We start from the raw sequence: 144,179 nt of genomic DNA, 5'->3' as shown, positions 1-144,179 counted from the left end.
CCATTGACTGACATTCTCTACTTTGCCTGATTTAGTTTAGAGTTTAGAATTTCTCTATACTATTATACTTATATCTGACCTGCCTCTAGCTCTGTTTTATCTTTTCAAGATTTTTGATAACCTCCCTGCCCTCTTAGCATCCACTCTCTTCCTCCACTCTTGCATTTGTCTATCTCTATTTGTATCTTAGGGTTCACCAATTAGGACAACCTTACACTTCCAGACAGACTGAAAATATATCCTTGCTGAGCTGACACATAATTTCCTTCTTACAGAAACATGCTTCGCTTTTCTAGACAAAATAATTAATTACATGAATAAGCAACTGTAATGTCAAGTAAGAAGTCACTGCCACATTTTCAGAGGTTTTTTTTTTTTCCGTAAATGGATAATTTTAGTATTCTGGGACTACCTAAAAAAGAATACTTCTTCAAATAAAATATTCTAACAAAAGTGATTAGAAGATTGTTCTAGTAATTATAGAACCAGACATATTAAGACCGTGTGCATGTTTCATTCAACTAATGAGAATTCAGCAGAAAGAGCTTATTATGGTACAATTTGCAATGGGGTTCTCTACTGCAAGGCACCTTCTAATAACTTGTATGTGATTATACTAAAATGTTAAATATTGGAGTAGAATAATAAAAAGCAGTTAAAATTTACTGAAGGATTATTGGGTCCCAAGAAAGCGTTCTATGTGCTTAACATTCATCAACTCAATCCTTGCAATAACCTTATAGCTATTATCATCACCATTTTACAGGTGAGGAAACACACACAGAGCAGTCAATCAACTTTCTCACAGTCACAGAAGTAATGAGTGGTAGAACCAAAATTCAAATCCCGGCAGGTGGGCTCCATAACCTATACTATTAACACTGACTATGCTATTCTTACTAATGTTTGTGAAGTGTGATTTTGAAAGTTCTCATTGATATGTGTCATGTTAATAGATACATAAGAGGAACGTTACTCCTTAGGAGACTACAGTAAAAGTCCATTCTATTTTGGTATTTTAATTCTGGCCAATGTTAAGAGTTTTCTAAGCACATGGCGTTACAGTGGTTAAAAATCAGGAATAAGGAGTCTACTGGGCTTTATAATTGCCTTAACTTCCTGAGTATACGAAATAATGTTTCAAGATGGTATTGTTTTATTCCCTTTCAGCATCATGAAAAATTGTCAGATGCTGTTGAAACCTAGCCCACTATCTTAACCTAAGTTCATAGGCAGAAAACTATTACTTAACTTTGTTGTCATATGCAAAGCAATGACCCTCATGAAAAAAACTCTGTGAGCTTCTTTTTTATATAAACCCATTTATTTCTCAAATTCAGATTTTTCTTTTTCGTATTCCAGATGGATAAATTAGCTTTACTGATGGATAGTAGCATTGCTTTTGGAATGTATCAGCAGAATGCTCTCATTCTGGCCTTCTTCAGGTTTGTATTAAAATTAAAGCTATTCATCACATTAATGCTCTACTGTCATTTACAGTTAAGAAATAAAATGTGTTTCATCTTATTGGAAGAGACAACAAGGTAAAATAAATACTAGTACTGAGATAAGGCATCAGCCAGTGTTACCAAATAGGGGTAATCCTAGTGATAGTGCAAATAATATACAGAAGAATCCCTGCTTAAAATTTTGCACTAAAATATGCTGTATTTCAGAATCAACATTACCCATTACCATCTCATTATATTATCATTGTGCAATATAGAAGTGAATTAGAAAGAACATTAAATTAGACATTTTCATAAATTCTCTATTTCGGTATCATTTAATGCCACCCCACCAATTTTTCCAATCACAATGGTGTTCTGAAAATTTCTGGAACATGCCAGCCTCTCTCTTGCTTTAATATATTTTTATTTATTTATTATTTATTTATTATTATTCTTATTTTTACTTTCAGTTCTGGGATACATGTGCAGAATGTGCAGGTTTGTTATATAGGTATACACGTGCCATGGTGGTTTGTTGCACCTATCAACCCATCACCTAGGTTTTAAGCCCCACATGCATTAGCTGTTTGTCCTGATGCACTCTTTCCCTTTTGCATCTCCCACAGGCCCGGTGTGTGTTTTTCCCCTCCTGGAGTCCACGTGTTCTCGTTGTTCAACTCCCACTTATGAGTGAGAATATGCAGTGTTTGGTTTTCTGTTCCTGCGTTAGTTTGCTGGTGATGATGGCTTCCAGCTTCATCCATGTCCCTGCAAAGGACATGATCTCATTCCTTTTTGTGGCTGCACAGTATTCCATGGTGTATATGTACCACATTTTCTTTATCCAGTATATCATTGGTGGGTATTTGGGTTGGTTCCATGTCTTTGCTGTTGTGAATAGTGCTGCAATAAACATACATGTGCATGTATCTTTATAACAGAAGAATTTATATCCCTTTGGATATATACCCAGTAATGGGATTACTGGGTCAAATGGTATTTCTGGTTCTAGATCCTTGAGGAATCGCCACACTGTCTTCTGCAGTGGTTGAACTAATTTCCCTTCCCACCAACAATGTAAAAGTGTTTCTATCTCTCCACAGCCTCACCAACATCTGTTGTTTCTTGACTTTTTAATAATCACCATTCTGATTGGTGTGAGATGGTATCTCATTGTGGTTTTGATTTGCATTTCTCTAATGATCAGTGATGTTGAGCTTTTTTTCTTATCTTTCTTGGCCGCATAAATCTTCTTTGAGAAGTGTTTGTTCATATCCTTTCCCCACTTTTTGATGGGGTTGTTGTAAATTTAAGTTCCTTGTAAATTCTGGATATTAGACCTTTGTCAGATGGGTAGATTGCAAAAACGTCCTCCCATTCTGTAGGTTCTGTTTGCTCTGATGATAGTTTCTTTTGCTGTACAGAAACTCTTTAGTTTAATTAGATCTCATTTGTCAATTATAGCTTTTGTTGCAATTGCTTTTGGAGATTTCATCAGAAAATCTTTGCCTATGCCTATGTCTTGAATGGTATTGCCCAGCTTTTCTTCTAGAGTTTTTATGGTTTTGGGTTTTACATTTAAGTCTTTAGTCCACCTTGAGTTAATTTTTGTATAAGGTGCAAGGAAGGGGTCCAGTTTCTGTTTTCTGCATATGGCTAGCCAGTTTTCCCAGCACCATTTATTAAATAGGGAATCCTTTACCCATTGCTCATTTTTATCAGGTTTGTCAAAGATCAGATGGTTGTAGATGGGTGGTCTTATTTCTGAGGTCTCTATTCTGTTCCATTGGTCTGTATGTCTGTGGAGTCAGTGGTGATATGCCCTTTATCAATTTTTTGTCTATTTGATTCTTCTCTCTTTTATTGTTTGTTTCAACAAACCAGCTTCTGCATTCAATGATTTTTTAAAGGGTTGTTCGTGTCTCTATCTTCGTCAGTTCCACTCTGATCTTAGTTATTTCTTGTCTTGTGCTAGCTTTTGGATTTGTTTGCTCTTTTGTTAAGTCTGGAATTTTCTTCCTTTTTCCTTTAACCAGGGTTGTTCTCATCTTCAACATCACCCCTCAGAGAGACCTTCTATGACCATCCTACAGAAAAGTAATTCCAATTTCATTTTCTTCTCTATAGCATAACCCTGTTTAATTTTTTCCTTTAAAATACTTATTGCAGGCTTTATTGTTTTTCCTGTACACTTTTTAGCTCTACTACTAGAATGTAATTTCCATAAGAAAGGAGACCTTTGAAATCTTGTTCACTGCACTGTTTCCAGTGCCTGCCATTCAGAAAATACTCTACTGAGTTTTCATTTACATTTACATTGATTTACATTCATTTACATAATAAATAAATACATTTCCACCAACATCCACTATCCAAATGACTAGGCACGTTGCTTAAACTCTCAGTACTGAAATGCTCAGTTCTAGCTGAATATCTGAGACAGCGCTCCTTTGTAATCATCAGAAAGAGGGAACTTACTGTCAAAGCACTGAAAAAACATGTAGATTTTACTGAAAAATTTGTAGAAGACAAAGAAGATGGTTTTGATATTTGACATTTTTTTCTTTATGATCTCTCCAATCACCCTGCCTAGCTGGGGAGCACGGTCTCCACCCTTTTCTTATGTAGCACTTGATCTCTTAGTCTCTCTACTCTCTTCCAAATGATTTCAGTCTTATGCCTGAATCTGTATGAAAACTAATAAAAGCCTTAAATATAACATGGCCCAACCACTGTACAAGGAAATTTGATGACTAGCTATTGTTAATCAACCATGCTTCTAGAAAACCCACCAAGTATCCCCCAAAAAGGTGTTCGAATAAATTTAGTTTTCTCCATTTGTTCCATCTCTAAGTGATTTTGTTTTCCGCTTTTTGATCTAGAAAATGCCAGACCTGACAGACGGGGCTGTGATGTGAATAAAACAAATTAATATATGTAAAACGTTAATTTAGTTATTTAAAATTTACTAGAATAATCTAACACCGTGCTAGGTATTAAGCGCAAAACAATGGTTCCTACCCATGAGAAACCTACAGTACACATTGGAAACTACAGAGCATGATGAAAAATTTAACTGTGTGTGTCAAATAGTAACACATTCGCATGATCACAATGATAGTGATTGTTAATGTTATTAGTAATTCCAAATTCTGAAAGCAGCAAACAAATAATAAACTCTTAATATATTTGATGCGTTATATCAGAAAGGTTATGACTAGGGAACATAATATTTTTGTTAAATAAAACTCACTCTTATTTTCCATTGGTCGGTTTGATTCAAATTTGGAGTGAACATTTTAAAGCAGGAATTGCATGAGTTCTTGTCTAATTGTTACTCATCTACTGTTACTCATACTTTTCAAGTACTGCAGATATAAGTCAAGCATAACCTGGCTTAGAATGGAAGTCGGGTCCACAGCATTTTTTATGCTGTGTGAGCAAGGCTGCTGCTCAAGTCCTCCCACTAGCTCTCATAGCAGTGCTCTAGCCATACATTCTCCAGTTCCCCAAGGAGCCATAAAGAACTGTGTCACCTGGTCCTGCTCATCTGAATACAGCCACAGCCCGATAGGAAATACAATACGACAATTGAACTGTAGTATGATTAATGTTATAAGAATTAGCATGAGGGGCTATTGCCCCATAGATAAAGGGACCCGCTGGTGAACTTGAGCATCAGGGAAGTCTTCTAGAAAGAGATGGTATATCCTCAGAGGCCTAAAGAATGAGTGGATGTGAATCAGACGGAAAGGAGGCTGGGGAAGGAGGTAACTGTCTATAAAGCCAGAGAGAACGTTATGTTAAACAGTCCAGGAATAAAAGAGCTATTGCAATTACTTTCACCATGAGGATGGAGTGGTAGTAAATGATAAAATATGGGAAGAATTGAATCAAATGAGGCTGGCAGGAGTCTTGGGTACCAAGCTAAGGAGTTATGGAGCCATGTCGGGGTTTCAAAGAGGTGAGTGACTAGTATTATTCAAGTTTTTATAATGACCAGGTTAGAGGGAAAGACTGGAAGCCGAGAGACAAACAGTTGGAGGCGTCTGCATAAATTCATGATGGTCTGGAAACAGCCTGAAGAAATGTTCAGTTGGTATAGCAGGGAGAAAGACAGATGTTGAGAATGACTTCCCAAGTAACAGCTTGAATCACTGCGTGGGTGGATTACTCCAAAGGCAACATGGACAGGGAATGGAGGCCCAGATACTAGTCTCAACTCTAGTACTTACAAGCTGTGTAACCTTGTCCTGTTACTCACTCTCTTCTGGCCTTAATTTATGCATCTGTCCAGTGGAAATGACCTATCCTATTCAACTTATTCAACTCACAGGGCAGTGCAAGGGCAAAATGTATATAAAACCTCCAGGTAGATAAATACAAGGAATTATTGATGAGGTCTCCAAACCATGGCATTTGTTGAATAGTCATATAATGCCTGATCACTCTTCACTGTCCCAACTATGTCAGTTGTTTCCCTTCATTCTAATGGAAGCCCTGACACTTTAAATCTTTGCTAGAGGTCGGGCACGGTGGCTCACGCCTGTAATCCCAGCACTTTGGGAGGCTGAGGTGGGCCGATCACGAGGTCAGGAGATCGAGACCATCCTGGCTAACACGGTGAAACCCCGTCTCTACTAAAAAATACAGAAATTAGCCTGGCATGGTGGCGGGCACCTGTATTCCCAGCTACTCAGGAGGCTGAGGCAGGAGTATCACTTGAACCCAGGAGGCAGAGGTTGCAATGAGCCGAGAACACGCCACTGCACTCCAGCATGAGCTGAGATCGCACCACTGCACTCCAGCCTGAGCGACAGAATGAGACTCTGTCTCAAAAAAAAAAAAAAATCTTTGCTAGAAAAAACAAAACAAAACAGAAACCTTAGACATCCATTCGATATTAGGTTCAGGATATTAATTTATTCAGTGGAATAGAAAGCTTACAGAAAAATAACTGCCAAAGGAATGCAATTCCTAAGTATTTATTGGGAAAATGTACAAACGCTTGGTATTTGATATTGGTAAAATATATTTAAATATAGACATCTCCTGAACACATATTTGACTTATTCAAATAATAAAGTATTTCAGGCCCCATGGTCAGCACTATAAAGAATAGAGAAATAAAAGGATCTGCCATTTACCCTCAAGGAGACAAAACTCAATGGAAAGAGAATACACAAACATATATCATTATTATAACATAAGGTGAAAATAAAATGTGCTCAATGAAAGAGATAAGCCAAGTGTTACTGGAATCCCAAGAAGAGCAATATCATGGGAGACTAAAAGACCTTAAGAAAGGAAACATCAGAAAGCCCTGGCTTAGACTCCCAGATTCACCCGTTGTTGACTGAGTGATCTTGGAAAAATCACTTAACTTCTCTCATCCTCAGTTTTCTTATCAGTAAAATGGGGATGATAATATCATCTGTATCTCTTAGAACTTTATGAGAATTAAATCACATGACATGACAAATTAGGGCTGAATAAGTTTGTGGTAAGCAGAAACTTCAGCAGATGGTTCTTCTAGGCAAAAATATTATCAAGAAAGTAAATATGTGTTCCCTTCCCCTTTTCGTGAGGGAGTAACGGATAATCATAATCCCTGTGTCATTAAAAAGAATCGTCTAGGCTGAATGAGAACTGACTGCAAAAGTCTTCCACAATCACTCCTAACTCATGAGGTGTATTCATTACAAAACTTTTGCCCTGGGCCTGCAACCAGCTTTGATGGCTAGCTGAGCTGACAGCATCTTGGAGATAATTTCATACACATGACGCTGGGGGTAACACAGTACAGTGCTAGCTCTTCAGTATATTCTCACAAACATTTTCAAAGGATCATAGGATTGCAACAGCCTAATCTGGGTAAAGAACTCTAAAAAGATTGCTTGGGCCAGCATCGCTTCAAATGTCATAACAAGCAATTGATAGGCAGTGAGTCATAACGACAAAAAAGTCAGAATGCTTCTTTTCTACAATATAATACTTGTTGTATTAAAATAAAAATCACTTATTTCCAGCTGTTAAAAATATGATATGATATTTCCCCTTTTCCAATAATGTATTAGTTGTGACGAAGTGTTATGAGGCTTTAGTAACTGCTGCTGGAAGTAGTACATGATTAAACCTCCTGCAACTTTTCATTTCTGTCACCATCTGAAAGCGTAATCAGTATTTTCAAGATAGTCAAAATGACAAGTTATTTAGAAATTCTTTTTTTAAAAAAAGTAACATACATGATTGTACAAATAAACCCAGGCAGCTAACTTTTAGTAATAAAATTAATGGAAGCTGCAAAATGGCAAGCAACATTTCTGTCTTCTAAGGAGCATCATCCAGATTAGCTATGAGATAAAAAAAAAATCACAATGCAAAATTTTTAAATGGCACATTTCTGCTATTATGGTAATATCAGGGAGTGATTAAATAGACTGAACCTGGTGCTGTATAGTCTTAGGATCCAGTCTGAGCTCTGTGACTTACTAGATTTATGACTTCGGGCAAACTAACCTCTACAAACCTCAGTTTTTCTTTCTTTAAAATGTGAATTTGAAATGGGCCAATATATGTAAAGCAGCTCGCATAATGCCTACAAATATGTAACTAAAGCACGCTAGTTGCTTTTGCCTTTAAAGGTCAGTATTATTATTTACATTACCATCAGCAGTATTATCAGTACTATTTATTGAGATCCTATTATGCTCCAGGAATTTGATAGTGGTTACCTCATTTCATGTCTCTATCTATCCTGAGAGTTGTGCATTCTTATCCTAGGGTAAATAAACCAAGGTTTACAAGCGATTGGATGTGTATTCTAACTGAGGTGGGACAGGAAAATTTGCATCGATCCCACTGCCAGACCTTCTCTTGAGGAAGGAGAGAGAAAGATCCCGTATTATTCAACTATGCTGTCAGCAGTCAGGCATTGGCAGAGCGTCAGGGTTAAACTCACGACTTGGTGTCCAGAGGAAGGATACTTATGAAGCCTGACAGACAATTCAAGCTTTTTCACTTATGGCAACAGAGGACATCAGGAGCTGTAGCAAATGTGTTTATTCTGCTGCTTTCTGAACAGTGTTCGTTTTGTCATGAAGAAGAAATGTGCATGAAATAACTGAACATTCCCTGGGTTTTATGTTCATCCTTCTTTCCCACCCTCTATTTCTGACTCCAAGTAACTGCCATCAAGGTCCCACAGGGGCCAATTATATCCAGCTCAGAGTGACAGAAACTCCACCTACCTCAGGCTTGCTCCAGGCACAGAGCACACCTGCAGATTCAAAACCCAGTAAGCACTCCCAGGATTGGGGGGTCAGAGGGGGTCCCGAGGTCTATAGCAATATGAGTTGTTGACTGATGAAGCAGAGGTAGATGGTAAGCAAATATGCAGCCAGCTACGCAATGTCCTTGTCTTCTAGAGCCATTCAATTTTTCACATTCCTACCAGAGTTATTACTCTCCAAACCCTGATCTGGCCATGTGAGTTTCTGCTTATGAATGTTGTGCGGCTCCCTACTGTTTGCAGGGTAAAGGAAATTCTGATCTAATGTGCCTTTCCATATGCATTTCCCATGATTCTTTCCACTCATCACATAATAGTATAGCCTCTATTATAGCAAATAATAAATCATGACTAAGACATGATTTCAGATTTCTTCTTCTTGCACATGATATTTCTTCTGCTTGCAGTGCCCTCCATCTCTTTGTGTCTAATGATTTCCTACACTTTCTTTTAGCTCATACTTACTACGCATCTCTTCTGAGGAGTCTTCCTCAGCCTATTTGTTACTCATCCTTTTATGAATTACAAAGTGGCACCTAGTATTGCATTTTAAAATTATTGCACTTTACTTGTTCTTCTCTTCAATTACCTTATAAGCTTCCTATTTATTTAAAATGTATATTTCGTACATTTGCTGATTTAAAAAGTAATATAAAATCATTGTTAAAATGTTGAAAAATACATAAAGAACACAGCAAGGAAGAGTTCCCTGCAACTCCATCCCTCAGAAATAGTCATTGTTAATGTTTGGATATGGGTATGCTCACACACGCACAAACACAAGCGGGATTAAATAACTCATATGCAAAGAGCCTGGCAGAAAGAGAATGTGTGGACATTTGAGGGACTAAATGAAGTTCAAAAAGCTGGGCAATGCAGGCAAGAAGAGCAGCATGGGATGATAGCATAGAGTAAGAGCTCTCAAAATCTATGCACTTCGACCTACAGCAAGAAATGCATTACATTTATAATTGAAACAAATATTTAATAAAAAACTCTTACTATGAGAAATGAACTGCAATATTATCTATTGTATTCTATTCTATTCTACTCTTTTTCCTTTAAAAGAAGATGCTGGTCACGACCAACTAAATTGACTTCCTGACCCTACTAATGAGGTTCAGGCATAGTTCGATAAAAGTCTGCTATAGAAATAGTCAAGGGACATATTGAAGAGAAGTTTGTATGTCATACTAATGAGTATGGACTTTATTCCGATGGTAAATGTAGGACACTAAATGGTTTTGACACAGTGACCTGACATGTATATGTCATGATCAGTCCTGGACTGTGGGAAGAACACCTGCTTTCTCAGAGGTAATTGTTTAGAAGGGGCTAAGAACTGATGCTAGGAGGAAAGTAGGTGACAGTAAAAGATTCTAGATTTGCTCCAGGTTGATGGTAGAGACAGAAGTAAAGGGATTCTAGAAATTTCAGAAGATCACATCTTATTACATGAGTGTATATATAATCACTCACAGAGGAGCAATAAAAAGTTCAAGCAAATCATAGCATTTATGGAGAGGGAGGAGTCAAGACTGATTTCCAGGTTTCTCGACTGAAAGGAGGGTGACATAATTTATGGAACCATGAAGGAAGAATGAGGTTTTTTTTTTTTCTTTTGAGACATAAATTGCCTATTCTTTTTTTTTTTTATTATACTTTAAGTTTCAGGGTACATGTGCACAATGTGCAGGTTTGTTACATATGTATACATGTGCCATGTTGGTGTGCTGCACCCATTAACTCGTCATTTAGCATTAGGTATATCTCCTAATGCTATCCCTCCCCCCTCCCCCAACCCCACGACAGGCCCCAGTGTGTGATGTTCCCTTTCCTGTGTCCATGTGTTCTCATTGTTCAATTCCCACCTATGAGTGAGAACATGCGGTGTTTGGTTTTTTGTCCTTGTGATAGTTTGCTGAGAATGATGGTTTCCAGTTTTATCCATGGCCCTACAAAGGACATGAACTCATCATCTTTTATGGCTGCGTAGTATTCCATGCTGTATATGTGCCACATTTTCTTAATCCAGTCTATCGTTGTTGGACATTTGGGTTGGTTCCAAGTCTTTGCTATTGTGAATAGTGCCGTAATAAACATACATGTGCATGTGGCTTTATAGCAGCATGATTTATAATCCTTCGGGTATATACCCAGTAATGGGATGGCTGGGTCAAATGGTATTTCTAGTTCTAGATCCCTGAGGAATCGCCACACTGACTTCCACAATGGTTGAACGAGTTTACAGTCCCACCAACAGTGTAAAAGTGTTCCTATTTCTCCACATCCTCTCCAGCACCTGTTGTTTCCTGACTTTTTAATGATCGCCATTCTAACTGGTGCGAGATGGTATCTCATTGTGGTTTTGATTTGCATTTCTCTGATGGCCAGTGATGATGAGCATTTTGTGATGGAGATTATGTTTAACTCAGTTGAAGTAAGGTGCTTGTGAAATATTTAAATGCTGACAGCCACTGCATGAATAGAAGCAGGCAGATATTGGGGTCAGGTACTAAAGGGAGATGACTCAATTAGATGATGTTATACATGGAAAATGGATTCAGCTTCTGTAACAGAAGTTCCAAATAACAGTGGCTTAAGCAAGAGATAAATCATTTCTCTTTCATGTTGAAGGACGGAGGTAAGCATTCAAAGGCTGAGGTAGGGGCCTTACAGTTATCTGGGATTTATAGAGCATTTAGCTTCCTCTTCCACCTACCCTTTGGTGTGGACCTCATTTTACATCTGAAATGGGTTCATTCAGCCATTTATTTTTTAATCAGCAGACGAACGGACAATGTTCTCTCCCTTTAAAGACATGCCTTGGGCAGCACACACATCACTACTCCTTATAGTTTATTGGCCAGATGGTGGAAATGCAAATTCGCATAGTCACTTTGGAAGACAGTTGACAATTTCTTACAAAACTAAACATACTGTCACCATCTAATAAAACATCTCAATAGGTGAAAGCCAGAACACCTACACCAAAGGCAACAACTACCACCACTATCGCAACCCTTACTATTCTTGAATAAATAATAAATTATTACGTTATACTACGTTTCACGCATATAATCTAAAATAATTTATATTAGCATGTTAATTTTCTATTGCTGTATAACAAATTATGACTAACTTAATGTTTTAAACAACACCAATTAACTATTTCACTATTCTCTAGATGACAAATCTAAGGGGGCTCTAATGGGTCCTCTGTTACAGATCTCATACTTAAGGTGTTGCCCTAGCCAGACTCTTATCAATAGATTTTGGGGATGAATCGTCTTCCAAGCTGATTCATGTTATTGAAAGAATCCAGTTATTTGTGGTTGTAGGACCAAGGTCCCCATTTCCTTGCTGGCTGTTGATCTGGACTTGTTTTCAGCATCTAGATGCTTCCTGCAGTTCCTTGCCATGTGCTCTCTCACACACCGAATCCCCTGACTTAAACTATTCAGTGTTTGAATAACTGGGATAAGATGTGTGTACAGCAGGGAGAAGGAAAAATTGGGGGCCAACTTGGAATTCTGCCAACCACATGATCTAAAGCAGTTTCTATCCAGCCCTGAAATGCAACTTGCCTCTTTGCTTTTCTGTAGTGCAGTTAGATATATATACACTTGAATCTTTTGCCCATAATATGTCCCATCATTTCTCAGGCTATCAGCACTCAACTTATATATCCTGAGGGGCACAGAGTGTAGGCCAAAGATAAGTCAAGACAATTATCTGTAGCTTTTAGTGTAGGCTTGCACAGTATGGGCTTCTAGAATGTTCAAATTTTCCACATGAATTTTTTTGTAAATGTCCCAGGTGTTGCTTAGTTTTAGATATATTGGAACACATACACCCTGAAATACATTGCCATCTTTTTTATGATCTTAGCTTAATGATGACATTTGACTAATCTTCCCCCTTTCCTCTTCAACTTAAAGTTGTCATCTAAAGTCTAATTAAGGTCAGGGGATGGGTAGGACTGACCCAAAAGCAAAGGAAGTCTAGGGCCAGGTCAGTGCTCAGAAACCAATTCTGATGAACTTAGAGTCATACAGTTCCTCATAGCTAGAAGGGAAGTTGGATGGTATCTATTCGCTAGAAGTGGATCTTAGAAGCAACCTTCCTTTCTCTACTGCTCAAAAGTTTAAAATATACCACTTCCTTCTGTATTTCTTCAAGCAGTTAAGACTTGATACAAATATTCTCATAATTAGGTCATATCCATTTTTAACATTTCAGTCGCTGAAAATTCATCACTACTTTGTTTTTCCAGATGTAAAACTTAACTCGTTGAACTGTGGTTTGCTTCTGCTCCAATTAAAACATAAAGAAATTACAGGGATACATTTTCACTAGATCAAGTATGTAAACTGATTTAAGAATGTTTTAATTGTAATAATAGTTTGTAAGGACAACATCATTTTAATTTAATGAACATGAAAAACATCTTCTCAAAGGATTCTGGAAGCATATGGTAAAAAGGCATTTTTAACAAAATGCAAAGGTTAGAAAAAATTCTTGTTAGGATGAATAGGCTACAAAGAAGTATTTCATGGGAACTATCATACATTTTGACACTTAGAGAAATGAAATTGATAATAAGGTCTACATTATGTCTATCATGCTATATTATCATGAATTATATCACTACAGCTGATATCTGTGTAACACTGGATTGGCAGTGACTGAGATGATTTGCAGATATGTTTGGGCACAGTAACAAAGATGAACTAATTAACAGTGTTCCTGAAACATACATGCTATCTCTACAAATTTCCTATATCTAAAAGTTTGTGGTGTCTTGCAAATGCATGAAGGCCAAGATGTATTATAGAGCAGTTGCCATGTAGTCTCTTATGTTAGAGAAGGTAACTGGCTTTTTTGAAGGGTATAAAGAAAAATGAACAAATTTTAATCATCTACTAGATATTAACACTTTTGCATTTATACCTTAAAGATGTCATTAGCATAATCCCTTAAAAAAATCTTTTCAAGCAGACTGCAAAAGTCAAAGAGAATTCCATACATGTCCATTTGAAGCTTAAAAAGTAGCAAATCCAACACATAAAACATTAAAAATGCACATAAGTAGGTTAATACATATATTAGGCAGCCGTCTTCATAAATTATGTTTTGTTGTTTCATTTTAACCACATTTGTCTTCAAAATACCACTGTATTTCACAGGTGTAAAAACTGAGGCAGAGACATTCTGCACAATGCCAAAAATTGTAGGCATAAAAGGCAATTATGCAGCTCAAATGTCTGCTTTCTGTTCTAATTCTATTTTTTCTATACTATTTAAACATCGTTCAAGGTGAGGATATTTATACAAATAGGAGACTTGGAGAAAATATTTGGTGGGTGGTTAGCAAAGGTAATTGAATTTAATTTTTGGATATGTTGAGAACCTGGGTTTGGATCAAATTTTTTATCTGATATTGCTTTCTTCTAAAGTACTAGACTTCAGGATTATTTTGACCCATATAAAAATATTAAATTTATTCAGAAAAAAAGGATGAGAAAAGCACACTGGAGCTAGAAAAATTCACAATAAAATGTATTAAGGATCTGGAAATTATTAGCTTTTTCAAAGATTAAATAAATGAGATTCTTAATCACAGAAGAGAAGAGGGGTTTCATAACAGTTCTCCCACACAGGCTGAATTGTAAGGAAGAAAAAAAGTATTTTATTCTGTTATATCAATAGTAAAATGAGAAGAAGTAAGACAGATTTAGGCTAATGAATTGATGAACTTTCTGAATGAAATAGATTTATCATGGGAGATTCCTTCACTAGAGATCCTTTATGTAAGTTGAAATGATTTCAAAATTTTTCTACTTATCTTCTAAGGAATTCCATTACAAAACTCCTCAAGGTAATAAATATGATTAAATCTAGTCATGCATAGACAGAATCCAGAAAAAAAAATAGATTCATATAACCTGGTCATATACTGTACAGGTATATGAACATTATAAAAATTATCAAGATGGTTTATGATGGAATTGCTCTAATGTTTGTAAATTTCACTTGGTTGAATTGATCAAGCCCTGATAAACAGATAGCCAAGGGATCAGTCAAAGTGGCAGATGATATTCAGTAGGTCAGAGGGTATAATAATGGAATCATTTATGTTCTGGTTACTACACTCAAGCTGTGGGAACCAGATATTGTGGCAGTAAGATATGCGTAATTGAATAAAAATAGAATGAACATTGAAGGGAAGTGTCTAAACTTTTTACCATTTTGTAATTAAAATCTCCAAACCAACAGAAATGTTATAAGACTAGTAGAGTAAACATTCATACGCCCATCACCTAGACAACTACTATCAGTTTGCTATATCTGCACTATAAGTGTTTGTGTGCATTATATGAATACATATATACTATGGATTTTGATCCATTTTAAAATAAATTGCATATTTATTTATGACACTTAGGCCCTGTATATTTCAGCACACATACCTAAAATTGAAGACATCTTCCTATATAACCAAACACCATGAAATCACCTGATAAAATTAATAATAATTCCCTAATATCATTTAATGCCTATGCTATATTCTGATCTATCCTTGGTTCTTTTTAATTGTGTTACTATTTTATAGGTCCTGTGTGATTGAAACAGTTATAGAAACAAAATTGCCAATACAAAAGTCCAGGAACAGAGGGATCCACAGCTTAATACTATCAGGCATTCATAGAAGAATTGATATTAATACTACTGAAACTATTCCAAAAGACAGAGGAAGTGAGAATCCTCCTTAAATCATTCTGTTAAGCCAATATCACCCTAATACCAAAACCAGGAAAGGACATCACAAAAAAAGAAAACTACAGACCAATATCCCTGATGAACATAGATGCAAAAATCTCAACCAAATACTAGCTAACTGAATCAAACAGCATATCAAAAAGATGATAAATCATGATCAAGTGGGTTTCATGCCAGGAATGCAGGGTTGGTTTAACTTATGCAAGTCAATAAATGTGATACACCACATAAGCAGAAGAAAAAGAAAAATCATATGATCATTTCAATAGACGCAGAAAAAACATCTGACAAAATCCAGCATCAACTTATGATTAAAACCCTCAGCAAAATCAACATAGAAGGGACATACCTTAAAGTAATAAAAGCTATCTATGGCAAACCCACAGCCAACATTATACTGAATGGGGAAATGTTGAAAGCATTTCCCCTGAAAACTGGAAAAAGACAAGGACGCCCACTTTCACCACTTCTGTTCAACTTAGTACTGGGAGTCCTAGGCAGAGCAATCGGACAAGAGAAAGAGATAAAGGGCATCCAAAGCAGTAAAGAATAAGTCAAACTGTTGTGGTTTACCAATGATATGATTGTATACCTAGAAAATCCTAAAGACTTCATCCAAAAAGTTCCTAGATGTGATAAATGAATTCAGTAAAGTTTCAGAATACAAAATCAATGTACACAAATCAGTAGCACTGCTATACACCAACAGCAATCAAGCTGAGAGTCAAATCAAGAACTCAACCCCTTTGAGGACAACTGCAAAAAAAAAAAAATACTTAGGAATATACCTAACCAAAGAGGTGAAATATCTTTACAAGGAAAACTACAAAACAATGCTGAAAGAAATCATAGATGACACAAACAAATGGAAACACATCCCAGGCTCATGGATGGATAGAATCAATATTGTGGAAATGAGCATACTGCCAAAATCAATCTATAAATTCTATACAAATCCCATCAAAATACCATCATCATTCTTCACAGAACTAGAAAAAGCAAACCTAAAATTCATACGGAACAAAAAAAGAGCCTGCATAGCCAAAGGAAGATTAAGCAAAAGGAACAAACATATCTGGAGGCATCGCATTACCCGACTTCAAACTACACTATAAGGCTATAGTTACCAAAACAACATGGTACTGGTATAAAAACAGGTATGTATACCAATAGAAAAGAATAGAGAACCATGAAATAAAACTAAATACTTACAGCCCACTGATCTTTGACAAAGTAAACAAAAACAAAGTCAGGAAAGAACATATTCAACAAATGGTGCTGGGATAATTAGCAAGCCACATGTAGAAGAATGAAAGTGGATCCTCATCTCTCACCTTATATAAAAATCAACTCAAGATCCATCAGAGACTTCTAAGACCTGAAAATATAAAAGTTCTAGAAGATAATATTTGGTTGTAACCAAACACCACCTGTTTCCCAAAAACTATTGTAGTAATAATAATAATTAATAAACATATAAATTTAAAAAGGAAAACCAGAAAATTAACATTGATAGGATATTCTACTGACCTTATTCAAACTTAATCAGCAATGAGGAAACTTAATGTAATCGCTACAGCAACATTATAAGTATCATTCTCATTTCACAGATAATGGAACTGAAAAAAATGAAGCCTAAATTTATATCACAAGTTCATAAAGGCAGTGAATCACCATGATTCTTATAAGATTTTTGTTTGTATCGTAAATTCATACACTTCTCCCTACATTGCTGTTTCTTCATTATTGCCTACTATCTAACGGTGTCATTTATATTAAAAAGAAAAAATTGCAATTACAATAACTAAAATAGTTTATTGTAGCTTATTATAATTTAGAAGTTCTAGATGGTTTTAAATATCATTTGTAAAATTTGCTAAGACTTTAGTATTTGAAGAGCTTATATATTATGAAAGTTTACACTTTTAAAAAATTAGTAAAACTTGGTCTGTTGTTTCTTCTTTTCTTTCTTTTGTGTTGATGCAAAATTCCTTTCCGTTTGTACAGATATAAATGGCAGCAATTAACTCTGCTTGAAATACTCTAAATATATGCATATATATATATATATATATTTAAATCAGACAGCGAACATGGCACTGTCTTTTTTAAAAGCAAAAGCTTTTAAAGTGAAGAAACTGGGACACAGAAGAGAAATAATTTGTAAGTGTCACGTAGTCAGCAAGGAGTAAATATTTTTTGACTTTGGTAAAATACATTAACTATTTCATGATGCTTGGCAAATAACAAATAGTAAATAAATGAGTGTAAATGAATAAAATCCCAGTTGCAAGCTAATTTCCTGAAAATAAAAGATATATTACAATAACCTCTTGGCATTCTTAAGAGTATATCCTGAGATATTTTTGAATCTCAAAACATAAATTCCAGTATGATATAATATCCCCCACAAAACGCAGTAGCAAACAGATGAAAAATATAACTGATTCCTTCAGACTAAAATATTTAGTATATACAAAACTGAAGTCAGTTTCTGCACTGAACTGAACATTTGATGAAAAATTTTCACAACTGCTTTTTTCTTTATTCTGTATAGAATATACTGTAGACACTATGTGACAAATGTGAGCCAAAAACAAGTTTGATATTTCATTCCTTAACTTAAAAATCATTCCTTCTTCTTAAGATTTCTAAGGCTTAAATGTTTGCCCCCTCCCAACTCATCTTGAAACTCAGTTTCCATTGTAACAGTATTAAGAGATGAGCACTTTAAAAAGTAATTGGGTCATGAGAACTCTGCTCTTCCCTCTTGAATGGATTAATCTATTCATGGATTAATGAGTTATCACAAGAGTGAGCAAGTTATCACAAGAATGAGTGTGATATAGAAAGGCACTTTGTCTCTCTCTTTCAAACCCTCTTACCATATGATGCTATGTGCCAATTTGGAACTCTCCAGAGAGTCCTCACTAGCGAGCAGGCCTTCACCAGATGTGGGCCATTGACCTCAGACTTCACAGCCTCCAGAACTGTAAGAAATAAATGTATTTTCTTTGTAAACTACCCAGTCTCAAATATTCAGTTACAGCAGCAAACAATTAAATAGGAAACAGATTAAGAAACATAATTATTCAAAGTCTTTTTGCCTTTCTTCTCTAGCACTGGCATTTTGACTTTCTCCCAGAAATTTCTGTCATCCCTCATCCCCACTGTAAATGTGAAGGAAGAAAAAAACATAACTACTTAAAATTACTGCTACCTAATAGGGAGGATAGATCCTGTTAAAGTAATGACTCTCAACTAAAGATATATTTTTTGTGTTCAGCTAAGAGTGTTGACACATTTTATACATATTCAGGTAGGCCAAGAACTCAGTTTGGTTTTTGGATTATCAGAAAGCTGAATTTCACAGCTGCTATGGCCTGAATGTGTGTGCTCCCCTAAAATCCGTATGTTGAAACTTAATCAACAGTGAGATTGAATTAGGAGGTAAGGTCTTTGGGAGGTAATTAGGTTAGGAGGGTGGACCCCTCATGAATGGGATCTGTGCCCTTATAAAGAGGCCTAGAGTGTTGCCTTGCCTCTTCTGCCATATGAGAAAACAGCAAAAAGACACTATCTATGAACCAGCAAGTGAACCCTCACCAGACACTGAATCTCCATTGCTGTTGGACTTCCCAGCCTCCAGAATTGTGAGGCATAAATTTCTGTTTTTCATAAGCTACAAAGTTTATGGTTATTTTTTAATAATAGCCTAATAGACTTCTCCAACTTTGTGAGAAAAAGAATTAAGGCGTGAGAGGAAAACCAATAAATTGATGAGAGCTCTGAAGTAATGTGATCTGTCAGGAATACCCCATGGCTGAATGTCCAAAAAGTCTTTTAATAATCACAACATCTAATTTGAAATAGCAAGTTGTTTCTTGTTTGTTGAAACAATGTAACCCTTTCTTTGTTATATGCCAACAGTCATTAAATGTTCTGCATACAACAGTCCTGTGTCAGTGGTTAATTTGGAAGAGTATATCCGAGAGCTAATGTTTGAGTCAATTTCGATGGAGATAAAGGTTGAAAAATTCAGAATAGAAGACAAGTATTAAGTAGAAGCAGGAATCAGAGTCGAAAGACAATGAAATTATAACCTGTTACTGGAATTTGCAGAAAAACTTGTGGGTTTCGGCTTTTCCACAGGAATGGCAGCCATCCACTTTACACAAGGAAAGGATGTGTTTTTTCTTTTCTTTACTCACTGAAAGTGATTAATCATATGGATAATGGCATGAGAGCAGCAACACTAGCAACACTAGTTAGGAATATATATGTTAGCTGGCCCACTAGTCTTGCTCACTAAGAGACTGGCTATTGTGTATAATTCCTACAGTACATACAAATCAGATGCCTTCCAAAAAAGATTTACAAAGCACTAATATATAGTTAAAATAAGGCCGGGCACGGTGGCTCATGCCTATAATCCCAGCACTTTGGGAGGCTGAGGCAGGTGGATCACCTGAGGTCAGCAGTTCGAGACCAGCCTGGCCAACATGGCAAAACCCCGTCTTTACTAAAAAATACAAAAAAAATTAGACAGACATGGTGGCACGTGCCTGTAGTTCCACCTACTTGGGAGGCTGAGGCAAGAGAATTGCTTGAACCCGGGCAGCAGAGGTTGGCAGTGAGCCGAGATCACACCACTGCACTCCAGCCTGGGCGACAGAGCGAGACTCTGTTTCTCTCTATATATAAAAATATTAATAATAATAATAATATTAAATATGGAGTTCACAGGTTGAAGGTATCTACCACATAATTATTATTTTGATGTGTCATAACCAAACATATCAGTTTCATAAAATATTAAATCAATAAGTATTTATTATATGCCAATGTATTTATAACTGTGATAAGTATGATGGGTTTATAAAACAAGCTTATGCAAATTTTCCTTTAAAAACTCACAATCTAGTTAACCTAAGAAACGCTACAGAAAGAAAAAATTACTTAGGTTAGGTAATCTGTTTTGTGGTCTCAGAGAACTTCACAGTACTTTGAGGCATTGCACTTGTATATGTATTTGTGTGGTATTTGAGTATTGCGTATTTAAACCACTAGATTGTGAAGAGCCTGTGTCACTCTTGTCCAAGATTATATATGGGGCTGTGTTTGTCTTGCTCTTGTTTGTATTGCCAGTGCCAGCACAATATTTGGCACATACTAAGAGGCAAAAAAAGTCTTGTTGAATAAATTAATGAACAAGAGTCTCTTATGAAAAATAGTGCTATATCTTGATATAATCAAGCGTTAAATTATCTGCGGGAGGCAGAAAAATAAGACAAAGCAATGCATTCATGTAATGTTTAGCTACTAAGTACTAAAGGAGTTTGAAAAGGAAATGATTAATAATGAGGGCCATGTAACGCTTTTTCTGGGTATTTTTTTTAAAGATGAGAAGCACCAAATATGTTTGAGGGTGAAAGGGAAGGGATCATGGAGTATAGGAAATTGATTTTACATAAGAAGTCCTATTTCTGTTTTTAGTTCCAAACATACAGTAGCTGGTAATCATTATTAAATATCGATTACCAAACTATGCTAAAAAGCAAAAATATGTGTCTCCTAAGTTTAAAAATGAATAATGTAAAATTATTCAGATAATATGGAAATTGAATAATCACCATAATAAAACATTCATCATATATTTGAAAAATATTAACTGCATCCTCCCTTAACAATCTCATCTTTAAAATCACACATCTTTTAGCGTGTCTCATCAGACCTATTTTCTGTTTTTTTTTTTTAATTAATGTTATTCTGTTCTAGACCTTCTCTCTAGGGTTCTTATCTCCTTTGCAAAGGTCAATGACCCTAATCAATCTAATATGCTCATACTCTTCAGAATAAGGCAGGGCGTTTCTTCTTAGTCATTGTGTTTGCCTTTTGCTATTCTCAATGTCACATTGACTGTTGATTCAGACTAGAAATGTTTTTGATGAGCATTCAGTTCCAACCTGAATTTTTTTTTTTACTTCAGTTGCAGGCCACTTTGTACATACCCTAACCAAATTTTATTCTATTTAGACTCATTTTAAAAACTTTATCATGATCATTTAAAATTGCATTTATGCCTTCTACGGTGTTAAAATCTCTGAATAACTTGCTGCTATCTTAAAACCTGCTGAGCATAACCTCAAGTTCTTTATAGTGAGGGTCAATAAGGATGCTAATTGCTATGTAGGGCCACTCCTCATGGTTACTATTACTATATTGCATATCCACCAGAATTAACTCCAAAACCCCAATAACCTATTCCTTGTTTTAAATCAAACTAGTTTTGTTATTATCATATATTTTTATTAATGAGAAAATCCCGTGAAACATTATTGAAAGCCCTACTGAAATCAATATAGAGCACATCTTTCCAGGTGATAACATGAACCTAATCAGTCTGCTATTACTTGGTGGGGTTGGGGGGGGGGGGCGTTAATCTTTTCCTTTGGGATATATCAGCTTCAAATTTGCCCTTACTAATGCTTTGCGATGCCATGGTCTCCTAAAAATAATAGCTTGTGGTTTTCCTGGGACATATGCCAATTATATAAGCAGCCTAGAGTGACAGTGCTTTCTGACACAAATTACTCAACTTCATATTTAAATTTTTTCATTCAGACACAGCATGCTACTGATGAGTAGTTCTCTTTTATATTTATTTGAATAATATTTGATCCTTTCTGACCAAATTAGTATCATTAAAAACAGCTGTTCCCATTCAATATAATGTACTGCATGGTACAAGTAAAATTCAAGTAAATGGCATGTTCCTATTCCATTTTTGATTAAATAATCAGCCTCAGCCTGATGCCTTTCTAGGGCAATGTTATTGTGCAAATTTAATTAGCTCATTTTGGCTATAATTGCCTCAAATTGTGTTCAGAATTACCAAGCTTATGGATTTCATGTTGCAGATGTAAAGAAGTGACTGAAGGTCTAATTTGCAAAAACTGTATTTTAAGATGCACAATGGGGCAGAAAACCATGTCTGTCTCACCTCAATGTAGAGGCCTGTCCTCTTTTTGTTTCAAAAGGATAATTCTTTAACCATTTTTCTACTTCTGAATACACTCATCTACTGTTACAATGAGTAAAATCCCCACAAAGTCTTATACGTGTTATTTTTTCCTATTATATCCTTACTTCAAAGGGAAAATATGTCACTTCACAACAAACCACTTGTCAAGAAACACTTCGAGGGCACTTTAAAGGAATAATCCATAAGAAAAAAAAAATACCAGAGGGGTTTTCTACCCAATTCTGAAGTGTAAAAACAGTAAGATAAAGTGCTAAATGTTTATCTGTAGATTAAGCCTGTGATAGTCTTCTGAGGAAATAAGGGTGAGAATTGGACTGCAATGTCAGAAGTGACTTTTGGAAGGCTTCACTGCATAACCTATTCTACATTCGTGAGATAATATATCTTCTTTGGTATGGAAAGTAGAAATGTGACCTGACACATCCCTGTAAATTGTAGTTTAAGTTACGTGTGTAACATTCTGGAGCATTTTTTGTATGAGAAGCGATTTCTGATTAGATGCTGCATTATCCAGTCCTGTAATCATAATAATTTATGTGGTATGAAAATAATGCATATTTTTCCTTTCCCTAGCAAAGAGACCGTCAATACATAAAAAAGAGATGTGAGGCCCTGGCTGGGTTTTTGGACTCTGAATCCCTCCTCTTCTCACAAATGAGGATGACTGTTATTGTCATGCTGGTCCTCACTGGTTGCAAGTTCAGGCCACTGTACCCTCAAAGCCCCTCAAATCTGCTCACCTACCTAAGTCCCCAAAGTAGGATGATTCCTTTTCTTCTGGCCCTTCAGGGTGAGTCTCAGCTGGGCTTCTGAGACCAAAAGCCCCAACAGATGCTCAGGATCAGACATAGGTCTGAAACCAGAGCTCATCCAAGGAGGCAACAGCTTCTAATCCCAGAAACCATCAGAAAGCCCAAGTGCTGAGAATTAAAATTGGCATCTTAGTCCTTTGAACAGCCTGAGTGGTGACTGCTTAAACTAACTGTTCTTCATTCTGGGTACACATTGCAAACTTCTGGGGAGATTTTAAAAACACCAATACCTGTAACCTATACCATTTAAACTAAATTGGAATCTTTGGAGAGTGCTCCCCAGGCAGCTCTAATTTTAAAAGATTTGAATTTTAAATGATTTTCAGGTGTTTTTAATAAGCAGTCAGAGGCAAAAACCACTGGCCTAGAAGGACAAACACTGCCTGGCCTTCTGCCTTTTTTTTTTTTTTTTTTCAGGATCCCAAGGATACTGCTGTGTTTCCAAATATTTATTAGGAGCTTACTGTGTTACAACAGTAGGTGCTGTTTTAGAAAAGGGGATGCAGCTATAAACAACACCAAACTGTCCTACCCTTGTGGAGCTTGAATTCTGATAGGGAACTTTTGTTTTCTTCTAGGTCTGATGGAAGACAACAGGACAAGAGTCAGTTATCTCAGAGCTCCCTGAACTATCCAGGAGAAAATGATGGTTCTGTTCAGGACTCGACACTCATCAGCTGCTTATTTCTGAATCCTGACATGAGCTAGAACCCCTAAGGATGAAATATATTCCCACCTACTCTTCTACCAGATCTCTACGGTTTGAGAACTGATATTCAGAGTCAAGTCCACCTGCTATAATGATTGAACTTATCCTAATGATGTTAATCTTCACTTCAGTAGAGGCTTGTGATCAAACGATCTCTGTGTGATATTGCAAAACTGTCATATAGGGATTGAAATAAGTTCATATCAACCATATAGGGATTGAAATAAGTTCATATCAACCATAAGACCAAGCCGAGGTCACATTCTTACTTTTAACACTCTGAACTTGTTACAGAGAAGCATATATCCTTCACCCATTAAACTGTGCTGGAAATTTAGTGAGGTTACCTTAAAAGATGTCTGCGCCTCAAATGGCTCATTGTGAAAATAGGAAGAATAGTAACTACCTTGAATAACTGTTGTATTAAATGAGATCTTTCCTAAACTACTTAGCCTAGCATTTGAGATTCTGCATAATTTCCTCAGAACTACACCACTCCACATAGGCTATAGTCTCATCGCCCTGCATTCTTCTGGTTTTTGCCCTTTCAGTAATATGCAATAAACATTTACCCTGTCAATAAAACATGTCATTTTCTACACTTTAAATCATTGTGTTATATTCTATTAAGTGAATCTATGAGGATTTATTGCTGTTGGACTTTGCGATTGTTTCTTATTTTTCACTACTCTAAACATAGCAAGAAATAATGGAATTAAATGTTTGCATATACCTTGATTGGATCAAATGCACTTGTGAATATTCTATAACTACTCCTCATTCTTCTTAGCCATTCCTCCTTAGTTTGCTGATTTATTAACCATGAGGTTCAGTCCTCAAAACTTTCTCTTACCACTGTTGATGAAACCGTTGAATCACGTGGATTTAAATATCATATCTACACTGAGAACTCCCAAATTTATATACTCAGCTTGGACCTTCTGCTGTACTCCAGAATTACATATTTTATTGCCTCCAGTTACACCTCACTACTTGGATGTTTAATAACCAGTTCAAAATTCACATGTCCAAACCCAAACTCTTGCTTTTTCAATGAAATGTAACTACAGACATGTCTATATCTGCAAATGCCAACCTCATCCTTCTAGATGCTTAAGCCCAAAACTTAAATTCATTCTTGCCTCCTCGGTATCACAATATAACAAATGCTGTTGGCTCCATCTTCAAACCATATTACTTAGTCTACCTGAACTGCCAAGTGCTATCACTCGAATACAGGTCACTATCCTCTCCATCCTGGATTACTCCAATCGTCTCCTAACAGGCCTGCCTGTTATTTTTTTCTGTTATTTTTATTTTTTTTTTCCTGCATTCCCCAGGCTCAGAATATTGTCAACACAGCAGCCAGAGTGATCCTAAAATAAGTCATGGCTCTCTGCTGAAAACTATCCAATGATCCAATGGCTTCCCTTCTCATTCAGAGCAAAATTAAATTACTAGAGTAGTCTAGACACTCCACAATATCTGCCCCCCTTAAACTGTTAGCTGTCTGACCTCAAACTTTCATTATAATCTTACTGTAAGCTCCCTCCTTCAGCTACACTGGCTTCTGGGAGGTTTTCCTAATTGGTCAGGCATGCTGCCTTCTCAGGCTCTTTGGCACTAACCCTTTCTTCTGCTTGAATGCTGAAGCATAGACATCATGGCTAGCTGCTTCATGTTCTGTAGATCCTTGTTCCTCAGGAAAGCCTTCTCTAAGCATCCCATTTTAAATGAAGACCCGTATCCTTTAACCCCCCTCTGTTTCTTGAAATAAAAATATAAGCATCATACCTACTATATATGGTACTAATTCATTTTTTACATCTGTTTCCCTACTAGGTTGTAATCTCACAATGGCAGAGGTTTTTACCTATTTTGATCTATCCCCAGCATCTATAACAAGTGATCATGCTCTAATAGCATCATGCTTTATTATAGCTCCTACCATATTTATAATTTTGATTTTTTTACTTAGGCTAATGTTTGGCTCTCTGACTAACACATGGGCCCATGTAAGCCTTCAGAGTATATTTGTTGGTTGACTGAGTGAATTAATAAATACCTAATTATTTCCATGTTTTAAAATACTAGAAATGAGATGCTATCCAAATGTAAACGTTAAGTTTCATTCCAAATGTAGCCTTAGTCTAGTGGCTTTTTTTTTTCTTCCTGCCTTCAGATAGTTTTTAAAAAATTTCATATTATTTATCTTTCATAAAGCCTTTATTTAGTTGTAATTAATATAAAGTAAATTTTGCCCATTTACATTATTCACTTCAATTTTTCTTGTATACTTACATAGTTGTGCAACCCTCACCACAACCAATTTCAAAAGATTTTGATTAACCCAATAAAAAACCCCATACCCTTTAAGATTCATCTCTCTACATCCAATTTCCTCTTAACATGCACACCCCCCTCCCAAGTCCTAAAAAATTACTCATAAGAAATTTATTTCTGTCCATTCTCTTGGGAGCACTAGCTGGCACAGATCCTGTGAGGCCACCCCCCCCCCACCCCACCCCCGCCAGTGTCCTGCCCCTGCATCTACACTGCCTGCAGAGTGAAATTATTCATGGAGAATAGCAAAGCAACCCTCACCCTGAGTGGCCACCACTGCCTGTATGAATATGCATAGACAGCGCACACATGTCTGATGTTGTGCCTACCAGTGCCCTGCCCCCATGTTAATCCTCACCACTGGCAGGAAGGCATGCACAGTCATTGGCAAGGGGCCTTCCTGCACTCCTCCAACTGTGCTGCCACCACCACTGCTGCAAATGTCCGCACGGAGGTCGGTACCATGGCACCTGCTAGCACCATGCTGCAGCCAATGAATGTGCACCCCGTCGTGCTGCCACTGCCATTGCTGCTGGCAAATATAAATGAAGACGAATCTTGGTACCACTGCTTTATGAAGTGCCTTAGCTGACACTACCCATTGGAATGTTGTGACCAGTGGTTCAGGAGCACGTTGGCCCCTCCAGCATAGCAGGTTCCTAACCTTGAGAAGCCAGAGAACAAAGCTGGGGTTCAATACCAGTTCCCTAGAGTTACAGAACGCAGCCCAGGAGTTGTGAGCTGAGCCTTGGCCCATGAAAATCTTCCAGAGCTGAAGCCAGTCGGCTGAACCCAACTTATACTACAATCAAACTTCCCAAGTTCATCAAATAGGGTAAGAGCAAAAAACCTATTCAACTTCAAAGCAACTTCAAAGACTGAAAGAACATCAGCCCACAAAGATGTGAAAGCGCCTCTGCAAGAACTGTAACCAGAAAGCCAGAGTGTTGTTTTTCCTCTAGATGACTGCACTAGTGGAGTGTTGAAGTCTCCCAGTATTATTGTATGGGAGTCTATGTCTCTTTGTAGGGATCTAAGAGCTTGCTTTATGAGTCTGGCTGTTCCTGTGTTGGGAGAATATATATTTAGAATAGTGAGGTCTTCTTGTTGAATTGAACCGTTTACCATTATATAATACGCTTCTTTGTCTTTTTTAAATCTTTGTTGGTTCACTGTCTGCTTTGTCTGAAATTAGGATTGCAACCCTTGCTTTTTTTCTGTTTTCCAATTGCTTGGTAGATTTACCTCCATCCGTTTATTTTTAGCCTATGTGTGTCATTGCATCTTAGATGTGTCTGGGTCTGTTGAAGGCAGAATATCATTGTTTGTTTGTTTGTTTTCCCTCCTGCTTGGAAATCAGTGCCTCTCTCTCTCTCTCTCTCTCTCTCTATATATATATATATATATATACACATATGTGTATATACATACATGTATATATGTGTGTATATATATGTATATGTGTGTGTGTATCTATCTATCTATCTATCTATCTATCTATCTATATATATATACTTTAAGTTCAAGGGTGCATGTGCACAATGTGCAGGTTTGATACATAGGTATACGTGTGCCATGTTGGTTTGCTGCACCCATCAACTCGTTGTTTACATTAGGTATTTCTCCTAATGCTATCCCTCCCCCAGCCCCCCATCCCCTGACAGGCCCCAGTGTGTGATGTTCCCTGCCTTGTGTCCAAGTGATCTCATCGTTCAATTCCCACGTATGAGTGAGAACATGCGGTGTTTGGTTTTCTGTCCTTGTGATAGCTTGCTGAGAATGACGGTTTCCAGCTTCATCCATGTCCCTGCAAAGGAACTCATTTTCTTAATCCAGTCTATCATTGATGGAAATTTGGGTTGGTTCCAAGTCTTTGCTATTGTGAATAGTGCCACAATAAACATATGTGTGCATGTGTCTTTATAGTAGCATGATTTATAATCCTTTGGGTATATACCCAGTAATGGGATTGCCGGGTCAAATGGTAATTCTAGTTCTAGATCCTTGAGGAATCACCACACTGTCTTCCACAATGGTTGAACTAATTTACACTCCCACCAGCAGTGTAAAACTGTTCCTATTTCTCCACATCTTCTCCAGCATCTGTTGTTTCCTGACTTTTTAATGATTGCCATTCTAACTGGTGTGAGATGGTATCTCATTGTGGTTTTGATTTGCATTTCTCTAATGACCAGTGATGATGAGCATTTTTTCATGTGTCTGTTGTCTGCATAGATATCTTCTTTTGAGAAGTGTCTGTTCACATCCTTTGTCCGCTTTTTGATGGGGGTAGTTTGTTTATTTCTTGTAAAATTGTTTGGAAACTCGGTGCCTTTTAAGTGGGGAATTTAGCCCATTTACATTCAAGGTTAGTGTTGATATATGTGGATTTGATCCTATCATTGTGTTGTATCAAAGACTACTATGAATATCTCTATACAAAGAAACTAGAAAATCTAGTAGAAATGGGTAAATTTCTGGACACATACACCCTACAAAGACTTGATTAAGAAGAAATTGAATCTGAACAGACCAACAAAGAGCTTAAAATTTTAATCAGTAATAAATACCCTATGAACCATAAAAAGACCAAGACCAGACAGATTCAGACCCAAATTCTACCAGATGTACAAAGAAAAGCTAGTAGCATTCCAGCTTGAACTATTCTAAAAAACTGAGGAGAAGGGACTCCACTCCAACTCATTCTGTGATGCCAACATCATCCTGATGCCAAAATATGGCAGAAACACAACACAAAAAGAAAAGTTCGGGTCAATATCCTTGATGTACATTGATACAAAAATTCTCAACAAAATACTAGCAAACCAAATCCAGCAGCACATCAAAGAGCTAATCCACCATCACCAAGTAGGCTTTATCCTTGGGGTGCAAGGTTGGTTCAATATATACAAAGCAATAAACATGATTCAGCACATAAACAGAACTAAAGACAGAAAGCACTTGATTACCTTAATAGATGCAGAAAAGGCTTTTAATAAAATTCAACATTCCTTCGTGTTAAAAAAATCCCAACAAACTAGTTATTGGAGGCAGATATCTCAAAATAATAAGAGCCATCTATGACAAATTCACAGCCAACATTATGCTAAGTGGGCAAGAATTAGAAGCATTCCCCTCAAAAACCAGCACAAGACAAGAATGCCCTTTCTCAGCACTCCTATTCAACATAGTATTGGAAGTTCTGGCCAGAGCAATCAGCAAGAGAAAGAAATAACAGGCATCCATACAGTAAGAAAGACAGTCAAAATATCCCTACTTGCAGATGAAATTATTATGTATCTAGAAAACCCTATAGTCTTGGCCCAAAAGCTCTTTCAGCTTATAAGCAACTTCAGCAAAGTTTCCAGATACAAAATCAATGTACAAAAGTCACTAGCATTCCTGTAAACCAACAACAGCCAAGCTGAGAGACAAATCAGGAAGGCAATCACATTTACAATTGCCACAAAAAGAATAAAATACCTAGGAATACAGGTAACCAGGGAGGTGAAATATCTCTATAATGAGAATTACAAAACATTTCTCAAAGAAATCAGAGATGACACAAATAAATGAAAAACATTCCATCCACATGGACAGGAACAATCAATATTATTAAAATGTCTATACTGCCCAAAGCAATTTACATATTCAGTGCTATTCCTATCAAACTACCAATGATATTCTGCAAAGAAATAGAATAAACTATTTAAAAACTCACATGGAACCAAAAAGAGCTCAAATAGCCAAGGCAATTCTAAGCAAAATGAACAAAGCAGGAGCCATCATACTACCCAAATTCAAACCATACTACAGGGCTACAGTAACCAAACAGCATGGTACTGATACAAAAACAAACACACAGACCAATAAAACAAAACAGAAAACTCGGTCTATATGCTGCACAACTAAAACCATCTGCTCTTCAATAAGGCTGACAAAAAAAACAAAACAATGGGAAAAATGACTCCCCATTCAGTAAATGGTGCTGGGATAACTGGTTAGTTATATGCAGAAGATTGAAGCTGGACCCCTTCCTCACACCATACACAAAAACCAACCCAGGATGAATCAAAGACTTAGATGTAAAACCAAACAATGAAAACCATGGATGACAACTTAGGCAATACCATTCTGAACACAGGAACTGGCAAAGATTTCATCACGAAGATGCCGAAAGTAATTGCCACAAATGCCAAAATTGACAAATGAGATCTAATTAAACTAAAGAACTTCTGCACAGCAAAAGAAACTATCAACAGAGCAAACAGACAACCTACAGAATGGGAGAAAATTTTTGCAAACTATGCAACTGACAAAGGTCTAATATTCAGCCTTTATAAAGAACTTAAGCAAATTTACAAGAAAGAAACAACCAACCCCATTAAAAAGTGGGCAAAGGGCATGAACAGGCACTTTTCAAAAGAAGACATACATGTAGCCAATAAGCATATGAAAAAAAGCTCAACACCACTGATCATTAGAGAAATGTAAATCAAAGCCACAATGAAATAATACCATCTCACACTAGTCAGAATGGCTATTATTAAAAAGTCAAAAAATAACAGATGCTGGCAAGGTTGCGTAGAAAAGGGAACACTTACACAACGTTTGTGGGAAAATAAATTAGTCCAACCATTGTGGAAAGCAGTGGGGGAATTCCCCAAAGGGCTAAAAACAGAACTACAGTTCCACCCAGTGAGCCCAATACTGGGTATATTACCCAAAGAAATACAGAGGCCATTATCCTCAACAAACTAATGCAGGATCAGGAAACCAAACACCGCGTGTTCTCACTTGGTGAGAGCTAAATTATGAGAACACATGGACACAAAACGGGGAACAATGGATACTGGTGCCTACCTTAGGGTGGATAGCAGGAGGAGGGAGAGGAGCAGAAAAAGTAACTATTGGGTACTAGGCTTAATAACTAGGTGATGAAATAATCTGTCCAACAAACTCCCATAACATATGTTTACCATATATTGTTACCTATAGGTCATATATAGGTTATATATAAAAAACCTGTACATGAACCCATTAACTAAAATAAGTTTTTTTTAATAAAAAGAAATCTATTTCTGTCTCTACAGATTCTCCTATAAGGGATACTGAATATAAATAGGATCATACAATATGTGGTTTTTTGTGACTGGCTTCTTTCTTAACATAGTAATTTCAGGAATCATTTGTGTTGTAGTATGTATAATTACTTCGTTTGTTTTTATTGCCAAATAATAAATATTCCTTTGTATGGACACATTTTGTTTTATTTATCCATTCATTAGTTGATATAAACATTAGATTGTTTCTACTTTTTGGACATTATAAATAATAGCAAAATAATGAATATGTGATTACAGATTTTGGTGTGGGCATCTTTTTCCATTTCTTTCTGACAATTTCATATTCAAAAATATTACTTCATTTTTTAAGTCTGCATTCATTGAATTTCTAGTGAATTATACATGGTTTCATATTTAAGCCATTTATTTAGATATTTTGTGAAATTATTCCCACATTCCTTGTCTTTTTTCCTCTTGTGTTATTGCTAATTAATCTTTTAAGTGGTTTTGTATAATAGATTAATTAACTATTTGCCAATCACATATATTATAAGTATTTCCCTCTACTGGGGGAGATTATAAGTTTCTACTTTATAAATGATTTGAAATGTATACTACAATGATATTCTAGAATGTATTGAAGTAGTATGAACACTTAGAAAAATTGTTGTTAATTTTTGTATTTCTTTAGTTTTTCTTTTCTTAACTTTAACTTTTTATTTTATATAGAATCAATGTTGATTTATAGTCTGAGATAGGAATCTAATTTTTTTCTATCACATAACATTTCAAAAGTTGTAAAAGAGGTGAGACAAAAGTAATATTTAGTTTGATTCTTAAGAACAAAGAAAATTTAATGAGCTAGAGCATATGTTCAACACAATAATCTCAATTAAACCAAATAGGCACACAACGCTTTTAGAATATTGGTTCCAGCTTCACCAAAGTGACCAGAAATACCTAGTATTGATGACAGTGAAATTGGGCCAGTTCGAATAATGTTGCTGTGATCATGCTTATGTCAAAATACCATAGTCATATCATAAAAAGATTTTTTTCTAAATAAAAATATTTTAAATATTCCTAGACTTAAATAATGAGAATGATAAATTCTACTCAAAAATATAACAATTCTGAGAGCACATGGTAAAATAAGCACCCCCATACAATATGTTTAATTATATAATCTATTGTTTAATCAAACCAGCAACTGTGTGTCAAGAACCTCATATATATCCATACATTTTTGGTCTGATAATTCCATTAAATTTGAAAGTTTTATTTACTCAACAAAGATAGAATTAGTACCTATCATGTGTCAGTCTTTCTGATAAAGCCTGAGAACATAGTGGCCCTTGCCCTCATGGAGCTTACGATCTAATTGAGAAAGATGTGAAGGAAACAGACTTTAAATGATCACATATGTGATTTTATAACTTCATTTTTCATGTGACATAAAAGAAAATTACAAAGTGTTAGGATAGCTGATTAGAGATGTGCCTGACCTACACCTGAAGGCCTGGGAAGGCTGATTAGATTTAACATAGAATTTAAGACCTGAATGAATGATGACTATGAGCTGGGTGAACAGAGTGCAAATGAGGGGTGATGTCCATAAAAATCCAGAGGATGAGGCAAGCCAAGAAGCAAACAGGAACATGTCATTGTAAATTCTCTATAGGTGATAAGCAGAGCAAATCAAGCCTATGCATGAGTAGGTACTGTATCTGAAATTACTGAGTGACATTTTCTTTTTTATCACATTGAAAGCATCTTATATATTAGTATGATAATGTCTGTGGATTATAACTATCGATGATTTGAAGATGCTGAACCACAAGCCAGTTGGATCACTTAAGATATTATGGAATCTGTTTTGGAAACAACCAGGTAAAAATGCCTTGTCAAAGTGTGGGAACATATTAAGCATACTTCCTAATGATTCACATAGATGCCCGTTTGTCAATTGCTTTGGAGTTAAGTGTGCTCCATTCTCCACTTTACTGTGATATCCTTCAGGCTCCATGCCTTGTCTCTTCTCTCGCTGTCATTCTTCCATTAGTGAAGAGCACTACTGTCTTCTTAAAGCATGTGATATCCATTGGTTTTGGCTCCCAAATTACCTATTTTACCCTGACTTCCCCAGTGCTTATCAGCTTGAAATTCCTTATTATTTTTCTCTTCTCTCTTTCTTCCAACCTAGTTGAGGCTTAATGGGACAAAGGCTAAGTGTTGAATACTTGCTCCAAAGTCATCACACTCTATTCTTTCTCAATTATTGGTAAAAAGTCTACTCTTCTCCTAGGGTCTTAATACCGGGTTTCAAGTATATGGAGCGCTACTGAATGGGAGGTCAGCAGTGATTACAGTTAACAGATGAGATGAGAATTTTCATAGAAACAGAGTTTGAAAGAGACTTTCAGGATCATTTAGCCGATAACCTTAGAAAGTGCCATCTTGATCCCTACTTCTCGCTCCTCTATCCTCTCTGACCTTGCCATAAAACCGTTGCTTGTCTCTGTTTTTAGTATTCTTAGAATATTATAATAACTTAGTATTCACTGCATTATGCTTTGAATAAGACTATTTACATACATATCATTCCTGCTTATCCATGGAAGATGTTGAATGCGGGAACCATGTCTTGCTCATCAACATGTTCCCCCATGCCAAGCCAAGTGCCTGTTACGTAATAAAGACACAATAGCTATTTTGGAATGGTTAAATGGTGCTAGAATTAAGTGGCTGGCACTGAAAGCAAAAAAGCTGCACAAAATTTATGACAGGAACTACGCAGCCTTTGAGGTGGCTATGCACTAATCTGGTTCCAGGTCCATCAGCCCTTATGAGGTATATGGGAAAGATAATCAGATGAAAATCAAAGCCAAAGCATTTGTTCCCTCCAGATTATGCCAGTGGCTATTCTCTTACATGACAAATTCCTCAGTCCACAGTGTGGATATCCATGGTCCACATAAGCACAAGGGGTCCTTTGCATCTGATAGATCTTGGTGTATTTAATTATAGTTGATTGACAGCCAGGTCTTTTTTTTTTTAAGCTTTAATTTACCAGGAATCAGGAAAAAAAATCTGAATATATTTTCAGGGTTTTAAGTAGGCAGATGACTCAGTGTTAACAAGCTTGTTTGAAAAGTTGCAAACACTCGTACAGTGACACATGCCACCATCCCCGAAGGCCCGCACATGGTGAGAGATTTGATACGACATGAAAGACCGAACTATGACCATAATAGGATTCATAAACAGGGACAAGAGTCTCACTACAACAGTACATAGGACACATGAGCAAGGTTTACATACCCAGTTTGGTGCTGACTTGAAATTAGCAGACATCCCATCCTTTACTTAAAAAATAAATATTAGGGATTATAATTCTAGACTTGCTGAATCCTCACAATGTTGCTTTGTGTAGATATCATGTAAGAAAGAGAGAAAGAAAAATAATTACACAAATGACTGAAAATTAGTTATTCACAATATTAAGCAGAACTGTCTTCTTGCAGGATGAGGTGCATGGCGAGATGTTCAGATGTTCCGTGATTCCTGGCACTGACACCACGGCAAGAATGTCAGACATGGTGATATTGTGTGGATCTGTGTCCCCGCCCAAATTTCATGTTGAATTTTAATCCCCAGTGTTGGAGGTGGGGCCTGGTGGGAGTGGTTTCTAATGGTTTCACATCACCCCTTTGGCGTTGTCATGGCAACAGTGAGAGAGTTATCCTGAGATCTGGTTGTTTACAAGTGTGCAGCAGCTCCCCCACACACCCCCCTTCTTGTTGCTTCTGACATGTAGGACACCTGCTCCTGCTTTGCCTTCCGCCACGAGTAAGTTCCCTGAGGCCTCTCCAGAAGCAGAAGCTGCTATGCTTCCTGTACAGCCTACAGAACCATGAGCCAATTCATTAAACCTCTTTTCTTTATAAATTACCCGGTCTCGGGTATGTCTTTACAGTAGTGCAAGAATGGACTAATACACATAAAGATATGACGTCTGAGAGTTTCAGGAAGCATATGTTAGGTATAGTACTTCTCAACACTTAAAAAATTCTATGATCTTTGTGTTGTGTTTAGGATTGGAGTGGAAGAAAAAAGAAAACTGAGAGTCTGCTTTTAATTTAGAAAACACACCACATTGGAAATTGCCTAACCCGAGATATCTTGTCTTCTGTTTTTTTTTTTTTACATAAGTTATATGTATAATAATGAGAAGTGAATACACAAAGTTAGATTGACACATACAAATTATATGTATATTTTAAATACAATTATAATGACAGTTTTAGGTGTAAATTATTATAACGTAAAATGTTATAGAATGTGGTCAAATAAATTAAACGAAAATATAATACTAGTTAGTAATTAGTATATCCCTTAAGAAACTTTAACATACACAGCATACTTCTTTACATTAATAATTTACTTACCATACCCTTTATGGGGAATATAAAGGAAAACTTTTATTAAACTCATACATAATTATAGATTTGCAGTAATGTATTTTTAATCCATAACGTGTCAAATAAGTCTCCTGCAGCAAGCATTATAAAGACATTTTATAGTCTGCACCAACATTTATCTCAGGTTATTCATAATAAATAATTGTTTCATTTTATTGTTACTTAACACTTTTTTAATAGTTGCTGTGTGTCAGGTACTGTTCTTTGTGCTTTACAAATATAAACACATTTAATTATTACAACAACTCTCTGAAGTATTATCCATATTATCCATGCTTTACGGATGATGACATCAAAGCTCAGAGCAGTTTTCAATAACTTGTTCAGGACCACTGACCTGGAAAGCGGTAGAGCCAGGATCCAGATTCAGGCAGCCTTGTTTCAGAGTGATGATTCTTACCCATCAACAGAAATGTCTCATACTGTATTCTATTATCACCCTCTGTTCAAATCAGAATGAAAAGTGAAACTTCAGATCTCTGCTCCAGTGCGTCATGATTAGCAACTATCCCTGAATGTTTGACTTAATAAAATATTAATTCTTACAACTCAATCTCAATTTTTGTTTGGGATGACTGCTTGCCTTTTGGGGAAAATGCCCAAGTTTTATATATCCATTTTATCAGAGGATACATGTGGGTTTTTTAAAAAGTCAAATTAAATACACTGATATTGAGGAGGCCTGGGATTGCAGACTAAGAGATTAGCTCCAGGCCTTTGAGCATGTTCTTTCTTCTGCCTTCTCCTGTCTCTTTACAGAAATGCTTTCTGCTCATTTTTTTAGGTCTCAGTTCACCAGTCACTGCCTCAGAGAGGCCTTTTCTGACTCCCTATCAGAACTCAACCTCACCCCATGCACACACACACACACACACACACACACCCCATCGCTGCCCACCACAGCACCCTGTTCATCATACTACTACTTGCTGTATTCAATTATGTTGTAGATTCCCTTTCTCTTGTCATCTTATCCCAATATAAGTCCCATGATGACAGAGTCTTGTCTGTTTTACCCATCTCAATATGTATCCTTATTGTCTAGGCACATGAGCAATACTTGGTGAATATGTTTCTTAATATTGGAATGAAGAGGTTGGAAAGTAGAATTTCACAAAGCAATACTAGCACTTACTGCAAGAAATGAAAGAGACAGAAAAGTAAGAGATAGGAGTGATGTGGAACACAAATGCCTGTATTGAATCAAAAGTGCCTAAGCATTCATCCTCTTCACGAGTTAATCCTCAAGCACAGGAACATGGGAAAACTGTTCAAGTAACTTTTCAGGGCAAGAGATACACCCATCTGGACATTAAATCATAACATCTGAGGACTTACTGATCTCTAAAAGAAAGGACATCTTTCTTGCTAAATTTTCTACTTTGTCCTTAGCTTAAATCTGTTTCTTTTCAAACAAAAATAGGTAGATGTCATCTTTCTTTTAATAATTCTTAAAAGAGTAACTATCCATCGCAGAAATCTGGTCATCTTCTCTAGCCTGAATGAGTCCAGCCAATTCTGCTTCCTTACATTTTATTTTGACTAATCGTCTAGTAAATCTTGGTGGCATGTCCTCTATTGATTTTCATGTTAGGGCTTTGAGAAAGAAGAAGTGAGAATATCATGTAGTTACTGTCAGCTTGTGTAAACCAAAACCCTTCTCTTTTTTTGCCTTTAGCCTTGCCTTTGAGATTTTGTGGATTTGTAGTATTGCACCTCCAAGGCTCCTTTGAGATGAACAGTCCAAAGCGAGCAAACATTTTCACTGTTTGCTCTGAAAATTATTTCGATAAGTTCTTAACAATATGGTATTCCTGAATTTCCCAATCTGTGGAATTGGTATCTCTGGGATTAACAGACTATGACTCCCTTCATGTGCCCTCTTAGGGTTAGGAACCCCGAATGAACATTTGTTTTTCAGATTTACTTTCCTTCTTAGAGACAGCTAGAATTGATTTTTTTTGTTACTTTTCCTTCCAGCAACTATTGACTACCTTTCTTCAAATATAATCAGTCTTCTCTACAAGTTAGTGAAAATAAAGTGAGAGTTTGCATTCTATTATTTCCAGAGTTGCAACTCCCCTCCTTAACAGTTTATCTCCTGACTTAAGTCAGCCATTTTAAATGTTAACAAGGTATTATGAGGAAGGGCTGCTCTGGGCAAGAAAAGATAAGCGCATTTACGGGAGAGAATAGCCATGGTACGACAGAATCATGACTAAGTGTATCTGACCAGTGGAAGTGAAGAGAACGTTTTTTACATTTTTGTTCATAAGCATATTGGATATCATTAAAAACTAAATTTTAACCTTTCCTATTATCTGAAAAGACAACTAAAGTAGGAAATATATAATATCTATTACAAATGGCAATAGAAGAAAGATATGTAATACATATAGTAGTGTCTCAATCTCCAAGACAAACAAAAGTTCTTACAAGTCTCTTAAGTCTGAGCAGGTCGATTTTTTTAATACCAAAATGTCAGGTTCAGGATGAATATATATAGATTAGAAATAGTCTTGTATAATAAAGGGCTGTTCAATTATATTGTATGCCCTTTTATTATTAAAAAGCATTTAACATAGTTAATTAATGTAACTATTGATTATCTACTATGTGTTGAGCATGATTCCAGATGCCATAAATACAACAATAATTATCAAAATCCCACTCTCGCTTTTTAGGAGAAAGACATGGTAAACATAAATAAGTTATATGGTATGTAAAAATATGATAACTGCTGTACAATAATGAGTAAAGCAGGAAAAAGAGTATCAGAAATGTAAGTGTGGAAACAGAGAGGCAGGTTGCAATTTTAACTAAGGTGTTCAGGGTAGTTCTAACTATGAATGAGAACCAAAACATGAAGAAGATAAGGGAATAGTCAAGCTACTGTCTGCGGAGGAACAATTCCAGGCAGAGGGTACTGCTACAAAAGGCCCTAAGGCGGGAACATACCTGGCCTATACAGGGAAACAGAGCAGAATGATGTGGGGAGAATACAAGCATACCATTTTTACTGTCTTTTGCTTTAGTGTGCTTCACAGATATTGCATTTTATACAGTTTGTAGGTTTATGAAAACCCTGCAACTACCAAGTCTATAGGCTCCATATTTTCAAAAGCATTTGCTCACTTTGTGTCTCTATGTTGCATTTTGATAATTCTCACCATATTTCAAAACGTTTTCATTATTATATCTGTTACGATGATCTGTGATGAGTGATCATTGATGTTAACTATGGTAATTGTTTTGGGGCGCCATAAACCACACCCATATAAGACTTAATAATTGTTGTGTGTGTGTTCTGACCGCTCCACCAACTGGCCTTTCCCCTTCTCTCTCCCTTTCCTTGCGCTTCCCTATTCCTCCAGGCACGACAATAGCAAAATTGGGCCAATTAATAACCATACAATGACCTCTAAGTCTTCAGGTGAAAGGAAGAGTCTCACATCCCTCATTTTAAATCAAAAACTAGAAACGGATAAGCTTAGTAAGGAAGGCATTTTGGAAGCCAAGACAGGCCAAAAGCTAGGCCTCTTGTGACAATTATCCCAGTTGTGAATGCAAAATAAAAGTTAACAAAGGAAATTAAAATTGCTACTCCAGTGAACACATAAATGATAAGAAAGCAAAACAGCCTTATTGCTGACATCGAGAAAGTTTTAATGGTCTGAATAAAAGATCAAATCAGCCACAACATACCATTAAGCCAAAGCCTAATATAGATCAAAGCGCTAACACTCTTCAATTCTATAAAGGCTCAGAAAAGTGAGGATGCTGCAGAAGAAGAGTTTGAAGCTAGCAGAAGTTGGTTCATTAGATTTAAAGCAAGAAACCATCTCTATAACATAAAAGTGCAAGATGAAACAGCAAGTACTGATGTAAAAGTTGCAGCCAGTTATCCAGAAGTTCTAGCCAAGATCATTGATGAAGGTGACTACACAAAACAACAGATTTTAATGTACATGGAACAGCTTTTTATTGGAAGACAATGCCATCTAGGACTTTCACAGCTAGAGAGGAAGTGCATACCTGGCTTTGAAGTTTTAAAGGACAGACTGACTCCCTTGTTAGAGGCTACTGCATCTGTTGACTTTAAGCTGAAGCCAATGTTTATTTACCATTCTGAAAATCCTAGGACCCTTAAAATTTATGCTAAATCTACTGTGCTTATGCACTATAAAAGGAACAACAAAGCCTGGATGAAAACATCTGTTTATAGCATCATTTACTGAATATTTTATGCCCATTGTCGAGACCCCTTACCTAGAAAATATTATTTTTGAAATATTACTGCTCTTTGACAATGCCTGGTTACCCAATAACTCTAAAGAATATGTACAAGGAAATTAATGTTGTCTTTATGCCAGCTAACACAACATCCATTCTGCAGCCCATGGATCAAAGAGTAATTTTTATTTTCAAGTCTTATTATCTAATAAGCATATTTCCTAAGGCTAAAGCTGCCATAAATTGTTATTTCTCTGATGGATCTGGGCAAAGTAAATTGAAAATCTTCTGGAAATGATTCATTATTATAGATCTTATTAAGAACATTTTTAATTGATTGGAAAAAGTCAAAACATCAACATTAACAAGAGTTTGATTGAAGTTAATTTCAACCCTTATGGATGACTTTGAGGGCATCAAGACTTCAGTGGAGAAATTAACCGCAAATGTGGTGGAAATGAGAATATAACTAGAATTAGAAGTGGAGATCGAAGATGTGACTGAATTCCTGCCATCTCTTAGTAAAACTTGAATGGATGAGGAGTCGCCTCTCATGAATAAGCAAAGAAAGTGGTTCCTTGAGATGGAAACTACTCCTGGTGAAGACGATGTGAACATTGTTTAAATAAAAACAAAGGATTTAGAACATTCCATAAACTTCGTTGATAAAGTAGTGGCAGGATTTGAGACACTGAACTCCAACTTTGAAAGAAGTTCTACTTTGGGTAAAATGTTATCAAATAGCATCACATGCTACAGAGAAACCTTTTGCAAAAGGAGAGCCAATCAATGCAGCAAGTTTCATTGCTGTCTTATTTTAAGAAATTAACACAGCCACTCCAACCTTCAGCAACCAAAATTTTGGTCAGTCAGTAGTCCGTAGCCATCCACACGGAGGTAAGACCCTCCACCTGAAAATAAATTATGACTCACTAAAGGTTCAGGTAATTGTTAGCATATTTATCAATATGCTATTTTTAAATCAAAGTGTGTACATTGTCTTTTTAGACATAATGTAGTTGCACACTTAATACACCCAAGTATAGTGTAAACCTGACTTTTATATGCACTGGGCAACCAAAAATTTGTGTGACTCATTTTATTATGACATTGGCTTTATTATGGTAGTCTGGAACCTAACCTGCAGTATCTCTAAAGTATGCCTGTATTAGAAAATGAGGTCAGAGTGGTAACAGGAAGCTGTGGGAAGGTTGAAGGCAGGACTAGTCATGGCACAGGCTTCGGGAAAACCAGAAAATTCAAATACAGAGAGCTTGTTGGAATGTTTGTCCTTTGCTCACCCTGGCCTGATTCAGTAAAAAGTCCTTCAGCTGGCCACAAGGTCATAAAATTGCTATGACTTAAACTTTTTAATTTTTCAGAATGGGTACACATCAGCATAGAGATTCCCAGTATTTTGTGATGCACGAAAGTGGTCAGACCAGATAAAAATATCACAGAACCCTCTACTGTTGGTTAAGTAACATACAATTTCTGCTTCTTATGCTTTTCCTAGGAAGAAGGAAAACAACCAAGCAACAAACAAAATGACAACTACAACAAAAAATTACTTCCTTCAGGAGGCTCACATATTAAGCCCTGCCAGTCATTTTACATACATGTAAGTTACTGACTCTGTCAGCACATTCCCTAAAAGTCTGTTCTAGGCTGAGTCACTAAGGGCTAGTTTTGATAGATTCGATGTAAGTGCAGGAAGCAAATGGCCTTGTGAGGTATTTCTCAAAGAATATAAAAACAGTCCTGAGAGGTCAAATGCATTAAAGATCAACATTTCAGTTTTAGAATCCTGGCTGCAGTCTGAACATGTGACCCCCAAATGGTCTAAGTTAATAACTTCATCTTCCCAGCATGAACATTTGTTAAGCCTTACTGATCACTTAAGCATCTTTCCTCATGCTTGCTCAAACTTTCCTTAATATTAGTCCTCTGAAATAAAACATATATGAAAGCTACTCATCAATCTTCAGTTGGATTAAAAGACCTCTTCTAACTATTATGGTGATGGAAAGGTGAGATGGAAGATAAGCAAATATCTTGCTTTTGATAAAACAGGAAACCCAAATTCAGTGACCAACTGGGAAGATGACCTCTAAGGTTGAGTAATTTGATACAAGCGAGAATTGTGAAGCTGTGCTAGGATCAGATGGTTTGATATAGAAAAGGTGTTCATTATTCACAGGAGACATTCAAACTGGCAGATTATCTAACATACTGCCCGATATGTCATCTTTTCATTTACATTTGCCAATGTAGAACTTTTTCTGAGACCTCTGATTTTTAGAAAACAGTGAGATTAAGAACCTCTTTCCCACTTTTTTCTTCCAGAAAAGGGTTTACTGAAAAGAACCACACACCCTTCCCCACATGACTGAATTGAGACACAGAGGACCTTGTTTTACTTAAGACCAGACCAGACAACAGAACTGTCAAATTTCCGTTTGTTTTCTCATAAATGATTAACTGAACTGTTTGTAGCCACTGAACAATTTTATAAAAATATCTGCTAACTTGACTTGGTCAAACTTTAAATTTCTATCCTCCCCCCGCCCCAACCACCACTGAATTTTTATTTTTTATCCTCCCTCAGCCTGAGCCAGCATTGGAAGGCAAAACAAAGCCAATGTAATGGTTCCTTCCAAGAATAGGCTGACCTTGACCCCAAAGAGAAACACTTCCTTTCCAGCTCAAGTGTCTGATAGAACTACCCACTCATCCCCTCTACCATATTTTGTTCTCTCTAGCCTTGCTTATGTCTCCCTATAAAATAAAATTCTTTTCTTCATGAATCTTGGGATACTTGTAGACCTTATAGTTGAAGTGTTCTCCCTGTTGCAATAGTCTCTCTCATTTTATTGCTAGACTCTACCACGGCTTGTGGCAATAATCTTTTCAAACAAAGTATCTTCTCATCTATATACACATATGATGTTTATCTGTCACATGTAAATAAAATGTAACAGAATTCTGGGAACATAAAGTCAGAGAAGAAAATATTATTTTCTTGATTAATACCTAGTGTTTGTCCAATCCTATATTAGTAAATTCTCAAATTGCTATAAAGAAATAACCTGAGACTGACTAATTCATAAAGAAAAGATGTTTAATTGGCTAATGGCTCTGCAGGCCATACTGGAAGCGTGGCAGCATCTGCTTCTGGAGAGGCCTCAGAGAGCTTTTATTCATGGTAAAAGGCACAGCGGGGCAGGCATCTTACATGGCAGGAGTAAGAGCAAGAGAGAGTGAGCGGAGATGTGCTGTGCTATTTTTAAACAACAAGATCTCATGAGAACTCACTCACTATTGTGAGAACAGTACCAAGGAGATGGTACTAAACCATGCGTGAAGTATCCACCCCCATGATCTAATCACATCCTACCAACATTGGGGATTACAATTGAACATGAGATTTGGGTCGGGACACAAATCAAAACCATATAAAATTATTTGCTAATAAATAAACTGATTTTTGTCTGCTGGGTTTTCTGGGTTTTTGAGGGCAAAAGTATGTGTGTGTATGTGTGTGTGTGCGTGTGTGTGTGTGTGTTTTAGTGCATTCATGCCTCTGTCTTAGGGTAGGACTTTCTAGAAAAAGCTGGGTGAAAACAATGAAAAAAATAGACATACTCTTGGCTACAGGTGTTAATGATCCTTGTCCTGTCACCTCAGACCAAGGGAAACACAGGTCCTGAGGGGGCAAAGCTTAGGCTTTTTTCATGTTTATAGTAATGAACTCCAATTTTGAAAGAAGTTCTACTTCGCGTAAAATGATATCAAATAGCATCATATGCTACAAAGAAACCTTTTGCAAAAGGAGAGCCAATCAATGCAAGTGCAATTGCGGTGCGGTTATTTTGGGTTATTTTGGCTAGGTTTTAATATATATATATAAATTTCATTTGTATAACAATTAAGCACTTAAACATTACATAGCAATTTTAGTGATATTTTGAGCCATTTTCTTTCTAATTTTTTTTTTAAAAAACAATGTCTCAAGTTTACCCAATTAAGGATTACATGCAAAATATTTTATGGGGTGGCTCACATAATTTGTTATAAATTACTTTTCACAGGAAAGCATGACAATATTATGATTGCAGAAGGAATTCTAGCATGTGTATTTCATGAAAGATATTTTTTCCATGGGCTTGTATACTAAGTTCAATTCATTTCAAGGGTTTAAAAACATTCATTTTCAGAGCCCTGCAATTCAAGCACCATGTTGCCATTTTTCTCGTTTTGGTTACAGTATCAAACTCTCTAAACCCTCAAATCCTATTTCATTTCTTGTGACATTTGTTATATTCCTTAGTTAATCTTCTACTTAGCTTTTGTAATATTCTTTTGCAGACTTTTGACATTAATACAGCTGAGTTTAAGGATCCACTTCAGCTGCTGTCAGATATTTCAAATTTACTTTTACACATGGGAATGAAGATCCTCCAAATTTGCTTTAATTTGAGGAATTATTATTTAATTTTGTGAAAGTTTTCCCAGAAGTTAAGACAAAAAAGAATTTAAATCAATACTCAGAAATGTCAGAACCTAGAATTATATGTCAGTTAGGCATAAATGTGATTTCAAAAGGCCACTTAAACAAACTAATTATTGGCCACCAAATGGGAATGTATTAAAATAAGTGAAAACACATAAAATCGGTATTATCCTTACTCTCAAAAAGGTTGACAAGGGCAAAATCAAAGCAAAAAGTAATTAAATTACACCCAAAACAGTATATGAAGACTAACAAGAAGCATCCAAAGTAATCAATTTGCTTTGATGAGACTGGAGCCTTTTATTCTGCTATATATCTATAACACAGAAAACAAACCACTCTGGCAAAAGAAAAGGTTTGGCATCAAAACTGTCTTTCTCTTTGTTATTATTGTTAGTTGATAACTCTGTCCCTATAGTACTGGCAGTAGGGAAGAGTACTCCAGAACACAGGCTCTGAAGACAGACTATCTACATATAAATCTTGGTGCCTCACCTTACTTGCAGTGTGACCGTGGTTAAGTTATTCAATATCATTGCACTATATTTTTATCATCTGTAAAATGTACATCAAACCAGCCACTTGCTAGCATTGTTGTGTAGATTGATTGAGTGAAGAAATGTAACTCACTCAAAACAATGCCTAACTTGTACTGAGCCCTCAGTAAAAGTTGGCTAACCTCACTGGTGTATCCCCATTCTTTTATCCTAGACTGAGTGAGGCACATAATAGAAGGAAATTAATAAATATTTGGAATTGCAAACAAGTTTAGATTTTAGCAATTTCAACATTTACGTTGTTTTTCAAAGTGTGGAGACAAATACTTAAAAGTAATAGAAGTAATGTCAGCAAAAATAACAGATGAGGGAACTCTAAAACAACTTCACACAAAAGCAACAGAGTATATACATATATATACACACACACACATACACACATATATGTACATATGTATATATATGTGTGTATATATATGTATATGTGTGTGTGTATATATATCATATATAGATATATATACATATACATATATATGTGTGTATATATATATATATATATGAGATGGGATTCTGCATTATGGATGTTGGCTGAGTTCTGCCCAGTGTTTAGAGAACTGAGTTCCAATGCAAAGTCCAACAATTTGTGCACTCTGTCTCTCAAAAACACACAGATTCTTTCACCTTGCCATCCAGCTGCTGCCAGGGGAATGGAGAAAGAGTGGTGTCAGCAACTGAAAACTGTTTTTCTTAACTTCTTCAGTGCCTCTTTCAGCAATATGAAGTTAATATCAGATATTATGATTCCTTCACCTGATTTTTTGTTCTTTTGAAGGTGCTTTTTTGGTAGGTAGTTGTTATTTTGGTGGTCCTGCAGGGAGGACAGTTGGTAGAGGCTGCTATTTAGCCAGGTTCCTCCAGTTCCTGGTTCCAGATAAAATTTCCTGATCAAAATTCAATAATTATAGATTGTAACACTAACATATCTGAAAAATCCCATGTGTTTGGAATGTATTAAACAATTTTCCAAATATTTGCATGAAAAAAATAAACAATAAGAGAACTTCATTGAGTAGAGCTGAATGATAATGAATATTCAACATTTTTCATATATAAATTAATATAGAATACAATACAAAGATATATCAATATCATTATACTATGAAAAGATTCAAGCCATAACTGAATGAGTTAAATGTATTTCTGAAGGTATTATAAAAGTAACAAAACAATAAATATAAAAAAGTAAATAATAAAAATTACAGCAGATATTAATAAAATAGAAAACAAAGTAAAACAGGAAGAATCAATAAAGCCAATAATTTTAATGCATAAAAAAGAATAATAACAAACCTCTGCTAAGATTGAGCAAGAAAAAAATGAGAGGTAGAGTATTAATCTAAAGTTGGACACAAACACAAATACAGAAGAGTAAAAGTTATTAAAAGTGAAAAATAATACACTTAAAACTTACATGCAATAGACTAACATCTAGAAAACTATAACAAGGTATTAAAGAAATTAAGTGAGTTTAAAATATTCCTGAATATAAAAGACCAGGACTAGATTGTTTTACAGATTAGTCCTGCAAAATTTTCAGGAAACAGGTCATCCCAATATTACACATTTTCTTTTACAAAGAGGAGATAAAGAGTGAATACAGGCAATTATGTTAAAGTTTAGCAATAATTATTAACTTTCTTAGTAAGAGGAGCTATTATATACTGTGCATGTTGAGATAACAGCTTTGGAAAGAAAGTTTAATATGTGTATAACAGAAAACTCAGAAATTCCACTCATAGATATAGTAAGACCTAGAGTAGAGCTTCTCTATCTGTGCATTACTTACATTTGGGGGCACGTACGTCTTGGTTGTGGAGGCTTTCTTATGTATTGTGGAGTGTTTAACAGACTTCTTGATCTCTGCTCCATTGGTGCCAGGAGCATAGTAGCAACCTATCCCCAACCATAATTACCAAAATTGTCTCCAGACATTATGAAATGTCCCTTTTGGGGGCAAAATTGCATTACTAATACTCTTGCACATGGAGAATAGTGTTCACAGTAGCATCATTTGTAATAGTAATACATATGATTTTAATAAATGGTCAGTTGATTGATAGATATTGATAGATATTAATATATATTATGTATTGATATATACCTATATCTCTCATGAACATGAATAGATAAAAGTATGTCACAAAAATGTATGCAATATAATACTATTGATACACAGTTTAAAAGTACATCAGGTATGCATATCTGCACAGTAAAACTATACCAACATACACGTTCATAATAAACACAAAATACTGAATAATAGTTAATCTTGACAGAGGGATGAGGGGAGAAGGATGTGATTGTGGAGAGGTACAAAGTGAGGGTTCAACAGTTATAATTGAAAACTAAATTGAAAACAAACATAATTGAAAACTGGTGCTTATGACAGCCTTTGTTTTACAATTCGTTAAACCTTAACTTACATTTTGTATTTTCTTTTTTGTATGAAATATTATATAATTTTAAAAATACCTGAAGTCAAAAATGAAGAGTTGATATAGCAGAGAATTTAGTGTGTGTCTGATATACATTAGTCTAGAACAACTGTGTGCCAATAACCCCTTAGAATTTTTATTTTGATATATATAGAATATAATAGTTGTATATGAAACATTAAAATATTTTCAAAATAAAGACAAAAATGATGTCCTGTACCATCGTTTTAATTTATAATTTTTATTTTTTTCCATAGGTTTTTGGGGAACGGATGATGTTTGGTTACATTAATAAGTTTTCAGTGGTGATTTCTGAGATTTTGGCACATTCCTCATCTGAGCAGTATACGTCGCGCCCAATGCGTAGTCTTTTATCCCTCACCCCTTTCCCATCCTTTCTCCCAAGTCCTCAAAGTCCATTGTATCATTCTTATGTCTTTGCATCCTCATAGCTTAGTTCCTACTTGTGAGTGAGAACATACAATGTTCGGTTTTCCATTCCTGAGTTACTTCGCTTAAAATAATGATCTGCAATTCCATCCAGGTTGCTGCAAATGCCATTTTTTTTCCTTTTTTTGTGACCGAGTAGTACTCCATGGCTATATCATGATTTTTAATAAATCATGTAGGCGTACAAGAATCTCATCATAAGTTAGTAAATTAAAATATGCTCTGCTTTTATTCATTTATTTGGTAAATATTTATTTTTTTAACACCTACTATGTGCCTGGCATTGTTTTAGGTACTTAGGATGCATAGGCGAAAAGCAGATATAGGTCACTCTCCTAATGAACATTTATGTAAAAGAGACAGGCAACATACAATAGTTATCAAAAAATAACTGTTTTGTAGTTAAATATTACACGTTGTAATTTGGACAGCTTTAGGAATGTAGCAATTCATAGTAATTATACTATGCATATTTATAATATTTTATGGACTACAAATCACTGATACACAGGTTATTTTTAAAGCCCATGACTGGTGATGCATACAAGTGAAGTACTGATTATTATCCCCATATTTTATAGGCAAGGACACTGAGTCTTACAGTTTGTCACTTGCATTGATATTGTTAGGCTTTGAGTCCCCACCCAAATCTCATTTTGAATTGTAATCCCCATAATTCCTATGTGTCGAGGGAGAGACCTGGTGGGAGGTGATTGGATAATGGGGGCAGTGTCCCCCATGCTGTTATCATGATAGTGAGTGAGTTCTCGGGATATCTGATGGTCTGACAGTTCCTCCTTCACATACTCAGTCTCTCACCTGCCGCCATGTAAGACACGCCTCTTCCCCTTTCTTCACGATTGTAAGTTTCCTGAGGCCACCCCAGCCATGTGGAACTGTGAGTCAATTAAATCACTATTCTTTATAAATTACAGTCTTGGACAGTTCTTTATAGCAGTGTGAGAACGGACTAATAAATGCACAAAAATCAGTTAGTGGTATACAGCCCAACCTAGAATCATTTTTATATGAAAATGGTTACAGTTATTCTCTAATACAAAAAAAAGAGAGAAACAAACCAGAGTTTCTCTTTCTCAGACTTCCAGTTCATTATGCATAAAGACATCCTTGGACAATCTTAGGCCATTTTGATACACACAATTTATCAAAAGAGGACTTTTTTCATTTAAAAGTCATGGAATTTTATATTTTATTTTTTAGGATGTCATCTTTAGAAATCTTGACATAAAAGTCATCAGCAGTTTGAGGGAGACGGTTTTGCAACAGCAGTTTCCACTGACATATTTTTGGATCAATACAAATTAACTCAAAAAACAGATAACACATTCTGTCACTGTGTGCTTGTCAATTAATAGTACTCTTGAGAGTTAGATTAGTTCAGTATTCATGGGGAGAATTAATGACAGAATGGCCTTGTTACCCATTTGAAAGTAAAAGTTAGTTTTCCAGTCTCACTCTAATAAATCTGTGTTGGTATTTTCCATGGACATTCTCGTGAGCTCCAAATAGGATATTAAAGTGATGGAAAACGTTTTGAAACCATCGGTAGTAATTACACATATAAAGTTATAATATCATCATTGGTTATTCTAGAGAGAGTACATTTTACATGTGAAAATATAGACACCCATCACAAAAGGAATAGTACCTTCTGAGATCAATGTTCTCTAGTATCCAAAGCAAATTTTGAAGGTAACTTTTGTTTGGAAAAGATGATGATATTTCCTGTGTAATAATAAATAAGGCTCAAAACTCAAGTCTGTCATTCATTACTTATAAGTGAAGATATTAGATCTAGTTTTCAATCTTTGACCATTCAGAGTCATACAACTGACCCTAATTTACACTTCCAATTTCATTTTTAACTGTTCATTTGTTTGCAACTTTACCCCCAGCAAACTGATCAAATTACTGTCTTCTGACATGATTTGTACCTTTATACCTCCATGCCTTTTTGTCAGAACACTCCTGTCTGACATAACCTTATCACTTCCTCCCCAATTCATGCCCCTACTGTCACTCTGACTCTACCATTTCCACCTGATAAAAGCCTAAAGCTTCTCAAAGGTGTTAGTGCCATATCATTCCTGGACACAAGGTGTGGATTTTTCATTTGGCACAAGTCCAAACCATCTACTGTTAGTGTCTTTCCAATCTAAACTGGAAGAGAATTCTATACACCTCACTAAGCATCATAGGTCTGCGGTCATTTCTTCTTGGATAAGGCAATACTGTAACCTTCTAACTTGTACTTCCTTAACCAGTAATATTAAAACATTATCCCATAATCCACCCTACTTTTGTCTGTAATTCTTTTCACAATTTTTCGAGTTAATATGTAGGCTATCTCTAATTATGTAACCATTCAGTACATGGAGAAGAGATGCAAGTGCCAAGATGTCTAGAACAGCCCAGAAAACTAGAGTGCTGATTACTAGAAGATAGTCAGAGGTGAGGTGCTTATGGGCAGACAGCAAATATTTCTTAACTAAGGGCTTTAAAGTTGCAGTGGTACACAGATTTATCTCATCCTTCCCAATAATGGAAGGGATTATGGTAGTGTGTTATGTGGGGTCTGAAAGTGAGAAAAGATTGTGAAATGTAGAACAAATAATTTCTTGGAACTTCATAAACCTTGGTCAATAAGCTACATTATTGAATAATCCTAAGTTGTTGCCTGCTTTATCTTTCTTGTGGCAGCTTCATGAATGACAACTTTGCTCCAAAAACAGTATCATGAGAATAATAAAGTCTCCCAGGTTAAAGCAAACCTCAAGGGTATTTGACTGCTTTGAAGTTTTTTAAGGGCTCCAAAACACTGCTGCTGCTCAAAAAGATATCCTGACACTGGCAACCTATTGCTTTGTAGTTACTTGGTTACACATCTTGTTTCTCTTCTTACATTGTCAACTTTGGGTGAGCTTTGATGTAGAATGAAATTTCTGATTTCACCAACCTGATTCCTGAGACTTATTTCCATAATCATGGACTTAGTGTGTACAGAGACTAGATAGCATAAATTATGGGTTTTGTTGATCCAATTTTAGTAATAGATTTCTCTTACAGAAAAGGAGTATGTAAAAATCCTCTATCAAGTCTAGTGATGGTTATTTTCATTGTCAGCAAGGACTCTTGGAAGCATAGCAGTAGCCTGTCCTTGGCTCTGCTCTTCAAGGTAATATCTAGTTTCTGTGACCCTATTCTTGCCTCAGTTAAAGACCACTTTATAATTTGAAGACATATTAATTTGAAGTTTGAACATTTTAAATTAAATAATATTAGTAAAAAACCACACTGAGAAAACTGCCATTGCAGTTTTATACTTAATATTCTATCCTCCAGACATTTTGAATTTGACAAAGAGGGAATCCCTGTTTTCGGTGGGATCTGGATCAGGGCATTCCTCTCAAAGCTTCTCCTGACTTCATAGCAGAAGTCCAGCAGATGATTGCTAATCTAGTTACAATTGCCCTGTCTCAGAACTCCGCATAGTTAGAAGAACTGAAAGGATGCCCTAGAAATCTTTGCATATCTCGTGATAACCCCTCCCTTCACTGTCAACATTCATTTGATCATTTAGCTGATGATCATCAAAACAAATGACTTTATGCCCATTAGTTTGGTTTACAATAACTATCACAAGAGGACCAGGACTGCTCAGGATTCTAACCTACCTATGCCTCTGGGGCTGAGAGGAAGCCTCCAACCTGCATTTCTCTTCATTCCTTACTTTATTTTTCCCTACATGTCACAGAATGATACACTACTTTTTTTTTTTTTTTTAAGACGTTGTCTTGCTGTGTCGCTAGGCTGGAGTGCAGTGGCGCCATCTCGGTTCACTGTAACCTCCGCCTCCTGGGCTCAAGTGATTCTCCTGCCTCAGCCTCCCGAGTACCTGGGACTACAGGCGCACACCACCACGCCCAGCTAATTTTTGTATTTTTAGTAGAGACGGGGTTTCACCATGTTGGCCAGGAGAGTCTCAGTCTCTTGACCTCATGATCTGCCCGCCTTGGCCTCCCAAAGTGCTGGGATTACAGGTGTGAGCCACCACACCCGGCCACACACTACATATTTTGCCAAGCTATTTGCTTATCTTTTCCTGTGGGCGGCAAGCCACCCAGATGCCGAGGCAAGAGACCAAGGACACGAGCTGTTCCAGTATAATAAAATATAAAACAAGAATCGTTATGCCAGATATAGATCTTAGATATGATTATATATGAATATAATTAATCATTAGTTAGTAGTACTTATTCTTTATTCCAATATTATAATAATCCTTGCTCTATAATCATAACCCAGAAAAACCAGGACATACAGAGATAGGAGCTGAGGGGACATAGTGAGGAGTGACCAGAAGACAAGAGTGAGAGTCTTCTGTTATGCCCAGACAGGGCCACCAGAGGGCTCCTTGGTCTAGTGGTAATGCCAGCATCTGGGAAGACGCCTGTTGCCAGGCAGACCGTGGTCTAGCGGTAGCCTCAGCGTCAAGAAAAAACACTGGCTACTTAGCAGACCGGGAAAGGGAGTCTCCCGGTCCCTTTCCACGGGGGGAGTTTAGAGAAGACTCTACTCCTCCACCTCTTGTGGAGGGCCTGATGTCAGGTCCACCCGAAGTTGTCCGGAGGCCTAACCGTCTCCCTGTGATGCTGTGCTTCAGTGGTCACGCTCCTAGTCTGCCTTCATGTTCCATCCGGTACACCTGGCTCTGCCCTCTAGATAGCAGTAGCAAATTAGTGAAAGTACTAAAAGTCTCTAATAATGGTGTAAGTTGTTTCTCTCTTTGTCTCCTCTCTCTCTCGGCCTCGGCTGCCAGGCAGGGAAGGGCCCCCTGTCCAGTGGACACGTGACCCACGTGACCTTACCTATCATTGGAGATAACTCACACTCTTTACCCTGCCCCTTTTGCTTTGTATCCAATAAATAACAGCGCAGCCAGACATTCGGGGCCACTACCGGTCTCCGCGACTTGGTGGTAGTGGTCCCCCGGGCCCAGCTGCCTTTTCTTTTATCTCTTTGTCTTGTGTCTTTATTTCTACACTCTCTCATCTCTGCACACGGGGAGAGACCCACCGACCCTGTGGGGCTGGGCCCTACATTTTCCCACTAGAAGGAAGGCAAGGTTTTTGTCTACTTTGTTTACTACTGAATTCTCAGAGCCTAAAATAGTAAGTGTTCAATAAATTATTGTGAAATTAATGGATGACTGTCTCTTCATAATAAGGTAAGCATAAAGGCATGAGTTCTCTGGAGGAAGGGACTCTCCCAGTCTTCTCACAGCCTCAAGTCTATAGCATCTAGCATTGATTGGACTTGCACAAGTGGTAGCTTGGCAATTTGAGTTTAATTATTGTTGTCAACATTTTTGTCCTGTATTTCTCACATTACTTACCAATGCTTTGCTTATTTATAGTATATATTTAATGCTTTTTTGTTGAGTAATAGATAAACACTTGTTTCCTAAATTCATTTACCATGGCCTAGTTGGGGTTTATTCTAGTACATAGGTAATTCCAAGACTTTTAGGCAACACATCTGCTCTACAGTACTTTGCATGAAGTTGTTCAATGGATATATTTATAGTGCTTATCTCTACTCTTGGCACACATACTGTGAATGACATAAAATAGATGTGTTGTCAATATTTGATGCTGAACTGAAGGTCAGGATAAATAATGGCTCCTTTGTTCTTCAGACCCTTTCTGTGAAATCCAGATCAAGTCCTCTCTCTTTTCTCCATCCGGTAAACCCACTGTCAGGTTTAGAACATTGCTCACTATTCTTTGTGAGCATTGCCAGCTTTTATTTACATGCTGGGTAGCCTCCTGCACTCGAAGTTCTCCATGAAGTACTCCAGTTTAGGAGGCAGTCAACTGTGCATTCACAAATAGTACCAACAAAAGAGAGAAGCGTACAATAAGAACTTTAAAATATCACCTTTGAAACTTGTTCATTTGTTTTGGTGTTAGAATGCAGGCATCACAGAGACAGGAACTTATCTTTTGGGGACTTACAGCACAATTCACCAGTGGCTCTATTCACCAATATTTGAGGAAAAAAAATGCTGGTTTTCCTTTCTCTTCACAAAGAGTTAGTTTCTTCTTTAGAACCCCAACCTTATTATACCAAAGCATTTAAAGGAGTGAAGTGGATTTCCCTGTTACGTGTATGTGGTATTTAATAGAGAGAACATCATTTTGGAATATCCTGCCATAATAACATCAGAAAAATTGCATTGTGTGAAGAAAAATAAGCTTTGAGCTGAGTTCCAGTTGCCAGATGATCAGTTCTTGTTACTTCCTTAGTAATATGCAGCAATTATTTTCACTATTTTCCCAAACCATTATTCTTTAAATTCTTTTTTCTAAACATGAAAACATTTATGTTTTAGATAAATAGGGCTATTACAGTCTATTTTCTCTGGCTGTCATACTACATTTTTAATTTTTCTCAAAGGACTATATTTTGCCTTAACACACTCTAATATGACCTTTACCTCTTTTTCATCAGAGTTTTGCTTACACAGAACAAATTCAAACATTTTTCATTCTTTCTCTGTATGGGCATCATTTTATGCCAAATCATTGGATTCTATCAATATTTTCTCAGGGCATTTATTAATTCATCCAATAAAAATCTACTGAGTACCAACGATATTGTAGGTACAATGCTAGGAGAATTTTTTAAAGATACTGGGTGGGGGGACATTCCCATTAAGAAGCTTTTAGTTTAATAGAGAATATCAATGTTTCAGAAATAAATGTGTTAAATTAGTGTAGACAGAGAGTAGAGTTACAAAGGTCAAAAGATTACCTTTATTTGGAATGGGCATAAATTAATGATAAAGCTAACTAATAAATGCTAGGTAAGTTGTCCCAGAAATAGAGAGGTAGGTGGAGTCTGTGGTGCAAGAAACGGAATGGTGAGAGTTATGGCTGGAGATGTTATCATAAAGGACTTTGTGTAACACAACAAAAACTTTGAACTTTATTGCCCAGGAAAATGGATTGATGAGTCTGAAAATTTTACCAGTCTGAAAAATACATTTGAAAATAAGAAGGCATAAAATACCTAGGAATACAGCTAACCATATAGGTGAAAGGTCTCTACAATGAGAACTACAACACACTGTTCAAAGAAATCAGAGATGACACAAATAAATGGAAAAACATCCATGCTCATTGATAGGAAGAATCAATACTAAAATGAACATACTGCCCAAAGTAATTTATAGATTCAATTCTATTCCTATCAAACCACTGATGACATTCTTCACAGAACTAGAAAAAATATTTTAAAATTCTTATGGAACCAAAAAAGAGCCTGAATAGCCAAGGCAACCCTAAGCAAAAACAGAAACAAAGCTGGAGGCATCATGCTACCCACCTTCAAACTATACTACAGGGCTACAGTAACCAAAACAAGATGGTACTTGTACAAAGCCAGAAACATAGTTTAACTAAGGAAACAAAATAGAGAGCTTGAAAATAAGGCCACACACCTACAACCATCTGATCTTCGGAAAAGCTGACAAAAACGAGCAATAGGGAAAGAAACCGCTATCCAATAAATGGTGCTGGGACAATTGGCTAGCCATGGGAAGAAGATTGAAACTGAACCCCTTCCTTACACCATATACAAAAATCAACTCAAGAGAGATCAAAGATTTCAATGTAAAACCCCAAACTGTAAAAAACCCTGGAAGACAATCTAGGCAATACCATTCTGGGCACATGAATGGGCAAAGAGGTCATGACAAAGACACCAAAAGCAATCGCAACAAAAGAAAAAGTCGACAAATGGGATCTAATTAAAACTAAAGGGCTTCTGCACAGCAAAATAAAGTACCAATAGAATAAACAGACAACCTACAGAATGGGAGAAAATGTTTGCAAACTATACATCTGACAAAGGTCTACATGTGGCAAATAAGCATATGAAAAAAATCTATATCATTGATCATTAGAGAAATGCAAATAAAAACTACAGTGAGATACCATCTCACACCAATCAAAATGACTATCATTAAAAAGTAAAAAAATAAACAAATAAATAAATAAATAACAGATGCTGCGAGGTTGTGGAGAAAAGAGAGAGCTTATATGTTGTTGGTGAGAATATAAATTAGTTCAACCAGTATGGAAAGCAGTGTGGTAGTTCCTCAAGGAGCTAAACACAGAATTACCATCCTACCCAGCGATCCCATTACTAGGTGTATACCCAAAGGAATATAAATCATTCTATCCTAAATACGCATGCCACCCCTATGTTCATTGCAGCACTATTCACAATACAAAAGACTTGGAATCAACCTAAATGCCCATCAATGATAGACTGGATAAAGAAAAAGTTCATATACACTGTGGAATTCTATGCAGCCATAAAATAAAGGAATGAGATGATGTCCTTTGCAGAACATGGATGGAACTAGAGGCCCTTATCTATAGCAAAGTAATGCAGGAACAGAAAAATAAATACTACATATTCTCACTTATAGGTGGAAGCTAAATGATGAGAACACATGGGCACATAGAGGCGAACAACATACACTGCGGCCTGTCGGAGGGTGGAGGGTGGGAGGAGGGAGAAGATCAGGATAAATAACTATTGGGTACCAGGCTTCATACCTGCCTGAGGAAATAAACTGTCCAACAAACTCTTATGACATGCATTCACCCATATAACAAACCTGCATGTGTACCCTTGAACCTAAAATAAAAGTTGAAAAAAAGAAAATAAGCTCATTCTGATGGCAAGGAGATAAAGCAAGACTAGAGGAAGTGAGAGTGTTCCTCTTGTAATAGTTCATACAACAAATGATATCGATGTAAATAATTTTTATTTTGTTTTCTGTTTCTAACTCATCATCACAACTATTTCACGGTTTAGAAGCAATAGCTGAGATCTGCAGGAAGGAGCAGAGATGGTCAGTAATGGTGGGGGAGTCTTGATTTGCATACAACATCTCCAAATGGAGCAATTTAGCCCTCAATGCCATTGTTTCTCATGCCTCATATAGCCAATGTTGTGACTGAGGGTTTTCCTAAAGAGTTTCTTGAAGAAGTCCTGTGCATCTTACAGTTCTAGCTTAAAAGTCTAGGTGTTAGATCACCAGGTCAAGCCCACGTATATGACTGATTTCCGGCGTTACTAACATGGTTTTTTTTTTTTGTTTTTGCTTTTGCTTTTAACTTTCTAACTCCAAGAGGGAAATGCTTCAGTGATTTCAAGATTGAAGGGAACATTTTGGACTACATAACTGTGATACTGTGCTATCTCCACTGGCAGCTGTGGAATGTGAAGAGGAGAACCTGGCACAGATTTAAGTAATAACGCATGGACATGGTGTTGAAATACAGCAGGCAATAATATTACATGCTTTGCCTGATTGCAGCTTTTGCAGCAAACAGAGAGGTGGTTTGTTGAAATTTGCCAAAGTTTTACATAAAATATGACCACTCTTGGTAGAGAGTTGGTCCCAAGTATATCGTATCAAGCCAACAAAATGAAAGGAGAGTGAGTCCAGTAAATAGTAACTGCTTTCAGAAATATCTTCAAGAGGACAGTTTTCTCATTTCAGAACATTCTGCTTGGCAAAGGTGAAACAAATGTTTTTCAGCTCTTCTCCCATCGAGTCAATTAGTACAAGCTCTACCACACCTTTTACAAAACCTATTTTTTGTTCATCATTTTGTGATTACCCTACTAGACTGTGAGCACTTGGGATAAAAAACGATGTTTACTTGCTGTTGTGTTCTCCGGTATCTAGGATACTTTTTGGCACGCAATGACCATATCAGAATAGAAAAATGAATGTCATTCATTTGATCTCTATTCAATTTTCTATAATATATATTTTACTAAATGATAGGTTTGCCTTTTTATCACCAGACAAGTGTGCCTGATAGGGGCAGAGATCATGTCTCTATTCCTCTGTATCTGGCACAGAGCAGATGCTACATAAACACGAATTGACAAATGTATGAATTAAATGTTACAATGATCTCTTCGGCAACTAAATTATCAAAAGAGAGACAGTGATTTCACTATTATCATTATTATGACATTATTATATTCAGATTCTGGTAAACATTGGACAAATTGGAAACAGAGTCCAGTGTTGACTATGTAAAATCATACTCCAATTAACTATATTCACTTCTGCCACATCTTTTTTACAAGTCATAGAATAGAGCTGTTCTGTTCAATTTCAATTATTGAAATAATCTTACTGGAAATTATTAGCTACTGAATAAGAAAGTAAGCTTATGGCCGGGCGCGGTGGCTCACGCCTGTAATCCCAGCACTTTGAGAGGCCAAGGTGGGTGGATCACGTGGTCAGGAGATCGAGACCATCCTGGCTAACACAGTGAAACCCCGTATCTACTAAAAATACAAAAAATTAGCCGGGTGCGGTGGCAGGCACCTGCAGTCCCAGCTACTCGGGAGGCTGAGGAAGGAGAATCACTTGAACCCGGGAGGCGGAGGTTGCAGTGAGCTGAGATCATGCCACTGCACTCCAGCCTGGGCAACAGAGCAAGACTCCATCTCAAAAAAAAAAAAAAAATGTAAGCTTACTAGTTTCCATTACAATACTTGCAGTATGCACACACGTGCATGCACATGTACACACACTTCTTTCTAGTCCTAGAACATTCTTTGATTTTTATTGAGTTCCTAAATAGGATTTTAAGGACACAGTAATTAAGTTTAGCAAGTAAATTTATTTCAAAATATAACCTTAAAAATTATACAAACATATTTTTGAAGAAAATATATGTGCAAAAGTATGACATTAAAATCCCTTATAACCCCACTACCCAATTATATACCTATACTGATAGCCACAATAAAAAATAATATCATAACTATGTACTATTTGGCAACCTGCTCTTTCACTTTTTTCTAAGCTACCAGATATCTGTACTATCGTATAGTATTAAGAGCCTGGGTTCTTAACTAGACCCAGTTTTGAATCTGGAGGCAAATCATTTGTTCTTTTTGTTTATCCAGTTTCTCATTTACAATACGGAAAAATAATTAGCCTTTACTCCTGTTATAAAGAGTAAATGAAATAATGCAAATAAGACAAGTAGCAAATAATTAATAAATGTCAGCTACAAACTTTTTGTTATTATATGATATTTTTGGAACATAACACATCCCAATTTATTTAGCTAGTCCAAAGGCAATCAAACCAACATCTAAGTTGTTTTCGCTTTTTTTCAATATTAGAATAAAATTATATGATAAATACCCTTGCACATTTATAGGTGCCTACATGTCCACTTGTTTTTATACAATATATTGCTAGAAGTAAAATTGTTGAGACAAAGGGTATGAACATTTCTTAGATGTTTAGTTTTGCTATATTGCTCTGCAGCCTGATTGTCATAATTTACACAACAACCAGCAGGGTGTAAGAGTGCTCACTTCCCCATGATTTTGTCAGCATTGAATACTTGTCATTAAAAACCCTGCCAATTCCATAGAGGAGAAAATGTATCTCTTGTTTTAATTTGCATTTTTATTACTAGTGAGATTTATTGACCATTTGTGTTTCTATTTTGTATCTCCCTGTTATATCTTTTGCCCATTTTTTTCTCTCTATATGAGCTTTTTTTTTCTTACACAAATCTTTTATTAAGATTTTATACCTTGGATTTTATATACATGGCAAAATTGTTTAGGCTTGTTTTTATGATTTTAACTATTTGTGGTACTTTGATAGGCAGATATGTTAATACATTTGAGTGACTAAAAAGAAACACTCTTCAGCAAATTGTGTTGATATCAGACAGAAACAGCCTAAAAATTTCCATGTACTGTAATTTTCAATGTATTTTCCCAAAATTTTCCCTATATATTGGGAATATTTTAAGTCAAACAGAACCTACATAATTTACTTGTACTGTTTTCATCTATTTTATCAAAATGAATAATTTTGTTATAATATGGCTGCTAGCTCATCATACTCTTGGCATTAACACATCATCGGGCCAAGTTAAATACCAAGGAATAGTCTTCCAAAGAACAAGGCATTTATCACCAAGTTCATCATAATTGAATCTGGCCGTGCCAGCACTGACACTTTACATTTTGGTATAGCAAAACTAACTTCTCTACTCTGTCTATAACAGCAACATCTTGTAGTACACCTAAAATGAGTTTTCAACCATAATCCATTCATTCATTTGTTCAGCAAATATATACCGGGCTTTTGCCGCTCTCCCAAGCACTATGCTAGGCACCAAATTAAAGTCACAAACAAGACAGGCAATATCCCTAACTTCATAGAGCTTATAATGTTTTACAATTACATAAATTGCATAGAACAGACTTTGTTTAAAGATTAGAAGGACAGACAAAAGAAAATGTAAAACAGCTCTTGGGTTTCCAAGGGCTTAATTTAAATGTACATTCACTACATACCAAGTGATATTCTATTTGTTTCATACACATATATATTGAATAATTTCATCTTCCCAATAAGCCTAAGAGAAAAGTACTATTAAATTAAACCCATTTTACAGATATGGAATCTGAGACTTAGAGATGTGAAGTGACATTTTCAATGTCACATAGCTAGAAAGTAGAGAGGCCCAGTTTTAAATCTAGTGAGTCGGCTTCCTGAGTGCATGCTCTTAACCAAAGGTGCTGGACTACCTTTGGAATATGGTGCTACGTTTTCCTATTTTCACATGATACATATTCTATATTTATTTCATGACTTTTAAACGTTTTTAAATTTATGATTTAAAAACATTACTTTATAATGCTTCAGAGCTGATTTAATATGAAACACACATAAAATAGTCATTCTCTTTATTTCTTGTGCCTTCCTTGAAAGGATTCTCTGCTATAGCTTTTCTTAAAAGTATTTGTAACAATTCTACTTTTGAATACCTATAACAATTCCAGCTGCCACATCCCTAGCTTCCTTAGGTATTCAGAACACAAATGAAAATCGGATGTAAACAAACAGACAAACAAGCAAAAACCTTCAGTAGCCAAAAGAAATGTCAGGAAGTTTATTCATGAAGGAACATTCTAGGCTCTTATTCAGAGCCAGTTTAACATTAGACAGAATTATAATAAGCTTTAATAAGCTGCAGTAGATCGAACGTAGACGGGGGTTGTAAAGAGAGCATTCTGACAGCCTGACTAGTATGAATAATACAGGAAAATCATAAATATGTCATGGAAAAAAGTAAAGGATATTTTCTGAGGCTACTTAATATAAAGACAAACCATCATTGCATAATAACCAGGAAAAATGATTGAAGTTTATGATGATAGCTCACAATCATTAATAAAATGTTTGAGTTTAGTCATTTTTGTTCAAAATATCAGTGGACATGCATTAACAATGACATCTGGTTAAAACCAGTGTTGATGATGATATGTCAAAAAAATTGTTCTCACATCAAGTACATTTAGATAAGGGAATATGGCAATATTTGTCAAATACATTGGAATTCTCTAATTCGTTTGCTCTATAATGAAATTTAATATAAAGCAAAATTTAATTTTTCCTTAAAATTTTAGTGTTTTCTAGGCTTCTCTGATTTTAACTAATCCTGTTTTTTAACTTCACCTCATGACTCAAAGTGTCATCTTTTATGAACAAGAAATAGCTATAAGCCTCATCTGCTGTCCTGAAGTTATTTAATATGCCAAGTTCTGAAGCTGTAAAATCATATATAAGACTGTAGTTGGCAGTGGCTATTCAAATATAGCTTACCAGTAATCTTAGGTTCATGATGAAAAATATCTTGTTGCTAACTAATTTCCTGGAAGTGTCACTACAGACTTCTACCATGCATCATCCCCTGATGATGCCTTTCCTCCTGTGGTGTTCTCAGTCTGAAATGTTCTCTCTGGGCTTCCATCTGCATGTGGTCCCCATATATCAAAATCCTGCTCATTATTATTCAAAAACAAGCTCAAATGCCATCTTCCCCATGTAGCCTTTCCCACCTTATCCAGTGACAGGCAGAATTAATGAGTATGGGCTCTGCATTCAGACACACCTGATTTTGAATTCTGGCTCTTCCACCTACCAGTTGTGTGACACTAAATACTGCTCAGAGCTTCGATTTCTTCATTAGTAAAATGTGACTAATCAAAGGTCCAACATTATAGAATTGTTGTGATTATTAAATGAGATTTCTTGGGAAAGAGAAAAATAATGGGCAAAAGTACTATAAATTTATATTGCCTTCTCTATTCAAACTGACTAAAGGAAGCAATTTTGACATCCAACTTCTGATCCCATGACAAGGTAAAACAATCAAAGAAGTTGGGACTTGGATAACACTAGTAGGCACAGCTGGTGAATGTCCTAGAGTAAGTTTTAATTTAGAAATCTCTAGGGAAGAATTATATAGAAATTTTCCATTTGGATTGGAATCAAGAAGAAGACCTTTTCAATGCACTTTAGTCTATATCTTGATTGCAAAGGATGATGGGAACTATGCAAATCATGGAATAGAATGACAGAAGAAGAAAAAAAGCCTAGAAAGTGTGATCCTTTTCTACTAAACTTTGTGACCACCATTTATGTTAACTTCATGGGTTAAGTGAAGTGCCATTCAATTAAACTGACTGAAGAATCCAATCATGTACAGTATTTAAAACCAAAGTTGTGTCATTTACCGCTTTGGGGGTAAAGAAAATTGTGTGTGTAAAAGATGACTGCAGAATGCTGAGAACCATCATTGGCAAACATGCTTTGTTTGCCTTTTTAGTTCTATTGCTATTTCCCCTCTGCCACCCACCCGAACACACACTTCTCCAGGATTAAGGCTAGGACGGGCTAAGGAGGAGTCAAAAGTAGAACTAAATTGCTCTGACATAGAAATGAGGAGACTTTGGGAATGGGAATGGAAAACTTAATAGGTAAGAGAAGGAAGAACTTGAGGGGAAGACAGAAGAGAGGCTAACAATATGATCAGATGCTGTATCCAAAGAATAAATTTTAAAAATAACCTTTGAAAAAGGTCAGAGGACTTTACAAGTAGAGGGTAATTAATGTTGATTATTATGTATTTTATGGTTTTCCTCTGATATGTATCTTGTCTCTACTCTCTAGTATTTAGTAAAGTCTGCCACACACATAACCTTCAATTAGTGATACTTTAAGAAGTAAAATGATCTGAAAAGTGTCCAGCAGAATATTATTATAGAAGGATACATTCAAAGGACAAACAGCCTTGGGTACCTATGCTAAGGGAAGTGAGGTCTTCTCATATTTCGAAGCAATGGAGCCCTAACTTAATCCCAGATCTCTAGACTCAAGATTCTCATTCAATTTTACTACCACACATTGTCTTGTTAACGAATTCACTTTCCTGTGACCTCTAGCAGTGCTTCTCTCCTGAAATATCCATTTTGTTCTCAGCATTTATAGCCAATACTAATAATTAATTTTCCATGGGCATAAAGTAGATTTCTCCAACTACATTATAAATTTCATGAAGACCTCTATTCTTGGTATCCCACAGTGCATCCTCCACTAGTAAAGGCAAATTAAATATTAGTTGTATGCAAATAACTTTTCATACATTTATCTACTTTTGTGCCTGGGGGGTGAGCATCTTCATGAAAATATGTATATAGTTAGAAGACGCATTCTGTATAAAAAGTCTCACGTTGAATTCAAAGGTATTGTGAGCTTTACAAGGAAACAATTTTCTTGCATGTGAAAAATGGCAAAGCTCTAGGTTTTCCATATCATTGACAGCATGGTTCTTGGTTCACAAAAATATAAAATGTATATGATACACTAGGATGTCACTACAAAGATAATGTTATTCTTTCAATTTTATCCTAGCAACACTCAGGAATGCTATCAATGAATACAGATGTACACAGCTAAAGTAAGACACTGCCCATAAACCAACTCCTGAACAGATTTTTCAACAAATCCTTCAGACCTGTTTGCTCATGTCATTTGGGGCAAATCTGGATGAATTTGAAATGTACAGTTCCTAATGAGCTCAGTCCCACATTTTAATCAAAGCTTAATGATTATTGCTATGCCCCATTCAGCAGACATTGCCAGTTAGAAAGAAAAAAATAGATGACACAGAAAGGCCAAATTCACAATGAAGATGTCAAGATAAACCTGCTACGAGTGAATGAAATGAAAGAGTTTACTTTTAGCCCTTCCCTCTTTTGTTGGCTTTACAATATACACTTGAGTAATGACACTTCAATAAATGAAAGATCTTCTTGCTACAAAAATGATTGTATTTGATTTCACAAAATAACTGTTTTCTAATTTGTGTTCCCCTGGGTAAAACCATGTCAATAAAGAACATGCTGTATTTTACATCAAGGATGTAACATCTGAATTAGAATAGGGCCCATGCTTTACAGAAATGTGAAATTCTCCTTTCCTTACATTCTGTACCAGCACCATTCAATAGTAGTATGCATTCCACGAATACGAGCAACACAAAAATTTAAAATTTTCTAGTGGCCTCATTAAAACAAGAAAATAAAACTAGTGCGATTAATTTAGTAATAATTTATTTGATATCAAAATGTGATAATTTCAAACTTATCAATGTAAAAAGCATAAATACGATATTTTATCTTCTTATTCTTATACTGCCTTCAAAATCCACTGCATATTTTACACTTATGGTTCATTTCAATTTGGACTAGCCATATTTCAAGTGCTCAAGAGGAACGCATTGCTGGTGGTTACCATACTGGACATCCCAGTTCTATACTAAAGCATTTAGGAACTATTATTAGAAAGAAGATAACCCATACCATAGCTTCCCAATGAAAATAAACTTTTAACAGAAACAGAAGTTTGCAGGCCTATGAGTAGGATGCAGAGAAGGTAGCCGAGAATCAGCTACGAGTGACTATCCTGCAGAGAACAATTTGGCAGCGATACTGCATCCATATAACCACCAATTTCTTGTTCTCTACTATGTACCAAGCTAAAAGGTATTTCTACAAGTATAAATGGGGATGCTCCACCTATTTTAATGTTTTTCAGTCTCCCCCTTCTCTCAGTACAAAAGTCTGTGTATAATCTTTTGCCTTTTCAAGGCTTTGTTTCAATTTTCCTCTTCAACATTTATAAATGTATTCATTTGTTCTGTGTTTTTCTAATTGAGTTTCTCAAAAGGCCTTTTACATCACTGGCAATTTCGAATTTCCTCTCACTATTGTATCTCCTTTATTTCCTCAATTCTTTTTGCACTCCTGTCTTTTTGTATCCTTTCCTTCGGCAAACTTCATCCAGCAGTGGATTGTAGGTTTGTCACCCTCTCAATGTTTCCGTGTTTTCTGTTTGTCTTCCTTTGTGCCTTCACCAGGCCAGTGAAGAAGTATGACCCTTTGGAATTTCCACAAATGTTCCAAATTCCGAAAAGGACTGATTTCAGCTTTTGCTTTTATCAGTATGTGTTTGTGCTCAGTGACTGAACGGTGTGTCATAAAATTGCATTACATAACAAGGACAATTATAAAACAATAACAATCTTTTCCCCAAAAGTAGTATCAATCCAACTTCTTGGAGAATGTAGATGCTTCTTCCGCCACACATTCTGTCTTGTGATTCTGTTTGGCTTTGCACAGATGGGAAGCACCGCCCGTACAGCCTACCTCTCAAGCTGTGGCTGGCAAGAGCCATCTTGAGTCTATGCTTTCTGTTAAAAGACGGAAAATAAAGATGGAGCTGGTTGCTGACATTACAGCTGGTGTGCGTGAAGATTTTTGTGAAAGTCTATTTAAATTCTAAACTTGACAGCACAGTTGTTGGTTTGTCAAAGCACTGCAAAATTAAAAGAGTGAAGAGAATCTAAAGACCAGAATTATAGCAGCATTTTTTTTTTTGGTTTTGTTTTGTTTTAAAGTAGCTATGGATATAAAAGTATATACTTGGTTTAATCACTCGCCCAAGGGGAGAAACACATTAACAAAATGGTAATACCCAAAAAGACCTTGGGACAAATATATCTTTAAGCCTTCTAAGAATCAGAAAATTATAACTTGCCTTTGCCTAAAAAGTCATTTTGTAACTTCAGCAATCTACATTTGCAAAGTCATTTCCCTCATTACTAATTCAATAGCTGAGTTAGTAACATATTTTCTTACTTGCTATACATGCTGTTCTTTTAGCGTGGCTTCCAGTTGTTAGGAAGCCCAATCAGAATCTTCTGACTGGCCTAGTTACAGTACAATAGAGAAAGTTTATACAATTGTTTTTTTTCTAGAGTGAAGGTCTATAAACACATGACCTTCTTAATCCTGTGAATCAAGAAAAGCATCATGTCTTCTTCTTGACAGTATTTTAGATGTATTTCATAGTTGCTGGATATTCTTAGGGTTGCTCAGATAAGGGGAGCAATTTGTTTCTAAGGTAGTAAAGCTCACCCACATTTGGATGCGGTCATGTAAAAGAAATGGACAAGGCGCTTTGCTGGCATGTTGACTTTGGGTCCATGAATGTTTAATGAGCAGAATAAAAATTTATAAAAGAGATTACTCTTGCTTCATTTAGTCATTCTTTAGTTTTCTCAAATCACAACTCTTCAGGAAAATACTCCAGCTGACCAGCTGTTCCAGTGTGGCTGCTAAATTGAAAAGCCACTCTACTATGGTTATAGATTTAGAATAAAAATGCATTTAAGTAAACGCTTTTTAAAAGATTTTAACAACAGTTCAAAATGGATTTGTTTCTAGTTGCACAAATTCGTTCAACATATATTATAACATATATCAATATATTCATATTTCCATTTTTGGCATTTCTGAAAATCAAGGATTGTAAGAAAATAATTAACAACTGAAATTTAATTTATTTTACACTATCAATTAGTAATTTTTTATTGAGTATTATGAATTCCATGCCTAATCTCTTTTCTTGTTCAGAGAAGGCCCCTGAGACTTAGCTTACAGAATCTCAGGAGCCTAAACTAGAGATAAAGCACGTTGTCAGGCATGGACCTCAGGAAGAGATGCATCCTATTGAGTTACTAGGTCAATGTAAAGGTAAACAGTATAATACAGGAACACCAAATCTCTACATGGCGAAACAAGAAGAATGAAAGCTCAAAATTTGAAGTCAAACTGGTCAAGAACCTAAGGATGAGGAGAAAGAAACAGAAGGCTAAACCTTGGGTGTTTAGGGCAGTGGTCGGAGATAAAACTTGAAGCCATTCCCTGAATCTGTATTGAGGAGAAAAGCACTTTTACGTGGTGCCTGTGGTCATAGGCATGTCTGTAACTATTGCCAATGACTTGCCAGCTGACGTGTGGGTTAAAATAGCTGTAAATTAAATGTTCACAGAGATCACAGAACAGACACTGAATAAGTGCTTAGTGACATCGAGGAAATCTTTGGAGAACACGTAGCAATTGACTAGAACGCTGAAGGGTGAATAAGTTCTCAAAATGCAAAGAAATTTTAAAAATTAACTACATGTAGAATGAGCTGTGTGATCATAGGAATCTAAAGCATAATGTGCTAGAAGGATGAAAAATAGTCTGATGAGGCCCAAGTTGCAGGGGAAGGGAAAAACCTCTTGTCTGACTCTTAGCATATATTCAAGATCCACTTGACCTGCCATATACCTCATATTTTACCACTTTCTGAGTCTCAAGACCTCACATTCTAACTGGACCAGTCTTTTTATTTTCAATCCTCACCTCCTTTTTTGACTTGGGTCTTTTTTCTGCCTTCTCTTATCTTAAAAAGTGTTCTTTTAGTAGACTTCTTACTTTAATAAAGCTGATTTTCTTATTATTGATTCGATTCTTTTATAACAGGAAAATATGTAACCTTTTATAAAACCCAGCTCACAAGGCTGCGGTGAGGGTGAATTGTGTCTGTAATGTGCTTATCACAGAAAAGGTGTTTCATCAGTGTTGGTTCCTTTCTTGCTCTCACTTCTCCGATACTGAAAAAATCAAAGTCATTCACTAAGCACACCTCAAAGTTGGATGAGAAAGAATTTTAAGAGAGATGAAAATAAGCAAAAGATAAAATGCAGTAAGACCTGTCTTCTCAAAGATCTCATGGAAGACACATGACATGAATAGCGGGTATGTCGGCAAATGCAAAGCATCTAAATATATTTTGATATATGTGGCTTTATGTATTTTGTATCCAAAACAAACTCTGAATATTTTAAAAGTTATTTACACATTTACATGGTTTTGATAGAAATACCTGCATAGACGTATACATTTTCAAGAAACCTATACAATTACAAATAACTGCTCATGAATGGGGATGAAGCTAATTAGTCGAAGTGTTTCTCTGATAGCTTAGGCTCAAGTATACCTTTATATAAGAAAATTGGTGTAATAAGGTTTCCTTCATAGCCATTCATAACCATTCAACACTATTCATTAAGCACCTACTGCATGTGCTACCCATGTTCTAGGTGCTGTGGATCTAGTATTTCAGGATCCTGGTCACTTGTGACATTTATTTGTCAAGGCATGGGTGGTTTTGTATTTTGTGGCTCTGTATTTCAGGATCCTGGTCACTTGCGACATTTATTTGTTATTTGTCAAGTCATGGTGGTTTTCCTGTGCCAGTCATGTCCTTTCTATTAAGTTGCTACAATGTGGCTATCACTTTCCTTTGTGAGAATGCTATGACCTTCACTGCCACTCACTGGCCTCCCTAATTGGTGTTTCATGCACTATATGCACACACTTCATACACTTCAAAAGTATTATTTGAGGGGGCACTATCCTCATCAAAATTAAGGAAGCTTAAAGACACTCCATGATATGCACAAAGACATACAATTTGTAACTGTTAGAGCTTGTATTTGAACCTCAATCTATCGAATTCATTCTTTCAACTATAACCTGTTATTTATGGGAAAATCCCATTTTTATGGGGCCCAAATCTTAAATAATCTCTTAGATTTTATATACCCGAAGGATTATAAATCATGCTGCTATACAAGACACATGCACATGTATGTTTATTGCGGCACTATTCACAATAGCGAAGACTTGGAACCAACCCAAATGTCCAACAACGATAGACTGGATTAAGAAAATGTGGTACATATACACGATGGAATACTATGCAGCCATAAAAAAATGATGAGCTCATGTCCTTTGTAGGGACATGGATGAAGCTGGAAACCATCATTCTCAGCAAACTATCGCAAGGACAAAAAACCAAACACCGCATGTTCTCACTCATAGGTGGGAATTGAACAATGAGAACACACGGACACAGGAAGGGGAACATCACACACCGGAGCGTGTTGTGGGGTGGCGGGAGGGGGGAGGGATAGCATTTGGAGATATACCTAATGTTAAACGACGAGTTAATGGGTGCAGCACACCAACATGGCACATGTATACATATGTAACAAACCTGCACGTTGTGCACATGTACACTAAAACTTAAAGTATAATAAAGAAATTTAAAAAAAGAAATAAAGCACACCAGGAAAAAAAAAAAAAGAAAACAAGGGCACAAATAAGAAATAAGTATGAATGTGGTCATTTATTTAAAATAAAGAAATTACTGATGTTTGAAAATTCAAAAATCGCTTTAGGCTGTTTATCAGAAATGCTTGCTTGAAAGTGCTTCCTGATTGCCACTTGCATTCTCCTTTCAATGCAGAACACTCTGCAGCTCCCAACAACATCCAGAACTCACAGGGCCGGTCTAAGAGTCTGTGAAGCTTAAGCTGCATGCGCTTCACAGCTAACCTGCCTCTCTTCCCACTCAAGATGCTGATGAGTCAGAGATGAGATGGACTCCGCATCTAATCCAGCCTCAACATGCAAATACTGTAATTAGATAATGCAGATAGAATTCTATGGGTACTAGCTGTCACTCCTGAAGGCCCACAGCTCACTGAAACCATCATGATGCACACCAAGCATCTGGAAATCTCTACTTCACCATCCACGTAAAGATAAACACACTCCTTTCCCACTTTCTCACCATATGCATACATGTGCAAGCACACAAACACACACACACAGACACACACACACACACACCAAATCAAATAGTGACTGCATGCTGTAGCTTAACCCTATTATTAACCTGTATTTCTATTTTTGACTAAGGAAGCAACAATATTAACAACATGTATGGAGAATAAAACTTAAATGTAATATAAGGATATGATTAATTAAACACAAAACAAGTTTGCTCTGACAATTTTTTCACTGCTTTCTGATCTCTCTGATCTCAGATGTAATGAGCATGCCTTGCATTTTACCTGCTAACACACCTTTATTTTGGTCTAGATTCACAAGAAATTACCTAGTGGACTTCATGGGATTATTATAAAATTGGTAGGTCTGTAAATAATCCTCTAATATTATCACAAGAAAAACGAAATTTTAAATATCAGACTGATATCCCTAAAATATCAATTATATAAGCAGAGCCAGTTGTGTGGTCTGGAAGGGTATGGGCAAGGCAAAAATCAAGGCTGTCTCTTTCTTTGTCTTGGGGATAATTTATTCCCCACTGAAGCTCAGGTTTCTCTGAAAGTTGCACAGGGGATCTGCTATTGAAAAACAAAAATAGGGGAGGAAGGCTCTATAATAGTGTACTGGAAAACCATTTATGCAATGATAGTCCAATGTGTATATGACTTTCTAATTTAGATGCTGTTCTTAAACTTCAATATGCCTCAAAATGACCTAAGGTGTTAAAGATCCAGAAATCTTCCTTTTCAACATTCCTTCTCAGGCCATTACAATCCAGGTGGTCAAGGGATCACACTGCTAGAAGCACTGCTTGACTCAAAAATCTATTTTTAAAATTCCTACAGTCAATTCTTTCTTGATATAAGTCCTATTATACACCTCACTTCTTTCTACAAAATAAAGCTACTTCGATAGGTATATTCTGAGTAAGATGGTTTGCAGCTATATTTCTCTTGAACCAATTTTTCACATACCATTTCAGCTCCTGAGAAGACCATGCAGAAGTCTGAAGTAGATGATAAGTCTAACTTTATCTAGTTATAGGTCTCTGGGAATTGGGTCCATAAATCTAAAGTGATCCATTGTTGATGTTTCTTAAAAAACACTGCAACCTCTCTCCACCTCTCTTTTTCTGTCTCTTGGCCACTTTTGTTTTTATTAAAAAAAATAGACTGATAAAACCATTGTTCTAATAGCTTTGTTAGAGCACTATTTCTCAGATGCATTAACAGACAAGCAGATCTTGAAATATACTATTTTGAGATGAATAATGTATGTGTATTTATTTCTTAGACATCAAAATAAAGTCAGACTAATTTCACGAATTATTCTGGCTATCTTTTCAGAGAAAAATACATACAATAAGACAGAAATTCCACAGAAAATATGGGGCATGCTCTAAAAGCTTTTGGTCAAAACCGTTGCATAGGGAGGGAAAGTATGGTACACTATGTGTCATGTTTACATGCATCTAGTAATGACATTTGATCAACATTAGAGATGCATGTGGTTTGCCTACAGTGCAATAACCTACTTTGTCTCCACCAAAATGAGTAAATCAGAATTCTTGAAAGTAGTCTTCTTGAGTGACTCTGCCCTTGTTTTACTGTGCTAGACTTCTCGCAGTAGTTTTGTAATTCTGGTTTTCTGCAACAAATTACATGCTTTGAGTCAAAGCGGTCAGCCCCAGGAAGGCCAAAAGAGTAAGGTTTTCAAAAAGTGACTATAAAGACTCCTAGAGTAATAGTGCTGAAATTCTGGAAGCCCAGCAGCACACCATTGGCTCAACAGAGTAACATGTGCTCAATAACTTTACAGGCTTTGAATGTAGTAGATAAGCAGTTCCACCACTGGCTACAGGTGACTAGAGTTGACTCAAAAAAATCTGTAAAGGCCAGGCTCGGTGGCTCACGCCTGTAATCCCAGCACTTTGGGAGGCCAAGGAGGGCAGATCACGAGGTCAGGAGATCGAGACCATCCTGGCTACCACGGTGAAACCCCGTCTCTACTAAAAATACAAAGAATTAGCAGGGCGTGGTGGCGGGCACCTGTAGTCCCAGCTACTTGGGAGGCTGAGGCAGGAGAATGGCGTGAACCTGGGAGGCGGAGCTGGCAGTGAGCCAAGATCGCGCCACTGCACTCTAGCCTGGGCGACAGAGCAAGACTCTGTCTCAAAAAAAAAAAAAAAAATCTGTAAAATGGGAGATTAGTGTCAAATAGTGTCATTGTGAAGTTTAAAAGAGATAGTATGTTCAAGGCTCTCATCAAATGACCTGACACATAGTAAGCGTACTGCTGGTATTGACTGCCATGATCAACTTCATGTGAACAAAGCTTGCTGTTCTGTAAAATACTATTTAACTGTTGAAAAGCTTGTTTTAACTTCTGAAATACTTTTGCAATGTCTTGTGAGTTTTAGGTATGAACCGTATTGCATTTCTTCAGAAAACCATAATGTCATTTATAATATAAAGGCCATCTCACAAATTTCTGAGATGGGGAGCAACAAAGAGGAGAGGTTTTCTACACCATATATACAGAATTACCATCCAACTACAACAATTAAGACACTGTAGAACTGATACAAAGATAGTTACGTAAATAAATAGAGCAGAATAGAGAGCCCAGAATCACATCCAGACAAATTTGTGAATTTGGTGTTAAGACAATAGATTATCTACATGAGAAAAATAAAATTTTGTCACTTTACATGTGAACAATAAATTATAGAGTGATCCCAGAACTACATAAGACAAAAAGATTTTAAGCAATTAAATAAAAATATATAACACATATACTTGACCTTGGAAAACAAAATAAGTTCTTATAACAAGTCTACCCCCACCCCCCAAGAAATATACCATAAAAAAGTTAAACATTACCACAGGCTGGGAGAAAGTATTTGCAATAAATGTATAACAAAACAATCAGTATTTAAAATATCTAAAGGACAAACAAGATGAATTGATGACAGAAACAGTTAAACAGAGAGTAAATAAATATCATTAAATGTATAAAAGATCATCAATCTTATAACAATTAAGTAAATGTTAACTAAAAATTAAAATGAGAAATTTTACTCTCATTAGATTGGCCAATATTAAAGTTGGACCTAAACAACTTTTTTTATTATTATTATTATACTTCAAGTTTCAGGGTACATGTGTACAATGTGCAGGTTTGTTACATATGTATACATGTGCCATGTTGGTGTGCTGCACCCATTAACTCGTCATTTAGCATTAGGTATATCTCCTAATGCTATCCCTTCCCCCTCCCCCTTCCCCCCACCCCACAACAGTCCCCAGTGGGTGATGTTCCCCTTCCTGTGTCCATGTGTTCTCTTTGTTCAATTCCCACCTATGAGTGAGAAACATGCGGTGTTTGGTTTTTTGTCCTTGTGATAGTTTGCTGAGAATGATGGTTTCCAGCTTCACCCATGTCCCTACAAAGGACATGGACTCATCATTTTTTATGGCTGCATAGTATTCCATGGTGTATATGTGCCACATTTTCTTAATCCAGTCTATCATTGTTGGACATTTGGGTTGGTTCCAAGTCTTAGCCATTGTGAATAGTGCCACAATAAACATACGTGTGCATGTGTCTTTATAGCAGCATGATTTATAATCCTTTGGGTATATACCCAGTAATGGGATGGCTGGGTCAAATGGTATTTCTAGTTCTAGATCCCTGAGGAATCGCCACACTGACTTCCACAGTGGTTGAACTAGTTCACAGTCCCACCAACAGTGTAAGAGTGTTCCTATTTCTCCACATCCTCTCCAGCACCTGTTGTTTCCTGACTTTTTAATGATTGCCATTCTAACTGGTGTGAGGTGGTATCTCATTGTGGTTTTGATTTGCATTTCTCTGACGGCCAGTGATGATGAGCATTTTTTCATCTGTTTTTTGGCTGCATAAATGTCTTCTAAACGACTTTTTAAAGGTATTTAGAAAATGGTAACTGGTATGAATGTAAATAAATTGGCATAGAGTATTTAGAAAAAAATCCAATAGCAAGTAACATTTAAAATACATATACCTCATGACTCAAGAAACCTATTTCTAATTGTATTCCCCAGAAACCAAAGCCTTGCATATATATAAAAAGAAATGGCACAAAGACATTTAGGCTTAATTCTTGGGAGTGAAAAACGGGAAACCATGATAAAAAGTGGTTAGTTAAATTGTCATGTATTTGTACAATAAAAGTAAATAAACTATGTCTGTATGTGTTAACAAAAATAAATGGTGAAACCACCATGTGCAAAAAGGAAAGTTTCAGAACAATACATTTGAAACAATTTTTTTAAATTGGAAAAACTAGAAAATACAGTGCAATAAAAGAATACGTGGACAAATCATGATATTGGCTGTCTATGGGAAGTAAAGAAGGCAAATGAATGAGACCAAGGCAATAAATAAATGAGGCCTTTTTAAAAATCTTCATTTCTTTTAAAAATGAACTCCTGCTTTCCACTGAATATACTTTACATGTTGTAATTGTTTTAGGGTTCAGTTCTTGTCCTCTTAACTTGTATTCTACATATTCCCAAAATAATACCACACTTCCAATGACTTTGATTAACAAACACATTGTGACCTACTTCAAACATCCGTGCACAGTCCAGCTCCTGTACTAACCTCAAGACTCCTGAAAACTTAAGGCACAGCTCCATTTGAATATCCCATAAATACCTTAAAATGGCTAAGTTCAAGCCATAATCTCTTTCACATGAAACTGGCTCTCTTCCTGTGTTAAAAATTGGTGAATGACAAGACTATGTATCTGGTAATCCAAGTGAATAACCCGGATGTCATTATAGATACTCCCTCTTTCTTACTTTCCACACCCAGTAGGAATTTTTAAAAATCAATTATTTCAATTTAACGCCTCTTGCCCCTGTTCCATTATCTCTACTCTTAATGCATTTTTCTATTCACCTGTCATCATTTTTGAATTATGATATAGTTCAGAACAAATCACTTCCCTTCTGAAAATCACACAATGTTCCTCACTGCCTATATAAAAAGCCTAAACTCCTTCATGTACTATAAAGAATCATTCATGATTTGGGCCTTGACATTTTTCAGCTTGATTCCCCATCATTTTTCAATCACAGTATTCATGCCTCTTTTACAGAGTGACATTTGCATTTCCCCCAAACATATTTTGCTTCTCTACACTTCCAATACATTGAATATGCTACCTTCTTTGGCTGAAACATTTTCACTTTCTGTATGTAATATTATTTGATTTCTAACATCTCATGCTTCTGATCTCAGATCAGCGGTCCCCTTCTCTAGGAAGCCTTACCTGATTCCCCAAATTAGCATTGGTATTTTTCCCCTCTGTGCTCACTGGCTTCCAGAGCTTCTTATATTGAATCACTTATCAGGTTGACTTCTTTATTATTTATCCATCTGATTATCCCTACTACTCTCTGAACTAAATCCTGTGAAAGCAAGAATTGATTGTGATCTACATTCTATAACACCCCCAGTGTTTAGCATAGTAGGTGGCACCGAGTAAGAACTCGGTTCAAATACATTGGGTGAAACAATAATATGCATTGACTTCTATTAGGTATATAATTGTCTTTTAAGAAAAATCTTTAAAAAATGTAAAAATAATTAACTTTACAATTAGCACCTGCTTTTAAGGGAAACATTCCTTTACAAGCATAATTCCTGATAGGCTTATAGAATAACCAGGCTAATTTTTTTCCAGTCAAGCTTTGTATTTCTGATGAGAGCAAAATTACTGTGTGAATGGCGCAAAAAGCGTGAGTGCCTGCAGCTGCCAGACACTGCCTTTTGAAAAAGTAATCTCCACAACAAACGTGTGTTTTCTCATAATATGGATTTTTTAATATATGTATGCACAGTATGATTCAAATTGCATAAAAGATAAGAAAAATGCAAACTGGCAAAAGTTACAATTGAATTTTAATTAGGTCTTTGATGTTTACAGATGCCACAACCTCAAGAAGGTTTGTGGAAGTTGTTTCTTAAAGTGAAGCAAAAAGTAGCAAAAATTCAAAACTTGAGGGACAGTTTTAGACTTGGGAATAGAATTGTAGTCAATTGTTCATCAAAATAAAATAGAATTTGAATTATCAAAAATGATTTAAAATAATTTTAAAAGTCATTTTGCTAAATGTCTTCTAGAAATTTCAAAAATGCAGCACTGGCTACTTATTTCAAATTGAACATTATGTGAGATAGCTATATTAATCGTATATTAAAAATAGATAAATTTAAAAAGCAAAGGGTCAAAAGACCTCATATTTTCTAAGCTATTACTAAATTTTCTGGTGCATTTCAAATATGTATACATATATACATACAAATACACACACACATATATATGTATATATGTTAAAAAAGAGAAAAAACTTGCTATACACACTGCAGTAGAATAGCGATGCACTATTAACAATTATAAAATGGGATGAAATACATAAAGCCATTATTTTCAGGTATTGGATAAAATGTAGTAAAAATCTGTGATACATTAGGAAAGGAAAATGAACGTAAGCCCTCCTAACATCCCACGTTTTGGCCTGGAGGCATGTGCCAGGCCATGGAACTGGAAAGATTATCCCAAAAGGAGCCTGGCAGTTTCACTGACTTGAGGAGGCAGAAATGGAATAGCATGCAACAAATATGCTGCTGGATAACTCCACACTTCCTCTATTGTGCTGTTACTGTCACAGACTACATCTTTATATGTTTTATGTCCTATCACATAGATTTGTACTTATTTTTATGCATTTGTCTTTGAAATCATGCAGACAATAAAAAATGGGATAACCAACCAGAAATTTAATAATAATAGTTTTTATATTTACCTATGTAGTTACTTTTTTTTCAGATATCTTTATTTGTTTGTACAACATCAAGTTATTGCCTACTGCCCTTTTACTTCAACCTGAAGGATTATCTTTACCATTTCTTGTGTGGCAGGTCTACTTGGTACCAGATTCTCTCAGCTTTTGATTACCTGGCAATGTCATAACTTTATTATTTTTAAAGGAGGGTGTTGCCTGCTATAAAATGTTCATTTGAAAGGTATTTTTAATTGTTGTTATTATTGTTTTTATTTGTTAATTTTCTTCAGGTATTTTCAACAAGTTATCCTACTACCTTATGGCCACCATGGTTTCTGCTGAGACATTTGCTCTCAATCTTACTGATGATCCACATGACAAGGTTCCTCTCTCTGGCGACTTTCAAGATTTTATCTTTGTCCTTGGGTTTTGACACTTTTATTATAATGTATTTCTGTAAAAAACTTTTGTATTTTTATCATAATTATGGTTCATTGGGGATTTTGGATGTGTAGATGCAGGTAATCCACCAATTTAAGAAGTTGCCATTATGTTTTCAATATTTCTTTCTGCCTCCTTTTCTCTTCTTTCAGGACTACAATAATGGGTATTATGGTTTACTTGATAGTGTTACACAAGTTCTTTAGGTTTTGTTAATTTTTCTTCATTCTTTTATTTCTGCCTTTCAAATGTGGTAATTTCAAATGCTCAATCTTCTAGTGCACTGATTCTTTATTATACATGCTCAAATATGCTGTTGCACTTCTCTAGCGAATTTTTCATTTCAGTTATTATAGATTTTGGCACTAGAATGCCAATTTGGTTGCTTTTTTAAAAATAATATCTAATTATTGGTATTCTCATTTTGCTCATGCGTTGTTTTCCTGGTTTCCTTTAGCTACTTGAACATATTTAAGATAGTTGATTTAAAGTCCTTGCCTAGGAAAGAGGCAGAGCAAGGTGGCAGATTAGAAGGCACCACCAATCATCCTCCCAACAAGAACAGCAATTTAACAATTATCTACACACAAAAATAACCACCTTTATAAAAACTAAAAATAAGATGAGCTCTCATCGTACCTGGTGTTAATTTTGTGTCAGAGAAAGCAGCACTGAGAAGGTAGGAAAAACAGTCATGAATATCCAATGCCACTCCTCCCTACCCCCAGGAATGGCAGTGTAATGCAGAGCACATGTTGGGCACTGGGGCAGGGATAGCACAACAATTGTGAGGCATTGAGCTCAGCGCTGCCCTGTTAGAGTAGAAAGTAAAAGTGGACCAAAGTCAGCTAATACCTGCCCACTGAGAGAGCATTTAAACCAGCCCTAGCCAGAGGGGAAATGCTAATCCCAGCATTCTGAACTTGAGTTCCCATAAACCTTGCCACCGAAGGCTACAGTGCTCTGTGTGTCCAAGTAAACATGCAAGGCAGTCTAGGCAATAAGAACTGCAACTCTAGAGGAGTCTTAGCACTGAACCAGGCCCAGAGATAGTGGACTGGAGGAGCATGTGACCTACTGAGACACCAGCTGAGGCGGCTAAGGGAATGCTGGTACTACCCCTCATCAAACCCCAAACTGCACACCTCCTGGCTACAAAAAAAGGCTCATCCCTTCCACTTGAGGAGAGGAGAGGGAAGAGTGGGGAGGACTTTGTCTTCCATCTTGGATACCAGCTAAGCCACAGCAGGATAAGGCACTGGTCAGAGTCATGAAGACCCCATTCCAGGACCTAGCTCCTGGATGACATTTCTAGACACACTCTGGGCCAGAAGGAAACGCGCTGCCTTGGAGGGAAGAACCAGTCCTGTCAGCATTCATCACTTGCTAACTGGAGAGCCTTTAGGCCCCAAATAAAAGGTAGCAATACCCAGGTACTATGTCGAGGGACTTGGGTGAGCCTCTGAGACATGCTGGCTTCAGAAGAGACACAGCACATTACCAGCTCTGGTGGTTATGGGGTAAAAGAAAAGCAGACAGAAAAGTAAAGGGGACTTTGTCTTTCACCTTAAGTACCAGTATGACCAAAGGAGGTGTATTAGTCCATTTTTACACTGCTGATGAAGACATACCAGAGACTGGGCAATTTACAAAAAAAAAAAAAAAGAGATGTTTAATGGACTTACAGTTCCACATGGTTAGAGAGGCCTCACAATCATGACAGAAGGCAAGGAGGAGCATGTCATGTCTTACACGGATGGAGGCAGACAAAGAGAGAGAGAGAGCTTGTGCATGGGAACTCCTCTTTATAAAACCATCAAATCTCATGAGACTTATTCACCATCACCAGAAAAGCACAGGAAAAATTTGCCTCCATGATTCAATTACCTCCCACTGGGTCCCTCCCAGAACATGTGGGAATTCAAGATGAGATTTGGGTGGGGACACAGCCAAACCATGTCAGGAGGTTAGAGCACAAGTGGGCCCTTGGGTTCTGTAATTTGAGGACAGGACATTTGAATGATTTATTAGTCTGTTCTCAGGCTGCTAATAAAGATATACCCAAGACTGGGTAATTTATAAAGAAAAAGAGGTTAAATAGACTCAGTTCCATGTGACAGGAGAGGTTTCACAATCATGGTGGAAGACAAAAGGCACATCTTACATGACAGCAGACAGGAGAGAATGAGAGTCAAGTCAAAGGGGAAACCCTTTAGAAAATCATCAGATCTCATGAGATTTATTCACTACCATGAGACCAGTATGGAGGAGACCGCCCCCATTATTCAATTATCTCTCACCAAGTCCCTCCCACAACACCTGGGAATTATGGGAGCTACAATTCAAGATGAGATTTGGGTGGGGACACAGCCAGACTATCGGGGGAACCCACCCCCAATATTTCAATGTAGGTTCTTTCTATTTTCCATAAGTGTCAGCCGGCTGAGAAATAAAGAAAAAGAGTACAAAGAGAGGAATTTTACAGCTGGGCCACTGGGGGTGACATCACATATCAGTAGGACCGTGATGCCCACCTGAGCCTCAAACCAGCATGTTTTTTATTAAGGGTTTCAAAAGGGGAGGGGGTGTAAGAACAGGGAGTAGATCACATGCTTCAAAGGGCAAAAAGGAGAACTACTGATAAGGGTCCAACAAAGACCACAAGGCAAAGGGCAAAAGCAGAACTACCGATAAGGGTCTATGTTCAGCGGTGCACGTATTGTCTTGATAAACATCGTGACAACAGAAAACAGGGTTCGAGAGCAGAGAACCAGTCTGACCACAAATTTACCAGGGTGGAGTTTTTTCCCCACCCTAGCAAGCCTGAGGGTATTGCAGGAGACCAGGGCGTATCTCAGTCCTTATCTCACCTGCATAAGACAGACACCCCCAGAGCGGCCGTTTATAGACCTCCCCCCAGGAATGCATTCCTTTCCCAGGGTATTCATATTAATATTCCTTGCTAGGAAAAGAATTTAGCGATATCTCTCCTACTTGCACATCTGTTTATAGGCTCTCTGCAAGAAGAAAAATATGGCTCTTTTTGCCCAACCCTACAGGCAGTCAGACCTCTCATCTGAGACAAGGCAAGTCCCTTGCACCTATAAGCCTGTAAAATCAAAAGCAAGTTAATTTCTTCCTAGATACAATGGAGGTGCAGGCATTGAGTAAATACAGCCATTCCAAATGGGTGGAATTGGCCAAAAGTAAGGGAATACAGGCCCCATGCAAGTCTAAAATTCAGCAGGGCAGTCAAATCTTAAGGTTCCAAAATGATTTCCTTTGACACCATGTATCACCTCCAGGTCATGCTGATACAAGAGGTGGACACCCCTGGCATTGGGCAGCTCCACTTCTGTGGCTTTGCAGGGTAGAGCCCTCCTCTTAGCTGCTTTCATGGGCTGGCATTGAGTGTCTATGGCTTTTCCAGGTGGACAGTGCAAGCTGCCGTTGGATCTACCGTTATGGAGTATGGAGGATGGTGGCCCTTTTCTTACAGCTTCACTAGGCAGTGCCCCAGTGGGAACTCTGTGTTGGGGCTTCAACCCCACATTTCCCTTCTACACTGCCCTAGCAGAGGTTCTCCATGAAGGCTCCACCCCTGCAGCACACCTGTGGCCTGGACATCCAGGCATTTCCATACATACTCTGAAATCTAGGCAGAAGCCTCCAAACCTTATTTCTTGACTTCTGTACACCCATAGGCCCAACACTATGGGTAAGCCACCAAGGCTTGGAGCTTGCACCCTCTGAAGCAATGACCTGAGTTGTACATTGGCCCCTTTTAGCCATGGCTGGAACACAAAGGACCAAGCACAGAGACTGCACAAAGCAGCAAGGCCCTGGGCCTAGCACAGTAAACCATTTTTTTCCTATTAGGCCTCTGGGTCTGTGATGGGAGGGGCTGCCACAAAGGTCTCTGAAATGCCCTGGAGACATTTTCCCCATTGTCTTGGCAATAAACATTTGGCTCCTCATTACTTATGCAAACTTCTGCAGCTAGCTTGAATTTCTCCTCACAAGAATTTTTTTTTTCTATTACATGGTCAGGCTGCAAATTTTCTGAACTTTTATGTTCTGTTTCCCTTTTAAAATGGAATGTATTTAACAGCATGCAAGTCAACCCTTGAATGTTTTGCTGCTTAGAGATTTCTTCCACCAGATACCCTAAATTACCTCCCTCAAGTTCAAAGTTCCCCAAATCTCCAGGGCAGGGGTAAAATGCTGCCAGTCTCTTTGCTAAAACATAGCAAGAGTCATCTTTACTCCAGTTCCCAACAAGTTCCTCATCTTTATCTGAGATTACATCAGTCTGGATTTCATTGTCCATATAATTATCAGCATTTTGGTCAAAGCCATTCAACAAGCCTCTAGGAAGTTCCAAACTTTCTCACATTGTCCTGTCTTCTTCTGAGCCCTCCAAACTGTTCAAATCTTTGCCTGTTATCCACTTCCAAAGTCGATTCCACATTTTCAGGTATCTCTATGGCAGCACCCCACTACCTTGTACCAATTTACTATATTAGTCTGTTTCCACACTGCTAATGAAGACATACCTGAGGCTGGGTAATTTATAAAGAAAAATAGATGTAATGAACTCATAGTTCCACATGGTTGGGGGGTGCTTCACAATCATGGCAGAAGGTGAAAGGCACATCTTATATGGTGGCAGACAAAAGAGAATGAGAGCCAAGTGAAGGGGGAAACCCCTTATAAAATCATCAGATGTGATGAGACTTATTCACTACCACAAGAACAAAATGGGGAAAACTGTCCCTGTGATTCCATTATCTCCCACCAGGTCCCTCCCACCACATGTGGGAATTGTGGAAGCTACAATTCATGATGAAATTTGGGTGGGGACACAGCCAAACCATATCAGATGCCATTTCTGGACCTACCCTGGGCCAGAAGGTAGCTCATAGCTCTGAAGGGTGAGTTCCAGGTCAGGCCAGCATTCACCACACCCCAACTGAAGAGCCCTTGGGCCTTAAAAGAATATCCACAGTATTCTGGAAGTATTCCCTGTGATCTGTGGTGGCAGGGGTCATGAGATGAGGTTCCTCTGCCGTTGGAAAGGGGAGGAAAGACTGGGAAGGACTTGTGGTTTGAGTGCCAGCCCAGTCACAATACAAAAGAACACCAAGTAGACTTCTCAGGCAGACGTTTGACTCTAGTCCCTGGCTCTGGGACAGCATCTCTGTACCTGCCCAGAGAGGAAACTTTCCAACCAAAAAGGGAAGGGCACAGGCCTGGCTGGTTTTGGCATGTGCTTATCGTAGACCCCAGGACTTTGAGCAAACAAAGGTAGTAGCCAGGGATTGATTACACTAGGCCTTGGGCAAGACCCAGTGCTATGCTGGATTCAGGTCTGACCCAGCACAATCATAATGGTGGTAGCCACAGGGGTGCTTGGGCCACTCTACCCCAGCTTTAGTTGGCTCATTCATTTGGGAGAAAGGGGAAAGAATGAAAGTCTCTTGCTGCTAACTCAGAGAATTCTCCCAGATCTTATTAAAGACCAGAAAGAATAACAGTGCTTACTGGCACTGGGATGCCCCCTAAAGCAGAAACAGCTTAGGTCACAATGCCCAAGACTTTCCAAATATCTGAAAAGCCTTCTGAAGAACAGATGCAAAGAAGTCCAAACAGTGAATATTACAATAAATACCTCAGTACAAACAAGCCCAGACAGTGAAGACTACAGTAAATAACTAACTCTTCAATGCCCATACACTAAGGAATATCTACTAGCAAAAACGTCATTCCAGAAAACATGACCTCACCAAATAAACTAGATAAGGCACCAGGGAACAATCCTGGAGAAACAGATATATGTGACCTTTCAGATGAGAATTTCAAATAGCACATGGAAGAAATTCAAAGAAATTTAAGATGACATGCAGAAGGAATTTAGAATTCTATCAGATAGATTTAACAAAGAGATCAAAATAATTTAAAAGAATCAAGCAGAAATTCTTGAGCTGAAAAATGCAACTGGCATACTAAAGAATGCATTGGAGTCTTAATACCATAATTGATGAAGCAGAAAAGAGAATTAGTGATCTTGAAGACAGGCTATTTAAATCTACACAGAGAAAACAAACAAACAAAAACAATGAAGCACACCTACAGGATCTAGAAAATATCCCCAAAAGGACAAATCTAAAAGTTACTGGCCCTAATAAGGAGGTAGAGAAAGAAATAGGAATAGACATTTTATTCAAAGGGATAATAACAAAGAACTTCCCAGACCTAGAGAAAGGTGTCAATATCCAAGTACAAGAAAGTTATAGAACACCAAGCAGATTTAACCCAAAGAAGACTGTCTCAAGGCATTTAATAATCAAAATACCAAAATTTAAAGATAAAGAAAGGATTCTAAAAGCAGAAAGAGAAAAGAAACCAATATCATACAATAGAGCTCCAATACATCTGGCAACCGACTTTTCAGTAGAAACTTCATAGGCCAGGCGAGAGTGGCATGACATATTTGAAGTGCTGAAAGAAAAACATTTTTACCCTAGAATAGCATATCTGGTGAAATATCTTTCAAACAAAAAGGATAAAGACATTCTTAGAGAAATTTAAAAAAAAATGAGAGATTTCTTCAACACCAGACCTTTCCTACAAGAAATGCTAAAGGAAATACTTCAATCAGAAAGGAAAGGATGTTAATGAGCAATCAGTAAACACCTGAAGGTAGAAGACACACTGGTAACAGTATACACAGAAAAACAAAAAATATTATAAAAATGTAAATGGAAGGTGTAAACTACTCTTATCCTAAATAAAAAGACTAAGTGATAAACGAATCTAAAACAATACCTGCAAAAACTTTTCACGACATAGACAATAAAATATAAATATGAATGTAAATATAAATACGAATAGAAACAATGTAAATAGAAACTGAAATAGAAAAAGTTATTAAGTAGGTGGACAAAGTTAAGGCAGGAAGTTTTTATGTGTTTGTGCAGTTTTTTTTTTTTTTTGCAATTGTTTTTCTTTTCTTCTAATTATGATTATTTCAGTAGTTCTGGGGGGAAAAGGTGGTGTTTGGTTACATGGATAAGTTCTTTAGTGGTGATTTTGAGATTTTGTTGCATGCGAGCAGGGTACACTGAACCCAATGTGTAGGCTTTTATCACTCACTTCTCTCTCACCACTCCCCTAAAGTCCCCACAGTCCTTTATATCATTCTTAGGCCTTTGCATCCTACCTTAACTCCCACTTAGAAGTGATAATTCATGGTGTTTGTTTTTCCATTCCTGAGTTACTTCACTTAGAATAATGGTTTCCAACTCAATCCAAGTTGCTGTGAATGTCATTATTTCATTCTTTTTTTTATGGCTGAGTAGCATTTCATGGTACATGTACATACCACATTTTCTTTATCCACTCATTGGTTGATGGGAATTTAGGCTGGTTCCATATTTTTACTTTCATGAATTGTGCTGCTATAAACATGCATGTGCAAGTGTCTTTTTCATATAATGACTTCTTTTGCTCTGGGTAGATATCCAGTCGTAGGATTGTTGGATCAAATGGTAGCTCCACATTTAGTTCTTTAATGAATCTCCAAACTGTTTTCCATAGTGGTTGTACTACTGTACATTCCCACTAGCAGTGTAAAAGTGTTTCCTTTTCACCACATTCACACCAACATCCATTTTATTATTATTATTATTATTATTATTATTATTATTATTATTATGGCCACCCTTGTAGGAGTAAGGTGGTATTGCATTGTGGTTTTGATTTGCATTATTTCCCTGATAATTACGGAAATTGAGAATTTTTATGTTTGTTGGCCATTTGCATATTTTCTTTTGAGAATTGCCTATTCATTTGCTTAGCCCATTTCTTAATGAGATTATTTTTTTCTTGCTGATTTGTTTGAGTTTCTTGTAGATTCTAGATATTAGTCCTTTGTCAGTTGTATAGTTTGCAAAGATTTTCTCCCACTCTGTGGGTTGTACATTTACACCGTTGATTATTTCTGTTGCCGTGCAGAAGCTTTTTAGTTTAATTAAGTCCCATCTATTTATATTTATCTTTGTTTTTGTTGCATTTGTTTTGGGTTTCCTGGTCATAAACTCTGCATAATCCAATGTCTAGAAGAGTTTTTTTGGATGTTACCTTCTAGAATTTTTATGGTTTCAGTTCTTTAAGTATTTCATCCATCTTGATTTTTGTATAAGGTGAGAGATGAGGATTCAGTTTCAATCTGCTACATGTGGCTTGCCAGCAACATTTGTTGAATTGTGTATCCTTTTCGCACTTTATGTTTTTGTTTGCTTTGTCAAAGATCAGGTGGCTGTAAGTATTTGGCTTTATCTCTGGGTTCTCTATTCTGTTCCGTTGGTCTACATACCTATTTTTATACTAGTACTATGCTGTTTTGGTAACTATAGCTTTGTAAGTATAGATTGAAGTCTGGTAATGTGACGCCTCCATATTTGTTCTTTTTGCTTACTCTTGCTATGGCTATGCTGAGGCTTTTTTAATTCCATATGAATTGCTTTCTCTAGTTCCATGAAGAATGATGGTGATATTTTGATGGGAATTGAACTGGATTTATTTGATTGCTTTTGGCAATATGGCCATTTTTACAATATTGATTCTACCCTTCCATGAGCATGGGAGGTGTTTCCATTTGTTTGTGTCATCTATGATTACTTTTGGCAGTGTTTTGTAGTTTTACTTGTAGAGTTCTTTTGCATCCTTGGTTTGGTATATTCCTAAGTATTTTATTTTATTTCTGCAGCTGGTGTAAAAGGGGTTGGGTTTTTTATTTGATTCTCAGCTTGGTTGCTGTTGGTGTATAGCAGTGCTACTGATTTGTGTATATTGATTTTTGTATCCTGAAATTTTACTAAATTCATTTATCAGATCTAGGAGCTTTTTGGATGAGTCTTTAGGATTTTCTAGGTATACGATCATAGCATCAGCAAACAGCGACTATTTGACTTCCTCTTTACTGATTTGGATGCCTTTATTTCTTTTTCTTATCGGATTGCTCTGGCTAGGACTTCCAGTACTATGTTGAATAGAAGTGGTGGAAGTGGGCATCCTTGTCTTCAGTTCAGTTTTCAGAGGAAATGCTTTCAACTTACCCCCATTCAGTATAATGTTGGCTGTGCATATGGTATAGATGGCTTTTATTACCAGAGGGTATGTCCCTTCTATGCAGATGGTCCTGAAAGTTTCAATTATAAAGGGATGCTGGATTTTGTCAAATTCTTTTTCTGAATCTATAGAAATGATTATATGTTTTTTATTTTTACTTCTGTTTATGTGGTATATCACATTTATTGACTTGTATATGTTAAACCAACCCTGCACCTCTGATATGAAACTCACTTGATCATGCTTTATTATCTTTTTGATACACTGTTGGATTTGGTTAGCTAGTATTTTGTTGAGCATATGTGCATCTATATTCATCAGGGATATTGGTCTGCAGTTTTCTTTTTGTTATGTCTATTCCTGGTTTTGATTTTAGGGTAATACTAGCTTCACAGAATAATTTGGGTAGGATTCCCTCTTTTTATATCTTTTGGAATAGTTTCAATAGTATTGGTACCAATATTTGTGATTGCATTTTGAAATTCTTGTGTTATTCAGCTCTGTAAGATCCATTAGGTTCTTTTTTATACTGACTATCCCATTCTTCATCTTCTGTATCACTTTATTTTGCTTCTTATTTTCCTTGAATTGGGTTTTGCCATCCATCTGAATATCCATGTTCTTTGTTTCTATCCATATTCTGAATTCTATTTCTGTCATTTCAATTAGTTCAGCCTAGTTAAGAACTTTTGTTAGAGAACTGGTACGATCATTCTGAGGACATATGACACTCTGGCCATTTGAATTAACAGAGTTCTTGCATTTGTTCTTTCTTATCTCTGTGTGTGGTGTTTAACTGTAGTGTAGATTAAATACAATCAATAGGTTTCTTTTCTGGATGTTTTCAGCAGGTGGAGGCTTTGTTCAGGATCTTTATTTGAAGCTGACTTCTTGTCTGGTTTCAGAGGGGAGGTATGTTAGTGAGGTATTTTTGGTGTTGAAGCTTTGCAGTGTTATTTAGTAGGTGGTACTTAGGTATATTGGTACGTCGGTAGACTCTTGCTCATTTGTGTGGCTCCCCTATGTTTTCTCCCAGTTACAGCTGTGTTCCCTCTCAATGCTCTGAAAGTGTGTATTTCTCTCTCCCTTGAGTCCTGGGCCTAGACCATGGCTTTGCATGCCTGGATGGAGGCCCTGGTTGGGCAGTCCTGCCCAGTGAGGAGGAACAAGATCAAGGACCTGATTAAAAAAGCAGTCCAGTCTTGCTTTCACAGAGCAGCTGTACTGTTCTGGGCTACTGCTTCCATCCCTGGTCAGCTTGGACTCTCCAAAGCACAAAGGCTGTGATGGCTAAGTCATCCAAACAGCAAAGACTGTGGCTCACCCCTCCCCCGAGAGTTCCATCTAAGGGAGGTGCAATGCTGCCACTATTGGCTAGCTGGAATTCCAAGCCTGTGGGTCTTATCCTGTGAGGTGCCACGGAAGTGGGGCCTGCAGACTGTCACTGCTCAGCTCTCTGGATTTACCCTGTTTCCCGGGTGTATATATGGGAGTCTAACCACCCGTTCTGCTGGAGTTGCAGGTACTTTTGTCAGGAAGCCTAGAATGCTCAGGTATCTAAAGCTCCCGGGCGGGTCTCCTCGTGTGCCTGAGTCGCTGCTGCGCCAAAACTCCATGTAGTTCTGTGTGCCAGACAGAAGTCCCTGGTGGAGTGGGTTCATGAGGGTATCTCCTAACCCAAGGGTTGCAAAGATTTGTGGGAGAAGCATGGGTTCCCGGGGATGCACATTCACTCACCACTTCCCTGGGTGGGGAAAGTTCCTCTGGTTTCATGTCGCTCCTGGGTGGACCATCATCCTGCCTTGCCTTTCTCTGTTCTCTGTGGGTCAAGTTGTTTTTCTTGGTTAGTCTCAGGTGAGTTTCTGAAAGTTTCATTTGAAGATGATGTATTAACTTGCCACTTCCATTCATTATTATGAGAGTCATACACACTAGCTGCTTCTAGTCAACCATATCGGCCACCTCACCCCATTTATGTAAATCTTGAACAAAAAAATACTGTAAGTTGCTTATGAGCACATAAATATCTGGTAAATTGGAAAATCATCTGTGGAAGACATACACATCAACTTCTGAATAGTATTTACTTCTAACAAGAGACAATAGAGAGCTACATAGAGGAGATGTCAACTTCATTGGTAATATTTTGTTGTTTTATGAAAGTAAATCTGGAGCAGATATGGTTACATGTTAAATATACAAATACAGATGTCTTAAATATGTTATATATGTATTAAAATTGACTTTTATATTTGTACTTTTTAGACAGGAAATATAGCATATGTATTGGTTCCAATTGTAGAATGTGGAACTAGCCTTCAGGAGAATCAAAATCTCAGTTGCACCATTAATTATTATGTGTTCTTTGGCATTTTGTTCACTCTCTGATCCTCATTTTTCTCATTTGTAGTATCATGTACCTCATAAGGTTGTTCTGAGGGTCAGACAAGTTAATACATATAAAGAACTTTTAACAGTACTCAACACATAGTAAGTACTATGTAAGTGTTGGCTGTTATTACAATTTTTAATATATTTGAAATCTTTTCTACTACACAGAGAAGAAAAGGATGACAAAAACAGATCTGTAGTGAAATTTATCTACAGATGGTCAACTAGTTAAAATTTAAAAAATTAAGAAAAAAATAAACTACAATAATAAAACACGAAGTGTCATCATAGAGGCTAAACCTGGTGTGGGGCCAGAGGACCATGGAAGCATGAAGAAGGCATATAGGTTTTTCAGGACTCAAGGAAGCCTTTCTAAAAGAGTTGATCACATTGCTGAGACTTGAAAGCCACAAATGCAACCATCACCCTGATGAGATTTTGATCACTTCCTTAGTGGAGACTTATTTCTATACTTTTCATTTACTTTAAGCTCATTGATACAACATCAAAATACAGTTACCTACTATTTTCTAAACAACTTTATTTGTCCACCTTAAAGTCCAAAGTGACCTGTGTTTCACCCTTGTCTTAAAATGTTTCATAACTGGAAATGAAAGTTTGCCAATATTTCTTGGAAGAAAAAAAGAGATAAAATACAGACATCAACACAACAACTGACAGCTTGTCAGGGCAGAGGTAAAATATTGTGAAGATATTCAGTAAGGCCTCCAGCTTTTCAGGGAAAAGGGCTCAGCGGAAACACACAAAAAACCTTTAAAAAATCATCAAAGCAACTGTGTGAACAGAATGACATTTATTTAAACAAAGAATTACAAACAGAATCTTGAGCTGTTTGCAACATGTGAGGATCTTGATCAAAATGCTTAAAGCAATAAGCATTATAATGACTTCACTGGGATGAAGAACAGACAACAGCTCTGCAGAGACAAAAATCTATAGTTCAACTGCTAACCGTATTCAATATTCCTCTTGATTTCATGATTCATATTTCTTAAATTTAATTTATGTTTTGAAAATAAACTGAATGTAACTTAGGGATAACAGGCTACACATTGGGTGTAGTGTACACTGCTCAGGCCATGGGTGTACCCAGATTTCAGAAATCACCACTACACAACTTGTTCGTGTAACCAAACACCACCTCTTCCCCAAAAACATATAGAAAGAAAGAAAGAGAGAGAGGGAGGGAGGGAGGGAGGGAGGGAGGGAGGGAAGGAAGGAAGGAAGGAAGGAAGGAAGGAAGGAAGGAAGGAAGGAAGGAAGGAAGGAAAGAGAGAGAGAGGGAGGGAGGGAGGGAGGGAGGGAGGGAGGGATAGAAAGAGAGAGAGAAAGAAAGAAAGAAAGAAAGAAAGAAAGAAAGAAAGAAAGAAAGAAAGAAAGAAAGAAAGAAAGAAAAAGAAAATTTTTAAAAAAAAGTAATAATTTTCAAGAGTTCTGACTACCAACTTCAAAGCTGGAAGATCAAACCCTTTGAATGTTTGTGTGCATAAAGTGTGCATAAATATGTTTGTTTGAGAGAAATGCTTCTTCATCATACAAGCATCATTTTGTTGTTTTCTAAAAGTTTGTTTATGAATAGGTGTTTTGGAATGCCAAATATAAGTTACCATAGAAAGAATGTTTCAAATGAAGGGTGTGTTCCCCCGCCAGCCAACAAAGACCAAATAACCTCTCTAATGAATTTTAAAAGCTGATATGGTTTGGATCTATGTCTCCACCCAAATCTTATCTAAAATTGTAATCTCCATTGTTGGAGGTGGGGCCTGGTGGAAGGTGATTGGGGGTGGTTTCTCATAAATTGTTTAACACCATCTTCTTGGTGCTGTTCTTCTGATGTTAAGTAAGTTCTCCATGAGATCTGGCTGTTTAAAAATGTGTGGTGCCTCCACCCACCATGCTTCTGCTCACTCCATGTAACATGACTGCTCCCACTTTGCCTTCTTCCATGAGTAAAAGGCCCTGAGGCCTCCCCAGAAGCAGATGCTGCCATGCTTGAGAACCAGGAGGCAACTAAACCTCTTTTCTTATAAAATACCCAGTCTGAGGTATTTCTTTAGAGCAGTGAGAGAATTGACTAATACAGAAGCCTAACAGTTATTAAAAATAATTGCACTTAGAGTCCGAAAACTCCAATTTGAATCCTGAATCCTTATAATATTGATGACTGCTAACTCCTTTGCTTTATCCTTGAAATCCAGGAAATTGCACAATGCCAGTTTTTCTATTGACTGGTTCCTCTTGCCCTATTCCTTTCCCCGGACTATTTTTCTCCTCATATTATTTATTAATGTGGTCAAGACTTAAAATTAACTCACCACAGCATTAATAAAGGCTGTGACAATAATCTGTAGCTTTGCATGTGAGTAGGAAAGGTTGGCACTTGTGTATTACCGATTGCCATGCAGTAGAGGCATTTAAATCATGGCTCCAACACTAACCAGCTCAGTGAATTGGACTAGTTCCTGAACATTTCAAAGAATTTCTTCAGGTAAAATGAACAGTCTAATAGCATCTATCTCAAAAAGTTGGATTACATGAGAAAATCCATGTAAATTGCTTAGCATAGTGCCTGAAGTATGGTAATGATCAGTACACTATATATTGTTATCAAATAATTTATACTATTCTCCATTAATATTAATGGAAATATTTTAATAGGAATTTTATTATATTTGAAAGGAAACGGGTAGTAGGTAGAGCAAGATGGTGGAAGGTTTCCACTGACATCCGCCTGACAAAGACACCAATTTATAGACTACCTACACCTAAAAAGCACCTTCATAAAAAAACAAAAATCAGGTGAGCACTAACAGTATGTGGTTTTCACTTCATATCGCTGAAAGAGGTATAGAAGAGGTAGGAAAACTAGTCTTGAATCACCAATGCCACCCCTTCCCCATACCCAAGAAGCTGCAGTGAGGTGTGGAGAGCATTTCTGTGTGCTACGGAAGGGAGTGCACAGCAATTGTGAGGCACTCAACTCAGTTCTGCCCTGTTAGAGTACAAAGGAAGACTAGACCAAACTCAGCTGGCATCTACCCATGGAAGGTACATTTAAATGAGCCCTAGGTACAAGCAAATCACTGATCCCAGTAGTCCAAACATGAGTTCCCAAAGGCCTTGCCACCATGGGTTAAAATGCTATCGGGTCTTAAATAAACTTGAAAAGCATTCTAGGTCTCAAGAATTACAACTTGTAGGGGAGTAGTAAAGATAAACTGGGCCCAGAGCCAGTGTACTGGGTGGGGGGCACTTAATCTACTTAGGTACCAGGTAAGGCAGCTAAAGGAGTGCTGCCATTACCTCCTCCCCTAACTCCAGTCTGCATAACTCATGGCTCTGAAAGAGACCCCTTCCTTCCACCTGAGGAGAGAAGAGGGAAAAGTGGGGAGGATTTTTTCTTCCATCCTGGATACTAGCTCAGCCACAGCAGGATGGGGCAATGGTAAGAGCCATGAGGCCTCCTTTCTAGGCCCTAGCACCTGGACAACATTTCTAGACACATTCTGAGCCAGAAAGGAACCCTCTGCCTTGAAGGGAAGAACCCAGTCCTGGCAGCATTCATCACTGGGTAAGTAAAGAGCCTTCGGCCCCTGAATAACCAGCAGTGATATCCAGGTACTACATTGAGTGTTGGGTGAGATTCTGAGACTTGCTGGCTTCAAGTGAGAATTAACACATTCCCAGCTGTGGTGGCTATGAGGCAAGGCTTCTTCTGCTTGAGAAAAGTAAAGGGAAAAGTAAAAGGGACTTTGTCTTGTACCCTGGATACCAGCTTGGCAACAGGGGGTTAGAGCACCAAGTGGGCTCTTGGAGTCCTATATTCTAGGATTTGGACTTGGACGGCATTTCTGGACCTGCCATAGGCCAGAGGGGGAGGCTAGTTGCCCTGAAAGATGAGTCCCAAGCCACGCGGCATTCATCATAAGTTGACTTAAGAATCCTTCGGCCTAAAGAGAACATTGGTGGTAGTCTGGCAGTATTCCCCAAGGGCATGTGGTGGTGGTAGCCACAGGGTGAAGTTTCTTTGCTTTTGTTAACAGGATGAAAGAGTGGGAAGGACTGAAACTTGTGATTTGAGTGCCAGTTCAGCCATAGTACAATAAAACATCAGGTAGACTGCTAAGGTTTTTGGCTGTAGTCCCTGGCTCTGGGACAACATCTCTGGACCTGCCCAGGGCCTTGAGGAGCTGGCCACACTGAATGGAAGGAGACAGGCCTGGCTGGCGTTGCCACCTCCTAATTGTAGAGCCCCATGGTGTTGAGTGAACATAGGCTAGGAGGAAGCTGGGTTTATGTCTGATGCAGTACAGTCCCAGTGATGACAGCCACAGGGGTGCTTGTGTCACTCCACCCCTAGCTTCAGGCAGCCAGGAACAGGAATGCCTACCTACTAATCCATATAATTCTTCCAGATCTTATCCAAGCCCACCAAGGTAGTACCTTTATGATTCTACGAAAACCACCGCATTACTGGGTTTGTGCTGCCTCCTAACGAAGATATGGCTTAGATCACAACACTAAGTCCTTTTAAATACCTGGAAAATCTATGGGATATAGTAAAAGCAGTATTAAGAGGAAAATTTACAGCCATAAGTGACTACATTAAAAAAAACACGTAAAAAAAGTAACTAATGATGCATGTTAAAGAACTACAGAAGCAAAAGCAAATTGAACCCCAAATTAGTAGAAGAAAATAAAAAATAAAGATTTGAGCAGAAATAAATAAAATTGAGATGAAGAAAACAATACAAAGTATCAGTGAAACAAAAAGATTGTTTCTAGAAAAGTTAAACAAGATTGAGAAACCTTTAGCCATACTAAGAATAAAAAGAGAAGATCAAAATAAATAAAATCAGAAATTCAAAAGGAGACATTACAACTAATACCACAGAAATTCAAATGATTATTAGTGGCTAGTACGACCAACTATATGCCAATAAATTGTAAAATCCAGAAGAAAGTGAGGAATTCCTAGAGACATAAAACCTACCAAGATTTAATGAGAAAGCAATCCAAAACCTGAACAGACCAATAATAAGTAACAAGATGGAAGCCATAATGAAAGTTCTCCCAGTAAAGACAAGCCCAGGATCAAATGGCTTCACTGCTAAATTCCACCAAACATTTAAAAAGCTAGCACCAATTTTACTCAAACTATGCCATAAAATACAGGATAGGTGAATACTTGCAAACTCATTCTATGAGGCCAGTATTACCCTGATACCAAAACCAAATAAAGATACACCAAAAAAAAAAAAAAAAAAGAAAGAAAGAAAGAAAGCAAGCAAACTGCAGGTCAATATCTCCGATGAATGTTGATGCAAAAATCCTCAACACAATACTAGCAATCTGAATTCAACAACATATTAAAAAGATCATGCATCATGACCAAGTAGCATTTATCCCTGAGATGCAAGTGTGGTTCCACATATGCAAATCATTCAATGTGATACATCATATCAATAGAATAATGGATAAAAACCACGTGATCATTTCAATTGATGCTGAAAAAGCATTTGCTAAAATTCAATATTCTTTCATAATAAAAGCCCTCAAAAACTAGGTATAAAAGGAACATACTTGAACATAATAAAAACCATATATGACAGACCCACAGCTAGTATCATACTGAATGGGGAAAAACTGAAAGCCTTTTCTCTAAGATCTGGAACACAACAGGGATGCGCACATTCATCACTGTTATTCAACTTAGTACTGTACATCCTAGCTCGAGAAATCAGACAACAGAAAGAAATACAGGGCATCCAAATTGGAAAGAAATGAGTCAAATTATCCTTGTTTGCAGATGATATGATCTTATATTTGGAAAAACGTAAAGATTCCACCAAAACCTATTAGAACTGATAAATTCCATCAAGTTGCAGGATACAAAATCAACATAAAAAGCCAGTAGCACTTCTATATGCCAACAGTAACAATCTGAAAATAAAAAAGTTAATCTCAGTCATAATAGCCACAAATGAAATTAAATACCTAAGAATTAATAAAATAAGTGAAAGATCTCTATAAGGAAAACTATATACTGCTGACAAAAGAAATAGAAGAGGACACACACACAAAATGAGAAGATATTCCACGTTCGTGGATTGGGAGAATCAATGCTGCTAAAATGTTTATGCTACCCAAAGAAATCTACAGATTTAATACAATTTTTATCTAAATTCCAATGACATTCTTCACAGAAATTTCTTAAAAATCCTTAAATTTATGTGGATCACAAATGACTCAGAATACCCAAAGCTGTCCTCAGCATAAAGAACAAAACTGGAGGGATCACATAACCTGACTTAAAATTACACTACAGCGCTATAGTAACCAAAACAGCATGGTGCTGGCATAAAAACAGATATGGTACTTTTCATGGGTGTCTGTGTGAAGAGACTACTAAACAGGCTTTGTGTGAGCAACATGGCTGTTTATTTCACCTGGGTGCAGGCGGGCTGAGTCTGAAAAGAGAAGTCAGCGAAGGGAGATGGGGTGGGGCCGTTTTATAGGATTTGGGCAGGTAAAGGAAAATTACAGTCAAAGGGGGTTTGTTCTCTGGCGGGCAGGAGTGGGGGTCACGAGATGCTCAGTGGGGGAGCTTTTTGAGCCAGGATGAGCCAGGAAAAGGACTTCACAAGGTAATGTCATCACTTAAGGCAAGGACCAGCCAGTTACACTTCTTTTGTGGTGGAATGTCATCAGTTAAGGCGGGGCAGAGCATTTTCACTTCCTTTGTGATTCTTCAGTTACTTCAGGCCATCTGGGCATATACGTGCAAGTCACAGGGGATGCGATGGCTTGGCTTGGGCTCAGAGGCCTGACAGTACTGGCATTAAAAACATAGACCAATGTAACAGAATAGAGAGCTCAGAAACAAATCCACACACCTACAGTGAACTCATTTTTGATAAAGGTGACAATAACATACACTGAGAAAAAGAGCCTCTTCAATAAATGGTGCTGGGTAAACTAGATTTCCATATGCAGAAGAATAAAACTAGACCCCCATCTCTTACCACATATGAAAATGAAATAAAATGGGTTAAAGACTTAAATCTAAGACCTCAAATTATGAAACTACTACAAGAAAACACCAGCAAAACTCTCCAGGACATTGGCCTGTGCAAAAACTTCTTGAGTGATACCACACAAACATAGGCAACCAAAGTAAAATGGATAAATGAGTTCACATCAAGTTAAAAAACTTCTGCACAGCAAAGAAAACAATCAGCAAAATAAAGAGACAACCCACAGAATGGGAGAAAATATTTGCAGACTACCTATCTGACAAGGTATTAGTAACCAGAATATACAAGGAGCTCAAGCAACTCTATAAAAAATGTAATAATCCTATCAAAAGATGGACAAAAGATTGGAGTAGATGTCTCTCCAAAAAAGAGATACAAATGGCAAACAGGTATATAAAAAGACGCTTAACATCACTGATCATCAGAGAAATGCAAATCAAAACTACAAAGAGGTATCATCTCACCCCAGTTAAAATGGCTTCTATTTAAAAGACTGGCAGTAATAAATGCTGGAATAAAATAAATGTGGAAAAAAGGGAACACTCATGCACTGTTTGTGAGGATGTAAATTAGTACAACTACTATGGAGAACAGTTTAAAGGTTCCTCAGAAAAATAAAAATAGTGCTACCATATGATCCAGCAATCCTGCTTCTGGTTATATACCCAAAAGAAAGGAAATCAGTATATCAAAAAGATATCTGCCCTCCTGTGTTTGTCACAGCACTGTTCACAATAACTAAGATTTGGAAACAACCTAATTGTCCATCAAAAGATGAATTGATAAAGAAAATGTGGTATATATACAAAATAGAGTAGTATTCAGTCATAAAAAAGAATGAGATCTTGTAATTTGCAACAACATGGATGAAACTGGAGATCATTATGTTAAGTGAAATAAACCAGTCACAGAAAGACAAACATTGCATGTTCTCATTTGTTCATGGAATCTAAAAATCAAGACAACTGAAGTCATGGACATAGAGAGTAGCAGGATGGTTCCCAGAAGCCAAGAAAATCAGCTGGGGGATGAGGGAGGTGGGGATGGTTAATGGATACAAAAGAAATACAAAGAATAAATGAAACCTACTATTTGATAGCACTACAGGATGATTATAGTCAATAATAATTTAATTGTACATTTTACAATAGATTAAAGTATATAACTGGATTGCTTGTAAGACAAAGAACAGTTACCTGAGAAGACAGATACCCCATCCTCCATGGTGTGATTATAACACATTGCATGCCTGTATCTACACTTTTCATATACCCCATATATACACACCTACTATGTACCCACAAAAGTTAACAATTAAAAATTTAAAAAGGAAATGATTGTAGCGAAGCATCTCCTTTTTGGCAAGTCTTGTCTGCACAAATCCTTGTGTCCCTTGCACTAGTCCCTAAGGCAATCAATCATTTTGATATTTCCTGAGAAGGAGATACAGTGATTATCTAAATAACATAGCCCCTAAAATTTCATAAGCATTGTACCCTTGCATGTCTCTGGACCTTGGAAGTCTTCTGTGCTCCCAGCATTCATAGCTCTGGGATTAAAGGGTCAAAATGATGCTCATCTCTGTATAAAATGTCAGGGTCAACAAGAAATCCTACATCAATTTTGTTACTTAATTAGTCAGTTTATCTAGTGCAACCCTTCAGTTAGAGAGAGGTTTATATTTTTTATAATTTTTTTAAAAAGAAATATTAAAGGCTTCAAGTTTAACATTGTGACTGTTCAATAGCCCACAATGCAGTTTTTCTAACAGCTGTTGGAAAGACAGAAAAATGATGAAAACTCACGTCACTAAATATCGGGGGAAACCAGCCCCTGATATTTCAACACAGCTTCTTTTCTATTTTCCCTAAGTGTCGGCTGGTCTGAGAAATAAAGGGAAAGAGTACAAAAGAAAGAAATTTTAAAGCTGGGTGTCCGAGGGAGACATCACATGTTGGCAGGTTCCATGCATGATGCACCCTGAGTCGTAAAACCAGCAAGTTTTTCTTAGCAATTTTCAAAGGGGAGGAAGTGTACAAATAGGGTGTGGGTCACAGAGATCACATGCTTCAAGGGCAACAAAAGATCACAAGGCAGAAGGTCAGGGCGAGATCACAAGGTCAGGGTGAGATCACAAGGTCAGGGAGAAACTAGAATTACTAATTAAGTTTCATGTCCCGCTGTGCATGCATTGTCATTGAGAAACATTTTAACAGAGTTCAAGAGCAGAGAACCGGCCTGACTAGAATTCACCAGGCTGGAATGTCCTAATCCTAGCAAGCCTGGGGGCGCTGCAGGAGGCCAGGGTGTGTTTCATCCCTTATCTGCAACTGCATAAGGCAGACACCCCCCCAGAGTGGCCATTTTAGAGGCCCCCCTGGGAAATGCATTCTTTTCCCAGGGCTGTTAATTATTAATATTCCTTACTGGGGAAAGAATTCAGCAATATTTCTCTTATCCATTTTCGGTAATAAGAGAAATATGGCTCTGTCCTGCCTGTCTCCCAGGCAGTCAGACCTAATGGTTATCTCCCTTGTTCCCTGAACATCACTGTTATCCTGTTCTTTTTTTCAAGGTGCCCAGATTTCATATTGTTCAAACACCCATGCTTTACGAACAATTTGCACAGTTAATGCAATCATCACCTCCTGAAGCGACATACATCCTCAGCTTACGAAGATGACGGGATTAAGAGATTGAAGTAAAGACAGGTATAGGAAATTATAAGAGTATTGATTGGGGAAGTGATAAATGTCCATGAAATCTTCACAATTTATGTTGTTCTGTCATGGCTTCAGCAGGTCCCTCCGTTCAGGGTCCCTGACTTCCTGCAACAACTAAATACTAGGTATTGCACTTAAACTATTGAGGAAATCCAGAAAATGTTTCCAGTAACTCCTAAACTAAATTGAAGAAAGTAATATGAAGCCCAACAGATACACCTACAATCTCCCCATAAACTCTCATTACTTCCATTTTACCAATGAAGAAAAAGAAACTCAGGTGAAATAACTTGCCCAAAATCACACAGCCAGTAGGTGGCAGAACCAATGATTTTCAGCCCTGAGACATTTATTGAGTTCCAAACTATTTTATTGAGCTCTTTACTTGGATTTCTAAAGGTATCTTAAACTTAATATGAACAAATTAGAAATTCTGATCCTGCCACTCCCTGCTCATTCCTGAAACCTACTTCATACCTAGTGCTTAGTATCTCTGAAAATGATACTACCATCCAACAAGTGGATCAAGCCAAAAAAACAAAAAAGGCAAAAAAATGCTAAGACTCATTCTTGACTCATTTCTCTCTCCCAAACTGCACATCCAATTTGTTGGTAAGTATGTCATTTCTTCCTCCAAAATATTTTCTAAGTCCAACCATTTTTCTCCATCTCTGCTGCTACAACACTGGTCTGGGCCACCAGTCATCTCTCTTCTGTATTATTTCTAAGCTTCTCAAGCAGTCTCCCTGATTCCACTGTTGTCTTCACACACACCTTGAAAGATGTTTAAAAATTAAAATTAAATCGTTTTCTTCTCATACATAAAATCCTTGAGTGGCTTTCTGAATTTCTTACAATAAAATCAAAATTCATGAAGAGGCCAACAAGGCCCTCTTTGAACTGGTTCCTATGTACTTCTCTGTCCTTATCTCCAACTGCTCTCCTCATTCACCATGTTATGGAACATTGACCCACTTTTTGGTTCCTTAAACATGCCAACTTGTTCCTGTTTCGTGGCCTTTCAACTGGCTGGTACCTCTGCCAGGAAGTCTCTGAGACAGACTTTTAGAAAGCTCCTTCACTGCTGTTATGCAGATCAGCTTAAACCCCACCACAAGGAATCACTCCCTGACCACCTACTTTAAGTTATCCCCTATCCCCGCTCTATCACCTTCTGTGACATCATTTACATGCGTTTTCTTCAGTGCAGTTGTCATTATTGGAAATTATCTTGCTCATTTATTTGTTTTTTGGAAACAAAGACCAACTAAATGATAAAAGTAAAGGCTATTTATTCAAATCTTGCTGCAGCAATGATGTTAGCCACCATCACTTGTGTTTTGGCAGAGACTCAAAGGCAGGCAGAAGAGTGGGGAAGCTTCATAGCGGAAGAAGGGGGGATACTACAGGTATGCCTGATTGGAGGTTGTTGGCATGAGAAAGCTGGAGGCAGGTTAATTAGAATAGAAGAAGGAGGCCCTACGTGATTGTTTATGAGTGCCTATTTGGCTTTCTCTGATTGGTCCTAAGTTGGTGGCAAGAACAAAATAGGGAAACTGTCAGTTATTAGTCAAGTCCTGGCCTTTTGGGGCCAATTGTTCCAAAAGTTGTAGTTTTGCTTTCTGGATTATTACTAAAGACAGAAGTCTGACTTCCTACAAGTCTGACTTAGAACTAGCTGGCTTCCTGGGCTGCTTATTGGAGTTAAGGGGTTGGTTTTCTAAGCAAGATGCCTCAGGTTGTGAGTCACAGTTGTGTTTTCACATATGGTCTTGCCATTATTTGCTCGCATATTCAGTCCCTCAGTTTGCTGGTCATAGATGTCACCCAACTGGAATTTAAACTCCAGTTGAACACGTTCCTTGTTCATCTTGTTCAGTATGGGCTCCCTAGTGACTGAAACACTATCTGGTACATAATAGGTGCTCAATACATATTTTAAAAATTAATGATTAAAAGGTCAACTGAGTTACTAAGTTATTTAGATATATATATATATCTTTAAGAGACTATATATATAGTTCAAAGCTTTAAGAGACTATATATATATATATATATATATATATATATATATATATATATATAGTCTCTTAAAGCTTTGAAAATATTTGTTTTCATAAATATTTCCAGACATAAGTACAAAGATTTCTCGTTGGCCCGCATGATTGACTGATTTTGTTGATGCATTCATCTGATGTAGTTCAACCTCACTAATTCAATGCCAGTGAAAAGAATTTACTTACTTTTAAAGTGAACATTACATTCTATCATAAATTATTTATCAAGGTAGAATATGCATAGTATTAATGCAACTCTTAACAATAAATGGGTACTTTGACACTGGCTAGGGTGGGGCTCTTTTGCCTGTGTTGTCAGTGGTTTTAGGAAAGTACAAATTAGTCATGATTGCCTCCCTCACAATTTAATAGGCTTGAAAGAGAAAGACAACAAACCGGATTTTTAAAATACAGATAAGGAGCTGGTTATAGTAACATGTATGTTTTTTAAATTTTCCATGTAAAGGGAGTTTAGGCACAAAGGAAAAATGGGTATTAAATGCCAGTAATGAATCTCTCCAACTTTGTTTCTAGAACTCCCAGAGCATTTAGGTACAGGTTCATTTACTTACCTTGTATTATCTAAATCGGTTTCCATAACTACACTCTCCACTGGACAGTGAGTTATTTAAGGGGGACTATATGTAAGAACTGTGATCCATTCTTATGTCCCGTAACCTATCATGGAGTAGGTATTTAGTCAATATTTCTAAGATCAAAGAATGAATATTGCTCAAACTTTGTGTAATATAGCAATTTCTAGGATAGCTCTATGAGGCTCCCCATGGTAGCTGTCAGGCTAACCTGATAAAACAAGGAAAAGACTCCAGAGAACGTCTTTCCAACCTATACCTAACGTCCTACAGGACACAAAATACTTGCTGTACTTTTTTTTCAAATATACTAAACATAGTTTTGCAGGTTCAGTAACAGGACTGTACTTAGAAACCAGGGCTAAGATGATTACAACGATGATGTTCTTTGGGAATGTTTTCTGGATTAAACCAAATTGTGCACTACCTTAACCTTGTGTAGAAAGCTGTTTTTATTCTGAAACTTCTGGCTTTTTAAGACATTGTCTTGCTGGGTGGAACTAAAGAAGAGTACACACCTCCGAGACCTTGGTTTAGATGTAAACTGGTGAAATATTTATGAGAGGCAATTTGTCAAAGTATATTTAGAGCTCTAAATGCATGCATATATACACTTGGACATACTGCTTTTAGGACTGTGTCTTAAGAAAGTGGAAAAACAACAAATGGAATAGATATATGATGGAGTACTAGACAAGAGTTCAGATTCTTACTTTGGGTGAATATTTAAGAATATCTTCATGCGGTGATGCCAAATTTTAAAAAGCTAAAGGATGGCATGTATACTATAATTCCAACTTCCAAACGTACTAAGAATATTGATAGTTGAGACTTTAGAATGGAGTCAAGGAGAGAGGAAAGTAAAAAATATATATATATGAAATGGGTGAGAGGTAAAAGATAAAACATCGCCATGTCAGGAAATAGACAACTAAGGGTCAGCTGCAGATTATGTCATTTTTCCCCACTTTTCAATGAACAATTCCAATCAGCAGCCAAGTAGGGGACAAAGGTAAGGGATTCAGCCAAGGCATGCCCCTGAAAGCCTGTTACTAATATTGTGCTGTACCAGGAGAACAGCCATATATCAACCTGCTGTGTTCCATGGACACAAAGCCATGCTGGCATTACAGATTTGGACTTCAAATATCTATTGAGCTATTTTAAAGTGCTCATCTAGTTTATACTGCAGTGATTTATAAAATGTGTCATTTTACAATAGCTGTCTATTTATTTCCAGGATACCCATGCATTCATGGGCACTAATGAATTGCAGGATGCTAGGCAGTGTAGAATATGGTTACACATGGGCCTTCTCTTACAATCTTACATCCATCTAGTTATGAAATATACCCTAATTTCACCACTGAAACCAAGCTGATAAGATATGGTAATAAGCTGACATAAATAATGGACTTCCTAGTTTAAAAATTGTATCAAATAGATTCCTTATGATAAAATGGCATAATTATTGCACTGGAGGCCAATGCTCTCTCACTAAAACAAATTACTTTGGGGGGCATAATTCATTGACAATTAAATAACAATAAATGCAGAAATATGTAACTGTCTATAAAAGACATTTTATTGGCAATATATATGTTGCAAAGTCTATTGGCTTAGGACAGACGCTCTGTAATAATTGGACATTTTTAGCTTCTACAGTGAATATTTTCTAAGTTATCTATGAAATTAGATTTGAATTTTAAATACACATCATTTATAGTTGATTCAGCTCGACTTACTGAGGCTACTTTTCTGATTATAAAACAAACAAACAAACAAAAAATGTTCTTACATCTTAATGCCTCTTATACTCCAAAATTTAGCTTAATGACTTGCCTAATGGCTTAGCCTAATAGCTTGCAAAATCTACCACTTGCAAGCCATTGCTACAAGAGAGGGTTTTCAGATCCTAAGGATAGAAAACCATACTTCTGTAGAAGAGACAAAGCACTCAAGGGTTGGCAGAGTGGAGAGTCCATAAAGAAACTATGCACAAACCTTGCTAAGGAAAAATAAACTTGAGAGAAAGACAGCTTTCCTGGCAGAATGACCTCCTAGGCCAGGCAGTAAAGGCATTTTTCTACAGAAATTTGTAAGCCATATACTTTGAGAAAATAATGGATGCAGCGGCAGAATGCAGTGAGTTCAGAGGTAATTTAGGATTCATCCTGAAAATTGACTGCACAGCAATGGCTGTGTATTCATAAGGAAAGGACAATAATTTATTCTCTCCAAGACTGAATAAAGTGATATTAAGTAAGCACAATTAAAAAAACAGCATGCTAATTGGAAGGTGGACAGCCAAAAGGAAAAACAAAAACAATTATAGGGAAGAGACTTTACCATTTACTGAGAGACTACTGAATCCTAGGGACACTGCAAAGTCTCTTCACAGCCATATCAATCCAATTAAAAAGTATGATGCCCAGACTGGGAACACAGGGAAACCCCGTCTCTGCTAAAAATATGAAGAATTAGCCGGGCGTGGAGGTGTGCGTCTGTGGTCCCAGCTACTTGGGAGGCTAAGATGGAAAGATAGTTTAAGCCTGGGAAGTTGGGGATGTAGTGAGCTGAGATCATGCTACTGCACTCCAGCCTGGACGACAGCAGTGAGATTCTACCTTAAAATAATAATAATAGTAAATAAATAAAATATGATTCTAGAGTAACTTCCTGGTAAGCACAAAAATATTATGCTTTATCAAGAGCAAATCAATTTGGACCAAATAGTCCAACCAACTATGCATGAAAAAAGACATTGAGTAAGCAAGTATGCTAGAAGTTCCTATCTAAAAGCCAAAAGCAAAATTGTTTTTATTCTGTCTTAATATAAATAGCTTATACTTATTTATACACCCCCCCTACAACTTGAATAATCTGATCCCTACCAAAATAATCACATTTTAAAGCAAGCCAATGATAATAATAATAATAATATCACCTCATATTTTATTTTATTATATTCAGATTATAAAAGACATCCACATTGATTAATTTGCCCAGTCTCCACATATATACCCTTGTGCCCTGTGTAATTTCTTCCTGACCCAACCTTTCATTGCTAATGAGGCAGTTTGTACCCATACATACAGAATGCATTTCATCTTAGCTGTACCTGAAACTGAACTGTGTTCCTCTTGCTTTCTGCAGTGGTGTTTTTCTGATGCTATGGGACAAGATACGTGCACTCATGCATGCACAACCAAAAGTATGAGCATGTTAATATCTCATGTATAGACTTGCTAGAATTTACAAATAAAAATACACGATGCCCATTTAATTTAAATTTTATACATTTAGTATATGTATGTCCCATACAATATTTGTTGTTAAATTGTAAAAAATAGTTTTTCATCTGAAATTCAAATTCAACTGTGTATCCTATATTTTAAATGTCAATCTTACCAGCAGGGTAACACTTGTCCAATGTAGGGTTGAAACTGGTGGATAAATGTTTTCTTTTCTGCTTTTGGGTGAAAAATTCTGAATTGTATTCTATACAGCCATTCAGAGGTTCCTGGTGGGATGAAACCCCAGTTGCCCACAGCCGTAACCAACTTAATATCATATGCCTCTATTAGTTTCCCCTCCCTTCCATTGCACTGTCCTTGGACTCTCTTCCCATACACTAGGATCATCACATCCTAAAATAACCTACCTACACAAAAACCCTTCTCTCATGATCTTTTTTGGGGATCAATTTAGGCTAAATGAGCTACTGGCAAATTCTTTGAAGTTACAGTAATGTTAGAGCTAGAATAAACCACTTTATAAATGTGAAGACTAATTTCTATAGAGTTCAGATGTATTGCCTATGGTCACACAGCTCAGTAGAGGCAGATATCAAACTCATATTTGGACCTCCTGAGCTCAAGTTTGATATCTACACTTTTTTTATATCTAGACTACGAGAACACCATTCTCACATTTATTTCATGCTATATTTTTAAGAAAACAAATTCATTTAGTATTTCTGTGAAAATGATGTACTAACACCATTAGGATTAAAAAACACAAATTCTCACATTTCCTCACAAAAAAAAAGATCTCTCCAAATCCCACTACACAAATAACTAGCATTAGCATTTGCAAACGTATTATTCCACACATATTTCTGTGCATTATATGCAGACAGAAACGTAAATACAGAAACACATAAAATTATATACTATGTATATGTGTGTATACACATAAAATAAAATGTGTACACACAATTTAATAGCATTTTATTTTATAAGTAAAATCATAAGTACAATTTTACTTGAATTTATGAAAAGGTAAAGAAACTTTTGGAAATGTTTCACTTCAGATACATGCTTCTTTACCACAAGAGATAGTATTTTTTAAAATATCCCTCGAAAAGTAATAAAACAGATTATAACAACATGAAGAAATAGGAGTCATTAGTTTTAATTAAATATTTAATTTTTGTACAGTACTAATTGCTCACTGTGAAAGATTAGAGCATTAGCTTTTTAACACTTTTTTTTTTTTTTGAGACTGAGTCTCACTCTGTCACCCAGGCTAGAGTGCAGTGGTGCGATCTCGGCTCACTGTAGCCTCCGCCTCCCAGGTTCAAGCGATTCTCCTGCCTCAGCCTCCAGAGTAGCTGGGATTACAGGCGCATGCCAACATACCAGGCTAATTTTTGTATTTTTAGTAGAGATGGAGTTTCACAGTGTTGGTCAGACTGCTCTCGAACTCCTGACCTCGTGATCCGCCCACCTCAGCCTCCCAAAGTGCTGGGATTACAGGCGTGAGCCCCCACACCTGGCTAGCTTTTTCAAATTTTATCCTATCTCCCTGGCGCCCCACTTTCCAAATTTTGTGAATGATGTCATTAATTTTACATAGTGTCAAAACTTCTAATATGCACATCTTATTTCCTGATTATAACTTCCACATTTTTCTTTACTATTAGTTCTGTTTCAGTGGATCCAAATCTAACTGAACCCATACTCCAGCTTCTTCATTCCTAAGGTCTTTATTTTCATTAATCTCTTAATTAGCTATGGATTTCTTCATCAAACAGAGTTTGCTTGATTATTTTAAAGAAGGGCTTCTGAAGATGCTGTATTATCTTAGCTTTTTTCATTTTTGAGAATGTCTACCTGTTTGCCTGATATGTGAATGATACGTTTTCTGGTATAATATTCTTGATTCTCACATTCTCTCCCTCAAAAATTTAGGAATACACTTTCATGATCTTCTGGACTCGAGATTTGTGTTGAAAAACATAGGAAACAACCAGATGTTTTCTTCTTACACATGATTTGCTTTTCTAGCCTGGATGCCTAAAAAATTATATTTTTATCTTATAAATTAAATAACTGAACTAGATTAAATATTCAAACATCTTGTTTGAAAAGTTTCTGCAACACACTGTGTGTTTTAGTTTATATATGTAAAATTTTATTTTTTTTTTGTTTACTCGTTTACTGTACTTTTTCTTAGGAGAAGTTTAGCTTCATGAGCGCAGGGACTTCTAACCTCCTTGTCACTATTACAATTCCTCAGCCTCTACAACAGAGCCAGACCTACTGTAGATAAGTAATACGTATTTGATAAATGAATGTTGTTGAATACATGATTTTCTTCTTTCAGAAAAATTTGCCTTAAATATATTTCTGTGTAATTCCCGTATATTGTCTCTCCCTTTCATATCTTCTGGCTCCTTTCTTAGCACTCTAATCATTTTTCCTTTTTATCTGCATTCGCTGAGATTACCTCAAGGCTTTTCTATATAAAAGTTATGTTATTCTTCTTTTTTTTTTTTTGGTCAATGTTGAACAGGTTGGCCTCAAACACGTGGCCTCACCTCCCTGTGTGCCAGGACAACCAGCCTGAGCCACTGCGACTCCCAAAGTTATGTTATTCTTAACTATGTCTTTTCTGGTCTTCTAATATTTGAGCTTTCTTTTACTAGATACAGGTTCTTATTTTTTTTCTAAACTGTGAAGTGCTTATGAAAATTTTCCTTGTATTTCTTACTTTGTTTCATTTAAATTGAGATCTTTGTTTTTCACATTCTAGCTCCACTCTGTTTTGTAAATGTATAATTGGAAATTGTACATATTTATGGATTAAAACATAATATTTTGATACATGTATGTATTTTGTAATGATCAAAGCAGGGTAATTATTATATCCATCACCTTAAAAATTTATCATTTATTTGTGATGCAAGCATACAAGAATCTCTATTCTAGCTATTTTGAAATATAAAATACATTATTATTAACTTTAGTCATACTGCTATGCAATAGAACAAAGTAATGCATTCCTCCTATGTAACTGTAGCCTTGTACTCATTGATCAACCTTACCTCATCCACTCTCCTCCTTCTCTTCCTTATCCTCTGGTAACAACCATTCTACTCGCTACTCTTTTGAAAACAATGTTTAAAACTTACATATGAATGAGATAATGGAATAGTTCTCTTTCTGTGCTTGGCCTAATTCACTTAATGTAACATCCCCCATGTTCATTAATGTTGCTTCAAATAACATGATTTCATTTCTTTTTATGATTGAATAGAATACAACCCAACTTCAAAACATACTGCAGAACTATAATAACCAAAACAGAATGGTACTAGCATAAAAACAGACACATAGGCCAATGGAACATAATAGAAAGCCCCAAAATAAACCTATGCATCTATGGTCAACTGATTTTTGACAAAGGTGCAAAGTAGACACAACAGTGAATGTACAGCCTCTTCAATAAATTGTGTTAGAACAACTAGATATCCACATGCAGAGGAATGAAACTAGACCCTTATATCAACTGGACCCTTAACTCAAACTGGATTAAGGACCTAAATGTAAGACCTGAAACTACAAAACTATTAGAAAAAAATCGTAAGGAAAAAGTTCCATGACATCGGTCTAGGCAAAGAATTTTTGGATTAAACTACAAAAGTACAGAAAAGAAAACAAGAGCAGAAATAGACAAATGGGATTACATCAAATGAAAAACTTCTGCACAGCAGATATATACATATATATATATATATATATACATATATATATATATATACAGTTATACAGTACATATATATATATGTCTGCTGTGCAGAAGTTTTATATATATATATACATATATATATATATAGAGAGAGAGAGAGAGAGAGAGAGAGAGAGAGCAAACAACCTACGGAATGGGAGAATATATTTGCAAATGACACATCTGATAAGAAACTAATACCTGAAATATATAAGAACATTCAAATGATTCAATAACAAACAAACAAGAGCAAATATCCCAATTAGCTCAATTCTTTTTATTTATTTGTTTCTATTTTTGCAGTGGGAGTGGGGGTATTGTATCACCTAGTCTGTTGATATAGTTGTCCTGTGATTTCTTTTCACTTTTTTCATTCATATTGCTTCTGTCTAGAATTGTAGTTTGATATAATATTAGGGTTGAATATTTATTTCTTCTCTTCAGGTACTCCTTTCCTGGACTTTTGTTCCTTTCCTGGGCCTACATTGCTGTTCTTTTCAATCCCCAACTTGAGGGCTGAGTTTCTGTTTTTTTATTCATTTTTCTGTACCATGAGGACATGGAGAGAGTGAAGAACACAACTGAGAACAAATCGGTATGCTCCTGGATAGAATCTCAGGGCTTGTCATAACTTTTGAATTTTTTTAAATTTAATATGAAGTACAAGATTCACTCTAAATAGTTGTGAAGTATACTCTAGTCTCATACTGAGTATTTTTGATCTTCCAGTCATACCTCCAATTAAGTCAGTGCACAGTCTCAGAATCTTTGTTTCTACCACTCAACTCTGTTTTTCATTTTCCCTATTTTGTGTCTTCTTCCCCGGCAGCTGTTTCTACTATATCATAGTCAAAAAAAAAAAAAAAAAGAAAAAAGAAAGAAAGAAAAGAAAAAATAAGGACACCTTCCCACTATTTTTCTCTGAGAATTTTGGAATATTCAGGAGAAGTTTTAGAATTTTGCTGACTCAGCAAAGCTGGGGTGCAGAATGAGGGCTGAATTACAAGGCATGCCCTTGACACTGAATGTTGAATATTCGTTTCCTTATTTGGCAAGCAGTTTTATAAACATACGGATTAAAGTTGTAGCTACTGTTTGTTTAGTTGATACTGTTCTTCCTCTAGTATTTCCAATGGCTACTTTTATTAGTTATGTTTCTTGATTGGGGGGTAAGCTTCTATGATGCAGTATCATTTTGCCATTTTTACCTGGAAGTTCCTTACACTACATTTTCCAGAATAATTATAAAATTCCCTTAATAAGTGTATCTTCTGAAAGCAGAAGACAATGTCTGTTTATTTTCTAATTGAACTATTCAATTAAAAAGCTTTGGTAGACCTCACTGGACACTGTGCTACTTAAGCAGAAAAGTCTCTTTAAATCTTAGAAACTATATTAAACAAAATTTATTCCAGGAAATCTTTTCCTTGAATAGAAATCCACTGGCAGCATTATCAACAATCATAGACTTAAATCAACTCAGTCAGTAGGGAAAAAACAATTAATTGCTACTAACCAGGCATGAGTAGTTAAAATACTTTTCTCTCCCTACAGGAAGTGAGGGTGGAGATGTTAATTTTTCATTCTAAACTGCGCCTTTCTTACAGACCATATTTATCATACTGGAAATCAAATTAATAGAAAATGAAAAGGAATACTTAAGTTAGAATACTAAAAACAATCTAAATTTATTTAGAATAGTTTGATAAGCAAAAGTGGGTTTTACTGTTTTCATGTTTATTTAAGTTTGAACCATTTATTATCTTGTGATATTAGATATCACAAGTCACTATTACACCTCTCAATTGTACAATATATCAAATAAAAATCCACACCCATGTCCACTTTTTACTGCTTTCTGGAAAATGATATTGAATTACTTATACACAAAGAAAGTGAGGAAGTGGGTGAACTCCATCTTAAATTTTGTCATAATAAGATACTTTAGCTTTCTCAGAAAGTGTTCTCATAATATGCAAAAGCACATATTCGTGTTTTGGGTATCACTGGATTCTGGACTGCCCTGTTCTCTGTCTTATATCTACATTCAGAAACAATTCAATGTATTAGTCAATCGTGTTTAGCAAATGAACAATATAGCATCTAGACATTTCAGAGATGGCAGGGTCTTTGGCAATCAACCAACCCCATTCACATGATTAAATATGAGAAAAAGGAGACTGAGAATGGGAAAACTAATTGTTCAACAGTTACACTGTATAAGAACTAGTATCAGAATTAGAGACTTTTCATGCCCAAACTTTGCACACTTTTCCCCATGCTTGACTTTCTTCTGGATTTGACTAGTTTTTTGATTGCTTTTTAGTTTGTTTAAACTAAATTATAGCATATTTGCCAGAACTTAATTAACGAAATAATGATTTGACTTTGTGTGGACTAAGTATCATTGTTTAACAAATATTTAAAGTCTACAAGCTATGTTTATAGCATCCCCTTCACCCCCATTGGTTTTTTTGTTTGTTCGTTTGTTTGTTTGTTTGTTTGTTTGTTTTTTGCGAGGGAGTCTCGCCCTGTCACCCAGGCTGGAGTGCAATGGCACGATCTCGGCTCACTGTGCCTCCTGGGTTCAAGTGATTCTCCTTCCTCAGCCTCTGGAGTAGCTGGGATTACAGGCACGCGCCACCAGGCCCGGCTAATTTTTTTTTTATCTTTAGTAGAGGCGGGGTTTCACCATGTTGACCAGGCTGGTCTCAAATTCCTGACCTGATGATCGACCCGCCTTGGACCCTCATTATTCTTTTACTCTGTACTGCTCCCTCCTTACTGATCCTTATTCTTTTAGGGATAACAAAGGCTTACTTTGAGCAGGCTTTCTAACAGACCCAATAATTTCTTACTGGTCACAGCTCCCAGGGTTTTTGCTTTATAATACATTCTAGGCATTAGATTTCCTGTCTTAGACACCAAGACTATTTTCACACCAACCCTTAAAATATGCTGGGTATTATCTTCTCTTTCATTCGAAGGCACTAACCCAGTACTTACTCATTTGTTCATCCACCTGCCAACAGACATCACTTATGTGGCTCCTCTGTACCATGCACAGCTCACAACAGGGATTGGGCCTACTCTGTCTTTCTCTCTTACTAAAGATTACAGGCCCAATCCCTGTTCTGAAAGCAATAACCGTCTAGGTCTCCAACAACAAAAGAAATAATTTGTTTTGTAACAATAACAACAACAACAACAACAAATAAATGGAATCTGTTTCATTTCTGAAAGCTTTTCATATCTTAGTTTAGAAACAAACTGAACAATGGACACTTTATTTAGTGTCACAAAATAAATAGAAAGTGTCACTTGAAAATATAATTTTTCTTTGACTGAAGAGCAATATTTTATACCATCGCCTTATTAAAACTGCTGTGGTTTCTATAAATAAAAGACCTTGGATGGATCAGTATGAGAACCAATACTGGCATCATTTGTTTTTTTAAAAAACCTAATTGTTTCCACAATTGTGTCTACTACATTGACATATTGATTTGTTCATTTCCCCTTGGGGGAGAAACAAGATACACCAATTACACCATCCCAGTCATTTTTCAGAATGAATACCTATAATTTGGCAAATAATTTAAGGGGAACTGAAATGTCATCTAGATATTATTTTCCTCTTACGAAGATATTATCCAGTATATTATTTCTCACTGCCAGGAGGGTAAACATAAAGGATTACATTTGCAAATAGCTTGGCTAATTTTAAGACATCAATTTTCATGTGTGAAATGAGTGCAGTAATTGTCTGAGTGTATGACAAAATATGCATGAAAATGTAGACACACATTTGTGGTGTGGATTTAAGGAGGATGTTAGAATAATGAGCAAAACCTTGTACATTCCCATTAACCATTTGAGATATGTATGAACTTGTCCCCAGCAAAGGAACATAAGCACTAAGACAGAGCTGTGATTTTATATATCAACTCATAAACAAGTATCAGACATTCACTTTATTTCAGATTTCATTCCTCAACTGATGAAGAATATTAAGGCATAGACCTTTATACGCATAAGCAGGTACAAGCAGATGGCTGTGTCTAGGAGAGTGAAACGTGTAGAAATGCTGAGCTATGAGCAGCAATAGTGGATATGCAAACCCGAGACTTGTGGGGTACAGACAGCTGGCTTCTAAAATCTGAATGGATCAAGTCAACAATATGGTATCCTTCTTCTGCATAGATCTAAAGGGCAGAACAGGTCAAAAAGATTTTGTTGTAGAGATCAGAGCATAGTTTAATAGAAAAAAGGGTCAAAGAACTTTCTATCAATTACAACTGTTTATAAATGAAATAGGCTTCCTTGCAAATCAATCTCTCCTGTAACAGATGTGTTTAAGCAAAAAGACTTAGGTTGGTTAATCAAAAGGTATGCTGTATGATGTGATGATATTGCTTAATGTTTTGTGCTTTTTAAAATTATTAATATATTTTATAATTGCCTTCTACTCTGTAATTTTCGTTGTTGTTGTCGACTTAACTTTATTTGTAAGAAGCGTCGCATGAATTTTAGGTTGCAAATCACAAATCACAAAGCAGTTAAGCAAAAAATAAATGTGGGGGAAACACTTTATATAAGTTTGACATTAGTCACTTCTCACCTTTTCAGATCAGGACCCTCTGGTAGGCACAGTTCAAATCTTTCATCCCCAACTACAAATGTAAATGTTTATAATCACCTTTCTTGTACCCTGAAAGAGAAACAGAAAAGAGGAACAACTATATTTTGCTGTATAAGGATTCACAGGAGTTTCATGGAAAGTAACATCAGAACACAATGAAGCCTCAAGAAGCACTGGGGCTTGCTCTGCATGATAGAGATGATCATTACATGAGTCAAATTGTTTACAATCCTTGCATTTAATAGTCCATAGCAAATTAGAATTTCTTTATCCAAATTGGAAAATCAGAGGATAATCCAATTAGTCCAGTTTGTGTTAGATGGCTCTTCCCCGTCTAATCAACAATGGCTGAAGGTTGGACCCCCATGATGCAAGCTTGGTGGCAGAAGGCCCATCACCCTAGACCAAGTGGCAACTCTAAGAGGTGATGATGGCTTGTTGGCTAGGAAGACACCTTGAAACTAGTCTACCACACGTGTACTCAAGTGAACTCCATGTATTAGCAACAATTAAAAGGATTACATAAATACAAGAAAAACATGCACATTTTTATTTTCAAATACCTTAAAATATGACAAACATGCCAAATAATATTTATTTTATATCTGTTGTCAAACATTCAAAGTTATTTGAAAACTGTCAACAATGCTTAAGGAGGGTAATTGCTTAGCTGGGAAATAATTGAAATTTAAAGGTTGGAAGAACTTTGAAAGTATGTGAAGCAAAGTGACAAGGTTGATTCCTATCAAAAAAGACAGAGATCTTCCAGGTATGTTGCTGAGCTGTCGCTCATCTTACTACTACATATTGTATTTCTCCTGTAACATAAAAAGAAAGAAGACTGTAATATGCTAATATCATTTTATAAGCATTTAAAAATGCTTTTAGAAATGGCAAGTTAATAGTGATGAACTAATGGAGACAGAAGGTAGAGCAGAGCAAGTAACAAGACTTTGTTTTCAACATATATCAGGAGTTTGGCATTTAAGTAGAAAGCTACACTTCCCAGTTTAATATTTTTTCAATAATCAAACATTGCTTTATTGCCATTTTTTTGCTGTTGGCACTGGAGCAACAGTGCCATTTAAGTTTCTTACACATTTTATCCCCCACAGTGACTCTAAATAATCTTGTATTTCCTAAAGTAATACTAGCCCTCAAAACCTAACAATCTAGAAACTTGGAGGAGATTGCAAAGACCACTTGCAGAATGTCAGAAACGTTTGGGTAGATGCTATGCCTGAGCTCTAGTTTCCAGGAAGCAAAGCCTGAGGTGGGTGTTCTTATGTGAGTGACTTATCTATTGAGGCGAAAGCTGCTCTCAGGAGAAGGGAAGAGAGGAAAACTGGATGAGAAAGGGTGAAGGAAACTCAGAAAAATGCCATTTCCATTAGAGACTGGCTCCACCTCTGGTACCATGGAGAAGCTCTGGAGCACCAGATTCAACCGGAGTTGGTCCCACCTTGAGGAAAGGGAGGCAGCCTTTTGTACCTTGTGTCAGTTAGTCCCTGCTGAAATCTGTCGTCAGTCCTAGGGACAGATGCTATCTAATCACTGGGGCATGAAGACTCCAAGTTAGATGTGAGCAATAGCCTGGAGAAGGGTGCACCTGTGAGTTGTCATCAGACAGTACCCAAAGCAGATAAAAAATGGGTTCGCTGGCCAGAAAACACGATCTGGGTAAGATTCCAACAGTATTCACTACAGACAGTATCACTGGGATAGGTGACAAAAGCCACTAAACGGTAGAGGATTTTCAACAAAATGAGTCACTTTGAATCAATCTAGAAGTCCTTGTACATTTGTGGAAAACACAAATCATTTCACAGGGAAAATAGAAGGTGAATATATTGTATTAGTTTTCTGGAGACACCATAACCAAGTGCCACAAAAAAATAGTTTATTATGTCACAGTTCTGAAAGCTAGAAGTCCAAAACCAAAATGTTGACAGAGTTAATTTGTTCTGAGGACTGTGAGAAAAGAATCTATCTAATCCCTGTCTCATTGGCATGTGGATAATCTCTTTATGCTTACATGGTATTCTCACGTGTACATGACTATCTGTTAACTTCCCACTTTTTAAAAGGATGACAGTCATATTGGATGAGGGTGCACCATCCTGACTGCACTTTAACATGATTACCTCTGTAAAGACCCTATCTCCAAAGAAGATCACATTCAGAGGCACTTGGGGGTAAGTATTCAACATATGAATTTTGGAGGGGCACAATTCAACCCATGACACCTTTGAAAATTATGACAGGGTATTCTCTAGGCAGAAAGTAGATATTTCTTAAATAGAAAGTCACCCAATTTCAATTTCTGGAAGTATTTTAAATGAATCTAAAAATCTTTAAGCAAAGTGACACTGACTCCATCCCATTCACTTGACCCATTCAACATACAGACAATTTGAGGATAATGTAGATGATGTAAACAAACTTTGTTATTACTTAGACAACATATTAATGAGCTCCAGAGATTTTTTAAGTTAATTTCTTACCTATCAAGAGATACTTACATGCATCTGCAATCTACTTTCAGACATTAAATGTAAACAAACACTGCTTAATGAACACTCCAATACAATTGCTTTCACTATACTCTCAAATAAATGAACCTGCCTATAGAGAAAAATCTACCTAGTATGTTGCTGATAGATAAAATAAGAGCATAAAATGAGACAGATTTATTATTTAAAAAAAGGAAAACAAACTAGTATCTACTGAGCAGCAACAACTCTGTACGTTCAAGGCACTGGGTTAGAGACTTTGCATATCTCATCTCATTGAAACCTCACAGGAATTCTTTGAGGTAGATATCACCCTCAGATTTACTTTGCAAATATGTAAACTGAATCTCAGAAAGGATAGATAACTTGTAAAGACTTACAAGTAGCACAGCCTAAATTTGAATTCAGGTATGTCTCATTCCAAAACCTTTGCCTTTTCTACTAAATTCCTTTCCATTAATTGTAGAGGGGTCTTCAAACCAGCACATCCAAACAAGGGAGCTGAGGAGTTGGAAACTCAGGATACGGGGACCAAAAATTATTAATTATTCATTAAGAATGTATTGAGAGCCTATTTCATGTCAAACACTGTTGTAGGTGCTGAGTGCTGAGAGTACTGTCTTAAAGGAGTTAGGTGAGGTCCCTGCCCTCATGAAGCTTGCATTTGCAGCTACCTAGCTAAATGGATGGATGGATGGAGAGAGAGAGAGAGAGAGAGAGAGAGAGATAGATAGATAGATAGATAGATAGATAGATAGATAGATAGATAGATAGATAGATAAACTAACCTCTAAGTCAATGTAAAAAAGAAAATCTGGCTAGTGTTAAAGTTCAGAGTGCCCAGATCAATTTTGTTCAGTGTTACAACTGCACTTGGCACTGATATCAGATAAGAATTCATCTGAAGGGTCTTTCCACAGATCATACCTTGTAATGTAATGAGCATCCTTACAATAGATGAAACAAGGATTTTAAAAGAGCTGCTTTTTTTAATTCCCCACCTATAAGATGAAATCCCCAAGGAAAGCTTAGTAAAAACAGTTCTGTGCAGTTCTCAGACAAAATGAGCCAGGTAATTAATTATTTGATTGTTGAAGTTAGTCATGGCACCTTTTTAGAAGGTTTTGAGTAATAGATGGGATATATATCCTCAAAACAAGTCTACTCGAGGACTGTTTATCTCAGCTGATTTTTCTGGTGAATATTGAGCAGCGATAATTTTAAGATTATATTGTGTTTTGAATGTAGCTCTTTGATAATGCCAGTTAATTACCAGAGTTACTGCAACCAACAGTTGAGCACAGAATCGAATTGACATCCTTTTAAGTTTATAGCTTTCTTAATAAACACCCATGCCTACATAGATTTTCCTCCAGACTCAACTAAATATCTGCAGGAGAAAAAAGAGAGATACCTATGATAGTATTTGTTCATACAGTTCTCTTGAAAATTGTATCCTACATGAAAACACTCTCAGCGATTCCAGGATGAGCACCATCAGACACACCACCAAATGTGGGGTTCAAGTTCCCCAAAACATTTATCCCTTTCATGAGGCATGTGGAATAAATAAACATTCAAAATCTTAAAAAATTAAACCATATGTTTAAACATGCTACTTGTGCCTTAGCAAGGAAAATGTAAATGTTAAGATAATCAGCTCCAGCTTGAAAGTCTTCAAAATCAGAGTTGTTAAAAATGTAGAGCCAAGAGTTGAATCCTGTTCTTCTGGCTCAAGAGCTAATACACATTTTATTATGATACTACTGATTTGCCTTTAAAACAAAATTCCAAGAAAATGAACCTAAAAAACACCATGTTAAAGCTTAAATGCTCATTTTTCTTGGGCATTTGGGGAGAAAAGGTTAGTGACCTCTTACTATATATCAAACCCTATTTCAAGTAGTTCATACTATTGGTGTCATTTTAGTGTCACAACTCTGAACAATAGGTATTATTGTGTTTTTTCTTTCTATTTTGTACATAAGAAAATTGAAAGTCACGTAGGTGAAATGACTTGTCAAGGTCAAGTAGTAACAGGAAGAAACAAGATTCATATTCTGGTCTTTAAACCTATACTTTCAATCACTACCATAAAGAGCCTCCTCCAAGGGTGAAAATTTCATATAAAGCAGTCATCTAAACAATTCACAGATTAAAAATAATGACTAAAAGTCTGAGGTATGGGAGAACATACACATTGAACAATAATTATGAAACCATAAAATATAGGGGCATTTAACAAGAAACACTACTACACTTTTGTGCTCTAAACTAATTACTAACGCAGTATATTCCTTTTAGCTGGTCACTAGAAACACAATTCAAACTGTTTATAGGGAATGTGCACACAAAACATTTGGAAGAATTTGCATTTCCTGAGAAAGATATTTTATACTCTTGAGAGGCAGCCAATTTAACCTGAAACAAGATTATACAGCTTCTCTGGCACTTTTCCTCAAGGTTACTCACCCTTCCTAGTGAACGTGAATTCCATATTTTGCAGAACACATATTCACGCATATGCATTTTAAGCTATATCCATAATGTTCTTTTAAATGAATTACCCATATCATTTGCATTTTATTGATACAAAATATATCAAACAATCTCCAAATAACTACAGGACAATATAATAGTTAAGGGTGTAAGGTGTGACTTTCTATTGCCTAAGTCTGAATTCTAATTTTGTCACTTATTAGCTCTAAGATCTTGGAAAAGCTACTTAACATCTTTAAGCTTTAGTTTTCCTATATGTAAAAAGAGGATATAAATAGCACTTCATGAGGTTCTTTTGTAGATTAAAAGAGAAAATTTTTTAAGACATTTAGCACAGGGCATGCCCATTCATTTATTCAAAAATATGTGCTGACAATAATGATCTATCTAAAAACTGAATCAAGAAAACAATTCTATTTATGATAGCCCCTAAAAGAACACTTAGGAATAAATTTAAACAAGAAGGTGAAAAATGTGTACACTGAAAACTACAAAATATTAAGTAAAGAAATTGAAAAATGACACAAATAAATGAATAGATATTTTGTGTGCATGAATTGGAAGAATTAACATTGTTAAAACATTCATACTACCCAAAGCAATATACAGATTCAGCAATCTCTATCAACATTCCAATGTCATTCTTCACAAAAATTGAAAAAAATACTTCTAAAATTGTTATAGAACCATAAAAGACCCAAAATAATCAAAGCATATTTTTTTAAAAAGCTACGGTCATTATATTTCCTGATTTTAAATAATATTTCATAGCTATAGCAATCAAAAAAGTACAGTATTGGCATAAAAACAGACACACAGACCATGAGTGCTTAGAAATAAACTGGAATATATATGGTCAACTAATTTTTGACAAGTGCACTATGAAGACACGATAGAGAATAGTATCTTCAATAAATGATGCTGAAACAGCTAAATTTCCACATGCAAAAGAATGAATTTGGACACTTATAAAACAAACAAAAGTAAACTTAAAATGGATTTAAAAAAACCTAATGGAAAATATGAAACCATAAAATTCCTAGGGGAAAATCTCCTTGACAGTGGCATTGGCAATGATTGGATATCACACTAAAAACTCAAGCTAAGGAAGCAAAAGTTAAAAAAAATAGGATTATGTCAAACTTATTAGCATCTGCACAAGAAAGGAAACAATCAACAATATGCAAAGGCAGCCTACAGATTGGAGAAAAATGTGCCAACTCTATATTTGGTAAGGGATTAATGCCAAAATATATTTTACAAACTCAATAGCAAAAAAAAAAAATCCAATTAAAAACGTGTAAAAGGACCTCAATAGACATTTCTTAAAAAAAGATGTAAAAATGGCCAACAGACATATGTAAAGATGCTGAACATCACTAAACATCAGGGAAATGAAGGATTGCTATCAACCTCACAATGAGACATCACTTGACACCTGTTAGGATTGCTATTATCAAAAGACAAGAGATAATAAGTGTTGACCAAGATGTGAACAAAAGGAAATCATTGCCCACTGTTTTTAGGAATGTAGAGATTGTTGCAGCCATTGTGCAAAACTTTTTGGAGTGTCCGAAAGAAATTAAAAATATGACTACCATATGACTAAGCAAGCCCTTTTCCGAGCATATACCCAGAGGAATTGAAATTACCACCTCACAAAGATATATGCACTCCTCTGCTCACTGAGCATTTTTCACAATAGCTAAGCTATGAAGTCAATTGAAGTGTCTGTCGAAGGATGAAGGGGTAAAGACACTGTGCTATGTACAGTACCACAGTTTCTCTTTTTAAGATAAAGTTTCTTTTACACTTTCTTTATCTTTTTAGGACAATATTGTTCAGCTTTGAAAAGAAGAAAACCCTGCCATGTGCAACAACATAGATGAACCTGAAGGCATTATGATTAATGAAATAAGCCAGATAGGAAAAGACAAAAAGGTGATTACCAGGGATAGGGCTGGCAGATGGGGAGAAAGGGGAGATGTAGATTGAAGGATACAATGTGGCCGATATATAGGATGAATAAGTTTAGAGATCTAATATACAACATGAGAACTATAATAATATTGCTTCGGACTCTACTTTTGCTAAAAGAGTAGATTTTAAGTGCTTTTGTCATACACACAAAATCAGAATAACTATGTGAGATCATTTGTATGTTAATTTGCTTAACTATAGTAACCATTTCATTATTAATACATGAAGTCTTCATGTTATGCTCATTAAATATATAAAATATAAAATATACTTATTATTTAATATGTACTAGACACTACATTAGTCGTTTGGGGTGTATAACTGAACCAAGCATTCAAAAATCCTTGCTTTACTGGCACTTACATTTTAGTGAGGAATAAATGTTAATTATCAGCATTATTATTGTTGCCATCATTGTTATCACCATCATCATGAATATTATCAATGAATGTCCAAAAACTCTCTAGAGATCTTAGAGTCTCCGAAAATAATGATATTCCTCAAGGAAGTACTGTGGGTGGGTCACTAGGCTTAGTGGAAAAATTCAGGTTGTGGCCAATCAACTCTTTATTACACATCAGGCTCTTACTCCATCAAAGGGTATCATGCCAACTTGTTTAGCTCCAAGGATTATATAATGGATCAATTCATGTGCAGTGATAATGCTGGGAAAGAAAATAGTCAAAAGGTGGCAGATCTACAGAACCCTAAGTCACAGCTGCAATTCCTGGGGCAGAGTGTCCCTTTGATCCCATCTTTCACTGCAGGAAGAAAACTAGGAAATAAAACATGAAAAGATTCGTTTCAAATTTCGACATGGATCCTCTGGAAGCATAACTTTCAGAGAAGACAGAGGTCCCTCCAGAGGGCGGATAATCTTTTCTCTTTCCATTAAATGGAGAGAGGACCACCTCTGTCGATCACTTACAGTCCTATTGGCAATATGTAGAGTTTGCAGATGTAAACACAAGTGATAAACACAGAAATCAGAGATAAAATAATGCTATTAACAGCATCAAAATCAGTCATTTTTGTATTTGGGGAAAGTCCTTCTTTTCTCACATCTGGACAATGAATCAAAGACACCTCAAGAACAGGGACCCACATGAGACTTTGTAAGATAACCCAGGTCAGAAAGAAAGAGAACAATGCCCTTCACAAGAAAAGTGGACACAGGTATAGTAAGAAAAAAAAAAAATGAGGTTAACCCGGGCAGGAGAGCTATATGCAGTTCCTACTGAGAAAGACTGTGTATCTGAGCAAAATATTTTATCTGCATGACGCACATTCAAGAACTCTTTCGCTGTATGTATAACCCAAATTTTCCCAAAATGTGACATCTAGCAGCAAGGTGAAATATGACTAAAAATTTGTCAGTCGGAGGGGGCATGGAGACAGAGAAGTGAGAGTGTTCCATGAAGAGGGACAGTATATGAGAAAGACTCGAGGATGTGTACTAGAGGAGCCTGTTGTTCAGTCTGGCTGGAAAGCTAGGCAGAAGCTAGTTAGCACTGTTCTTTATAAACTGTGAGACCAAAGGCACCCACACCACAATGGAAATCACGGATATAAGATAAACTCTCATGCCCATTCACTTAGCATTAATTCTTAGTCAATGATACTCATTATAAATGTAACCCATAACATATCAAATGTATAATTATATGTGTAAAATATATAAAGTAACATTTCATATATATATATATATATATATATATATACATATATATATATATATATATTTTTTTTTTGAAATGGAGTCTCACTATGTCACCCAGGCTGCAGTAGAGTGGCATGATCTCGGCTCACTGCAACCTCCACCTCCCAGGTTCAAGTGATTTTCCTGCCTCAGCCTCCCAAGTAGCTGGGAATACAGGCATGCACCACCACACCCAGCTAATTTTTGTATTTTTAGTAGAGACGGGGTTTCACCATGTTGGCCAGGCTGGTCTCGAACTCCTGACCTCAGGTGATCCCCCCCCCCTCCTCAGCTTCCCAAAGTGTTGGGATTACAGGTTTGAGCCACCGCACCTGGCCTATATTTTATGTTATAACATACACCAACTAATCGTAAAACAATTAAGTGTTAACTATTAGTAATTATTCTTTAAGCATTTACTGAACTCCTCCTCTTTGCCAAACACTGTTCTAGGTGCCGGGTGGCCTTCTTGAACAGGCCAAGAATGGCCCTTGTCTTTCTGAAGTTTACATGTATGAAGAAGGGAGCAAACAATAGGCAGGCCAAAAATTTCTTTAAAATAATAAAAGCTTTGTGGAGAAAATTATGCCTAGAAATATAATAGAGATTAACTGTAGGATGAGGGACCAAGAAAGATGAGGCTTTAGATAGAGTGTTTAGTTTAGGCCTCTCCGTAGAGGTGGCATTAAAGATGAGACTTGAATGAGAAGGAGATGGCCAGAAGAGCATTTCCAGGCATATAAACTGAGAGTTCAAGAGCACGTGGTTTCAACAAGCTTAATGTGGTCAAGGAACATAAAGAAAGGCAAGTGGTATGAGATGAAGTTGGACAGGTAAGTACTGGCTAGATCATGCAAAGACTTGGAAGTCAGTGAATGAGTGTAGATTTCATTTTAAGTTAATTGCAAAGCCAATGTGATTTTTGCTCCTTCTCAAATTCCTTATAAAGAGGTCTAGGAAATTTCAAGGGATGTATGCGATGTGTGCTTGTCAATTAATTCTCTTGGTGTCCATGTAGCATCTGCCATTTTCTCTGTCCTTTCCTGCTCCCACGACTGCAGTTTCACCTGTAACTGAAGACTACCTTAAAGTTACAGCACTAATGACAGAGTACTTAGAAGTGATGTCTTATTTGCATTCCAGATGCAGACTGGCCTGGTTCTGACTCACACTGTTACATGTGCTTTGTGCTCCAGTATCTGCAATATGCTATATTTCAAAGTCACTTCATAGGTGCTTTACTCTAGTACTTGGATGTTACACTCCAAAACAGCACAGATTTTTGCTCTTCACATCCTACATAGACTTCAGTGGAATAGGTTGTTATTCTTTAATCAGTTTTATTTTTCTCACATATTACAATGAGCCTTACCTTCCAGGGCTCAGGTCTTTGGGAGCTAAGCTTGAAGACAATCTGAGTGATAGACATTATGATGTTCTTAGAATCATTCCCTCTTCTCTTCCTTTCCTCTCCCAAACTGACACTGGACAAAGTTTGAAAACCTCAGCTCTCCGTCTAGTGGAAAAGTTCTTTTTCAAGAGGTCATTCAGTTTCTCAAGTAAATAGAAGAGCCTTGGTTGGCCTGGCCCTATTGCTGCTCTAGACAGGCTAAAGCTAACAAGCTGAAACCTTGAAGTCGTTGATCAACTTGACAAGATACATCCCATTAAAATTATTTAGATAAAAATTTATTGGAGTGTGCTGAGAGACGCTAAAAGGTAAGGAAGAGAAGACAGAAACTCTAGTCAACTCTTTAAGAAGCTTTGCTTCAAAGAGGAGCAGAAAACGGAGTTAATGCTAAAGCAGGATAAATATTAATAATATCTTATATATGTAGAACTCAGGCTTGGGGGTGTCCTGCCAATTTAAGACAGTTAGTAAGCATATCTTATAATGCGGGATTCAAATCCAAGTATTTCTGGATCTCAAATCTCCTATTAGTTCCACTATACCATGATGCAATATGTATCTGAAAAATTCACCCTGAAATATTGACTTTAAACACACCAAACCTATTTTAACTCTACGTGGCTATTTCCTCTTACACAGTATTCCAGAAATTAACCCAAATTTTCAATTGACCTCATTGCTACTCAAAGCATGGTATATCTGTTTGAGTTCGTGCTTTCACTTCGGAGCAGGGGAATGAGGAATTAGTGTTTAATGGGCACAGAGCTTCAGTTTGGGAAGGTGAAAAATTTCTGATGATGGATGGTGGTGATGGTTGCACAATAATGCGAATGTACTTAATACTACTGTACTTAATACTACTGAATCCTATGCTTAAAAATGTTAAGATAGTAAATTGTTATTTTACCACAATTAAAAATAAAAAGTTTTTAAATATTTTAAAAAAGCATGGCATATCTATTAAACACAGAAGAAGTAACTAGTGAATTTGTTGAATTTGAAAGATCTGCATTGCATTCTGTTAATAACATTCCAGAAAAACCTTTTGGTTGATGTGAAAGATCTAGAAGACTGGAGTCTACATTTTTGCCTCTTGTATTTAATTCATACATCATACTAGGACCTTTGGATCTATTTGTATATTCTTAGTGGAAAACTACACTTGATAAATGACCCTTAACAGATTCTTTTTCTGAGTTCCAACCATGATAGCAAACACAACTTGCCACTTTCCAAACCCCTGGATTATTTTTGTAGTTTCTTGATTATGTGGTAAGTGCAGTCCACAACAGAAAATCAATACTGATGGGTAAACACAGCATGGTCTAAGTCCTTGAAGAGTTTATGTTCCTGGAATAAATGCCACACAGAAATAGACTGGAAGCATGGCTTAGACCCATGCATAATGAATGCCCTAACTTTCCCTTTCAAGAATTGATTTATAATGAAGAAATTTTGAAAAACAATGGTAGTGAGGCCTTAATATTTCTATTTGCTTCATTTTACCTGAAAAATGAGTATAACTTGGCTTCCAATTTAAAAAGCCAAATACATAGAAACAGAGAGTAGAAGCGTGTTTATCAGGGGAAGGGAGGTAGGGGAAATGGGGAGATATTGGTCAAAAGGCACAATGTTGCAGTTATGTAGGATACAGAGGACTAGAGATCTAATGGAGAGCATGATGGCTATAGTTAATAATATAGCATTAGAGTTGGGATTTTTGCTAAAAGAATAGGCTTTGGGAGCTCTCACTTCAAATAATAGTAATTATGTGAGGAGATACGTTAATTTACTTGACTATAGTACTGTTTTCACAATGCATATGTGTATTAAATCATCATGTTGCACATCTTAAATACATACAATTAAAAAAAGATAATGCTGCACACAAGAACTTGAATAAATCCCCAGATAATTATGATGAGTGAAAAAAAAAGCCAATTCCAAAAGGTTATGTACTGTGTCATTGCATTTATATAGCAATCTTGAGATGTCAAAATTGTAGAAATTAGAGAACAGATAACTGTACGCCCAGGGCTAAGGATGAAGGTTTTGGGAAAGGTAGGTGTGGCTATAAAAACAACACAAGAGGTCCTTATGATAATAGAATTCTTCTGTATCTTGACTGTATCAACATCGACATCCTAGTTGTGATATTGCACTATAGTGATTAAAAGATATTGAAAGATATTGCACTATAGTTTTGCAAGATGTAGTTTTCAAAACATTGGGGGAGGGAACTGTGATGAGTACACTGAATGTCTCTGTATTTTCTTAAAATTACAGGTGATTTTATTTTCTCTATTATCTTAAAATAAAAGTTAAGGCTTTCCTATATATGTACAGAGGTACATACTGGCAAAAATAAACAACTAACCATACCTAAAACTGTAATGAAAATTTTCACTTTCTTCAAACCCATACATAAATGGAGAAAATTATTTACAACTGTGGCCTAGAATTTTCATTTATCTTTTTCCTAAGAATAAACATAAGTAAATGTGAAATTCCCCTTCTTAGTACCATGAAACGAAATGCGAATTACCAGATTTAAAACAACGCTGCAAAGAGCAGATGGTCCAAGAGCTAAACGTATTAATGTTCTGTTTTCATATCAGTAAAGATATGATTTAATTTCCAATAAAAATAGAGAGATAATTAAGAAAGCTTTCTGAGACATGCTATATATAGGCAATAAAAATTAATGTACATTTCTATAAAAACATAAAAAAGTAAGAATTATCTATCTGGATATTTTTGTCATAACCAGACAGGTAAGTCATTATAGACTAAATGTCATGTGTTTGACTGCTTTTCAAGTAGTGTCAAAAGCCAACTCCCGCATTGTGAGTTAAAAAAAAAAAAAAAACACTCTAACACTGCTAACAACAAATCAGATTGCCTTCAAGGAAGGAGGAACTGCTCAAATCTTCTTGGCAGCTCTTAGAAGCCAACCCGTTCAAACCAGTTTCTGTCCAATCAATAGCTCACATACTAAAGAATATTAGTTACTGAGGAATAACTAAGTTCATTTCCCCTCCAGGAACTGGCTCCGCTAGTCGTGGCAACCAAATTGATAACAATTCATTTACATACAGTATCTCAGGTCAGCTTCAGTCGGGTCACCTAATCCCCTCTGCATTTGTCCTAAAAATGTGATAACGACTAAATCATTTGTAGGTGCCAATTTAAAATAACATAGGACCCTGGAGAGCTAACCGCAAACCTGTGTTTCTTCATCATTTTTTCATTCTGTTCAGCTACGACAAAGCTGCAGTCTCTCACACTTACACTTAATAAAAAGCTGCAAAGCGATCTCTTATGAAGATAAATCAAACAATAAATAACTAGGTTAAGTAGAAATCTGATTGGTGTCCTCTCTATAACCATACATTCATTCATCAAATATACAGTGGGCACCTATAATGTAAAGCAGGAAAATGTAGGTAAGGGGAGTAGACCCTAGATGTAGAGAGAATTAAAATAAAATACAAGCTTCTCAGACACAAAAGATCATGTCTTTTATGATTCCACTGATATAAAACTTCCAAAACAGGCAAATCCATAGAGACAGAAAGTAGATGAGTGGTTGACAGGGGCTGGAAGGAGGGGGAAGAGAATGACTTCTGAATGGGTACAGGGTTTCTTTTTGCAGTAATGAAAATGTTTTGAAAATAGGCAGAGGTTATGGTGACACAACATTGAAAATATGCTGAATGCTATTAAAGTGTTCATTTTAAAATGGTTAATCTTTGTTATGTCAATTCTACCTCAAAACATGTGATTTAATTGAAAACCCAGACTTTTCAATTATGTAGGTGCAAGATCTTAGGCAAATTTCATAACCTCTCTGTACCATCAGCTTTCTCAGAGTATAAATTGGGATAACATTGTCCGCCTCATAGATTAACCTCTTTAGAGTCCTTGACATAGTGTTTGGCACTCACTAAATGCGTGTTGGGAATGAGGAAGAGGCCAATGAGATGCTGGACACTGTTGGAGAAAGAGAGGTCAGAAATGGATCCTGATCTTAAGTTGCTTGTGGTCAAGATGGGAGAACAGAGAAGTTAGCAACGAATTGGAATGAACTGCAGCAAGTACTAAATTAAAGGACTGAATAAAACCTCGTGGGAATGAGATGGAGTGACAGATTCATTCTATTTGTAGGAATCAAAGAGAATTTCACTGAGGAAGTGAATTCAAAGACAAATCATGGGAGATATTTAGACATTACCAGATGGAAAGAAAAGACACTCCTGGAAGAAAGAAGAGCAGGTGCAAAAATCACAGACTCACAGAAGGTTTGTTTGCCTCCCATCGACAAGCTTTGCAGAAATAGTACACCTCAGACAAAGGCATTAGCACTGGGGATTCTTAGGATCAATAAGCAACCTTCAGACGAGGAACTCTAAACTATCAAGGGCAAGAAATTTACATTAATCATCTCTTTTGTTAGCCCATGTAAAAGGAAAACTACTAAAATAAGTAAATGTGTAATGAAATTGGACTTATGGAAAGTTTTTGTTTCTCAACAATTGAAGGGAATAAACAAGGTACTGTCTACTAGAATCTTAGAGAAACCTTCCCAAACAAGGGGAGATAGAAAAAAAAAAAAAAACTAGCAAACTGGAATTACTTGTTGCCTTCTACTGTGTGATTTGGTGGTCTCAACTTTCTTCTTTAGATGCCAAGTAAACATATCCCTTATTTGTTTAAACTGAAGGCGGCTGAATGATGAATGCTTGAATGATACTATTTTCAAATAGCAAAGAAGGGTTCTTCATTAGGTTGTCAAATCTAATTTTGTGTGAGCTTTATCTTCACTCTGCTGTTTTAAAGTAGTAGAGTCATATCATATAGCTGCCAAAGAAAGGTGATTTCCAGAAGAAAATAATTTTCCTTTTGAGTCTGGTGCATAATAGGCAGGTATATTTAGATTCAAATGGCAGTCTTGTTTAGTGGAAAAGTCAGTATTTGGAGAAAGGGCAAATGGAATGGAGCCCTTGAGTGACCTTGAGCAAGTCACATATTTCTGACTGGACTCTTATAAAACCAACTGAGATAAAGCAGGTGAAAGTATTTTCTACATTGAAGTATTAAGTCATTTAGCATAAGTCTACATTCTCAGTGGTGACTGGTGACTATATACTTCTAAATTAATGAGAATTCAGTAAGCAAACATCTCATCTTTGACATATGAACACATATCATGTCAGAAACACATTCATTGGAGATTAAAATGGTCCATACCACTCGCAATACAAAAGCTGAAAAGCCAAATATTTCTAATCCACTGAAACTGTTGGTGGAATTCATTATATAGAAGCTATTAGCTTGTAATGGATATGGAGGATAAGGAAAATGAGAGCTGCTGGCTCAGTGAGAAAATGAGAGCTGCTCATTCAGTCATCCTTCCTGGAAGGTATGGATGTTCTCTCTCACATCCCAGGTCTTTTGCAATTGTGTTACTCTCATGAATTTATGGGGTATCAGTGTGCTCAGAAGTATTGGTAGGTGCTGTGAGGGTGAGAGATTAAAGATGGCAGAGTTTTTCCTTCCCAAATAGGGAGCATATTGCTGACAACCTGAGACCATGTTCTGCATTTGTTCAACAATTATGTTTAAGTACCCACTCTGCTCATTTCACAGTGTCTGGATCGCAGTACACACATATGAAGACATTCTCTTTGCATGAACTACTGCTAAATTGAATGTGAGTGACAAATGATTGATAGAACTGGAAAAAAACGACTATATTAGCAGGAAGAGGACAGAAGAGTTCTGCATATAGCTACTGAGGATGACTTTATGAAGGAAGAAGTGTTTGAGGTGGGTCTTGATGGATTATAAGGTTTAAACAAGCAAAAGGGATGAGGAAGAGACAACTACATGGATATATGCTCCAGGGAGATTCATTCAGAATCACAGATCTGCATCTGCCTTGGCCAGGGAAGTTTCTTGGTGCTCTGGTTATCAATTATCTACATAAGCTAAAACCTTAATGTCAGATGAAAAGAGATTAAGTGAGCATATGAGATCAGCAAGCAACTAATCCGGATGAGGATGCAGTTAGTGAAGATTTACGCTGCCTCTGGGCGTGACTTTCTCTCTCCTAATGTTTCTGTTTCTCTACCTGCCCTCCATGAAATCAATATGAAAGCAGATCTGTCATACATATGGTGAAGATAGGTGGGACAAAAGGACAAAAGTAAAGTCGAAGTTCTTGGGTTATAATTCTTCTGCTTTTTTGTTCTGGTTTCCCATAACAAGATTAAGAAAGTGGGTAACTCCTTTGAGAATCTAAAGAAAGCTATTAGAGCCCCTATTCCAGAAAAAAAAAATGCAAATTTGTACCCAGACATTTTTCATACAGTTTTATGGGAATCAGGATCCCCTAAGGATCATGTATACCACCTCTTGGCATCCACTGAACCTTGTTATAGATGTCCAAAAGACAGCCAAAAGAAAATCCTCGCTAAAATCATTAACTTGCTTTATGTATTAGTCAATGGGTCCACCATGTTTGGAATTACCTCCACTTCTGCCAAATGAATTGGCAGAAATTCCAGCATACAGAATGTCTTTTCCCACTTACAGAGATTGTTTATTATTTCCTCAGACCTCAAACACCAATGTAATTAATAATATCTCAGATGAAAAATGAATTTGAAAAAATATATACCACGTCATATTAAACCACAGGTTTATATTAAAAATAATTAGCATGTCAGAAGTTACTTATCTGTTTCCAAAGTTATTAGATTCATGTTGGGAATGAACAAAAGCTGGTCAATATAGTTATTTCTAAAACACATCTAAAGTTATACTGTGGCCTCTTCAAGCCCACCATTTCTAAAATCACCACTCATTCCCAGCCCTTCCTGGAAGTGACCTCTTCCTTTTGTTTGAGGTCACAGGGCCACTTTAAAGGCAAATAATGGGTCTCGTACATTTTTGGATCATCTGTAGCACCATGTACTTACATAAAAGGTGTTCAGTAATCTTATTTTGAGTAAAAGAAAGATGATCTCAGGATAAGGCTGTTTCTGAAATCTCTGGATCAGAGGCATCAACATCACCTGGGAATTTGTTAGAAATGCACAATCTTGGGACCACACCTAGACATACAGCATCAAAAATTCTGGCAGTAGGACTCCACATTCTGTGCTTTAAAAGCCTTCTAGATGATTCTAAAAGCAAGCTAATGTGTGAAAACCATTAGTCTAGATAAATGATGTGACCAAGAGAAGATTTTTTTTTCTCCAAAATACTGAGACGTTGCTAAGCTACAATTTCAAATACATTAAATTCATCATGTTAAGAAAAAATATTGGGTAATGAAAGCAGCATTGTCAAGGGAATAAGGCAGTCAGGAGTTTAAATACTGGCTCTGCCGTTTTCTAGCTGTGCAACATTGAGCACACTTTGTAACATCTCTGAGCCATACCTTTCTCATTTGTAAAATAAAGTCATTGTACGAATTGATTTAAAGGTCCCTACCAGCCCCAAAATTCTGTATTTCTTTATAGGCAAGTATTTAGTATGAATTTACTGAATGCCTAGCAAAATTCCAATAAATCTGAAGGATGGTAAACAACAAAAGATAACATCTAATTTGAAGAAGTTCAAAATCCAACTAGGAAAACATGTCACTTATATATCAAGGCAAAAGATTAGAGAGTGACATAAAAATGTGAGCCTGACGGTGGCAAGGTCAACTCAGAATTTAGAAAGCCTGCCCTTTCAATAGGGATGATTTGAGAGACGTCCCGAAGATCAGTCTGACTAGAATACCTTCCTCCCCCTGAGCTATGTCACTGTCTCCAGATCAATTTCTCCAGCCATATTTGGGTAACAGAATTAGGTAGAAATTTAACAGCTTGGGAGTTGCTTGTATATTCCAGGTATCGCACATAATGCTTTTCATGCATATTTTTATTTTAAAAGCTCATAAATACCCAAAAGTCAACTAGTAATATCCTCTCTATTTCACAAATGAGGAAGCTGAGGCTCAGAGATTTTAAATAGCTTACCGAAATTAACACATTCAAGACATGGAGCTGAGGTTCAGTGAAAGTTGTGGACTTTGAAAGTCCGTTTTTTCTACTATATACAAGTGACTCTCTAGAGAGATAAGGTGATATGGTTTGGCTGACTCTCCACCCAAACTGCATCTTGAATTGTATTTCTCATAACTCCCACGTGTCATGGGAGGGACCCAGTGGGAGGTAATTGAATCATTGGGGTGATCTCCCCTATGCCGTTCTTGTGATAGTCAGTGAGTTCTCATGAGATCTAATGGTTTAATAGCACGTGGCATTCCCCCTGCTGGCACTTATTCTCTCTCCTGTCAATCTGTGAATAGGTGACTTCCACCATGATTGTAAGTTTCCTGAGGCTTCCCCAGCCATGCAGAACTGTGAGTCAATTAAACATCTTTCCTCTACAAATTACCCAGTCTCAGGTATGTCCTTATAGCCATGTGAGAATGGACTAATACATAAGATTTAGATAGATAAGACAAAGCCGGTTGTTCCATGAGTAGATGCTGCGTATAGACAAACAAGCCATTATTGCATGTGAGAGCAATACAGTAGGAATAAAAATAATGTCAGTGAAGTCCTCAGAATTCTAACAGAACTCACATTCAGAATGGATGATTACTGACATCTTTTTCATATGAAAACTGAGTGGCAGCTAGAGGAATTCTTTCATGTGAATCTAAGACGATGGGAGAAAGAAATATTTTCATTTTGTATTTATGATCTTATTTCCACACAAAAAACACTCCATTTTATAAAAGTTGAGATTAAGCACTAACGCTTCTATAGCGTTGAGATGTTCTGCAAAGCAAAGAACTATTAAATAGAGCCCACTTGGATCAAAAGCTCCTGGAAAATACATGCATCAGGTTAAACGAATTTAAAATGACTTGGAAATTATAAAGTGGTCCTCATAGGAATTAAGATTTTTTACATTCTAAAAGGAATGTATACCTTTTGCTTCTGAAAGATTCAAGGCTTTATTTGGCTGCTGCCTAACCTAATCAGCAACTGGTTCTTCAAATAAGTTGATTACTTATGAAGTAAGGTCCTGAAGCCTTACTTCATAAGCTTTTACACACCTTAGCTTTTACTCCAATAAACTCTTTGGACCAGAAACCATGGAATATCAGTTTTTTTAATAAAAGGCAGGAGGATCTTATTAAATCACTATTTAATTAACACGTACTGTTCAGGCTTTTACTGACATATTGGGTCATCTTGGGCCTGCCATAATTATTTAAAAACATTTATCTTAAACCTACTCTAATAAATTTACATAGTTATGCAACTCCCTGTTCCGCTTCTAATTGTCATTGTATCAGTGGGTGTATTCTATTTAATTTGGCTAGTGACATCTATTTTGGGGAAACTGAATTTCTGTTTAAGTGTGAGTATTGCCCCGCATTCTAGAATACATTCAGTTCTGTTCTACTTGCAAACCTGAAGCAGGAGTTTTTACCTCAACTGCATGCGGAAGTCATCTAGGTAACTTTTAAAATTTACTGAATTCCGGCCACGCGCGGTGGCTCACGCCTGTAATCCCAACACTTTGGGAGGCCGAGGCGGGCGAATCACGAGGTCAGGAGAGCGAGACCATCCTGGCTAACACGGTGAAACCCCGTCTCTACTAAAAATACAAAAAATTAGCCGGGTGTGGTGGCGGGCGCCTGTAGTCCCAGCTACTCAGGAGGCTGAGGCAGGAGAATGGCGTGAACCCGGGAGGCGGAGCTTGCAGTGAGCCGAGATTGCACCACTGCACTCCAGCCTGGGCGACAGAGCGAGACTCCATCACAAAAAAAAAAAAAAAAATTACTGAATTCCAAGATGCAACCCCTAGAGATTCTGATTCAATTGGTTTTCTGTGTATCCTAAGTGATGGTACTTTGAAAAAGCTGCCCAGGTGATTCAAATGTATTGTCATAGTTAAGTATTACTGTAGAGAATGCGTTCTCATATGGAAAGAAAACTCATCTCATGAATTTCACAAGAATTCCTTTAATTGGGAAGGGGCTGAGAAAAGAAATATATCTACAAGCCTTCATAAAAACTTAACCTCTCTTTGTGACAAGATATTGCTTTTTGTAGGGGAGTGTTGGAATCAGCTTAAGTGTCCAACAGAAAGTGAGCAAATAAATAATTTTATATACCTATAAATGTAAAAAAATTAAAACGTTTAGAAGAAAAAAGTTATATTATTTTTTAATACAAAGAATATGTAGGTATGTATATAGTATAGGTATATATTATATATATATATAAAATAATTTTTGGACATTATAGGAAAGCATGGAAAATTAAATGCTGTCATCCTCAGCAAACTAACTCAGGAACAGAAAACCAAACATCGCATGTTCTCACTCGTAAGTGGGAGCCGAACAATGACAACACATGGACACAGGGAGGGGAACAACACACACTGGGGCCTGTCAGGGGGGTGTAGGGGGAGGGAGGGTATCAGGAAAAATAGCTAATGCATGCTGGGCTTCATACTTCGGTGATAGCTTGATAGGTGCAGCAAACCACCATGACACACATTTACCTATGTAACAAATCTGCACATCCTGCACATGTACCCCGGAACTGAAAATCAAAATAAAAAAGAAAATTAAAAAGAGAAAGAAAAGGAAATAATCTAAAATAACACCTAGCAACAGTCTGTGTAAATGATCTGGTGACTTTCCATTCCCAATCTCCTTTTCACGTCCTCCACTGTTCCTTGTTGTTATTATTATTATTATTATTATCATACACGCACCCAAACATACATAGGTATATGTGTGTATACATATATATTAGGCATATACACATACACACACATATATAGTTTTTCAAAATAAATAATATTATTCCATAGCATCACAGATTCTATATATAGTTTTATAGCCATTTAAAATAAACTAAAATGTTACTTTATGGCATCGTTTTTATATTTTCCTCATCACTAAGAAGAAAGTTGAAAAACTTACAGTACCTACATTTTAGCGAAGCTCTTCAATTCCTTCCGTAAGGGTACTGCAAGTCCACTTATGTATTTGCCCTCCTGTATGTTTCTCTCCCTTTCCCTGCTCAGCTCTGCATGACACGTGGCACAGGGAAGGGGAATCAGGGGAATGGAGAGAAGTCTAATCCCTGAAAACTGCATTTTCCAGCTCCCTTGTCAATGGGCTTCCAGGTAGTTATAGTTAGTGGGAGATACTAGAGGAAGGTGGAGAGTAGAAAAGGGAGAGTAGGCAGAACATTTTTCCCTCTCTCTGTCCATTTCAGGGGGTCTCTGGCAGTTAGCGCTGCTCCTGTGTTGTTTCCAGCTCCTGCATAACCTCTACCTTTGTGACCTCAGTTCCCATCAATGGTCTAGGCTGTGCCAACAACATCTCTGCCCTGTGGCCCATTGTCTCACTGTCCTGTTTGTCTTTTCAGCTATTCTAATACTTTTATAACTAATTTCCTGGCTCTGCTTACTTGAATTTTTTTCCTGGCTGATATAAACACATTATTAGAGGAATATTTGCTAGGACAAAAGAGATGCTCATTTTAAAATAAAGTTTATATTGCACAATACAGAACAGTTCTGGAGCCAGCATGTAAAATTTTATGAGACAAGACGTCTTCCTGGACCCTGCATTTCTGGGATTCACCTTTCTCTTGTCATCTCTGTCAGTTTCAAAGGTACATCTTTCTTTATTTTGCATTTGTTTGATTGTCTTTTTCCCCATATGTTTATCCGTCATATATAGTTATTCTTTATGAAATGCTTGCTCCCCTTTTTCTTCCTGTGTTAATCTTTTCCTGGTTTCTAAGCCTGAATATACCAAAAATCCAGGGTCCCTGTTCATTGAATTCACAAATTCATACTCAGCACTCATCTCTGTGCCTGACAAATAATAAATATTCATTATTATTAATTAAGTGAAGAAATGCATACAGATGTTCTAGTCTGTTTAACGAGCCTGCTCTATAATGTATTTTATTATCTAGTAGGAAAAATTTTCCTCTCATTATTGTTTTATTTGCCCTCAATATTTTCTTGAATGATTTCATTCTTTAGCAATAAACTTCAGAAGAAATTTCATCAAGTTCTTTTCTTCCCTCTGAAAACATTTTTCCAATTGGTACTTTGAGAGTGTGTTACATTTCTAAATTAAATTGGTAGAGAGTTGACATCTTTAGAATAATTGATCTTTACACCTGTCTTGGTTAGTCCATGTTTGTGCTTACCCCATCCCTTATGGTCTACCCATTTCTACACTGCTTTCTGTCAGGAGACTCTATAGTTCAGGCTTCCTTTCCATCTGACTTCTGGTTAGGTTCAGCCAAGGTAAAGAACTGAAAAAACATGCGGGATGGTAAAAGATTTTTTCTCACGGCTCCTCTTGCTACAGTGCCATGTTTCTGGAAGTGGCTAAGTTTCCCCTGCTTCCTGACCACATCTCTTCTCCTCAACTCCATCTCTCTAACCAGGCTCTCATAAAGCTGCTCTTGTCCCTTTCCCTTTCAGATCTTGATGTGGTAATGGCTCCACACTTTTGTCAGTCTCTATGTTATCTCAACATTCTGTTAGTCTCTATGTATCCCAACATTCATTACTGCTTCCCTTAACCCTGTGCACAACTCTCAGTAGTCCTCTGATTAAAATATGTTTGAAGTCCCAGCTGAGTCCTTCTTTGATTTCTTACTGGCCCTCTGACTAACAGTAATCCAGCCCATTTATTTAGGCTTTGTAAAGTTCTGTGCTGTTTAAATGAAAGACGGCATAGTTTATCTTAAATTAAATTTTATGTATTTTTTATTTTTGTTTTCATTAGTGGAATACTTTTGTATTTTCTAACTGGTTGTATTTAATATGTAGTCATGAATAGATGTAATTTTCATGAGAAATGTTCAAATACAATACAAAGCCAGAATAAAAAAGAATTACAAACTTTGTAAACACATGTAATATAAAATTAAATCCCAAGAAAAAAGATACCTCCAACATTCTTAAAGGTAGGTTTTAATACTTGGGTTTTGTGTGATTTTAAAATAATAATATCCATTGTTTAAAAAATTGATAATTGGGCCAGGCATGGTGGCTCACGCCTGTAATCCCAGAGCTTTGGGAGGCTGAGGCGGCAGGATCACGAGGTCAGGAGTTTGACACCACCCTGGCCAACATGGTGAAACCCTGTCTTTACTGAAACTACAAAAATTAGCCAGACGTGGCAGCACACACCTATAGTCCTAGCTATTCGCGAGGCTGAGGCAGGAGAATCGCTTGATCCTGGGAGGCAGAGGTTGCAGACAGCCGAGATCGTGCCACTGCACTCCAGCCTGGCGACAGAGTGAGACTCTGTCTCAAAAAAAAAATGGATTATTGAAGACAGATGTAAGTAAAATTGAAAAATATGCAGGGCAGAGAATAACCTATATGTGGAAAATGTTTAAGTTGCAACTTCTACTTTCCTAGCCCCACCTAACCACTAAAATCTTGAATAGCAGAGAAAATAGTTACTGAAATAAACGAAATGGAGCTGACAAAATTATTCAGGATGGCAGGTGGAATTTTTTACGCTGAGATCTCAATTCACAGCAGGATATTCCCCACATTGCCAGTTGTCAACATTTTGATTCAAACTATTTTCAGTGGTTATTTTAGGGATATGATTACATGTTTCACTAATCAATGCCATGAAAGGGTCAATAATACTGTAGCTAAAGTGGTATACAGCTTTAACTAATTGTTTTTTAGGTCAATACATATGCAATTTGTTGAAATTTTTAATATTTTAAATATTTATAATGTGAGGTTTTCAACCACAACTTATAACTGATTCTGCTATAATTAATTCATAGAAGCAGAACAGAGTGGAAATAATGCAGGCCGTCGCATACCCCTTAGCCAACCCAATGACTCTGATAATACAATATCCACCATCCATCCCTCAGAGAAGAATTGTAAGAGTCCAAGAATGCAGCATGTGTACCATAGCTTTCTAAAATGCTGTGCAAATGTTAGTTGTGATGAATGCAAATGAATTTTGCAAACAAAATCCATTTGTGTGTTGTTAGTTGCTTACATTGTGAGTGCTTATATGACGAATCATAAGGAGATGATGTTCAGGTATCCACAGTGGAATCAAAAAATATTTTAATAGACTAAGGAAATGGCATGCCTGCCATATTATTAGTAGAAGTACATATTATGACAGAGTAACTTTGTAGCATGTTGCTAATGACTGTTCAAACTGTATCTAATACATAGAAAATTCAGCTACATTTTCTCATATATAATGACTGTCTTACTAACTTGCTTTTAAAATATCTGTATGATAAGAACAAGTGTAATGTCTTCTTGGTTGCATTAGCAAAATAAAGACAACACTCAAATACAATAGGCATGAATGCCTCAGGGACCCTAGATCCAGGTGAACACGGCAGAAACTAAATCTTAAATTGCCTAAATCAGCCACCATTTGAAATAATGTCAATTGTCGAGGGGAACTGATGACAGGGTATTTTCAGCCTCCTCAATGCCTATATTTTTCAGGCAAAAAGTTAAAAAGGAATGATATGGTGTGGCTGTGTCCCCACCCAAATCTCATCGTCAATTATAGTTCTCATCATCTCCACATTGCATAGCGGGGGGCCTGGTGGGAGGTAATTGAATCATGGGGACGATTTCCTCCATGCTATTCTTGTGAGAATACGTTCTCATGAAGTCTGATGGTTTTATAAGGGGCTTCCCCCTTTGCTACGTTCTCATTCTTCTTCTCCTTGCTGCTGCCGTGTGAAGAAGGATGAGTTTGCTTCCCCTTCCGAAACGATGGCAAATTTCCTGAGGCCTCCCTAGCCCTGCAGAACTGTGAGTAAATCAAGCTTCTTTCCTCCATAAATTACCCAGTCTTGGGTATTTCTTCATAGCAGCATGAGAACGGATTAATACAGTAAATTGGTACTGCAGAGAGTGTGGTGCTAATGAAAAGTTACCCGGAAATGTGGAAGTGACTTTGGAACTAGATTAACAGGCAGAGATTGAAACAATTTGGAGCACTCAGAAGAAGACAGGAAAATGTGGGAAAGTTTGGAACTTCCTAGAGACTTATTGAATGGCTTTTACCAAAATGATAATAGTGATATGGAAAATAAAGTCCAGGTCGAGGTGGTCTCAGATGGAGATGGGGAACTTATTGGGAACTAGTGACATTTTGCCTCTGCCCCAGAGATCTGTGGACCTTTGAACTTGAGAGAGATGATTTAGGGTATTTGGCAAAAAAAAAAAAAAAAAAAAAAAAAAAAAAAAAAAATTCTAAGTGGCAAAGCATTCAAGAGAAAGCAGAGCCCCAAAATTTGGAAAATTTGCAGCCTGACAATGCGATAGAAAAGAAAACCTCATTTTCTGGGGAAAAATTCAAGCCAGCTTCAGAAATTTGCATAAGTAACAAAGAGCCAAATGTTAATCACCAAAAATGGGGAAAATGTTTCAAGGACTTGTCAGAGACCTTCACAGCAGCCCCTCCCATCACAGACCCAGAGTCCTAGGAGGGACTTGCATGGGGCCTGTGGCCCCTTTGTTTTGGCCAAATTCTTCCATTTGGAGCTGGTGTATTTACCCAATGCCATACAATGGGGGTCCATTGTATGTAGGAAGTAACTAACTTGCTTTTGATTTTGCAGGCTCATAGGTGGAAGGGGCTTGCCTTCTCTCAGATAAGACCTTGGACTTGGACTTTTGGGTTAATGCTAGAACGAGTTGAGACTTTGGGAAATCGTTGGAAAGGCATGATTGTGTTTTGAAACGTTAGGACATGAGATGTGGGAGAGGCCAGGGTGGAATCATATGGTTTGTCTGTGTCCCTACTCAATTCTCATATTGAATTGTAGTTCCCATAATCCCCCCGTGTGGAGACAGGGACCCAGTGGGGGGTAATTGAATAGTGGGGGCAGTTCTCCCATGCTATTCTCGTGATAGTGAGTAATGTATCATGAGGTCTGATGGTTTTATAAGGGGCTTTCCCCTTTGCTCAGTTCTCATTCTTCTTCTAGCTGCCACCATGTAAAGAAGGAAGTGTTTGCTTCCCTTTCACCCTGATTGTAAGTTTCCTGGGGCCTCCCCAGCTCCGTGGAACTGCGAGTAAATTAAACCACTTTCCTTTGTAAATTACCCAGTCTCAGGTATTTCTTCATAGCAGTGTGAGAATGGACTAATACAGTTGTCAACCTTTCACCAAGCCTAAGCCAGCAACATCTATTTTGGTGAGACTCAGACCAAAGTGCCTGGCTTAAGTGCCCTTATTTCAAACTCAACTACTTGCTTTTGAAAATGCACAGTATTCATCATGTGACATGTTGACTGAGGTGAGTAATCAAATCTTGCCAGAGAATTGGGAAGATTCTCTCTATTTTCAGCAGTCCAGAGTGCAGATAAAGCTTTTAAGTCCATCGCTTCATTTTTGTGACTTACAATTTGAGATTTTCCACAGTATAACACAGATAGGTATATGCCTGCATGCAGGACACATATAATTCTGGGCAAAAGCGTCTTTTGATTTGTCATAGCATTGCAATCATTTTTTTGTGCAGCTGACAAACTCTTCTCAAACAAAAACATAGCATCTTTTAATTGAGTTCACAGTGGAAGGCCTCAAATTTATTTTGTCATCTAAATCACTCTGTTTAGTTGGAACTTTTATTGCCACTTCAGAACATCTGGTCCAATTAAAGGATAACTGTGTTGCCTTCATTTGAATGGCAGAGGAAGGTTAATTTTAACAGGACCCATAGGCAAATATCTGTTCTGTGCTGGATTGGAGATAGCTTCGTGCTCTAAAGATGGCCTTGATAACTGATAGGAATCTATATGGATTAAGATCCAACCTTACAGCTTATATAAGCATGTAACCACAAGTAGAATTACATATACCAACAGAATACGAGATCACAATCAAGCAAAACCATGATGCATGTTTATACAAGTTGAGATTAAATAGGGACCATGTTGGGTTGGAATGTTTCTTGGGATCATACACCCTCAAGGAAGGCCAGAAGCAACTACCATATCATCAAAAGAAAAGTCACAAAAGTGAAGAAGAAGACAGTAACATGCAGAGAACATAAGGGAAGCAGTGTTTCTCTTTTTCTCTCGCACAGAAGGTTATGAGATGTAAACAGCTTATATCATAATGTGCCAGACTGCACAGCACAAAGTTGAAGAAAGACCCTCAGAGACATATACTTTCTTGTAAATCCTGGAACGATGATGAGTAAATTTGACAGCTGAGGAACTTGGGTAAACGACTCAAGGCACTGACTGAGCTAGATTATTAAAAAGAATATTGACTGAGTATTGCCTGCCAATACTTGAAATATTAGGGTCACGGGGCAAGTATTTCAAGTTCTTTCTGAATAGTAAGATTTGTTATATTTACTTCCTGTTAAATAAGTATATATTCTGATAAGCTTGTGCAAAGCATGTCAGTAAAAACATCAGTGATTATTCCTGTATTATGGTTCAGGTATTTCAGTAGTGACGACTGAGGAAGAAATACCTGCTAGAAAAGATAATATTCCATGAAACACAATTGCAGGAGAAAATATGAAAGATTGCAATAACTTTGGTGTTATGTATATGTGTGTTGACAACTTGCCATGAAGTCCTGGCAAAGATGTTTTCAACACAATAAATGTAACCAGTGCAAACAGTATTATTTCTATTATTCTTGCATTAAATAAACAGTAATCCTTCATAATCATGCCTAATATTTATTTAGCAACTTCTAGCTTCAAAGTACCTCTAAATATAATCTCCCTTAGTTCTCCCCAAAACTCCTGATTTATGCTCTGGGGAAATTATTAGTCCTACTTTAGATATAAGAAAACTGAGACTCACAGAATTTAAGGAAATTATTTAAGGTCACCCAGTTAGGGACCTTATCAAGAACAAACACTTTGTCCTTGGCCAAGGACAATGGCCTTGATATATGCAGTGCTCTTGATATTTGCTTGTCAGCCACACACAAAAGTGGCACGGATAAGAGGCAACCGTTCCTGTTTCTACAAAACACCTCCCATTGATCTAATTAAACTAAAGAGCTTCTGCACAGCAAAAGAAACTATCATCAGACTGAACAGGCAACCTATAGAATGGGAGAAAATTTTTGCAATCTATCCATCTGACAAAGGGCTAATATCAAGAATCTACAAAGAATTTAAACAAATTTACAAGAAAAAAGCAAACCACCCCATCAAAAAATGGGCAAAGGATAGGAACAGACACTTCTCAAAAGGAGACATTTAGGCAGCCAACAGACATATGAAAAAATGCTCATCATCACTGTTCATTAGAGAAATGCAAATCAAAACCACAATGAGATACCATCTCATGCCAGTTAGAATGGAGATCATTAGAAAGTCAGGAAACAACAGATGGTGGAGAGGTAGTGGAAAAATAGGAATGCTTTTATACTGTTGGTGGGAGTGTAAATTAGTTCAACCATTGTGGAAGACTGTGTGGCGATTCCTCAAGGATCTAGAACTAGAAATACTATTTGACCCAGCAATCCCATTACTGGGCATATACCCAAAGGATTATAAATCATTCTATGATAAAGACACATGCACATGCATGTTTAGTGCAGCACTGTTCACAGTAGCAAAGACGTGGAACCAACCCAAATGTCCATCAACGATAGACTGGATTAAGAAAATGTGGCACATATAAAGCATGGAATACTATGCAGCCATAAAAAAGGATGAGTTCATGCCCTTTGCAGGGACATGGATGAAGCTAGAAACCATCATTCTCAGCAAAGTATCACAAGGTCAGAAAACCAAACACCACATGTTCTCACTCATAAGTGGGAGTTGAACAATGAGAACACATGGACACAGGGAGGGGAACACCACACACTAGGGCCTATGAGGGGTGGGGGACTAGGCGAGGGATAACATTAGGAGAAATACCTAATGTAGCTGACAGGTTGATGGGTGCCACCATGGCACATGTATACCTATGCAACAAACATGCACGTTCTGCACATGTGCCCCAGAACTTAAAGTATAATAATAATTAAAAAAACACCTCCCATAAATTGACAGGGGAAGATTATTGGATAGGAAGCTTCATGTTTATTGCAAACCATTAAGCATGTTGAGTACATTACTGACTTAACAAAAACAAGTGTTTTGGAAAAGAAATGAAGGGTGTTATTTTTTGTTGTACACTTACACATTAAAGCAAACAATAACAGAATCACTTTGGGATACTGCTTCTTATGTGTAAGACAATATTGACTGCTGGAAACCCAACATAAACTCTAAATTTTGTGTATACAGCCAGTCTCCAAAATTCCTCCAATATTTAAAATACTAATCTTAGTTATGGGTGTCTACTTATTACTTTGGGACTCTTTCATACATCTGAAATATAAAGTTCCTGCAAGATCTCTCTTTCATCTTACTTTTTGTGTCCCAGGAGACAGAATTATGAACATGGTTTTTTTGAAAACAAAATAAAATTTGGGAGCAATTGGCTGACTTCTACATAGCCACGTCTTTTATTATTGCTGTTGTTGGGTGCACATATATGTGTGTGTGCATGTGTGTGTGTGTGTGTGTGTGTGTGTGTGTGTGTGTGTGTGTGTTTGAGAGAGAGAAGTATCGGAATTACATCATCCACTTAACTCTAATAGTGGTGCTTTATTTTTCAGCTCTATAGGTGAAGCTAAAATAAACTCATCAGAAGCCTTTTGAGGACATTCTATGAGGAGAGGTCTAAGCAGACACTGAGGGAGTAACAGGGTGAGGAGACTGAAGGTGGATTACTTCAGTTTTGAGGCAAAATTGATCACACCCTCAAACAGCATATAGCCTCAGAGTTCATGTGACCACACAAGAAAGATTGGTGCTCTCAAAATTATTAACAGCTTTAATTGGTGTAAATCTATTTTAAACAGTGGGCCAGCAACCTCTTTAATCTTAAAGGACCTAAGCAATACTTAAGATGGCCTGTAATAGCCAGTGTGCAGCCTAGAAGAAACATAGAAAACCAACAGAAAAGAAAGGGTGAGAAAACCATTAAGGATGAGGAAGGAGAGAGAACCAAGAGAAAATGTTACTGAAAGAGAAAGTACAGAAGAAAGAGGGCTGATATGGTTTGGCTGTGTCCCAACCAAAATCTCATCTTCACTTGTAGCTCCCATAATTCCCATGTGCTGAGGGAGGGATGCAGTCAGAGATAATTGAATCATAGGGGTAGTTTCCACCATACTGTTCTTGTGGTAGATAAGGCTCATGAGATCTGATGGTTTAATACGGGGAAACCCCTTTTGCTTGGCTCTTATTCTCTCTTTGCCTATTGCCATTAACACTGGCTTTGCTCCTCCTTGCCTTCCTCCCCAGCCATGTGGAACTGCATGTCAATTAAACCTCTTTCCTTTATAAATTACCCAGTCTCGGGCATGTCTTTATTAGCAGTGTGAGAACAGACTAATATAGTAAATTGGTACCAGTAGAGTGGGGTGCTGTGTAAAGATACTCAAACATGTGGAAGCAACTTTGGAACTGGGGAACAGGCAGAGGTTGGAACAATTTGGAGGACTCAGAAGAAGACAGGAAAATGTGGGAAAGTTTGGAACTTCCTAGAGACTTGTTGAATGGCTTTCACCAAAATGCTGATAGTGATATGGACCAGGAAGTCCTGGCTTAAGTGGTCTCAAGTGGAGATGAGGAACTTGTTGGGAACTGGAGCAAAGGTCACTCTTGTTATGCTTTATCAAAGAGACTGGCGGCATTTTGCCCCTGACCTAGAGATTTGTGGAACTTTGAACTTGAAATAGATGATTTAGAGTATCTGGCGGAAGAAGTCTCTAAGCAGCAAAGCATTCAAGAGGAAGGAGAGCATAAAAGTTTGGAAAATTTGCAGCCTGATGTTGCAATAGAAAAGAAAACCCATTTTCTGGGGAGAAATTCAAGCCAGCTGCAGAAATTTGCAGAAGTAACGAGGAGACAAATGTTAATTGCCAAGA

The 144,179-nt window shown here is 36.8% G+C and overlaps 1 long non-coding RNA gene across 1 annotated transcript; it reads right to left on the bottom strand.

Moving 5' to 3' along the window:
* Positions 1–34,821: 34,821 nt before the first annotated feature.
* LOC105373345 (uncharacterized) lies at positions 34,822–113,103 on the bottom strand. Its single transcript, XR_938605.2, has 3 exons — positions 113,014–113,103; positions 36,319–36,423; positions 34,822–34,923 (listed from the first exon to the last, which is right to left on the bottom strand). It is a non-coding gene; the product is annotated as an uncharacterized LOC105373345 (long non-coding RNA).
* Between the last annotated feature and the right edge of the window lie 31,076 nt (positions 113,104–144,179).

This window comes from Homo sapiens, chromosome X, assembly GCF_000001405.40.
Source record: "Homo sapiens chromosome X, GRCh38.p14 Primary Assembly".
Lineage (NCBI taxonomy): Eukaryota > Metazoa > Chordata > Mammalia > Primates > Hominidae > Homo > Homo sapiens.
This window is presented reverse-complemented; position numbering and strand designations above follow the sequence as displayed.